General features: G+C 45.2%; 3 protein-coding genes across 4 annotated transcripts in view; 1 reads left to right on the top strand and 2 right to left on the bottom strand.

Moving 5' to 3' along the window:
- LOC120944154 (serine/threonine-protein kinase 11-interacting protein-like) overlaps positions 1 to 18,417 on the bottom strand; it is a 91,267-nt gene extending 72,850 nt beyond the window's left edge. Inside the window, exons 1-7 of one of the 2 annotated variants that reach the window (XM_040358070.1) lie at positions 18,240 to 18,417; positions 17,993 to 18,132; positions 10,030 to 10,100; positions 7,780 to 7,979; positions 6,604 to 6,678; positions 1,211 to 1,306; positions 463 to 570 (exon numbers count right to left, since the gene is read on the bottom strand). In XM_040358070.1, coding sequence (XP_040214004.1) covers positions 463 to 570; positions 1,211 to 1,306; positions 6,604 to 6,678; positions 7,780 to 7,979; positions 10,030 to 10,090 — 540 coding nt within the window. In that variant the 5' untranslated portion in view covers positions 10,091 to 10,100; positions 17,993 to 18,132; positions 18,240 to 18,417. The remainder of the gene's footprint in view (positions 1 to 462; positions 571 to 1,210; positions 1,307 to 6,603; positions 6,679 to 7,779; positions 7,980 to 10,029; positions 10,101 to 17,992; positions 18,133 to 18,239) is intronic. The other variant, XM_040358069.1, reaches the window with a different exon arrangement.
- An 8,613-nt stretch (positions 18,418 to 27,030) lies between these two features.
- Positions 27,031 to 103,358, top strand: LOC120944153 (anion exchange protein 3-like). The gene is made up of 18 exons (XM_040358068.1): positions 27,031 to 27,853; positions 31,996 to 32,132; positions 36,037 to 36,217; positions 39,740 to 39,875; positions 40,133 to 40,268; positions 45,483 to 45,576; positions 55,057 to 55,241; positions 68,495 to 68,708; positions 73,230 to 73,481; positions 76,589 to 76,737; positions 77,390 to 77,584; positions 84,433 to 84,612; positions 84,710 to 84,799; positions 87,331 to 87,497; positions 90,669 to 90,919; positions 96,871 to 97,040; positions 100,304 to 100,477; positions 103,184 to 103,358. Exons 1-18 carry the CDS (start codon positions 27,664 to 27,666, stop codon positions 103,259 to 103,261), a joined length of 2,979 nt encoding a protein of 992 aa, XP_040214002.1. The 5' UTR covers positions 27,031 to 27,663; the 3' UTR covers positions 103,262 to 103,358.
- A 14,330-nt stretch (positions 103,359 to 117,688) lies between these two features.
- LOC120942697 lies at positions 117,689 to 122,930 on the bottom strand. Its single transcript, XM_040355626.1, has 2 exons — positions 121,702 to 122,930; positions 117,689 to 117,981 (listed from the first exon to the last, which is right to left on the bottom strand). Exons 1-2 carry the CDS (start codon positions 122,701 to 122,703, stop codon positions 117,814 to 117,816), a joined length of 1,170 nt encoding a protein of 389 aa, XP_040211560.1. The 5' UTR covers positions 122,704 to 122,930; the 3' UTR covers positions 117,689 to 117,813.
- Positions 122,931 to 142,002: the final 19,072 nt, after the last annotated feature.

Below are 142,002 nucleotides of genomic sequence, written 5' to 3'. Positions count from 1 at the left end.
TTTACGTAAGGCAATTCCCGGCGTAAAGTTAGTCGAACAAATAGCTGGCCTAGTCAATGTTAAGTATGGCCGCCGTTCCCGCTTCGAAATTTGAAAAATGTACGTTGTTTGCGTAAGTCGTCCGTGAATGGGGCTGGACGTAATTTACGTTCACGTCGAAACCAATACGTCCTTGCGGCGTACTTTGGAGAAATGCATACTGGGATATGTCCACGGACGGCGCATGCGCCGTTCGTAAAAAACGTCAATCACGTCGGGTCACGAGTAATTTACATAAAACACGCCCCCCTCATCCTCATTTGAATTAGGCGCGCTTAGGCCGGCCCCATTTACGCTACGCCGCCGTAACTTAGGAGGCAAGTGCTTTGTGAATACAGCACCTGCGTCTCCACAACCTTCTCCAGCTCATACATTTTGATGGAACACTCTTTTAATAGCCATGCCCAGTATTGGCGTACTCACCAGGGACTGGTCCAGGCTGTGGATGTTGTTGTTGCTTAAGTTGAGCGTGTGCAGTTCCAACCAGGGTAGGGCTGAACTCAGATCCCCACCACAGGAAGAGATTACCTCCTGCCAAGTGATACAAAGATACACAATATGTATTAAAGAGTAAATTCTGGGAAGCAATCGATGTAAAAAACACCATCAAGGAAACACTGCATCAGTGCCAAAAACAGAAAGTCCATTTGGCTTATTCTAATCTGATGCTGCAAGAGTTCAGAGGTCATCTAACAGGGTCAGCAAGCATATATGGAAACCTGCGCTATGTAGCTCTCTCCATCTCAGTTTTCTGCACACAGTTAATGTTTGCACTACTCAGTGACCCACAGGGGGGGAATATGCACATCTAAAGGGATGCCAGGGATGTGTTCTTTCATATAACACTCAGAATCAGACCAGGGGAAAACAGGAGCATGTGTAGAGAGAGTGGCAATGCTAAAGATGGAGAATTGGTTGGAACAGCATTGCCACTCTGAATAAGTTGAAAGAAACTACAGGATCAACCAGGTATTCACCATTTAAGAATATAGTAATGAAAGAAATGTCGAGCACATAGTAAGAGCAAATGATTTAGGAGCCAATGACAAAAAATAAAATAAAAGCTTGGTTTAGATATCTTAAAGGACTACTAGAAGGGAAAATAAATAAATAAAACCAGACTTGCACGTATATTTAAATTTATCCCAGAGACAGTGTGCCCCCCACTTACCTCTATGCTGGTGACACATTCTGAGAAGATGAGTACCTCCAGCTGTGAGTAAACCCCTCGCAGCCCCCTCAGGCAGTGTGGGGGGAGACATCTTACCTGCAATACAAGATAATAATCAGCACTTGGCTAATGACAATCAAGCTCAGTGGCTCCTACATTTTTTATCTTGATCATTTCCCTTTAAAGCTCATCTCTGGGCAAAAAGAAATGCGATTACCGTATTTATTGGGGTATACCGCGTGCCGGCGTATAACGCGCACCCCAAACCTTAGAAAGGTAGTTTAATCATAGGAATCATGACGGTGTCAGACCATGCACCAATCTCTATGAAAATTAAACTGTCCACACAAAGGAGACAGAGGCCGGTGTGGCGCCTGGATGATAGCCTGATACGCGATGAAGGAGGGGCAAGTAGGGTGGAGGAGGAATTAAAACAATTCTTCCTCATCAATGATACAGAAGGGATAACCAGCGCAACCCTTTGGGAGACACACAAAGCCTACATCAGAGGAATTTTAATCGCGGAGGGCGTTAAAAAAAAAAAAGAGAGGATAAGTAAAGCTAACTCCCTGACTAAAGAGATAGAGACCCTAGAACGCGAACATAAAGTGCAGGGATTAAAAGAAACATATCTTAACTTAACTATAAAGAGAGACGCACTCAAGGAGATCATGGAACAGGAAGCGAGATATAAACTTAACTGTATCTCCAAAGAGAGATACGTATGGGGTAACAAACCAAGCAAGCTACTAGCTAAAATGGCTCAAAAAAAGAAAGCTAGAAACTATATCGAAAAAATAAAAAGGAAAGACGGGAACATGGTATATGCAAATAGAGAAATAGCGGATACATTTAAAAACTATTATGAGGAACTCTACACATTAAAAAATCCAGGGTGGCAGGCAGGGGAAAGGGAGGGGAAGATCCGAGATTTCCTGGACAGGGCAGGACTTCCTAGTCTTGAGGAGATGGAAAGGTTAAACATGGACCGCCCCATATCCGAAAAAGAAATAAAAGAAGCTCTAAATACCACCATGGGGGGTAAAAGCCCGGGGCCGGATGGGTTTTCCTCCCAGTATTATAAGAGATTTAGCAACATTTTGACTCCAAGGATGTGCAAATACTTCAATGGGCTAGGGTCTGAATATGAATTCAGCAGGGAAGCTATTGCGGCTACGGTTGCAATAATTTTGAAGGAAGGGAAAGATAGCTCTCTCTGTTCGGCATACAGACCTATTTCTCTGTTAAATACAGACACTAAGCTCTTTGCCAAGATTCTTGCGGGGCGACTCAAAGGGGCAATGCACGTTTTGATTCACCCCGATCAGGTAGGCTTTGTGCCCAACAGAGAGGGCAAAGATAATAGTCTAAGGGCAATTCTCCTGCTACAGACCATAAGGCAGAATGAGCCCCCAGGTCTTTTCCTGTCAGTGGATGCTGAAAAAGCTTTTGACAGGGTGGACTGGGGGCTCATGATGGAGACTCTTAACGCCATGGGAATAGGAAAAAGGATGTCCCGCTGGATTAAAACACTCTACCACCACCCTACAGCAAAAATAAAAATTAATGGAACACTATCAGACCCCTTCGAGATGAAAAACGGGACAAGGCAGGGCTGTCCCCTGTCCCCCCTTCTTTTCATTCTTTCGTTAGAGCCTCTGCTGTCTACCATACGTAACGACCCCGATATTAATGGAGTCAGAGTAGAAGGGGAGGAACATAAGCTTTCGCCGATGATATTTTGTTTTACCTAACCAACCCGGCTAAATCTATCCCAAAGCTCTCCAAAGTGTTGCAACAATATGGTGCCATCTCAAATTTTAAAATTAACGAAACGAAATCTGAAATTCTGAATATTAATTTAAACAAGAAGGAGGCGGGTCGGGTCAAGGAGATCTGCGTGTTCCCCTGGACAAAAGAATTAAAGTATCTAGGAGTTAAATTGGCCAATACAGCCCAAAAGATGTATAAAATAAATTACGTTCCCTTACTAAATGAGATCAAGAGAGAATTAAAAAAAACGGTTAATAAACCTATATCATGGATCGGACGCATTAATATGCTGAAGATGGTTGTAGTCCCAAAAATTCTTTATAAATTTTTATTACTCCCCATAGCCCTTCCTCAGCAATGTTTGAGAATCCTTAATTCTTTGTTACTAAACTACGTCTGGAAAAACAAGAAGCATAGAATATCCCTCTCCATCCTAAAACAGGGTAAACCACTTGGTGGTCTGGCAGTCCCGGATATCAAAAGTTATTATAAGGCGGCGGTTTTAGCACGGGCGGTAGAATGGGCACGGGACAGGAGGGACAAAAGGTGGGTACAAATTGAGAAAGCACTAACTAGTAAATATTTGAATAATATTATTTGGATCCCTGCACACCACAGAGCACTAGACCACAAAACACTTGATTTAACACGGGACACTTTAAGAATGTGGGATAAGACCCTGACACAAATAGAGGGTAAATTTAATTCCCCACTAATGAACCTAAAGGAAAATCCTTTTTTTGCACCAGGGGAAAACAAAATTGGGGGGAATTGGATTAAGGCAGACACGGTTCACTTAGGGGACATTATTAAGGAGGGAGAGATAATGACCTATGAAGACTTGAGATCCAAAACGGATTTCTGGAACTTGGATAGGTGGCATTACTCCCAGTTGCATCACTTTGTAAGGAACCTCCCCCGCCCACTGCGGACGGAGGCGGAGCTAACTCCACTCGAGAAGATTTGTAAATCTAAGAATAGTAAGGGCACTATCACTAAATTATATGGATTATTGGTAAAGATAGGTTCACGGAGCGAAGCACCCTTTATAGGTAAATGGGAAAGAGAGTTAGGAACCACAAGAGGGTCAAACAGTTTTAAGAGGATTATGCACCTTACCCATTCATCCGCAATCGACGTACGAACTGCCGAAACAAATTATAAGTGTATCTCAGGGTGGTATATTACCCCGGACAAAGCAAATAAATACAAAGCAGATCAGACCGCAGAATGTTGGCGGGGCTGCCCAGAAAGAGGCACGATGGCCCACCTTTGGTGGTTATGCCCAAAAATACAAACTTACTGGGACATAATTCTGAGTCAAATTAAAGTTATTACGGGCGAAGATTTAAAGAAAGACCCCTGGGTCGTTCTCTTCCATTGCAGCCAGGAGGGGAAAAGAAAATACAAGCAGTCTTTACTTCCTCATCTTTTAAACGCCGCCAAGAAACTTATACCCAAAAAGTGGCAGGAGACGGAAAGTCCACACGTATGGAACTGGATAGACGAAGTGGAGGAAACGTACAGGCTGGAAGAGTTAAAGGACAGCCACCTAGAGACGACTGGCGGACTTAGGAAGAAATGGGAAAAATGGAGGGAATACAAAAAAACATGGAGTTATGCAGAAAGAATTAGGGCACGCTAACTAATAAGCCATATGTGAGCCACATGGTTATAATAATGTCCCTGGCTATGGTCATTTTCTAGAGCGAGTCATATACTACTTTTGATCGATGAACATCTGAGACTGGTTTTTACGAAGGAAAAGTTAGGAGATTCCTGGGAGCCAAGAGGGGGGGGGGTGGGGAGTCAAAAAAAAAAATCAAAAAAAAAAAAAAAAGAAAGGTAGTTTAAGGAAAAAAAAGAAAACTTACATTTTTGCCCTGCGTCCATCGGCGGCCATGTCTGTCGTCCATCGGCGGCCTTGCGCGGCCTCCATCCAGCGTGTCTGTCTGCGAGTCCATCCGCACCTTGCCCGGGGGTGATGGCAGGGTGTTTATTTTTTAACTTGGCGCCGAGATCGAGAGGAGGCGGATTTCATGTGTGTTCGGCTCCTCTCGCATGGCTGCGGGCGGGGCCGATCCTAGCCGAGTGCGCAGTACGCTCGACTCGGCTCTAGGCTGCCATGTACTTTTGACACAGAGACAGCGGGGATCGGCGTATATCGCGCACCCACGATTTTCCCCTAATTTTAAGGGGAACAAAGTGCGCAGTATATGCTGATAAATACGGTATATATTCAGCTCAGCTATTCTCAACCGGGGTTCTTTGTAATCCTAGGGGTTTCCCAGGGGTTCCTGAGGGCTCCTTGAGCTGTGCCCGATCGGCCTACAATCGGATAGTGCCTGCATAGTTTCAGGGTAAGTGACATTTGGCAGAGCCAACCGAATGATACCAATGCTCTTTTTAGCAACCTGTAAGGGTGGCATTCTGACCTGCAATGTAAGAAAGAAAGAAAGAAAGAAAGAAAGAAAGAAAGAAAGAAAGAAAGAAAGAAAGAAAGAAAGAAAGAAAGAAAGAAAGAAAGAAAGAAAGAAAGAAAGAAAGAAAGAAAGAAAGAAAGAAAGAAAGAAAGAAAGAAAAGAAAGAAAAGAAAGAAAGAAAGAGAAAAAGAGAAAAAGAAAGAAAGAAAAGAAAAAGGAAAAGAAAAGAAAAAAGTAAAAGAAAAGAAAGAAACAATTTTTTTTTATTAAAATACACACACACACACACACACACACACACACTAATATTTTATTTATATAAAATAAATATTTATATTTATTAATTAGTGTATGATCCTATGTCAGCTCTCGGCAATGGCTGGAATGCCTAGGAGTGGTGACTAATGCTGCGTACACACGATAGGTTAGTCTGATGGATCGTTTTCATCAGACCAAACCGATCGTGTGTGGGCCACATCAGTTATTTATCCATAGGTTAAAAAAATAGGAACTTGTTTTAAAATTATCTGATGGATAAACAAGAGAAAAAAAAAACGATCGTCTGTGGGTACGTCCATCGGTTAAAAATCCACACATGCTCAGAATCAAGTCGACGCATGCTCGGAAGCATTGAACTTAGTTTTTTTCAGCACGTCGTCGTGTTTTACGTCACCGCGTTCTGACACGATCGTTTTTTTTAACGGATGGTGTGTAGGCGCGACTGACCATCAGTCAGCTTCATCGGATAACTGATGGAAAAATCCATCAGACCGTTTTCATCAGACTAACCTATCGTGTGTACAGGGCAATAGGCTCTCTGTGGTCCATCCTTTGTCGGTGATTTCCCCAAACCCCCCCCTCAAGCTCTCGCTGGTTGACACAAGGGAGCCGGATCATGTAACCAGAGCTGGCTGAAAATAGGTATATACATATTTTTTACACAGGTTAGTCAGCATAGGCGACTATATATTATATATATATATATATATATATATATATATATATATATATATATATAAAAAGACTAGTTAGGTTGAGGCTGGAATTCGGCTTTAACTGAAATTGGTGATTTTCAACCATTTCTGAGAACCGTATATATTTTACCAACATGAATGCATTGCAAAATCCTGCAAATAGAAATCTAGTTTTTCTGGTTTTCTTTGGAAGGATGAAGGAATGATCATAGGAAACACTCACCTCTAAACATTTTAAGGACTTAAATGGAAAAATATTCACATCACACTGTTGGGGACATTCTGCAGGGTGGATAAGCTGGAAGGAAAAATAAAAAAAATAAACAAAAAATAATTCACAAATCATTTCCACTGGCATGCAACAGGAATAAAACACATTCTTAAGTGGTTAAGCGCACCAAGAAAAAAAAAAATCACACTTATACGATGTGGGAAACGCAGCGAATCCTGTGCGTTTTCCGCATCGAATTGCAATCACAAGGTGTTCACGTGGTCTGCTGCGGGTGTCAATGTTATCTTAACGACACCTGGAAACAGATCACAGAACGCAGTGCGATTGCCAGAATAGCATTGCATGGGTGGGAAGGTTCTGCACCATTTTGGTGCGGATGCGATTTCAGCCATACAAAATGTAATGCGGTGTGACTCCTGCGCGAATCGCATGCAGTTTCTGCATCGCACGAGTGTGAACCTAGGCTTACAGAAATAACTCTGTATACCCCTCCGGTCTTGGCTGTACTTGCCTCCTGTGGGTGATGAGTGGTCAGTGATTTAAAAAAAAATCACCAATCTCTTCATTCTCTAGAACTTACGGAACGGATCAGATCGGCTGGCACTGACCAATCAGAAGTGCCCTGACCTGTCCCAGAAGCCCTGCAGAATGAAGAGGGAGAACAGCGGGGATTTTGGGACTGCAACATCAGATGTGTGGACACACGAGTAAAGCGGTTAACAAGCATTTTTAAAGACGAGAAACTTTTTTTTAAATCCTTTAAATCAGTTTGCAAGTGTTGTCTCACAACACGAGCAGGATTCAAGCCACAGCGGTGTGCAGTACCACGTTTGGCCTGAGGTGGGGGGGGGGGGGCACCAAAGTCATATGGAAATGCTCGGAAAGACTCAGAAATACACCGTTCCCAAGCCTTTTCGAGGTTTGCCGAGCTGTCCTCGGGCCTTTCCCTGCGTTTCCGAGGCTCTCTGGCGCCCCCCAACTCTGGCCACATGCGGTATTGCATGCGATTAAAGTCAATGTGGAACAAAACCAGGGGATAAAACCAGAAGAAAGGAAAGCCTCCCATAGTGCTGAACTACAGAACACCTCTCTCAAGGATATGAAGTATTTTCCTGTACTTTTTTATAGACAGATATATATATTTTTTTAAGTGAACCATGTTTTTACCTTCAGACCTGGCGTTTTCTGCACGAGATCGAGCACAAACTGTGAGCCCAGAACGGCACCGCTATCCGTAGGGTGGGCCGGAAGTGCCTGGAACCCGGATCCTGGGCCCCGTGGGAAGAGCTGCTCAAACAGGCGGGTGACAACTTGCAGGCTTGGGGTGAGAAGGGTCAGGCTGTGGCTCCCGTCCAGCACACCGTCCCCTGAAACAAAAAACAGATGATATCAGATCTTTAGCACAGCACTGCACCATGTACCCAACAATCAATCAGTGTAAGGGGAAGTAACCCACACCCACCTATAGGAATTATTCTACTAAAGCCAACCTCAGACCTTCCCTTCAGTCTTGGCACAGTTGTTTAAGCTCCTCTCTTGTACTGACACTTCACTGCACACTGTGCATTAGAAGTTACAAGTCAATAAAAATTGCCTTATTGCCTGGCTGGAGGATTCCCAATATCCTCTAGCCCAGGAGTCTCCACACTTTCTAAACAAAGGACCAGTTTACTGTCCTTCAGACTTTAGGGGGGTCGTTGGGAGGAATGGTGTCCCATTGTTGGGAGTCATTGGGAGGAATGGTGTCCCATTGTTGGGAGTCATTGGGAGGAATGGTGTCCCATTGTTGGGAGTCATTGGGAGGAATGGTGTCCCATTGTTGGGAGTCATTGGGAGGAATGGTGTCCCATTGTTGGGAGTCATTGGGAGGAATGGTGTCCCATTGTTGGGAGTCATTGGGAGGAATGGTGTCCCATTGTTGGGAGTCATTGGGAGGAATGGTGTCCCATTGTTGGGAGTCAATGGGAGGAATGGTGTCCCATTGTTGGGAGTCAATGGGAGGAATGGTGTCCCATTGTTGGGGGGGGGGGGGTCATTGGGAGGAATGGTGTCCCATTGTTGGGGGGGGGGGTCATTGGGAGGAATGGTGTCCCATTGTTTGGGGGTCATTGGCAGAAATGGTGTGCCATTGTTGGGGGGTCATTGGCAGAAATGGTGTGCCATTGTTGGGGGGTCATTGGCAGAAATGGTGTGCCATTGTTGGGGGGTCATTGGGAGGAACCTTTAGGCAGGTAAAGGACCCGGCCAGTTTTTGCGATTCGGCACTGCGTCGCTTTAACTGACAATTGCACGGTCGTGCGAAGTGGCTCCCAAACAAAATTGGCGTCCTTTTTTCCCCACAAATAGAGCTTTCTTTTGGTGGTATTTGATCACCTCTGCGGTTTTTATTTTTTCTAACAAACTAGAGCAGGGATCCTCAAACTACGGCCCTCCAGCTGTTGCGGAACCACACTTCCCATGAGGCATTGTAAAGCTCTGACATTCAGAGACATGACTAGGCATGATGGGAATTGTAGTTCCTGAACACCTGGAGGGCCGTAGTTTGAAGACCCATGCCCTAGAGAATAAAATGGCGGTCATTCCAATACTTTGTCACACCATATTTGAAAAAAAAATACACTTTTTTGAAAAAAAAACACAACAGTAAAGTTAGCCCAATTTATTTTTAGATTGTGAAAGGTGTTATGCCGAGTAAATTAATAGCCAACATAGCACGCTTGCAAAATTGCGCTCGCTTGTGGAATGGCGAGAAACTTTTATCCTTAAAAATCTCCATAAGGTTGCCATGGTGGGGAGACACTTATTAATGGGTTCAAGCCTCTGCTGATGCGGAGGAGTAGTGCTGATGTAAGAATGTCGGCTCCACTCTGCATCCTTACATTGGGAGGTAGGTTCATGACACCCTGCACCCCTGGTATATAGGCCTCGTCATTCAACCCAGAAGATGCCTGAGGGCATCTAGTGGCAGAAAGGCTAAACTGCAGTGGGCAGCAGTGTAGTGGATGTTAGTTTTGCAGCGTGTGTATGTAAGAAACCCAAAAGGAAATTACCAGCAAAAACAAGGGAGTCTGGCACTGGGCTTTAAAACCACCCCGCTTCATAATGCTCACCCTCTGCTTCTTCCCCCCCATCTCAATACCATGGTATCAGTGCTTGGTGGGAGCTGGGACGGCACCCTTCTGTCGCGTCATAGTGCTTGAGCCTATTGACTAGACACAAGTGCCATCATAGAAGGGGGCCCATGTGCTACTTCCACTCTGAAGTACCAGGTATTTGGTGCCAGCAGCTATAGAAGAACGATTGATCCAAGAGCGGAAAGTACTTTTGTCGATGGTCCGGAGCTGGAATCCTTTACTAGTATAATCTATGTTTAGATACCATACTGGGTCCTTAGGCACAGGGAACGCTCGTACTCACCATGGTCCTGCAGAATATGAGCAAGAGCTTGAACCATTGACTCTAAATCCTCAGTCCTCATTGAGCGGAAGCTGGAAATGAGCAAAGAACAGAATTAGGATTCACAATGGAAAACGCTTTCTTCATATACTCATGTATAGGGTTGTCCCGATACCACTTTTTTAGGACTGAGTACAAGTACCGATACTTTTTTCAAGTACTCGCCGATACCGAATACCGATACTTTTTTTAAATGTGTCCCCAAATGCAGCCATGTCCCCCCACAGATGCAACCATGTCCCCCCACAGATGCAGCCATGTCCCCCCCACATATATGCAGCCATGTCCCCCCCACATATATGCAGCCATGTCCCCCCCACATATATGCAGCCATGTCCCCCCCACATATATGCAGCCATGTCCCCCCCACATATATGCAGCCATGTCCCCCCCACATATATGCAGCCATGTCCCCCCCACATATATGCAGCCATGTCCCCCCCACATATATGCAGCCATGTCCATCCACGTATGCAGCCATGTCCTCCCACGTATGCAGCCATGTCTCCCCATACCTAGATGCCGCCGCCTAGTTAATCAGCGTGCGGGGAACATTACAGCTTTCATTTGAATAGCTGTGTGTTCCCCGCCGCGCCGCGTATAGACACTCCCCCTTGCTCGGGAATGGACGGGTGATCTGCACCTTGATAGACAGATCACCCGTCCAATCCCGAGCAAGGGGGAGTGTCTATACGCGGCACAGAACAGACAGCTATTCAAATGAAAGCTGTAATGTTCCCCGCACGCTGATTAACTAGGCGGCGTTGCGGTATTCGGCGGCTTTAGTATCGGATCTGGCATCGGGGGCATTTGCGGGAGTACAAGTACTCCCGCAAATGCTCAGTATCGGTCCCGATACTGATACTGGTCTCGGGACAACCCTACTCATGTATGCATCCAACAGCCTTATATGGAAGTGCTTGTTCTGATTTTACTGAGCAGTGAGATCATTTTACATGTAACTGACTAAAAAAAGGTTACAGGCCTCTGCCAAGCAAATCTACCTATCAAAGCAAGGATGGTACACCGAGATCCAGGGTGGATATAAATCAATGATTAAAAAAAAAAACACCACACACACACATTTTTTGGGGGATTTTTTTTATCAAATTTATGTTAATAAAATATTTTTGGAGTAAAAGACAAATCGAAAGATAGTTTCATATTTACATTAATAATTTAGTTTATTCAGCATGCAGTGGAGCTTAGTTATGTAGCATGAGGGTGTATATTCTGCAATATAAAAAAAAAAAAATTGGTAAACTAATTTATTGAATCCAAGCTGAGATAACATGCACTGACTGCATTCACACAATTTCACAGTAACCGTGAGATACAACAAAAGTTCAGGAATACTTCTTTATCCCATTGTTGATTAAACTTATGTACATTACAAACCGTATAATTGAATCGGTTCCGATATCGCCGTTTTACTTACCTGACAGCTTATTATTCTAAATAGCAAATCTTCATTTTGTTTGCAAATATTAAAGATTCTAAACACTGTAGCTGCTGACTTTTAATAAGGACACTTAAAGGAGTTGTAAAGGAAAAATTGTTGTTTGCTGAAATGACTGTTTACAGGGTATAGAGACATAATAGTTAACTGATTCCTTTTAAAAATGATTAAAAATAGATAAAAATCAATCATATAATGTACCTGCAGTTTCAGTTTTGCATGTTTCCTGCTTCTCTGCTGCACAGAGCCAATACAGGGCAGTGATGGTTTGGAAAACGAAACGGATTGGTGCTGTGGGGTTTTAGACACACAGTAATCACACCTCCTTGATTAGTGACCACAGAGAGAAAGCTCCCATGACTTTTTTCATCAGGAAACAGACAACCAGGAAGTGTGGAGATCAGAGAAGGATTAGAGCAAAAACGAGCAATGAGGACATGAAACCAGGACTGCAGCAAGGTAAAGGAAGCAATTTAGCTAAAAAAAAAAAAAATCCTTTAGTGACCCTTTAACTGTCCTAGGCACCCGCGATGTCGCCCCACAACCCCCCCACGAGGCCGATCCCTCGATCCTGGCAGCTCCTGGCGCCACCATACTTACTGAGGGAAACAGACAGTGGAGCCTTGCGGCGTCACTGTCCGTTTCCTACTGCGCATGCGTGAGTCTCGCGCCGCTTTTGTGAATGGGCGGCTGCTTTCTGGGATACACACAGTTCCCAGAAGGCAGCGTGCCCCATTCTCCAGAAGACACCGCGAGGAGGAAGAAGACCTGCCGCGGACTATTCATTCAAGTCTGACTTTTCACACTCGGGCGGTGCGCTTACGGGTCGTTCCAAAAAGTCATGCAAGAAGTGGGTTGGGAGCGCTGTATTTAGTGCTCCCAAAATGCCCTGCCCATTGGAATGAATGGGCAGCGCATGAAATGCGATTAGAAAGCGCCGCAACACAGGAGTTTAACCCCTTTGGCCTAAAAGCACTGCTTAAAGCGGAGGTTCACCATAAAACACATCTATATACCATTACATCCAGCATACTTCCAACATCTACAGTATGCTTTTTTTTTGCCGTACATACCGTTTTATTGTTATTTTCCCCCCGGCTTCCGGGTTCTCGCTCCCGTGGAAGTTCCTATTCAGAGGTTAGATGATCGACATCTGGTGAAAAACTTCCCCTGGCGCATAAGGTGCGTCACAAGTTTTCCGAACTCAAGTCGGCTCTATATGGCGCCTGCGCAGTCAGCTCTACACGGCGGTATAGCGCCGTTTAGAGCCGACTCGCAGGTCGGCTACTTACGGAAAACTGGTGACGCGCCTTCTGCGCCAGGGGAAGTTTTTCACCAGATGTCAATCATCTAACCTCTGAATAGGAACGCCCACTCCCGCTGGAGCCAGAACCCGGAAGCCGGGGGGAAAACAACAATAAAAAACAGTATGTACGGCAAAAAAAAAAAAAACAGCATACTGTAGATGTCGGAAGTATGTTGGATGTAATGGTATATAATTGTTTTAGGGTGAACCTCCACTTTAAACAGCTGTAAAGCGCCACTAGAATGAGCGGCGCTTTACCACGAATGCGGCCAAAGCCCCAGTGTGAAAGGGGTCTTAGTTGACCTTTTATTTTTCATGAAATGGTGACCTTACCATTTGAGGCAAATTGCCTTGTTCTTGCATTGGGATTGTGTTGGGCAACACTGGCCTGTGCTACTGATGGTAATGATCGATCAACCTGGGTACATTCAGCCTGCTCATACAGCGGTGCTCATAAGTTTACATACCCTGGCAGAATTTATGATTTCTTGGCCATTTTTCAGAAAATATGAATGATAACACAAAAACATTTCTTTCACTCATGGTTAGTGTTTGGCTGAAGCCATGTGTTCAGCTGTGTTTGCTTTTTTTAAATCATAATCACAACAGAAACTACCCAAATGACCCTGATCAAAAGTTTACATACCCCAGTTCTTAATACCGTGTATTGCCCCCTTTAACATCAATGACAGCTTGAAGTCTTTTGTGGTATTTGTGGATGAGGCTCTTTATCTTCTCAGATGGTAAAGCTGCCCATTCCTCTTGGCAAAAATCCTCCAGTTCCTGTAAATTCTTGGGCTGTCTTGCATGAACGGCACGTTTGAGATCTCCCCAGAGGGGCTCAATGATATTGAGGTCAGGAGACTGAGATGGCCACTCCAGAACCTTCACTTTATTCTGCTGTAGCCAATGACAGGTGGACTTGGCCTTGTGTTTTGGATCATTGCCATGTTGGAATGTCCAAGTACGTACCATGTGCAGCTTCCTGGCTGATGAATGAAATGTTCTTCCAGTATTTGATAACATTCTGCATTCATCTTGCCATCAGAATTGACCAAATTTCCTGTGTCTATGTAGCTCACACATCCCCAAAACATCAGCGCTCCACCTCCGTGTTTCACAGTAGGAATGTTGGACCTTTCATCATAGGCCTTGTTGACTCTCCAAATGTAGCGTTTATGGTTGTGGCCAAAGAGCTAAATTTTGGTCTCATCACTACAAATGACTTTATGGCAGAAGGTTTGGAGTCTTGTCTCTGTGCTGTTTGGAGTATTGTAAGCGGGATACTTTGTGGCATTTGTGTAGTAATGACTTTCTTCTGGCGACTCGACCATGCAGCCCATCTTTCTTCAAGTGCCTCCTTATTGTGCATCTTGAAACACCCACACCACATGTTTTCAGAGAGTCCTGTATTTCACCTGAAGATATTTGTGGGTTTTTCTGTGCATCCTGAACAATTTTCCTGGAAGTTGTGGCTAAAATTTTAGTTGGTCTACCTGACCATGGTTTGGTTTCCACAGAACTCCTCATTTTACATTTCTTGATCAGAGTTTGAACACTGCTGATTGGCATTCTCAATTCCTTGGATATCTTTTTATATTCCTTTCCTGTTCTATACAGTTCAACTACCTTTTCCCGCAGATCCTTTAACAATTCTTCTGCTTTCCCCATGACTCAGAATCCAGAAACGTCAGTGCAGCACTGGAGGAAAGATGCAAGGGTCTGTCAACTCATTGACCTTTTATACACAAACACTAATTACAAGCAAACAGATCACAGGTGAGGATGGTTACCTTTAATAGCCATTCAAAACCTTGTGTGTCAACTTGTGTGCACTTTATCAGGCCAGGGTATGTAAACTTTTGATCAGGGTAATTTGGGTAGTTTCTGTTGCCATTATGATATAAAAAAAATAATAATAAACACAGTTGATTGATAACAAATGGCTTCAGCCAAACACTAACCATGAGTGAAAGAAATGTTTTTGTGTTATCATTCATATTCTCTGAAACATGGCCAAGAAATCATAAATCATAAAAGATTTGAATGGTCTATGGCCGGTGTCCTGTCGAGAAATGCCCCTTATCGAAAAATGCCTGGACGGAACTGTGCATGCGCAGAACGGAGCCATTGACAGGACACCAGCTTTAGAGAAGAGGAGGTCACTGGGTACAGACGGCGGCTAGACAATCTCTCCAACACTATCCTCCCTCCGACTCCCTCTGCATACACCATAGACATCTATGGTCGGGGGTCAGCTTACTTCTAGGAATGTCACCGAGTTTGTTGATTAGGAAGCACACAAAGCTTTATCACACAGATAACAATGGGCTCTGTTTTGTTAACACCAACTCATTAAAAAAAAATGCAGAAAAACAGAACTTTGCCTCCCTTAGCAAACACCTCATTTATCCAAGGAAGTGCTGAGGGATCAACTAGCTTTAGAAAGAAGACGAGCTTCTCCGACAATGAACTCAATACACTCAGATCACCTCCACAACCTGCTCAAAACTTCGAGGATCAAACCTTTTATGGGCCCATCACAACCTTAAAGAACCCAATACAATTCTGCCATATTTATTTAGAGCTTGCTCTCTTAATTTGGATATTTCTATACCTGTCCACATATTATGTAAAATGTTTCATTATATATCTCCTCCGGGTATTCTGTCCATCGCTGGCGCCAGGATCAGAAGTAGAGCCCCCCATCGCTGGCGACAGAAGGTGTAGTGCCCCCATCGCTGGCCCCAGCATCAGGAGTACTGCCCCCCATCGCTGGCGCCAGCATCAGGAGTAGAGCCCCCCCATCGCTGGCGACAGAAGGAGTAGTGCCCCCATCGCTGGCGCCAGCATCAGGAGTACTGCCCCCCATCGCTGGCGCCAGCATCAGGAGTACTGCCCCCCATCGCTGGCGCCAGCATCAGGAGTACTGCCCTCCATCGCTGGCGCCAGCATCAGGAGTACTGCCCTCCCATCGCCCCCCTCATCTCACCCAATTCCAGCGCCCCCCTCATCTCACCCGATCCCAGCGCCCCCCTCATCTCACCCGATCCCAGCGCCCCCCTCATCTCACCCGATCCCAGCGCCCCCTCATCTCAGCCGATCCCAGCGCCCCCCCTCATCTCACCCGATCCCAGCGCCCCCTCATCTCAGCCGATCCCAGCGCCCCCTCATCTCAGCCGATCCCAGCGCCCCCCTCATCTCAGCCGATCCCAGCGCCCCCCTCATCTCACCCGATCCCAGCGCCCCCTCATCTCAGCCGATCCCAGCACCCCCTCATCTCAGCCGATCCCAGCGCCCCCTCATCTCAGCCGATCCCAGCGCCCCCTCCTCTCACCCGATCCCAGCGCCCCCCTCATCTCACCCGATCCCAGCGCCCCCTCATCTCAGCCGATCCCAGCGCCCCCCTCATCTCACCCGATCCCAGCGCCCCCTCATCTCAGCCGATCCCAGCGCCCCCTCATCTCAGCCGATCCCAGCGCCCCCTCATCTCAGCCGATCCCAGCGCCCCCTCATCTCAGCCGATCCCAGCGCCCCCTCATCTTAGCCGATCCCAGCGCCCCCGCCTCTCACCCGATCCCAGCACCCCCTCCTCTCACCCGATCCCAGCGCCCCCCTCATCTCAGCCGATCCCAGCGCCCCCCTCATCTCAGCCGACCCCAGCGCCCCCCTCATCTCACCGGACCCCAGCGCCCCCCTCATCTCACCCGACCCCAGCGCCCCCTCATCTCACCCGACCCCCAGCGCCCCCCTCATCTCACCCTATCCCAGCGCCCCCTCATCTCACCACCCCCTCATCTCACCCGACCCCAGCGCCCCCTCATCTCACCACCCCCTCATCTCACCCGACCCCAGCGTCCCCCTCATCTCACCCGATCCCAGGGTCCCCTCATCTCAGCGCCCCCTCATCTCACCCGACTCCAGCGCCCCCTCATCTCACCCGACCCCAGCGCCCCCTCATCTCACCCGACCCCAGCGCCCCCCCATCTCACCCGACCCCCAGCGCCCCCTCATCTCACCCGACCCCCAGCGCCCCCCTCATCTCACCCGACCCCCAGCGCCCCCCTCATCTCACCCTATCCCAGCGCCCCCTCATCTCACCACCCCCTCATCTCACCCGACCCCAGCGCCCCCTCATCTCACCACCCCCTCATCTCACCCGACCCCAGCGCCCCCTCATCTCACCCAATCCCAGCGCCCCCTTCATCTCACCCGATCCCAGCGCCCCCCTCATCTCACCCGATCCCAGCGCCCCCTCATCTCACCCGACTCCAGCGCCCCCTCATCTCACCCGACTCCAGCGCCCCCTCATCTCACCCGACTCCAGCGCCCCCCTCATCTCACCCGACCCCCAGCGCCCCCCTCATCTCACCCGACCCCCAGCGCCCCCCTCATCTCACCCTATCCCAGCGCCCCCCTCATCTCACCCTATCCCAGCGCCCCCCTCATCTCACCCGACCCCAGCGCCCCCTCATGTCACCCGACCCCAGCGCCCCCTCATCTCACCCGACCCCAGCGCCCCCTCATCTCACCACCCCCTCATCTCACCCGACCCCAGCGCCCCCTCATCTCACCCAATCCCAGCGCCCCCCTCATCTCACCCGATCCCAGCGCCCCCCTCATCTCACCCGATCCCAGCGCCCCCCTCATCTCACCCGATCCCAGTGCCCCCCTCATCTCACCCGATCCCAGCGCCCCCCTCATCTTACCCGATCCCAGCGCCCCCCTCATCTCACCCGATCCCAGCGCCCCCCTCATCTCACCCGATCCTAGCGTCCCCTCATCTCACCCGATCCCAGCGCCCCCTCATCTCACCCGATCCCAGCGCCCCCTCATCTCACCCGATCCCAGCGCCCCCCTCATCTCACCCGATCCCAGCGCCCCCCTCATCTCACCCGATCCCAGCGCCCCCCTCATCTCACCCGATCCCAGCGCCCCCCTCATCTCACCCGATCCCAGCGCCCCCCTCATCTCACCCGATCCCAGCGCCCCCCCTCATCTCACCCGATCCCAGCGCCCCCTCATCTCACCCGATCCCAGCGCCCCATCATCTCACCCGATCCCAGCGCCCCATCATCTCACCAGATCCCAGCGCCCCCTCATCTCACCCGATCCCAGCGCCCCCCTCATCTCAGCCGATCCCAGCGCCCCTCACTCACCTTGTTTCTGGATTTACAGACAAAATTTGGATTTATTGCTGTGATGCCATTTGACTCCCAGTCCTCCCCCAGCTCAGGCCAGGAATATGTGAACACAAACATGCAGATCAATCCCATGCCATGAACGCTCCTGAGCAGTCCTATGATGGATCACATGACAACACAGGACTATGGTTTCAGTTTCAGTAACACTGAGACAAGCCATAAAGCACAGAAAAACACAGACATGGAGCTTACAATACCTTACCCAGTGCCACAAGTTGTCCAGCTCCCACTCGGGTCACCTGCTGCTTCCTGTGTCTCTAATTTCTTTCCCTTCCCCCCTAAGCTACTGGGCAGCCCACTGGGTCAGTGTATGTTTGCCAGCACTCCCCACTTCCGGGTCCCAAGTCTAGTGGAGGGGAGTGAAGCCAAAAGGCATTACTTCCGCCTCTCAGTTACCAGAGAGCAAGAGGAGGAGACAGAGAGGCGCTGATAAATACCACAGAGATGACTGTGAGGATCAGGTAGCAATGAATAGAAGGACTGGAGGGTGATTTGTATCCTGCAACTGTTAGGCTGGCCATACAATACACATTTTTCTTGTACAATTTTCCTTCATGCTTCCCTCTGCTGTGCAGCTTTATGGAGATGCTGATTTAAAGGGGTTGTAAAGGAACCTCATCCTTCACTTACCTCATCCTTCCATTTTGCTTTTAAATGTCCTTATTTCTTCTGAGAAATCCTCACTTCCTGTTCTTCTGTCTGTAACTACACACCATAATGCAAAGCTTTCTCCCTGGTGTGGAGAAAGCCTCTTAAGGGGGGAGGGGGCGAGCAGGCAAGTCAGGACGCTATTTACTTTGCAGATAGAGAAAGGAGCTGTGTGTTAGTGGGCGTCCTGACACTCCCGCTCGCCCCCCCCCACCTCCAGTGTTGCAAGTAGCGGCATTTAAATAAATGCTGTTACGTAACGATTGGCCTCCTGCGGGTAACTAGTAATCTACCTGATTACTTTTACCCTCTCGGCAACGCCGTTCCCACTACATGGGCGGCGTTACCGAGATTACCGATACTGAGCATTTGCGGGAGTACTTGTATTCCCACAAATGCCCCCGATGCCAGATCCGATACTAGAACCCACCCCCCCCCCCCCGCCGCATACCGCAATTCCGCCGCTGTCTAGTTAATCAGCGTGCGGGGAACATTACAGCTTTCATTTGAATAGCTGTCTGTTCCGCGCCGCGTATAGACACTCCCCCTTGCTCGGGATTGGACGGGTGATCTGTCTATCAAAGTGCAGATCACCCGTCCAATCCCGAGCAAGGGGGAGTGTCTATACGCGGCGCGGCGGGAACACACAGCTATTTAAATGAAAGCTGTAATGTTCCCCGCATGCTGATTAAGTAGGCGGCGGCATCTAGGTATGGGGGGACATGGCTGCATCTGTGGGGGACATGGCTGCATATGTGGGGGACATGGCTGCATATCATGTGGGGGGACATGGCTGCATATATGGGGGACATGGCTGCATATGTAGGGGACATGACTGCATATCATGTGGGAGACATGGCTGCATATATGGGGGACATGGCTGCATATGTGGGGGACATGGCTGTATATCATGTGGGGGACATGGCTGCATCTGTGGGGGACATGGCTGCATCTGTGGGGGACATGGTTGCATTTGTGGGGGACATGGCTGCATCTGTGGGGGACATGGCTGCATCTGTGGGGGACATGGCTGCATATGTGGGGGACATGGCTGCATCTGTGGGGGACATGGCTGCATTTGTGGGGGACATGGCTGCATCTGTGGGGGACATGGCTGCATCTGTGGGGGACATGGCTGCATCTGTGGGGGACATGGCTGCATATGTGGGGGACATGGCTGCATCTGTGGGGGACATGGCTGCATCTGTGGGGGACATGGCTGCATCTGTGGGGGACATGGCTACATCTGTGGGGGACATGGCTGCATCTGTGGGGGACATGGCTGTATTTGGGGACACATTTTTAAAAAAGTATCGGTATTCTTTTTTTTATTTTTATTTTTTTGAATGTGGTCCACCTTTAACCACTTCCATACTGGGCACTTAAACACCCTTCTGGCCAGACCAATTTTCAGCTTTCAGCGCTCTTACACTTTGAATGACAACACTGTACCCAAATGATTTTTTTGTCCTTTTCTTCCCACAAATAGAGCTTTCTTTTGGTGGTATTTGATCACCTCTGCGTTTTTTATTTTTTGCGCAATTAATGAAAAAAGACCAAAAACCACTGAGATGGGTACTGATGAGATGGGTACTGATGTGCACCGATGAGGCTTGTGTACTGGTGGACACAGGTGGGCACTGATGAGGCGGCACAGATGGCACTAATGAGGTGAGCACAGTGGTACTGGTGGGCACAGGTGGCCACGGTGGTACTGGTGGGCGCACGGTGGTCACGGTGGTACTGGTGGGCGCACGTGGGCACGGTGGTACTGGTGGGCGCACAGTGGTACTGGTGGGCACAGTGGTACTGGCGGGCACAGTGGTACTGGTGGGCACAGGTGGTACTAGTGGGCACAGGTGGGCACACGGTGGTACTGGTGGGCACACTGTGGTACTGGTGGGCACAGTGGTACTGGTGGGCACTGTGGTACTGGGGGGCACTGTGGTACTGGTGGGCACTGTGTTACTGGTGGACACTGTGTTACTGGTGGACACTGTGTTACTGGTGGGCACTGTGTTACTGGTGGGGGCACTGTGGTACTGGGGGGCACTGTGGTACTGGGGGGCACAGGTGGTCCTGGGGGCACTGATTAGTGATTTGAAAAAAAAAAGTGACCAGTTACTCACAGTTTGCTCTCCCCTCCTCACACGCGGTGTCTGTGTGAGGAGGGGAGAGTCGGCAATGAGAGATGATCTCATATGTTTACATATGAGATCATCTCTCATTGGCCGCACAGATCGCGCTGTAAATAGCCGCTGTGATTGGCTATTTACCGCGATCTGTGTTTGGCTGTGTTCAAGGGACACGGCCAGCACAGCAGTTCGCGCGCGGGGAAGGAGGAAAGGGGCGGCTGTAAAAACACGGCCTGTTAGAGATCTAGAGCCGCGCTGCGGCCGTACAAAGTCGTACGGCCGTCAGCTAGTGGTTAAAATCCTTTCTAGATTTCTAGGTTTGGTATAGATTTTAAAAAAACATGCCCTGCAGTAGAAAAGTCACACAAAGAAAAAAAAGGCATATGATTAACCGCAATTGCATTGTAGAATATATAAAAAAAAAATCTCAGTTACTTTGCCAAGTAACTAGTTACTTTACCAATAAAGTAACTGAGTCACTAACTCAATTACTTTTTCGCACAAGTAAATTGTAACTGTAACTAATTACTTTTTTAAAGGAAGATGAGCAACACTGCCCACCTCACACCAGGGAGAAAGCCTCGCATTACTGTGTGGAGTTACAGACAGAAGAACAGGAAGTGAGGATTTCTCAGAAGAAATAAGGACATTTAAAAGCAAAATGGAAGGATGAGGTAAGTGAAGGAGGACTGCACTAAGGTAATGGGAGCTATTTAGGGAAAAAATGTTTTCCTGTACAACCCCTTTAATTTTCCAGCAGGACTTGGCACCTCCCACACTGCCAAAAGTACCAATACCTGGTCACATGATCATAGTATCGCTGTGCTTGATTGGCCAGCAAACTCGCCTGACTTAAACCTCATAGAGAATCTGTGGGATATTGTCAAGAGGAAGATGAGAGACACCAGACCCAACAATGCAGACGACCTGAAATCTGCTATCAAAGCAACCTGGTCTTCCAGAGCACCTCAGCAGTGCCACAGGCTGATCGCCTGATACAGTAATTCATGCAAAAGGAGCCCTGACCAATTATTTAATGCATACTACACTGTACAAGGACATACCGTATTTATCGGCGTATACCGCGCACTTTTTTGCCCTGAAAATCAGGGCAAAATCGTGGGTGCGCGGTATACGCCGATACCCGCTTTCCCGCGCCGAGTTTGAATACTGCGCCGACATATACCGAGCGCAGTACACTCGGGTATAGTCGAGCAGTCTCGGCTCCTTCCGCGCTCACGTCCTGGACGTACAGGACGTCAGCGCGAGAGTTGCCGAGCCTGCCCGACAATACATGAGTGTACTGCGCTCTGTATATGTCGGCGCAGTATTCAAACTCGGCGCGGGAAACGAGCGGGGAGGACGCCGCAGAAGGACGCCGGACCCGACGAAGAGGACACCCGAAGCCGCAGACGGACGCCGGACCCGACGAAGAGGACACCCGAAGCCGCAGAAGGAAGCCGGACCCGACGAAGAGGACACCCGAAGCCGCAGAAGGAAGCCGGACCCGACGAAGAGGACACCCGAAGCCGCAGACGGACGCCGGACCCGACGAGGCCGCCGATGGACGCCGCGCAAGAAACCGAAACTGTAAGTACAAATAAAAACTTTTTTTCGACAGGATTCGGGGCAACTTTAGGGGTGTGCGGTATACGCGGGAGCGCGTTATACTGCGATAAATACGGTACTTTTCACTAAGCCAACATTTATGTATTAAAAATGCTTTTTTTTTTTATTATTGATCTTATGTAATCATATTTTCTGAGATATTGAATTTTGGGTTTTCGTTAGCTGTAATGGCCGCGTACACACGATCGTTTTTCGGGTTCTAAAAAATGACGTTTTTAATGGTCTAGAAAAAACAACGTTTTTTTCAACCCGATCATTAAAACAGCCTTGCCTACACATGATCGTGAACAAAAAAATGCTCTAGCAAAGCGCGGTGACGTACAACACGTACAACGGCACTATAAAGAGTAAATTCCATTCGGATGGCGCCACCCTTGGGGCTGCTTTTGCTGATTTCGTGTTAGTAAAAGACGATTCGCGCTTTTCAATCTGTTACGGCGTGATGAATGTGCTTACTCCATTATGAACGCTAGTTTTACCAGAACGAGCGCTCCCGTCTCATAACTTGCTTCTGAGCATGCGCATTTTTTTTCACGTCGTTAAAGCCCACACAGGACAATTTTTTACAACCTTAAAAACGACAACGTTAAAAACGTTGTGAAGTTTTTTTTAGATCATGAAAAATGCTCTGGAGCCCACACACAATCGTTTTTAATGACATTAAAAAAAGTCATTTTTTAGAACCCGAAAAACGGTCGTGTGTACGCGGCATAAGACATTTTCCTCAAAATGTAACCACTTCCTGATGGCCGTATATGGTTCTAAATCTTTGGGAGGCCGTCTTTTTACAGCCTCCGCTCCTCCGGGCCACTGGGGGGCACGCGAGCGCCACATCACTGAGATGCCCATGCGCGTGCCTGGTGGCCGCAATATCCGCCAGGCACCCGCGATTGGCGGTTACAGAGACAAGGACGTGGATCTGTGTGTGTAAACACACAGATCCACGTCCTGTCAGGGAGAGAGGAGACCGATCTGTGTCCCTTGTACACAGGGACACAGATCGGTCACCTCCCCCACAGTTAGAAACACTATGCAGGGTACACATTTAACCCCTTCCTCGCCCCCTAGTGTTAACCCCTTCAATGCCAGTCACATTTATACAGTAATTAGTGCATATTTATTGCACTGATCGCAGTATAAATGTGAATTGCGCCAAAAATGTGTCTGCCATAATGTCGCAGTTCCAATAAAAATCGCAGATCGCCGCCATTACTAGTAAAAAAATAATAATTCTGTCCCCTATTTTGTAGGCGCTATAACTTTTGCGCAAACCAGTCGCTTATTGCGATTTTTTTTTTTTTTTACCAAAAATATGTAGAAGAATACGTATCGGCCTAGACTGAGAATTATTTTTTATTTTTTTTAAATTGGGCTATTTATTATAGCAACAAGTAAAACATATTATTTTTTTAAAAAAAATTGTCGCTCTTTTTTTGTTTATAGCGCAAAAAATAAAAACCGCAGAGGTGATCAATTACCACCAAAAGAAAGCTCTATTTGTGGGAAAAAAAGGACGTCAATTTTGTTTGGGAGCCACGTCGCACGACCGCGCAATTGTCAGTTAAAGCGACGCATTGCCGGAAGCTGAAATTTCACCTGGGCGGGGGGGGGGGGGGGGGGTATATGTGCCCAGTAAGCAAGTGGTTAAAGAAAGAAATACCTGAAATATATCACTCTGTGTGTAACGCATCTATATCAAATACGGGTTTCACTTTTAGAATTGAATTACTGAAATAAATAAACATTTTGGGCCAGATCCACATAGAAATAGATCGGCGCAGCATATCAGAGATACGCTACACCGCCGTACCTTACCTGGCGTAATTTCGAATCCTTAAAGATTTTGCGCCGTAAGTTTTACCGGCGTAGTGTATCTCTGGTAGCGGAATTCAAATTGGCGATTAGGGGGCGTGTTTCATTTAAATGAAGCGCGTCCCCGCGCCGAATGTACTGCGCATGCTCCGTTTCTAAATTTCCCGCCGTGCATTGCGCTAAACTATGTCATTTTTTTTACCTTAGACGTGAATTACGTCCATCCCGATTCACGACTTACGCAAAAAAAAAAAAATTCAAATTTCGATGCGGGAACGACGGCCATACTTAACATGGCAAGTCTATCTATTCGCCGCAAAATACCAGCTTTAACTATACGCCGGAAAAAGCCGACTAGAGACGCCGGAAAAAAATGCGCTGCTCGTACGTTCGTGGATCGTCGGAAATAGCTAATTTACATACCCGACGCGGAAAACAACGTGAACGCCACCCAGCGGACGCCGAAGTATTGCATCTTAGATCCGAAGGCGTACGAGGACGTACACCTGTCGGATCTAACCCAGATGCCGTCATATGTTGTTTGAGGATTCAAACTAAAGATACGACGCGAGTAATTTGAAAGTACGCCGGCGTATCAGTAGATACGCCGGCATACTCTGTCTGTGGATCTGCCACTTTGATGATATTCTCATTTGATGAGATGCACCTGTAGATCAGGGGATTTCCAAACTTTTCGGTACAAGGGCCAATTAATATATTTTAAACGTTTTTATGGTTTTAAAAAAAAATCTTTTTACAAATGAATTATTCAAATTTAAATGAATAGGTTTTACTTTGAGGTTTTATTTTTTTTCAACTACTAAGAATGGTCGGCTTATTGTGAGGGTCTCTTCAAAAAAAACATTCTTATTTAGGACTTTACTGATACCAAAGAGAGACGGCTGACTTTCTCTGGAACCAGTAAAGTCCTAAATAAGATTTTTTTTTTTGTAAGCAGCGTGATATTCTTTTGAGAAAAAAAAAGGGGAAACAAGGCAAAGAAATTCCAAATAAACTTGAGCCCATGACAACACCCTTATATCAAAGTCTCCCTTACATCAGTGTCCCCTGCACATCAGAGACCCTATTTTCATCAAAGTCCCCATCTTACATCATCAGTGGGTTGGATAAAATCCTGCAGTGGGCTGGTTTTGAGACCCCTGTCTTTGATCATTTTTAGAGAAAAAGGATATTGTTTAGTGTCACTTTAATCAGCAAAGCCAGAAAAACTGTAATGTATTGTAGACATGTGCGCAACAAAATTTTTCGTATTATTTTGTTCCGTTTCGTCTCGTTCCGTAGATTCGTTATTTTCATAAGACTCAAGTTTTCCTATTCGGACCCGTTCGTATTTCGTAAGACGCAAGTATTCCTATTCGGACCCATTCGTATTTTCGTAACAGTTTTATTTTCGTTTATACTGAATGATTCGTAATTCTGTCTAATTTATTTTCGTTGATTCGAAATTCGTAATTTTGTTAGATAATAATTTTCGTTTAACGGATTCGTAATTTTGTACTTTCGTAAATACATAGCAACACGCGGCTAATCCATATTAACATATACTTTCTCTTAAGCCCCGTACACACGTTCGGACTTTTTGCCAACAAACGCCAAAATGAGCGTTTTCCAAAAAATCTGACCGCGTGTACGCTCTATCGGACAAACTTTTTCGGTTTCAAATGTCTGGCCAACTCCCTTCAGACAAAAATCCACGGAGAAGTCCGATCGTGTGTACGAGGCTTTACACTGTACAATAAGCTAAGATATTAAGTAAGATACATCACTCACTAACTACACTGCCCAGTGCCCATTCGAAAGAACGATACAAGTACACAAATTTACGAACAGACAAAGAAACGGATTTACAAAACACACAAATGAAAATACGAACATACGAATGAAAATATGAACGGACAAAGGATTTAAAATACGGAATGCAAATCGTTCATTATAGATGTAATTTTTGTTCTTTTGCTTTTTCGGTGTTTCGTATTTTAGTAAGATTGTCCAATCATATGTTCGTATTTTCGCTTGTTCGTTATTTTGCTTATTCGTAATTCCGCAATTTTCGTATTTTGGTTCTTTCAGCTTTTCGGATGTTCAAATTGATCCGAATGTACGAATACTAACAAATTCGTACGAAAATCCATTCGTTACGAACGGGAACGCACATGTCTAATTTATTTAACCTGTACTTGCTTATTTCTGCACATTCATTGTGAATCTTCACAATGTATCATTTCACTGCCTTGCTTTTGTCCAGAAATTAGAAGGGGGTGAAACAAATTTTCCTCACTTTCAAAATATTTATACCACGTTTTCTAGAAGTCTAACGCACTAATGCACCCGCTGTACGAATCATTCTCGGCAACGCCTAATTTGCATTTTCTGTATAGGTTTTCCATGATGCTCACATTAGCTGTATGCGAGTAGATCTGAAGAACTAACTTGGACATCCCGAAACCCCATATTCATTTATCATTGCTGTTCTGTGACATTGAATGAAGTTCAGGAATAGCTAGAGGCCCCACAGAACGATCAATCCCTAACCAATCAATAATTACACCAGGGGATAATATTGATCTATTGTAGTTCAGCTACAGTTACATCAGTGCCAAAAATATTATGTATCTGAAACAAGATAAATTGGTGGCTTCTTTTTATTATTAGTAAAGATACAGTTAACTCATACACTAAAGCTAATAATGTAGCCTGGGCTGGTCTCCTCCATCTTGCGTTCAATGGCTTGGACAAAATGATAGGTAATCTTCTCACATGTCACTCGACAGCCTAAAAAAAGAGCCCGTGCCATTGACTTTCACCACTCACCCCCGACGTGGTTGAGGTACGTCATGGAAATCCATCTACCTTTCCTCGGGGCATGGAGAACTCAATAGGACAGACGGGTACTGACACACAGATAAGATACAGACAGCAAACTGAGAGGTTGGAGACAGACAGGACATTCAGAGCATCAGGCTAATTTAGGACAAGAGAGTAGGCCAAATGATGGATTTAATAAGCTGAAGAAGGTAGAGTAGATAGGCCAGGTATGACCATCTCCTAGCTTTTGTTAGTTGAACTTCAAGCAATCATTCCAGTTCAACTAGGGAGAAACAGAGAGGGAATTGGGTAAATTTTGAGATCAGTTAATCTGGGGTTTTCATTGTCTACTGACTGCAAGCAATATGTCTTCATCCATCATTTGGCTTCAGGTCAGGTGAAGAGGTCCACCTGTGATATGTGGAAATTTTTGGAGCGGTCCAAATTTAGCTTTGGCATCTCGACTTTGGGTTTGAGTAGTTGACCCTTTAACGAGCTTTAACAGAACCTATAGATTGCAAAACGAGATAGATAAGAAAGAATTGTATTTCAGGAGAAGGGTATAGTTAAGGTAAGATGAGAACCATACAAGAAGGTGATGAGAGTGAAGGGAAGGAGGAACTGACCAGAAAAGAAAGCTCTAACCGGAATATGAGAGATTCGGTGGGTCACGAAGACTTTGAAGAGTTTGTTTTGAACTTTGAAGATTACGACCTTTGGGAATCTATCAAGAACCATCTTACCCTCCCTGATGGAGACAATATTGGTAAGTAGAAGAGACTATTTTGTTATGCTGAAATAATGCTAAATTTTAACAACAAATCTTTTTTAATGTAGACTCATCATTGCAGAAGTATGTGGGCTGCCATTGAGAAAAGTCGGTATTGCTTAGCTCCATACCTGTTCCTTGTCAATAACTACTTATTTTCTCATGATAGGTGTATTTTAAAGGTGACATATCAGGATATTAAATAGCCAATTGACAGCTTATTTTTGAAGAAAAGCTTTAAAGCCATAATCCCTATGTTTGCTAGACATGTGCAGACTGGAATATTTCGTTTCGTTTTTTCGTTTTCGTTTGGAAAATAAATTTATTTAGTTACTCCCGAAAATCGTTTTGATTTATTTCGTTTTTCGTTGGGGAATAGCTTTCGTCCGAAAATCCAATAATACTTGGTTTCTGTCGAATGGTCAAAAGAATATTCGACGGAACGTCGAATATTTTTGGTTTTTGGTTTTGGTTTTTGGTTTTATCTTTGGTTTTGGTTTCTGTCGATTGGTCGTACATTTCCGTTCGAATATTCCGCCTACAAGAATTCTAATGTTGTATGACTAGTAATAATGTCGAATCTATTCTCTATAATGTCGAATCTATTTTCTCATAAATCGAAATCTATTCTCTGTAATGTCGAATCTATTATTTCTATAGTGTCGAATCTTTTCTCTATAATGTCGGATCTTTTCTCTATGATGTCGAATCTTTTCCCTATAATGTCGAATCTCTCTATATCGAATTTTTACCGCAACGAAAACGAAAATAAAGCATTTTTTATGTTGGATCTTTCGGTTTTCGTTTCTTGCACTTTCGTTATCGTTTGTTAAAATGATAACGAAAAAAACAGATTTTCGGACGAAAACGCATTCTAACGAAAACGAATGCACATGTCTAATGTTTGCTATACTACTTTATAAGCCACTAGCATGGGATAGATCATGTGTTGTGAGTTCATAGGGTGCATATTTGTTCTAGGTGACTAAATCACTGAGTAGCAAAACAAAATAAAGAATTACAGCTCCAGAGTTTGAACCTTGAAACAACTGATTGAGCAGATTATGAATCCCACTATATTTACATGTTTAGGAATAGGTTTATTTTTAAGGGTTCCCACTTTCTTCCTGAAGGTGGAAAGCCTCTTTTACAATACCAAACTTGCTTTTGATTTAGCAGGTCCTCCAAAATGACCCACTCTGAAATGTAGAGAATACTCCTGGTGTTCTCCTTACCTTAGTTAATAGGCATTGGTAAAATTGCCCCAGCGTCTATAGAATGAAAAAAAATGCCCCAGTGTGAAACGCGTTTACGTTACCTTGTGTTGGTGTCTTTGGTGTTATCACTTTGAACAATAAAAGGCAATCAGAATTCCTGGATGTGCAGCCATATATATGAAAAAATGCCTCAGCATTTGTGTTTAGTACAAGGTGAAATGTACCAGCATTGGAGGGCAATAGGAGCAAACTACACCTGCGTTGTTTCTCAGTAGGAGGAAATATGCCTCAATTTTGGTAGTCAGTAGGAGGAAAAACACCACAGTATCAGTGTTAAACAGGAGAAAAAAATACCCCAGCGTCAGTTGTCAATGAGAGGGGTATATAATATTATTATTATTAAAGAGCCCAGAGGTCCCCAGGGCCCCGGATGGCAACCCCCCTTTTTTTATAAAAAAAAATATTGTTTTTTATTTTATTTATTTTTTATATATATATATATATATATATATTTTTTTTTATTAAAGGGCTCAGAGGTCCACAGGGCCCCATGTGGCAAACCCCCCTTTTTTTTTCTAAATGTTTATTTTATTTTTTTATATATTTGTTTTTAATTAAAGGGCCCAGAGGTTTCTTTTTTTATTTTTAAATTTCTTTATATATATATATATATATATATATATATATATATATATATATATATATATATATATATATATATATATATATAAAAAAAAATGTGTATATATATATATATATATATATATATATATATTTTTTTTTTTTTATTAAAGGGCCCAGAGGATATTTTTCTTTATTTAATTTTTTTGTAAAGCCTCTCCCTCGCTTCTCAATTCGCGGCAGCCCTCCCGATTCTCAATTTTAGGCGGCAGCACCCCCCCCCCCCCCCGGTTCCCATGCCTGAAGCTGTGTAAGGGGCCCCATAATTCCTGATGGCGGCCCTGGGAGGAAAAATGCCCTGTGTTGGTCCTTCAAATGTAGGAAACCCTGGATAGTCTTGATGGGCATCTGCTGATTACAGGCACCTTGGCCTAGGGGATTTTCTTTTATGGTAGGACATATTTTGGACCTGAAAGACTGCGGGACAGTTAAGGGGCATAAGCAACGACATGCAAGCCAGATTTCTGCCCAGATGTTTTGGGGAGAATGCATGAAATTCTGATCTTTCAGCAGACAAAGACCAGGGTGAGGAGATACTCTTCTCATCCCAGTGCAACAATTCTATACGGTTAGCAGCGAGTTATTAGCCTTCAAAATACATGCCTATTAAGCATAAAACAGTGCAAGGCTTTCTCAACTTGTGTTCTATTGAACCCTAGAGTTCCTCCAGAGGTTATCGGGGATCCTTAAGCAATAGACAATGGCAGAGTGATCTCCCACCTACAATAACTACCACTATAAGGGGGCAATTTCCCACTGACAGCCAATGTAAGAGGTCACTTCTGCACTGACCGTTCTAGGCATCCTTGAGAGCTCAAAATGGTTAAAAAAGTTCCTTCGGGGTAAAAAGGTTGAAGATGTTGGGTTAGAGGGTGTAGCATCTTGCCCCTATATTAATGTGCTGCCTTTTCTATCCTCTATTCCACAGGCTACAACAGAACATTGTGCAAAAACAGTGTAGCGCTGGACAACAACATATACCTTATAAATCAATGTATAAAGCAACAAGTTTTTTTTTGCACATTTTTCTTCACACTTTATATCTAAGTTGTAGTGTTTAGCAGCAAGACGTCCCTTCCAGGACCTTATCTTAATTGTTTCACTAATATATATTTTTTTTCTCACTAAGCGCAAATTTTTCCCATCCCCTTTTCCCTTCCTTTTATACAACAGAACATTGCTGGTGGTGTTGTGTGCTTCAAGCCATACTTATTGGTCATCTGTTATCTGGACCAAATTTCGATTCACTTGAAAGCACAGTCACCATTGAATACAAAATGGCTTCCTCACTGCTATGATGTCATTTACTTTTAGGGTATCCCTAGAATATTGACTCTGCCCATAAAATGGCTGCTCTTAAAACAGGTTGCAAGTATGGATGCAGATAAAATATTTCTTAGGAAGGTATATAGCACAGTTTTACAAACCATAAACAGCTTCTTGTATTCTTTCCGTTTTTTTTTTTTATAAAAATGGTTAACTTAAAAAAAAATCTATACAAATAATACATGATCGGACATTCCGACAACAAAACCATGGAATGTTGGCTCAAACTTGTGTTGCATACACACGGTCACACAAATGTTGTCGCAAATTCCAAACGTCAAAGAACGCGGTGATGTACAATACTATGACGAGACGAGAAAAATAAAGTTCAATGATTCTGATCATGCGTTGAATTGATTCCGAGCGTGCGTAGGATTTTTGTGCGTCGGAATTGGCTACAGATGATCGCAATTTCCAACAAGAACTTTTGTTGTCGGCAAAATTGAGAACCAGCTCTCAAACATTTGTTGTTGGAGATTCCGACAGCAAATTTCTGATGGAGCGTACACAAGATCGGATTTTCCGACAACAAGCTCACATCGAGCATTTGTTGTTGGAAATTCCGACCGTGTGTACGTGGCATTAGAGTAGGCATAGCCAAAGTATGACCATCTCCTAATGTTTGTTCTAATAGCCAAAAATAAGCTGTAGGTATGTACTTTGTTTTGCATTTATCTATAGTTCGCAAACTTGTTTATTTTAATGGATGAGTGCATTGTGAGCCCACTGCATCCGCCCAGATATTGCATTGTTTTAATTCTTTCACACTGATGAACGGTGACCTGATTTGCTTGCTGTGGATTATGGCACCCCATCTCTCTTTGCTCTGCTTGGTTAGATAAGCCCAGTAGGCTTTATACTGATCTTTATGGGTTATTTATAACTATACTTATTTTGATTGTCTACTTTGTGTAGTTCTGAACCTGGAGGAACCTCCGGCACTGCGCAGACAGCTGGTGACGAAGTGTCGGGGGAGCAGGAAAGATGCCACTGTAGCCTCCCCACAGATGAACTGGACTAAGAAAAAACACGAACGGAAAGGACCCCATGAGGTGATATTCATATCTCCCAACTGTCCCTGATTCCGACGGACTGTCCCTGATCTGGAACAATGTCCCTCTGTCCCTCTTTCCTCCTCATTTGTCCCTCATTTTGGTCTGATCTATATAGTTGTATATAAAATGCACTTTTTATCTTTCAATAAATGTTTCCCGGTGCTAAACCTTTCACCCCATTTCTAAATTGCTGCATCTGTAAAAGCCAGTATAAAGGAATAATAGTTGTAAAGCAGCACTTGTAGGATTTAGGTTTTTTCTTTTTCGTTTTTTGGTAGGGGGTGTGACCTATGCCATGGGGCATTATTACAATTTTAATAAGTTGGAAGCAGACTAGCCTAGTAGAACCATGTGCCTTCCTATTGTGCATGAAAACACGAGAAGTCTTCATTTGTCTCTTTGCAGGCATAAGATGCCATACAATGTACCAACCTTATAGTTACATAGTTACATAGTTAGTCAGGTTGAAAAAAGACACAAGTCCATCCAGTTCAACCTCAAAAAAATAAACAAACAAAATAAAAAACACAATACAATCCCATACACCCAACTCCATACCCACAGTTGATCCAGAGGAAGGCAAAAAACCCCAGCAGAGCATGATCCAATTTGCTACAGCAGGGGAAAAAATTCCTTCCTGATCCCCCGAGAGGCAATCGGATTTACCCTGGATCAACTTTACCTACAAATCTTAGTATTCAGTTATTTTATGTACATTTAGGAAAGAATCCAGGCCTTTCTTAAAGCAATCTACTGAGCTGGCCAGAACCACCTCTGGAGGGAGTCTGTTCCACATTTTCACAGCTCTTACTGTGAAAAAACCTTTCCGTATTTGGAGGTGAAATCTCTTTTCCTCTAGACGTAAAGAGTGCCCCCTTGTCCTCAGTGTTGACCGTAAAGTGAATAACTCAACACCAAGTACACTGTATGGACCTCTTATATATTTGTACATGTTGATCATATCCCCCCTAATTCTCCTCTTCTCAAGAGTGAATAGATTTAGTTCTTCTAATCTTTCCTCATAGCTGAGCTCCTCCATGCCTCTTATCAGTTTGGTTGCTCTTCTCTGCACTTTCTCCAGTTCTCCGATATCCTTTTTGAGAACTGGTGCCCAAAACTGAACTGCATATTCCAGATGAGGTCTTACTAATGATTTGTACAGGGGCAAAATTATATCTCTCTCTGCAGTCCATACCTCTCTTAATACAAGAAAGGACTTTGCTCGCTTTGGAAACCGCAGCTTGGCATTGCATGCCATTATTGAGCTTATGATCAACTAAAACCCCCAGATCCTTCTCCACTACAGATCCCCCCAGTTGTACTCCCCCTAGTATGTATGATGCATGCATATTCTTAGCCCCCAAGTGCATAACTTTACATTTATCAACATTAAACCTCATCTGCCACTCAGTCGCCCAATTAGACAGAGCATTGAGGTCGGCTTGTAAATTGGAGACATCCTGCAAGGACGTTATTCCACTGCATAGCTTGGTGTCATCTGCAAAGACAGAAATGTTACTTTTGATCCCAGACCCAATATCATTTATAAATATATTGAAAAGTAAGGGTCCCAGCACTGAACCTTGGGGTACACCACTGATAACATTGGACCATTCAGAGTAAGAATCATTAACCACGACTCTCTGAATTCTGGCTTTCAGCCAATTTTCTATCCATTTACAAACTGATATATCCAATCCTGTAGACCTTACCTTACACATGAGCCGTGTGTGCGGAACTGTATCGAACGCTTTTGCAAAATCCAAATATATCACGTCCACAGCCACGCCTCTGTCCAGGGTTTTACTTACCTCTTCATAAAAGGAAATCAGGTTTGTCTGACAACTTCTGTCTTTCATGAATCCATGTTGTCTGCTGCTTAAATAGTTTTTTTCCTGCAAGAACTCATCCATGTGGTCTTTTATTAAACGTTCCAGTATCTTCCCAACTATAGAAGTTAGACTAACAGGTCTATAGTTACTTGGTAAAGACTTTGTTCCCTTTTTAAATATAGGCACCACATTGGCTCTACGCCAATCCAGTGGTACTATTCCTGTCATTAATGAGTCCCTAAATATTAGATACAGTGGCTTTGAAATGACAGAGCTCAACTCACCTAGGATCCGTGGGTGGATGCCATCTGGTCCAGGTGCTTTATCCACCTTTATTCTGTCTAAATATTTCTGGACCATATCACTTTTGAGCCATTGTGGATTTGGGGCTGTGTCACTCCCACCCCCATTTTGGACATGAGCTCCCCCATGCTCCATTGTATACACAGAGCTGAAGTAAGCATTTAATAAATTTGCCTTCTCTTTGTCCCCAGTCACCCACTCTAGATTATTTTGTAAGGGGCCTACATGCTCAGACTTCACCTTTTTACTATTAATATATTTAAAGAATTTTTTGGGGTTTGTCCTACTATCTTTTGCAATCTGTCGTTCGTTTTGAATTTTTGCATCCTTGATTTCCTTTTTACATATCCTGTTATATTCTTTGTAACATTTAAACAACACTAGTGTTCCTTCATTTTTATATTTTTTAAAAGCTACTTTCTTATTGTTTATAGCTTTTTTAACTTTGCCCGTGAGCCACATAGGTTTTATTTTTAGCCTTTTAAACTTATTGCCCATGGGAACATACTTTGCAGTGAGGTTCCACACAGTCTTTTTGAAAAATTCCCATTTCTGTTCTGTGTTCATCTGTGTCAATAGTCCCTCCCAGTCCAAGTCCTGGAGAGCAGCCCTCATCCTTGGAAAATTTGCTCTCTTAAAATTTAGTGTTTTAATATTTCCTGTATGTATTTCCTGCTTATAGTTAACATTAAATGAAATCATATTATGATCACTGCTACCCAGGTGTTCCTTTATCTGAACATTAGTAATAAGCTCTGCATGGTTTGAGATTATCAGGTCCAACAGAGCATCATTCCTAGTTGGGGCCTCAATAAACTGCACCATAAAATTGTCCTGCAATAGGTTTTTAAATTTTTGTCCTTTAACTGTCCCAGAAGTGCCATTAATCCAGTCAATTTCTGGGTAGTTAAAATCCCCCATTATTATCACCGTCCCAGCCCTTGCAGCCCTTTCCATCTGTGCAAGGAGCTGAGTCTCCACCTCCTCATTAACATTGGGTGGTTTATAACAAACTCCAATGATTAATTTTGAACTACGCACATCTGTATGCAGTTCCACCCATAATTCTTCAGCCTCACCACACTCTCCAGTTATGCCCCCAGTTGATCCAGATGAATCATGTACATGTACCAAAAAATGCAAGGTATCCCCCATGTTGAGGACATGTGGCCTGGTACACTTAAAAAAAAAAGAGAGAGGCATGAGCTTGCCCCCCTCCCCCTTTCCTGGCCTGCCAGGTATGTATGCTCAGATACATGTCTGGTATGGATATTTGGGGGCACTTCACGTTTTTTCCCTTGAGTTCTGCATGGGGTTCCCTCTTATACAATTTAGGGGGACAACTCACATTTTTTTTAAGCATTTGGTCCTCTTTAAAGATCATACCAGACCTGAAAGGCCTGATATAAATTATGGGGACACCCATGACAATTTTTTGGCTGGTGATGTCCCTGGTTGTTAAGGGCTCGATGGTGCCAGCCCCCACTGGTGTCCTTAACAACCATTGACAGCAGGAAGCCGTTGTGTATAACAGCGGTGGTAATACTGCTATTATACATGGCGTTTGGCTCCGGTGGAACGGGTAAATGTTTGGTCTGGACATGTGTTTGGACTGAACCTTAAACTCATCCCAATTCATGAGAGGTAAACTATGGAAGACTTTGCATGACTAGCTGTTAAAACATGTTAAGGATGATCCTATCCTGTGGAAGACTTCTGCCACCTCTGCTCACAGCTGGTTCACTTTTTTCTTTTTTTGTTTTCAGGTGTTTGTGGAGCTGAATGAGCTGGTCACTGATGGGGTGCAGGAGATGCAGTGGAAGGAGACGGCTCGCTGGATAAAATTTGAGGAGGATGTTGAACAAGAGACCTCCCGATGGGGCAAACCTCATGTGGCTTCCCTATCCTTCCGTAGCTTGCTGGAACTCAGGAAGACCATTGCACATGGTGGGTTTTAAAGATCAACCCAGATAGAAAGCAATTGAGCTGCAAGTTTTAAAATGACTTGCTAAGCTATTGCTAGACTTGCCAGGCATCATAAGTTAATTGTGCAACAAACTGTCTCAGGTTAACGTGTTTCGGCTGTAGCAGCCTTCATCATAGATCTGAGGAAGGCTACTACAGCCGAAACATGTTAGCCTGATACAGTTTTTAAAGTAGTCAATAAATATTTGCATTTCTATGGATGACACTGAGTGGCCAGCTTAAAATGACACTAAAGCTTCAATTTGTTTTAAAATAACAAACATGTCATACTTACCTCCACTCTGCAGTTCGTTTTGCACAGAGTGGCCCCGATCGTCCTGTTTTGGGGTCCCATGGCAGCTCTCGCGGCTCCTCCCCGCAAGAGCTAACCCCCTCTGGGAATCTCTCTCCCGAGGGGGTTACCTTGCTGGCTATAGCCGATGATTGTATGACTCGGCCCGCCCCCTGGTGGCCGCGTCATTGGATTTGACAGCAGCGGGAGCCAATGGCTGCACTGCTATCAATCTATCCAATGAAGAGCCAATCAGGCATGGGGAGAACGACGCGGAATAGCGCCCTCGGAAATTCGGGGCTCAGGTAAGTAAAATGGGTGCTTTGGGGTGACTGCAAGGTGTTTTTTCACCTTAAAGAATATGATGCATTAAGGTGAAAAAAAAACACAAAGGTTTACAACCCCTTTAAAGGGTCAATAAAGGAAAAAAAATGTTTTCTTTATACTTACCTCCACTGTGCAGTTCGTTTTGCACAGAGTGGCCCCAATCCACGTCTTCTGGGGTCCCTCTGCGGCTGTCTCTGGTCTTCCCCGCAAGAACTCATCACATTCATGCGAGAGAGCTCGCATGGTGATGAGTCCTTGCGGGCGCGCTCCCGTGATACACTCGGCCCCGCCCCTCGGCGCGCCGCGTCACTGGATGTGATTGACAGCAGCGCCAGCCAATGGCTGCGCTGCTCTCAATCCATCCGCTCTAGCCAATCAGCGGCCAGGCTGAGCGGCGAAGAGGATCTCGGGACCGAGCGCGGGACTTTCAAGGGGTCAGGTAAATAAAACGGGGGCTGGGGGGGGGGGGGGGCGGCATCATGAGATGTTTTTTCACAGATTTTCATAGATTGCATTAAGGTGAATTTTTTTTTTCCTTTACAACTCCTTTAAGTTTATTACAAGTTTGCTATGTGAGTGCAGAGACACTCTAGCCAGATCAAAATATGTAAATTAAATTTCAACTTAAGATGTAAACCCTGAACAAGAAAAAATCCTGAAAAGGGAAATGAAAGCAACCACCTCATCTAAGGACTGGTATTTTCTACCTCAATCTACAACGTATATGTGGTCAAAACTTCCTTCCCTTTTCCACTGAAGAGTTGCAGGCGTAGCATGTGATCTTTACACAAGGTCATTGACTGATAGATGTCTGTAGTGCAGAGTATATAGTGCATAGAAAGGGCAAGGGGAGCAGCTGGGCCTACATCATATATATATACAGTTATTTACATTCTAAGTCTACACAAATGCATATGTGACAGGAGAACAGCAGAAAAGCTCCACCTTTTATCATTAAAAATAATTTTATCGTTAAAATCCATCTTTAAGCTTCAGTCTGAGACTTTGCCTAGGCTGATTGGAAAAAAGAAACCCTCTAGGTCAGACTTTGGAGGCAGATTGGAACAACAATATGCTTTTCATAAAAAGATACATTTTATGAAACATCGATATATATACAATATAAAATAGTTGTAAAAAGGTATTACGTTTCAACAGTATGACATCACTACATGCGTGAACCCCTATGTGTCAACGCATTTCACTGGATTGCTTCTTCAGGACACACATGGGGGGTATAGGAACAAATCTCACTCATCCGGACATATGCCACTGCCTGCACAGGAGCTCCCGGTCAAGTCAGAATGACAGCACAGCACCCCCTACTAGACACTGATAAGAACAGACACTACAGTTCATCTTAACCAAAAGGCTGAGAAGAGATAACCTGCTGCAAGCAAGTGGAGCATTTCCTCGCTCTCCTCTTCTCCAATGATCACAACAATGCATTATTATAACTTTGTAGCAAGTCACCCTAGTGAGAGACTGCAGTTGGGGCTGATCTGTGTCAGATATTTTCAAACAAAGCCAGGACCTCCATGGGCACCAGCTTTTACATGCATACAGTATATTATGTCTGAGCCAGTAATAGGGCTGGGGAAAAAATCGATTTGAATCCTGAATCGAGTTGCAAGGTCAAATCGATTCAGGTTTTAAAGAAATATCTAAAAAAATCTATTTTTTTTCCACCAGGACCGGCGCCGACACCGCGCCAGTCCTGAGAAGCTGCAGGCGAGGCTGCGGCTTTGGTCTAGTCTGCGAGGCTGGACACCGCGGCCTCGCCTAAAAACTCCTGCCCGCAGCTCCTCAGGACTGGCGCGGTGTCCATCAAAAAATAAATAAAATCCATTTTAATCGTAAATCGAGTTTTTTATTAAAAAATCGCTGATTGTTTTGGGAAGGAAAATCGCCCAGCCCTAGCCAGTAACTCAATCAACAGGTGCTGACTCTGGATGTTACCTGAAAAATGGCTCTGTCCTAGGCATAGGGGGAGTATTGTGATATCTGAGAGAGGTAATAAATACCTGCAAGTGATAAAATGACACATTTCTTAGCATGCATGCACTTATCATGAAAATATACAGGCCCGGATTCAGATACGAGATACGACGGTGTATCTCCTGATACGCCGTCGTATCTCTGAGTGCGGGCCGTAGTATCTATGCGACTGATTCAGAGAATCAGTTACGCATAGATTTCCCTAAGATCTGTAAGTGTCTTACACCGTCGTATCTTAGGCTGCATATTCACGCTGGCCGCTAGGTGGCGCTTCCGTATAGTTAGGCGAGGAATATGCTAATTAGGTATTTACGCCGATTCAGAAACGTACGTCTGGCCGGCGCAATTTTTTTATGTCGTTTACGTTAGGCTTTTTTCGGCGTATAGTTACCCCTGCTATATGAGGCGTAGCTAATGTTAAGTATGGATGTCGTTCCCGCGCCGAGTTTTTACATTTTTACATCGTTTGTGTAAGTCGTTCGCGAATAGGGCTTTGCGTAAGTTACGTTCACGTCGAAACCAATGAGGCTTTGCGGCGTAATTTCGAGTATGCGCACTGGGATTTTTTCACGAACGGCGCATATAAAATACGTCAGAAACGTGGGGTCAGAGTGAATTTACATAAAACACGCCCACATCAAACACATTTGAATTAGGCGGGCTTACGCCGGACGACATACGTGACGCCGCCGTAACATAGGGCGCAAGTCCTTTCTGAATACAGTACTTGCGCCCTAATTTACGGCGGCGTAACGTATCGCAGAAACGTTACGCCAGCAGATAGATAGACAAATCTATCTGAATCCGGCCCACAGTATATTTGGTGCTAGGCCCTCTATAAGCTCATGCAAATCTAAAAAAGCCTTTTAATTAATTTCTCCCTACAGGAGCAATCCTTCTAGACTTGGAACAAACTTCTATGTTGGGAATAGTTCGGACGATTGTGGATTCAATGGTTGTTTCAGAGCAGATCAGAGCAATAGATCGCTCAAACGTCATGCGCTCTCTGCTGCTGAAGCACAGGTAATGTGTGCTATCCATCACTAGCTCAGCTATGGGCTCAATTAGGCTAATTGGTTTTTGGCCTCTAAGTACTTCATTGCATGCTGGTATGTATTACTGGCCAATCTGGCAATATTCTAGCTGGAGGCATATTATATATATATATATATATATATATAATGCAAGGGAGAGATGCTGGTGGCTGATTTGTCTTTTTGTGGAAAGAATACTTTGCTGAATTTCTACGACAGTCTTAAAATATATTTTCTCTTTGCCAGCCACCCCAATGATGGAAGAGACTCCCATCATCCGCGGACTAGCACCACATCCGGAGTGGGAAACCATGTACCAACCAATAGTCCTCAGAAAGAGACCAACACCAACAATGCCCACGCTGACCCAGACAACAAGCAGGTGAGTGAGGGATGGCTGCAGATCGAGAACCATCATACTGATTTTTCCATTCGTCTGTGAGGCTGTCCATTATGCAACCAATATAACATAGGAAGGTGTGCATGGAGTAAGGTGACCAGATTTTTAACCACTTCCATACCGGGCACTTCTCTGCTACATGCATAAATCATAATTTTTTTGTTAGAAAATTACTCAGAACCCCCAAACACTATATATGTTTTTTTAGCAGACACCCTAGGGAATAAAATGCCGGCCATTGCAACATTTTATCTCGCACAGTATTTGCGCAATAATTTTTCAAACGCCTTTTTTTTGGGAAAAAAAACGTTTTTGTGAATTAAAAATAACAAAACAGTAAAGTTAGCCCAATTTTTTTGTATAATGTGAAAGATGAAGTTACGCCGAGTAAATAGATACCTAACATGTCACGCTTTAAAATTGCGCACACTCATGGAATGGCGCCAAACGTCAGGATAGCATTAGATCGTGAAAAAAAATTCACAGATCTAATGCTTTCAGCCGCGATTGCGGCTGTGTTTACATTCCAGGACCCGGCGTGACGTCATAACATCGCGCCCGGCGGATCGTTTTTATGGGTCTCTGATGGCACGGGAGAGCCCGGAGAAGCACCAGATGGCGGCGGGAGGGGGGTGTCCCCTCCCGCCGCCTATAAGAACGATCAAGCGGCGGAACCGCTGCTATGATCGTTCTTATGGTGCACAGAATCGCCGGCTGAAGAGATGGATATCTGAATGATGCCTGTGGCTGCAGGCATCATTCAGATATCCCCACTGAAAGTCCAGGACGTCATATGACGTCCTTGGGCTGGAAGTGGTTAAAATTAAATCCGGGGACATTTTTTTTTTTTTATTGGCAAATGGTAAACTATTTAATACACATATTTTACTCAAATTATATATGCAGTCAGTGGTGTAGTGTGGGTTGTCAGCGCCCGGGGTAGGGCAAGAAATTTGCACCCCTCGCTTTTAGCACTCCCTGAGTCCCTTCCACTAGTACAGTAGTACTAATCAACTTGATTCCTACACTGACCTACCTGACCACTGCACTAACCTACCTGAGTCCTACACTGACCTACCTGACTACTACACTCACCAACCTTATCCCTACACTCACTAACCTTATCCCTACACTGACCACTAAACTAACCTACTTTTCCCCCCTCTTTCCCTCCCTCCTTCCCCCCTCTTTCCCTCCCTCCTTCCGTTCCCCCCTCTCTCCCCGCCTGAAATAAGTCCTGCAGTCCTGTAGCTTACATCAAGTCCACGATTGGATCTCTTTTGATTTCATTTTGCTATATACTGTTTCTGTATGTATTTCTCCGCCCAGCCATGTATGCACTGTAACCCGTTGAATTGTATATGTCCTTATTTTTTTCTCTGACTCAATAAAGACCAACCTTGTTGTTAAAAAAAACTAACCTACTTGATTCCTACACTATCCACCACACTAACCTACCTGATTCCTACACTGATCTATCTGTTCCCTACCCTGACCACTACACTGACCTACCCGATTCCTACCCTGACCACTGCACTAACCTACCTGATTCCTACACTGACCTACCTGACCACTGCACTAACCTACCTGATTCCTACACTGACCTACCTGACCACTACACTCACCAACCTTATCCCTACACTCACCAACCTTATCCCTACACTGACCACTAAACTAACCTACTTGATTCCTACACTATCCACTAACTAACCTACCTGATTCCTACACTGATCTATCTGTTCCCTACCCTGACCACTACACTGACCTACCTGATTCCTACCCTGACCACTACACTGACCTACCTGATTCCTACGCTAACCACTACACTGACCTAAGACCGGAGAAAAGACTGGACAGCCGCACTTCCACGAAATTCTTAAAAAGTTGCTTTTAATGGTAAAAAATGGAAACAGCACTATAAGTCACAGCAGACAGTGGGGTGGATAGCTGACGCGTTTCGCACTGGGGTATCAGCGCTTAGTCTATGATTAGTCTTTGGCTATGACTAAGCGCTGATACCCCAGTGCGAAACACGTCAGCTATCCACCCCACTGTCTGCTGTGACTTGTAGTGCTATTTCCATTTTTTACCATTAAAAGCAACTTTTTAAGAATTTTGTGGAAGTGCGGCTGTCCAGTCTTTTCTCCGGTCTTCGCTTTGTGCATTGCCTGCACCCACGCTTCTGAGAGGACACTGATTGCTGAGTGCACTCACCTAGAGCGGCAGTTTCCCTTTTCTCTACCTGTTTATGGACTTCACTACACTGACCTACCTGATTCCTACGCCGACCACTACACTGACCTACCTGACCACTACACTCACCAACCTTATCCCTACACTGACCTACCTGTTTCCCACACTGACCACTACGCTAACCTACCTGATTCCTACACTATCCACTACACTGACTTACCTGAGTTCTTTACTGACCACTACACTGACCTACCTGATTCCTACACTACTCACACCCCCCTACATGAACAGTGTAGATCGGTTTATTTTGCTCAGCTGTCCATGGCCTCCATGATAATCCTCACCCCAGCACCAGGTACTGTTCCCGACACCCAGCCGCACCTCAGTATCCCCTGCCAAGAGCTCCTCCAACAGCAGCACCAGAGGGATCATGGGGGACAGGCTGGACTACAGGAGTCCCTGGGCGGGGGGGAAATACAGCACACTTGGGGGGGGCACAGTAATGATTTTGCACCCCCAAAATGTTGCACCCGAGGCGAGAGTACCAGATGCCCCCCCTCCATGCCACTGCAATCCGGGAACAAATCCGGGGACAGACTGGCTCCAGGGACAGTGTCCTCAATCCGGGGACTGTCCCCTGAAACCAAATTCATATAGGAACTTTGATGCTGAATAGAATATACTGTGACTCTAGTTAGGCAGTTCTCATAGACAAAAGGACTTCTAGAAGATGCCTCCTGTAGGGACAAAGAAGTTTTGTAAGAGCAAGAGCGCCACAGTAGAGATTACAAGTCCAAGGTTGGACTCAAGAATTCCAAAGTCACTCAAAAATAGTAATTATAAGTGTTGTGAAGTAGGCCAAAATCAGCAAGGAAACGCTGCTTAATAACAAGTATAAATACTCTTTACAAATTATTTTAACACCTTTTGAGTCCAGCATGTCAACCAGCACATTAACCCGCGAAGAGGGACCCCAACACATCAACCAAGACATTACCTGAATTGGGAGTGGGAGTTATGGTGCAGAAGTGTATATGACCTATGCCCTGGGAGGAAGTAGTACGGGTGATCCGGGCAAGACTCTTTAAGAATTCCAAGACACTTAAAGCGGAGGTTCACCCATAGCGAACACTTTTCAGCCTTAGATTCCTGCTCGTTTTGTCTAGGGGAATCGGCTATTTGTTTTAAAATATGATCCGTACTTACCCGTTTACGAGATGCATCTTCTCCGCCGCTTCCGGGTATGGGCTGCGGGACTGGGCGTTCCTTCTTGATTGACAGTCTTCCGAGAGGCTTCCGACGGTCGCATCAATCGCGTCACGATTTTCCGAAAGAAGCCGAACGTCGGTGCGCAGGCGCAGTATAGAGCCGCACTGACGTTCGGCTTCTTTCGGCTACGAGTGACGCGATGGATGCGACCGTCGGAAGCCTCTCGGAAGACTGTCAATCAAGAAGGAACGCCCGCTCCCGAAGACCCATACCCGGAAGCGACGGAGAATATGCATCTCGAAAACGGGTAAGTACGGATCATATTTTAAAACCAATAGCCGATTCCCCTAGACAAAACGAGCAGGAAGCTAAGGGGAAAATAGAAAAAGAAAAAAACGAATTGGGTGAACTCCCGCTTTAAGTGCAGCACCTCTTGAGAGATTGAAGATTCTATGGCAAATTGGATCACGCTTTGCTGTTTTTTTTTGTTGCCTTCCTCTTGATCGAACTGTGGGTATAGGATTGTGTATATATGATTGTATAATGCCCCCCCCCCCCCTTTTATTGGTTGAACTAGATGGACTTGTATCTTTTTCCAACCAAAATAACTATGTAACTATATAAGGACAGCAGGGGACGCATATGAGAGGAAACACTGAGAATATGTAATATATAGCTAACAGCACAATATTTTATTGAAGCGACATTAAAAAAAAAAATATATATAAATGGACAAAGATGCACAGAGAGAAGAATCCCAACGTGTTTCAACTTTATAAGACTTCTTCAGGGGGTTGATTATCCAAAAGGATCTATTCCAACTAAAGCGAGTACCAGGGGCAGACTGACAACTCATGGGGCCCCCGGGCAATAGAAGATTATGGGGCCCCCGGGCTTACAGATGGCCACCATGCCAGGTGGCAGTGCAGAGGCGGAGCAGCTAAAATCTCGGGATTTTTACATCAAAAGCATGTCGGTTTCGGACATATCAGGGACAGATGTAAAAAAAACACAGATTTGTACATACTGTCCCTGGTTTTACTGAGCTGGCAACCCTGATGGGGCCTCCTAGTGGCATGGGGCCCGAGTGCAGTGCCCGAGTGCCTCAATGGTCAGTCCGCCCCTGGCGAGTACATAAAAGCCAGAAATTCAAAGTATGTTAGGATGTCTCCATCAAGGGGTGGCACATTGTTCAAAATAAGCACAAAGGATAAAAGGTAGGTCCCCAGGGGCCTATAGGCGTGTGTGCTGTCACCCAGACTCTGGGTTAAGTGAGGACCACAAGGTGCCTGGCTCCTTTCATTTTGGAGAAAGTTAGGTGGTACAGGGATCTAAAAAGATTGAGTGCGGGTGACCCCTCATGTGTTTACAGCAGAAAAAAAAAACAATCAATGTAATGGCGACCAGCTAGTGTGCGCCTTCCTCCACCATCAACACCAAGGAAGGGTAGAGGAACACGCAAATGCAATCCTTTCACTATGTCTCTTGGCTCAGCTACAGCCATTAACAGAAATGCTTGGTTTCCATAAGTGTTCCTGTTTAGACAGTGAAGGAGAAGATGATCTTGGGGCTGTTTTATCTAGTGGCTTTAAAATAACAAAAGTCAATGTTTTTTGATCTGTCCAATTGCTTTGGTTGAGTAGGACTTTGGGAAATTGCCTCACATAGATTGACACCCATATGAGAGTCTTGAACATGGGCTGATTTAAAGTAATGTTTCAAAATGTGCTAGGATTTGGGTTGGTTTTTCCATTGGACTATTACCTTGTTCTTTGCTGTCCTGTTCTGGTGTAGAAAACACTGAATGGTCCCGATGGTCATCGTATAAAGCATTGGAAATTAATGGAGAAGATCCCGGAGCATGCAGAAGCTACTGTTGTGCTTGTGGGTTAGTAGATCAGATTATTCTCTACTTATTGATTGCGAAACAAGTGATGTTCTGTGTTTGGAAGGAATAAAGGCATTATTACAACAATTATTGTCCAGGTGATGCAGTTAGAGGTATTAACCCCCGCTAACACTTTATCGGCAGCTAGCGGGGGTTAATACCGCACCGCTAGCGGCCGATAAAGTGTTAATAGAGTGTTAATACTGCCCGCAATGCGCCTCTGCAGAGGCGCATTGCGGGCGGTATTACCGCGGTTTCCCATTGTTTTAAATGGGAAGGAGCGGTGAAGGAGCGGCAGTGCCGGGACAAGGTAATCTATAGCCCAGGGCGAGCATTCCAAATTGCACCCCCCCCCCTCCAAGATGTATTAGCATTATGTGTCAGCAAAAATCCCCCCCCCCTCTTTAAGCATATATCCCACCTCCTCCCAATAAAAATCCACCCCCTGATGAAATCCCCCTCCCAGCACAAATCCCCCCCCCATTCCCCCTAAGCCCAAATCCTCTCATTCCCCATATGCCCCAGCATAAATCCCCACCCCCCCCAAAAAAAAAATTCCCCCATCCTAGTACAAATGCTCTACCCCTCAAATTTGCCCTCTGATCACAAATCCTCTATTCCCACTCCAAACACCCCCCTCCCAACATAAATTCCCCCCAATCCCCATCCTAGCACAAATCCCCCCCCCTCAATCATCCCTGCTAGCACAAATACCTTCTCCCCCACCCCAAAAAAATCCCCTCCTAGCATAGACCCTCTAAAATTCCCCCTCCTATCACAAATCTTCTTCCCTCCAAGTCCCCACTTCCAACACAAATCCACCCAAATCATCACTACTCACACTACTAAAATTTCCCCTTTTTGAACGATTCTTATCCCCTGCTGTCCCAACAAATTCCCCCTCCCAACACAAATTCCCCTCCCCAACCTCCTTTTGGTGCCCCCCCACCCACCTCACATGACACCACAGTGCCCAGGGCAGCCGACCCTCCTGCCCACCCCTTGTCCCGGCCCTGAGGAGCGGTATACACACAGCTCCTCTCACCGCTCCAAAGATGCTGCTTGCAGGAGATTTTTTTATCGCATCAGTGTGAAAGACCTCCGGCTTTCACATTGAGGTTGCTGGGCAGGAGTTTTTCAGGCGGTATAGCAGCGCTATTTTTAGCGCTGTACCACCTGAAAAACTCCTCAGTGTGAAAGGGGTCTTACTGAAAGTATTAAAAAGCAAGGAAGGTTTTTGGGATCCCTAGACTCCTTGTTTAGGAGTATTGACAGATGAAAGCTGAAATGTCAAAAAATATATACAAAGGCACATAGAAGTAAAATCTAAATATTAATAACGATAATAAAAAAATGACAAGGAACTTTAGTCTTCTGAAAGCTTGCATGTGTTAATATTTTTAGTTAGGCACCAAATATACTAACATCACATTGATAACTCTTTCTACCATCTCCACCTGTGTCCTTAAAGCCGTTGTATACCCTATTTTTACACTTTGACCTACAGGTAAGCCTATCTGCTAGATTCAGAGACAGTTATCAGTAGATACGCCGTCGTAACTCTGAATCTACGCCGTCGTAAATTTAAGCGTATTCTGGAAACCAGATACGCTTAAATTAGGCTAAGATACGAGCGGCGTAAGTTTCCTACGCCGTCGTATCTTAGGGTGCATATTTACGCTGGCCACTAGGTGGTGCTTCCGTTGAGTTTGGCTTAGAATATGCAAATGACTAGATGCGCCGATTCAGAAACGTACGTGCGCCCGTCGCAATTAGTTACGCCGTTTACGTAAGAGATACGCCGGCGTAAAGATAAAGCTGCTCCCCAGGTGGCGCAGCCCATGCAAGGTATGGACGTTGGAAAAAGCCTATCTTTTTACGTCGTTTGCGTAAGTGGTACGCGAATAGGGCTGGACGTAATTTACGTTCACGTCGAAACGGCGTACTTTGGAGCAATGCACACTGGGATATGTCCACGGACGGCGGCGGCGTAGCGTATATGCCAGTTAAGCCATTCTCTCTGAATCTAGCTATATATCTACCTGTAGGTAAAAAGAATATTTCCTAAACCTGTACGGCTTAGGAGATATTCCCCTCGCAATGAGCCACTGACTTCAGCGGCGCAAAGGCGCTCTAAATTCGCCAGCTGAAAGGTCCGGCAGACTCCGGACCTTGCCGGAAAGAAGTCTCCCACGCGCATGCGCGGGAGCGATGACATTACGGCTCCGGCCACTCACAGCGTCGGAGCTGCGATAGCCGGAAGACACGCCGAGGGAAAATGTTCACTCCCTCTGCGTGGACCGGGTGAGATACCGACGCCTCGTTCTAAGGTAAGTATTTCATAATGAGCTAGTATGTGGTGCATACTAGCTCATTATGCCTTTTGCCTTACATGTTTAGAAAAAAAAAATCTGTGGGTTTACTACCGCTTTAAGATAAAACATTAATGTGCATATACATTGGAAAATATAAAAAAAGAAGGGGGGTCTCATAGAGAATTAAAAAACGACACCACATCCCAAAACAGGTATGAAAAACAAAACAAAATATATTACAGGACTTTTAGGCTCCTTTCACACTGGGGTGGGAGGTGCGAGGTGGTAAAGCGCCGCTATTTTTAGCGGTGCTTTACCGTTGGAATTACGGCAGTATTCGGCCACTAGCGGTGCGGCTTTACCCCCGCTATCGGCCGAAAAAGGGTTAATACCGCCCGCAATGCACCTCTGCAGAGGCACATTGCCGGCGGTATAAAAAGAATGATTGCTGCGCTGCTAATATGGTAGGCGTGTGTAAATCATTACTGACATGATAAAGTGAACAATTATACACATCACAAGAAAAGTGCTTATGTGCTAATAAATACAAAAGTGAAATAGTGCACAGGAATATATAGAGTCCATATAGCTGTGGTTAGCTAGAGGTTGATTGAACGTGACAAATCTTCATATAAGCACCGAGTTGTGTTGGAAAGAAAAATCCACAATAAGTGAAAAACAGCTGATTGAAGCACCTCCACCTTAGGTAAAATTTCCTGCTTACCGAACACCAATTAATAAATCACATGTAGTACTGATAGGTAACCTCCGTTCCCCAGCTAGGTTCTTCCACACCAGATGAAAACAATGGGTACTCCTTAGCCAGAACGCACTCATGCGTTAAACCCAGGAGTAAAGACAAGAAGGGCAAACATAGAGTAGTACTGCTAACACAGCGATTTATTGAAAAAATAAAATTTATGCACTCACATATCCAAAATAGTAAGTTGGCGTGTGTTTAAAAATGTAAAAGCCGGCCGGCTTGTATAATCCGCTCGTTCCTTCCGGATAGTCGCGGGCAAACAATGATGACGTCAGCACGCCGTTCCTCCCTACGCCGTTTCGTCAGTAGAATGACATCTTCCAGGGGGATTGCCGGCGGTATAGCCGCAGGTTTCCCATTGCTTTTTAATGGGAAGGAGCGGTGGAGGAACGGTAAACACACCGCTCCTTCACCGCTTCAAAGATGCGGCTGGCAGGACTTTTGGAGCGGTCCTGCTAGCGCATTGCCTCAGTGTGAAAGCCCTCGGGCCTTTCACACTGGAGAAACAGCAGCCGCTGTTTCAGGTCGGTTTGCAGGAGCTATTTTTAGCACAATTGCGCTTTCAAACCACCCCAGTGTCAAAGGGGTCTTAAGGTGCACCCTTAAAAGGTTTCTATATTAATATCAGTGGTCTAATATCCATAAAGTTAAATGTTTGTTTGTATAAAATTCCACAGTGATATATAGCATCAATCATAAACCATTGTGACACCTTAAAGGCCACATTTACACCATCATGTTTTTGAGATTTTTTTTGGTCATTTTGCATGTTTTATGTGTGTTCTGTAGTGTTTTCGTGCAATTTTGTACAGTGTTTTTAACGCGTTTGCGCTTTGTTTGTTTTTTTATTAGCCAATAGAGAAAAAAAATCATCTGTTTCATCATTTATTGCTATGCTTTTCAGCTTTTTTCAGCAATTTTATTAACTTTTATTTATTATTTGATTATTTATTAACACTTATTTATTAATTGTATTATTTTTTTGGTTAGGGATTAATGGGTTAGTGTTAGGAGTTAATTTATTTTCATTTTCTAATATATTTATTTAATGTATTTATTTATGTTTATTAATTTATTTATTTATTATGTATTGTTATTATTTATTTTATTTTATTTCTGCATTTGAGCAGAAAAATGCTCAAAAACATGCGAGTGGCACATTTTTCCTATGGGGAAAAAAAACTTTAAAAAAATGCATCAATGTGCCCAAATCAAGCTACAAAAGTAGCTCCAAAACTTTTTGGAGCTTCAGGCGTTGGGCTTTAGGTTAAGTATTTGTGGCTCAAACAGAAATAAATACATTTTTAAATGAGGAAGTACAATGTTGCAAAATAATGAATTTATAGAAAAATAAATGTGTAAAAAAAAAGTATTTTCCCATGTACAAACATGGTAAATTAGTAAAACACTATGGCAGAAAAACTCCTCAACCTTCACCTTGAAGGTATTACCAAGCATCAATTTACTTTGATGACTCTTTAACCATAAAATACTGACGCTGCTAAATTTGTTCTGGGCATTGACACGGCAATGACCTCTGCTCATGATGTAGTTAAATGACTGCATGTGATATTTATTGAACGTGGGAAATTTGTGATCCACCCAACTCTGAAATGCTCAAATGGCCATAAAGTAAGTAACATAAAGTGCTAGTAAACTCTGGTTGTTGATTTTTACCTACAGGTAAGCTTATAATAAAGCTAGACAAAAGATTCTTTGCATGATATAATTGATAATCTCTGCTTATAATAAAGCTTATCTGTAAGTTAAATGAATATCTCCGCGTGCACTGTTTAGAAGATATTTGCTTGGTTGGCATCCCTGTGACGTTCCTTTAGAGCTCTGTGGCATGGCCGTGACTCCCACACGCATGCGCCAGAGTGACGTCATCGCGGCTCGGCCATTCGAGCAGCCGCAGCCCATGAGCCCGGAAGGAAGACCAGGGGAAGATGGAAGCCTCCACCTTACCAGTGGAGGGGGCTCCCGCCTTCAAGGACCCTGCGGACGAGAAGGCTGAGGCGATCACCCGCAACCTGTACACGGTAGTGTGTTCGGCGGTACGCCCAACCATAGTTGGGGCCCTGGTGTCTCAGACACTCACGGAAAGGGCAAAAGATGCTGCTTAATGGGTTACAAGCACGTCAGGCTTCCTCGAACGAGGTAGCCCTAGCTGACCAACTAGTACAAGGCCTAAAATTCATTTTTGAATCAGCCTAGGACACTATTCCTCTGCTGGCCAGATCTTCAGGTCAGGCGGTGGCGTTACGCCGTCTACTTTGGTTAAGATTTGGTCCGCCAACCAATCTTCCAAGAAAGTCCTGATGGACTTGCCCTTAAGGGCGACAGACTTTTTGGAACTTCCCTGGATGACATAATTAAAGATGCTACAGGAGGTAAGAGCACACTGCTCCCACAGTCCAAAAAGGGGAAGGAGCCACGCCGTAGGCAAGGGCCCTTCTTTACTGCACACAGGCGTTTTTTTCGTCCACCCAGTACGGCGGGCAAAAGACCACAGGCCGATAAAGCGCCTGCTCAGGGACTGAGACGTCCCTGGTTTCGCAAACTCAACAAACCTGCAGACAAAGCTACGTCTGCATGAAGGTTTGCCCCCATCCATCTCTCGGGTGGGGGGACGTCTTCGCGATTTCACGACCCGGTGGACATCTCAAGTCCCCGACCGGTGGGTTTGCAAAGTAGTGTCTTCAGGGTACAAGATAGAATTCTATCTTGCCCACCAAACAGATTTTTCTCCCTCCAGCTACAACCGACTCGTCAGGAAGCCCTATTTTGGGTGGCTACTGAACATTCAGAAGTCTGTAATGGTACCGACTCTACGCCTAGTATATCTGGGATTGATTCTGGACTCCTCAGAGCCAAAGGTTTTCTTCCCTGTGGAAAAGTTGCAGACCCTTCGGGCTGCGGTGCGGTAGTTGACATCCCAGAAGGGTCGTCACTCTGCTTTTGCATGCGAGTCCCGGGCCTCATGGTGGCCTCCTTCGAGGCGGTACCATAGGCGCAATCTGAAACGCGAGTGTTACATAAATGAATTCTGTTCAGAGGGGACAAGCGCCCATCATCCCTGGATTATCAAATCAGGGTGAGCCACTTGGTCAGGGCCTCCCTTGTGTCTGACCTCACCGGCACTTCTGTCTGGGAAGTCATTTCTTTCCTTTCACTGGATAGTCATCACGACGGATGCCAGCCTTACCGGTGGGGGAGTCTGGGGGGTTCAGTCGACCCTGGGTCGCTGGCCTCCAGAGGATTACCATTTGACGATCGATGTCCTGGAACTTCTGGCGGTCAGGCTGTGCCTCTCCACATAGTATCAGAGGCTATGAGGGCGTCCAGTCAGGATCCAGTCGGACAACGCCACGGCGGTGGCATATGTCAACCATCAAGGAGGAACAAAAAGCTTGGCTGCAGCGTCAGAAGCCGCTCACAACCTAAGGTGGGCAGAAAGGAGCATACCCGCCCTGTCGGCCATATACATTCCAGGTGTGGAAAACTGGCAGGCGGACTACCTGAGTCGCCAGATGCTGAACCAAGGAGAATGGTATCTGCACCCGGAGGCGTTTCAGCTTCTTTGCCCAAGATGGGGCACGCCAGACGTAGATCTCCTGGCATCTCGACTCAATCGGAAGGTATTGAGGTTTGTGGCCAGGTCAAGAGACCCATGGGCGGACGAGACAGATGCGTTAGTGGCGCCGTGGAGTCAGTACCGGCTAATATATGCCTTCCCTCCTCTAAAGCTCCTGCCTCTTCTGCTTCCCAGAGTGGAGGCAGAGGGGATTCCTATGATCCTAATTGCTCTGGATTGGCCTCGACGTCCTTGGTATGCCGATCTAGTGCGGCTAGTAGCAGACAACCCTTGGCGTCTGCCGCTGAGAGAGGACCTGCTGTCACAAGGTCCCATACTGCCTTCTGCTTTACAGTCGCTGGCTTTAACGGCATGGCTATTGAAAGCCAGGTACTAAGAGAACGGGTTCTGTAATTCCTACCATGAGAAAGGCTAGGAAGTTATCCTCTAGGAGGATTTATTATCGCACTTGGAGAGCTTACTTAGCCCTTTGCGAGGAAATTAAGTGGAATCTACGGACTTATATAGTGTCCGGAGTCCTGTTGTTCTTACAGCGCAGGGTGGACCAAAAGCTTGCTTTAAGCATGATTAAGGGGCAGATATCTGCCTTGGCTGTTTTCTTTCAGTGACCCCTGGCGACTCACTCTCTAGTGAGAACATTTGTACAGGGGGTTCGGCATTTGTGGCCCCTCCAGTCCGTCCTCCACTACCTCCGTGGGGATTTGAATTGCAGACGTCTCTTGGCGTCTACCGCTATCAGAGTACTTGCTGTCGCAAGGTCCCATACGTCATCCTGCTTCACAGTCAATGTCCTTAAAGGCATGACCTCTAGGTGCCTCAGAACCACCATTGAGAACATTAGGGAAGTTCTCTTGTTGACACTTTGGTGGTCCTTTTGGTGGCTATGTCAGTTAAGACGGGTTCTGAGCTGGCAGCCTTGTCATGAAATGCTCCCTATCTGATCTTCCACAAGAATAAGAAAGAATATTTTTATTTTCGACCTTCCATCTCAAGGAAGAAATTGTACTGCCATACTTGTGTCCTCATCCGACGAATCCTAAGGAGACGACGTGGCATCCCTTGGATGTTGTCCGAGCTCCGAGAATATACTTGTCTGTTACTGCTCCGTTCCGGAGTTCAGACTCACTGTTTGTTTCGGTGGCTGGTCCCAAGAAGGGCCCAGCGGTCTCATCGGCCACCATTTTGAGGTGGACCCGACAGATCCTGATCAGGCTTACGCCATAAAGGGTCGGGCGCCCCCCTATCATAATGCATTCGACCAGGGCAATGGTGCACCTTGGGCGTTCTGATATCAAGTGTCTGTTTCCCAGGTGTGTAAGGCGGCGACCTGGTCGCCTGGTCACACTTTCACTAAACTTTACAAGTTGATGTGAGTGCATCTTCGGATGCTTCTTCGGCCGCAAAGTTTTGCAGGCAGCTGTTTAGAGTTACAACTCCTCAGTTGAGGAGCTCTGTTTTGTTTTGGGGTGAAGTTTAATTTTATGCCTCCCACCCCTCATTTTGACACTGCTTTGGGACATCCCACTATGTCAAGATTAAGGCTGTGTCCATCCATGAACGAAAAAGAAAATAGGATTTTATGCTCACCGTAAAATCTCTTTCTCTGAGTTCATGGATGGACACAGCACCCACCCCTCTTTTTCTTTAAAGTTTGTACTGCTTGCTCCGAATTGAACTGCCTGGTGCAGGCTGAGAGGATATAGTCAGTGGGACGGCACCCTGGGCCTGGCGGTTCGGATTTGAAGTTGTTAACACTTTCTGCCTAGTCTCTCCTAAAGATAGGCTATTTCCCACTATGTCAAGATTAAGGCTGTGTCCATCCGTGAACTCAGAGAAAGAGATTTTACGGTAAGCATAAAATCCTATTTTTGTCTGCGCGCGGGAGCCGGCAGTGACGGCATGATTGCCTTCACTAGCGGCACGCTCAGTGCACCTGCACCATTGTCTACGGGCAAAGAAGACATAAATTCATCCCTAAAACCCCTTTCACACTGCAAGCTCTGGCTGTTAGCGTTAAAGTAACGCTCGTTTTAGCGGCGCCTTAGCGCTGTTTAAGTGGTGCTTTTGCGCCACTAACGGGGCGCTTTTAACCCCCGAAGAAGGGGTTAAAAACGCCCGTGTTGTGGCACTTCCGAAGCGCTTTTCATTTCAATGGGCAGGACATTTTGGGAGCGCTGTAGATGCCGCTTGCAGGACTTTTCCAAACGTTCCACAAGCGCACCGCCCGAGTGTAAAAGGGCACACTGAAATAAATGGGCAGGCGGTTTTTAGGCACTATTTAGAGGCTATTTCTAGCGCTAAAACACCTGAAAACTGCCTCCGTGTGAAAGGGGGGTCTTACAGTTTGTAAATCTAAATAAGCACCTCTGGTGCCATTCAGCATTTTGCTACTACTGCTGATCTTCCAGGTTAAATGATGCCTGGTGTCATTTAGCCCATTTCCTGTGAGCCCAGGGCATGAAGTCTTCTTCCTGAGCTCACAGGAATTTGAATCTCTGCTGCATTTTTGATCTTCCGACTTCCAGAGGATAAAGATTGTAAAAAGCAAAAAAGGTATGTACGTGGATTTTGTTGGGGGGATGCTCCAGGGGGGTTATGGGGGGACAGAGGCGATTTGGTTTGCATGTGCTGCGCTATATAAGTTTTTCATTCATTCATTCACATACCCAAGCTTGCAGTTGGACTTTTAAGTATCTAGAAGTAATTCAGCCAAACAGCAGTGATGATGATTCTCTTGGCCTTCTGTTGGTGGTAATTGATACAATGCTTATAAAGGTGTTCATAATGTCTATTGTATACCGCAGGTTGCGTGGAGTTCCTGGCTAACCCTGCCACAGCTTTTGTGCGTCTCAACGAGGCTGTCCTGCTGGAGTCGGTCCTGGAGGTTCCCATTCCTGTCCGATTCCTCTTTATCTTGCTCGGACCCAGCCAATCTAATATGGATTACCATGAGATGGGGCGTTCCATCTCCACCCTCATGTCAGATAAGGTCAGTTCTTCCAGCCCTGGTTGAGTTACTCTATATATATATATATATATATATATATATATATATATATATATAATGTCAGGTGTAAAGACCCAAAAACTCAAAACATTTTTGTCCTTCTTCCATTTAAAGTGGTTGTAAACTCTGTACTACCACTTTTACCTACAGGTAAGCCTATAATAAGGCTTGCCTGTAGGTACTGTGAATATCTCCTAAACTTGAACCGTTTAGGAGATATTCACTGTGGGGTAGATTCAGGTAGGATCTGGAGATACACCGTCGTATCTCCAGATACGCCATCGTATCTCTGAGTGTGCGGCGTCGTATCTATGCGCCTGATTCATAGAATCAGTTATGCATAGATTTGACTAAGATCCGATCGGCATAAGTCTCTTAAGCCATCGTATCTTAGTTGTAATTTAAGGCTGGCCGCTAGGTGGCGCTTCCGTATATTTACACGTCGAATATGCTAATTAGCTAGATATGCCGATTCAGAAACATACGGCGCATTTTTTTACGTCGTTTACGTTAGGCTTTTTCCGGCGTATAGTTACCCCTGCTATATGAGGCGTATCCTATGTTAAGTATGGACGTCGTTCCCGCGTCAAAATTTGAAAATGTTACGTCGTTTGCGTAAGTCGTCCGTGAATGGGGATGTGCGTAATTTACGCTCACGTCGAAAGCGTTGGCTTTTTGCGGGTTAATTTGGAGCATGCGCACTGGGTTACTTACACGGACGGCGCATGCGCCGTTAGTCAAAAACGTAATTTATGTGGGGTCATGTTTTATTCACATAAAACACGCCCACCTCTTCACAATTTGAATTAGGCGCGGTTACGTCAGCAGATTTACGCTACGCCGCCGTAACTTAGGGCGCAGGTTCTTGGTGAATACAGAACCTGCCTCACTAAGTTACGGCAGCGTAGCCTATCGGAGATACGCTACGCCCGCATAAATTTAATCCATTCTACCTGAATCTACCCCTGTATCCGCATGTGCCGCAGTCATTGGCACATGCTCACTGAAGAAACGGCTCGCTCGTGCCGTTTCTTCAGTGGCTGTGCTGTGACCGGCGGCTCCCGCAAGCATGCGTGGGAGCAAAGTCATCGCGGCTCCGGCCAATCACATGGCCGGAGCCCGCAAACCCAGAGACATGTCACCAGTGGCGTCTCCAGCTTTCATATTTAAGGGGGGCACATGGGGGGACAGGGACAAAAGTAGGGGGGCCAACTATAAAATACAATTGTGTATATATATATATATATATATATATATATATATATATATAATATAATATATATCCTGGGGCCCTTTACTACGATCCCACTATGGGCCCTTTCACATGTTCTGCAGTGAGCTCCCTTCCTACTATACTGGGGCCCCCCAGGGTGGCAGAAAACAAGAGATATATGTCACCAGCACACCAAGAAAATATAAGGGTCCAAAGCAGTGGGAGAACTATCAGGGTTGCAAAGGTTGTCTTGCCACCGGGCCCTGGTGTTCTGCCACAGTGGGGATCCCCAGCTGTCCTGTCCCTGCTATTTACAGCGCTGGTCTGGCATCTGTCTCCTTGGCAGCGATGACAGTCTATTAGGACCTAGTGCTGGTGACATTATGGGTGCATGCAGGGGAAGGCTGGCACTATTGGTTATAGAGAGCCGAGCCCCCAGCTGGTCACCTAGCAGCAGTAATGCTGTATAACCTTCTCTGTTGACATGCTGATTGGCATGTGATCCAGGTGAGATGGGCTCGGGTGTGTTTGAAATCCCACATGCCCGATCACGCCAGAAAGCCGACACTCCACAGTGCTAATCAATGTATGGGCTGCCTAAGAGCTAAGACCAGCCATAGACAGTTTAAATCTCAGCAGAAACTGGCTGAGATTTGAACCATTAATGAGCAGATTCTCTTATAATTATCACTAGTGGCTGCTGTATAGTCACTGGTGATAATCACTGTTTGTTGGGAGAATACAATTGCTGGGCAGGAGGGATATTCCCCTGTCACCACTGTCTGTTGATGGGGGGTTCATGCAAGTTTCTTTCCTGCAATCTGTGGATGCAGGAAAGAAATTTGCACTGTATATTATCTGCCTAACTGAAAGTAAAAGTAAATTGTGAATGTTTTGAAAGAACAGGAGAGGGGGAGGGAGACAGATGGGGGGGGGGAGAAGGGATGGAGATAATGTAGTTCAGTGATTACAGTGTACTGCAGTCTGCAGTGCACACACTTAAACACGGCCCAGGCTAGAATATCTGGTTGTGTGAGCGCTCGCATTATGCAGTGTCGGCGAGCACAGGGAGGGGGAGGAATCCCCCGCAGAGCTGACTGGGGACGCTCTCCCTCTCAGGGAGCAAAATACAAAAATTGCAAAAAAAAATATTTTTTTTTTTTTTGGGGGGGCACAGCATGATGTTGGGAGGGTCAGGGCCCCCTCTGGTCCCCCCCTAGGGACGCCTCTGCATGTCACTGCTCACAGCGGTGTACAGGGACTGCTGCAACATCTTCAATCTAAGGTAGGTATTTCATAATCACTTAGTATGTGATGCCCACTAGCTCATGATGCCTTTGTATTGCAGGTTTTTTTTGAGAGTTTACAACCACTTTAAGCCACAGTTATTATTATTATTATACACGATTTATATAGCGCCAACAGTTTACGCAGCGCTTTATAATGTATAGAGGGGACAGCACAATTACAGTACAGTTCAATACAGAAGGTACAGAAGGTATAGTTATGAAAACAATCCAGAAAGTGGTTGTGTATAAAGAAGGCAAATAGGCACAGTGGTATGAACAGGGGAAGCAAACGCTGTTTGCGAGTATCATAGGTTGTTGATGTACAAAATGTGTACATGCTTTATTTAAAGTCACCCCATCATTTTGTAACAAACAAAATTCTGTACAGCCGGACAGTAGAAAAAGGGTGCACTGTTATTGTCTTTGTTTTTACTTTATTAGCCTATTTTGGAAAGTTGTAAGCACCACTTCTAGTACTATTCGGCTACACCTGATGAAGTGCTCAGTTGGACCATGCAACGTGTTGGATATTAGTTAGCCAATCCTTCCGGTTTACTTTATTGTTTTGCACAAGATTGCATTTTTTCAGCCCTTGTTTTTTCCCCCGGTGGTTACTCCATTTTCAGGTCTCGGATTACCCCGGCAAAAAGGTTATTATATTTACACTTCAGTGCGTTGGTATCATTAGTAACTTGTAGATATGATATTGTAGCACCACCCCAGAGGAGAATCTGAATTTGGTTTGTGATTTCTCTGCACACCTGAAGATGACATGCCTTGCTCACCCAACACTTACCAACACACCTTGAAGTTTTTCAAAGAATTTATTAGGCAAGTTGTTCTCTGTCAGGAGCTTTCAGCCAGAGAATTGCTGGATGAGCCAGGGTGAACTATGAAATACTGACCTTAGATCGAAGCCCCAGAAGCGGTCCCCGTACAGTGGTCCGCCGGCGATATAACTCCCAGAGTTATTTCTGTGTATTGCGGGCTCCGGTGCTGTGATTGGCTGGATCCACAATGACGTCACTCCCGCGCATGATGGTAGCAGCGCGTCAGCTGAAGCAACTACTCGTACGAGCAGTTGCTTCAATGCGAATGTACAGATAACGTCGGCACATGATGATAAGGGGATATCTCCTAAACTAATAAGAGACAAGCCCAACTTGCTTTCCAATGCTTTACTTCCTGCAGTGTCAGTACATGTGCATTCTTATCAACTCATTAGCCATAGGCGTGCGCACAGGGTGTGCCAGGTGTGCTTGGGCACACCCTAATCACCCCATATGGGGAAAATTCCCCCTTTTTAGACCCCTGATATTTTGACAAAGCCCCCTAATGGGTCTTCTAAAAAAAAAAATATATATATATATATATATATATATATATAAAATATAATAAAAAAATATATATAAATAACAAATTATAAAATATTTGTAAATAAAAAATTATAAAACAAAAATTATACATAACAAAATTATAAAAAATATTAAAAAATAAAATTGTAAAAAATAATAAAAAATTAAATAATAAAAATTAAATCTACTTACACTGTCCACTGCCATACTGACACCAATCTCTGCCCTACTGACACTGTCCATTGCTCTACTGACATTGTTAGTATATATACACATACACACACACGCATATGTGTTTGAGCCTTGGGGTGCACACCCTAATGCAATAGGCTGCGCACACCTATGTCCGTAGCATTCGCTGTAATAGGCAGACTTTTTTCTGCTCCTAGTAATAAGCCCAGCTAAAAGAACCCCAGAGCATTCCCCAGCCAGAGTTTTCACTCAGTAGACTAAATTGCTTGAATAAGGGGCCCACGGTGACCCATGGGGCTAGACCTAAATTGTGCTTCTTCTCTGCCAACTCTACACCTAAGTTTCTCATTCTAAAATGGCCCCATTAAATATACTAGGGAATACAAGAATTCCTTCTAATACCTCCTTACACATGGAGAGTAAAGAAATATTTGCTTTGCAACTATGCAGGCAAGAGCAAACCAATGGTCACCATTCAAGGAACCCATAATGACCACTTATGCCTCGTACACACGGTCGGAACTTTGACCGTGCAAAAGTCAGTGGGAAGTCCGACGGAAAGAAAGAGAACAGGTTCTCTATCTAAGGTCCGTCGGACTACCGAGAAAAAAAGTCAGATGGAGGCTACACACGGCTGGACTTTCCGAGAAAAAAAGCCAGTCTGACTTTTTTCTCGGAAAGTCCGGCCGTGTGCACGAGGCATAAAACAACCTCAATAATGAATGGCTGCTGCACTGCAGCTGGAATAACATTCATATTCTTTCAATGTGCTTGGTTCTCGTTGACCTACTTTATGTTGCATGTCATCAGATACAACTGTTCCTTTGCTGAATTTTGCATTCAAACTCATACAGCTACATTTGATAATAACACCCAGTGACACGAGCCCTATGTGTGATTATATATTGGAATCTTAAATTATCTATAATAAGCTGTTTTGATTTTATAGTATACGCATTAACATACAGTATATTTACACTACATTAGCTCTTTCTGTATTTTGTTAAATTTTTTGCTCCCAGTAGTCACCATTAAATTACATTATGTTGTTATATCAATTAAAACACCCTGTTCCTGATTCCCAGAACAATCATCTGTCTTTTATTGGGGAGGTTGCTAATTTGACATTCCCTGGGGAGTTTTTCTTGATTTTCATCTTAAAGTGGTTGTAAAGGTTTGTTTTTTATTTTCTAAATTGGTTCCTTTAACCACTTAGCCCCCGTTCACACCTAGGCGTATCTACGCCTGTAGTGCGACGCCGCAGCCGCCCCTGAGACGCTGGAGGGATTATTTCACATTGCCCTCTATGGAGATGGTTCACATCTCCACGCCGAACGCCGAACGCCGTACGCCTGCCGCCTGAAAACAAGTCCCGGACCTTTTTTTCAGGCGGCTTTCGGCGTTCGGCATAGGAGATGTGAACCATCTCCATAGAGGAGGTAAGGCTGCATTCACAATCGCGGCGTTTTGTCGCCGCAAATCACGGTACAAAACGCCGCAATTTGTCGCCGCAATTCACGATTTTGCACGCCAAGGTGTGAATGCAGCCTTAAGCCCCGAACCTTTAGGCAGCTAAATGCCCAGGCCAGGTTTTGCGATTCGGCACTGTGTCGCTTTAACAGACAATTGCGCGGTCGTGCTCCCAAAAAAAATTGACGTCCTTTTTTCCCCACAAATAGAGCTTTCTTTTGGTGGTATTTGATCACCTCTGCGTTTTTTTTTTTTTGCGCTATTAAAAAAAAATAGAGCGACAGTTTTGAAAAAAAATCAATATTTTTTACTTTTTTCTATAATAAATATCCCCCAAAAATATATAAAAAAAGCATATTTTTTCCTCAGTTAAGGCCGATACGTATTCTTCTACCTATTTTTGGTAAAAAAAAATTTATCGGTTGGTTTGCGCAAAATTTAAAGCGTTTACAAAATAGGGGATAGTTTTATTGCATTTTTATAAAAAAAAAAAAAAATTTTACTACTTTTTTTTTTTTTTACAACGTTTTTTTTCGTGACTGCGACATTATGGCGACACTTCGGACAATTTTGACACATTTTTGGGACCATTGTCATTTTCACAGCAAAAAATGCATCTAAATTGCATTGTTTATTGTGAAAATGACAGTTGCAGTTTGGGAGTTAACCACAGGGGGCGCTGAAGGGGTTATGTTTCACCTAGTGTGTGTTTACAACTGTAGGGGGGTGTGGCTGTAGGAGTGACATCATCGATTGTGTCTCCCTATAAAGGGGATGACACGATCGATGCAGCCGCCACAGTGAAGCACGGGAAGCCGTGTTTACACGCGGCTCTCCCCGTTCTTCAGTTCTGGGGACCAGCTAATAATAATTAGCTGGATGAGTACACAAGAAGGTCACCCTAGCGCAGCCTTTCTCAACCCTTTCAACACAAAAGAACCCTTGAAATATCTTTCCGGTCCCAGGGAACCCCTACTAAAAATGATGATATCTACAATTTATGATACTTTAGTGTGATGGTCAGTGGGAAGAATGCTCCTTACACTTCTGGTCATTGAGAAGAATTACCCCCTTACAGATAGCTAAAAAGATCAATGGCGTCAGTGGAAACTTATCTGAGAGGAAGAAATTGCTGATTGCTCAAGGAACCCCTAGCAATCTCTGGAGGAACCCTAAAGTTTCACGGAACTCTGGTTGAGAAACCCTGTCCTAGCAGATAACACGGGCTTACCCAATGTGCAGGGTCTAAGTACTAACTGGTATTCAACAGAGCACCTGATGGTGGAGATGGGTTTTGCTGTGTGTTAGTACCAGGTCGCGGCCCTCAGGATTGCCCTACCAGGAGGTAAGCAGGTCCTGTAGCAGATATACAGGTAGGAATCAAGCAGAAGTAAAGCCAGTAAACAAGCCAAAGGTTGGTAACAAGTAGTTGCAGGTTGGGATAAAGCGAAAGCGTAGTTGAAGAACAAGCCAAAGGGCGGTAACAAGTGGTAGTTGAGAGAAGGACAGCTGCAGGTACACAAAGGGGCAAAATATCAACTAGAGAGAGCACAATAATCTGGCAAACAGGAAGTGCAAGGCATGGGTAAAATAGGAAGTTCATAGGAGGAGTAAGGAGTTCAAGTTTCACCATAAAAAAGGTACAAGGCAAGATTTTCCAAGGGTTCAGACAGCATACCTCTCAAGTGGTTCAGCAAGGAGAGCTACAGCTGGATGCAGTCAAGGTCCTGGGTTCAGATCTTGGTCCTGACACATAATAATCAACCTGATTACACCCCAACCCCATGTACATATATAGATAAAAACGATATACTAAATTAAGGTGGATGTCCTATTGGGTTTACACTCACCTAGAGCTCAACTAAGAAGATTTATCCTCACGGAACGGAACTGAAACTTCTCTGGTAAAAATATGGGATGACGTCCTAGAGGCCGCAGATGAAGGAGAATCCTCTCTCCTGATCCTGTTGGACCTTAGTGCGGCCTTTGACACGGTAGACCATGGACTACTACTTACTAGGCTAGCTGAAGTAGCCAAAGTCGCAGAAGCAGATTTACCATGGTTCTCCTCCTTTTTGGAAAACCGCTCACAAACAGTGAAGTTGGGATCTTTCACATCAGGAAAGCATACGGTATCATGCAGAGTCCCTCAGGGATCTCCCTTATCACTGGTACTGTTCAATATCTATCTCCGTCCCCTCTTTGAAATCATCAGGAACCAGAAGCTACTTTACCATTCATATGCAGACGACACTCAACTATATCTCCGCGTCAGCAACGAAAAGGATCATTCTCCTGGATTAGAGAGATCTCTCACTCTAATAGATAACTGGATGACATCCAGTTATCTTAAACTCAATGGTTCAAAAACAGAGCTTCTCCTGTTTCACGCAATCCGGAAAAGTCACTCCGCGTCAACATGGACTCCCCCACCCATTCTGGGTAAAACTATCACCCCTAGCACCAAAGTCAAAAGTCTCAGAGTCATCTTCGACTCCTACATGACAATGTATGCACAAATAGGGTAGTAGTCAGCGGATCCCATCATCTGCTGCGCCTACTACGCCGACTTACCCCTTTATCCCTAAAGAGGACATTGCAGTCGTGGTGGGAACAATCATCAATTCCAGACTGAACTACGCAAATGCCCTTTATTTAGGACTTCCCAAATAACAAATCACTCGTCTGCAAGTCGTTCAAAATACGGCTGCTTGATTAGTGACTGGAAAAAACCATGGAAGTCAATCTCCTTTTCGCTTAGATCTCTTCACTGGCTACCAGTGAAAGACAGAATCACTTTTAAGGCACTCTGCCTAACACACAAGTGTATTCAAGGAAACGCTCCCCAATATCTATGCGAAATAATAAAAACCTATAACCCAAATCGCATTCTGCGATCAACAAATCAAAACCTACTGGAAATACCCAATGCAAGATACAAATCCAAAGGAGATCGGAGATTTGCTGTCCAAGGACCTCGACTGTGGAATGCACTACCAACCACCATCCGACTGGAGTCGGACCACTTGGCCTTCAGGAGAAGGATTAAAACCCATCTCTTCTGAGGTAAAGGGTTTCCTTACAGAAGAAATGGAAACAGCACCCAGAGGCGATTCAGTTCGCAAGTGTTGCGCTCTATAAGTTTTTCACTCACTCACTCACTCATTTTCTCTTCACTGACAGTGTTTTATCTGACAGGAAGTGTCTTCATTTGCTGACAAGGAGCATGCTGATAGGGGAAGAAGTAGAGTGATAGAGAGATGAGCTCATCACTGTGCTGCTTCTCCTTTCACTGTCCAGTCGCAGAATGGGAGCTTACCTGGGATGGCCTAGGCCAGGGGTGTCAAACTCAATTTTATTGCGGGCCGCATCAGCATAATGATTGCCCTCAAAAGGTCCAGTTGTATCTGTAAGATTAGATGTCCAGTGCATCCCCTATCCTTACATTAGATGCCAAGAGCCACCCACCATCAGAATTTGAGTCCCCCACTCTCCCTTACATCACAGTGCACCCCCTTTCCTTATGCTGCTGATGGGAAGAAGCGGGATGTATTGCTTGAAAGCAAAAAGTATGGGGACCAGAGGAGGGCTGTAGCTCTCATGCAACTGCAAAAGAGGAGCGAGACCTGCATGAAATGGCCTGGAGGGCCGGATTCGGCCCGCGGGCCTTGTGTTTGACACCTGTGGCCTAGGCTCAGAAGGTAGAATGATGCTGTCCAACAGACTGAGGGCATCTTGTGGCTGAAAAAAAGTACTGCATATTAGAAATTAAATATTGTAACAAAAGCTGTTTTTTTTTTTATTTGATCTTTTAATCATCTATTAATTTTAATCTTTTTATTTTGGCAAGAATTTTGCTTTAAGGTTTTTAATACATTAACATACAATGCTGAGATAATCTGACCACTTTCCTATCTAGAAAAAATAAAAAATTGCCTCCCGGATTTAGAAAGCAATTACGCCGACGTATCTCGATATACGCCGCGTAAGTGTAAATTTGCGCCGTCGTATCTGTGCGCCGTACCCAGAAAACTAGATACGCCTGAAAATAGGCTTCTTCCGACCGACGTAAATTTCCTACGCCGGCGTATCGTGGGCGCATATATACGCTGGACGCATCAGGCTCTCCCATTGATTTCCTATTCAAATATGCAAATGACCTAGATACGCCGATTCACAAACGTAGTTCCGTCCGGCGCATCTATATACGATGTTTACGTAAGGCGTCGGTCCGGCGTAACTTTACCCCTCATAAAGCAGGGGTAAGTCATGTTAGGTATGGACGTCGGAAACGTCGAAACAGCGTCGTATTTGACGTCGTTTGCGTAAGTCGTCCGTGAATACGGATGGGCGTAGGTTACGTTCACGTCGACTAAACATTGAGCCGGCGTAATTTACGGATAAAATTCGACGTGATACTGAGCATGTTAGTTAGGTGCGTCAAATATGTGGGGTCACGATTCATTAGCATACAACACGCCCCCTACCAGCCTACTTTGAATTAGGCGGGCTTACGCCGGCCCATATACGCTACGCCGCCGTAACTTCGGGCGCACTTCTTTCTGAATACACTACTCGCCTGTCTAAGTTACGGCGGCGTAGCGCATATGAGATGCGCTACGCCCGCCTAAAGATACACGCATCTTTCTGAATCCGGGCCTGCGTTCCCTTTAACAACTCTTTTTTTTTTACAGTTCCACCTTACTTTTCATTTACTCTTCTAAAATATTCTACCTAGAAATTATGTAGCTACTGAGCTGAATAACTTCCCTGTGATGATCCGTATCAGAAAGAATACCTTCCCACCAATATAATCATCTCTCTCACTGACTATAATATTATTTCACCGCATGCGGAGGGAGCCTTTAGAGAGCTACAAAATATCAGAGAGAACGGTGAAATTACTGCCTCGTGTAAAGGAACGCATTAAACGATTCTGCCAACTCGTTACAATAAAGTCAATTTTATATTATTAACAGCCTTGACTCAATGGCAAAAGGTGAATGTGACTAAATGGGGGGATCACGCCCCGAGCTATCTAGAGGATTATGGGAGATCTTTAACTGGGTGCCTAAGAGCGCAATGACGCCATGTGATCATTATTCCCTGCTGGCATTTATTTTCTTTCATTTAATTGGTTTAATTACAGTTATTTTACCAGCGCAGGAAATATATATGTTTTCCAGAAATCAATGGAGCTACCAGTAATTGTTAGGTGATTACAAGGCTCCAGTGACTGATATAGTACTGTGGGAATAAGCTCAGTAATGGTTACCATATGGTCATGGTGTACCACAACAGGCTCTTCACATTGAGGCTCCTAAGTGGTTTTACAAAGCTTGAAAGTTCACTTCATTTATTTATTTGTCACCAGCAAATTCAATGGCGAGGTCTAGATCATTGCTTCTCAACCTTTTTGAGACCAGGACCCTGGTAAATTCACCTAAAACAGTATAAAATAAAGTTTATACTCACACACTAAAAGTATGGGAGTGCAAAACATGGTGTTGTGTTGACATACCTCTTTAGACCCAGTCTGGGGCAGATCCACAGAACAATTACGCCATTGTATCTCTTGATACGCCGCGTAATTTCAAATTTTGCGCGTCGTATCTTTGTTTTGTATCTTCAAAACAAGATACGACGGCATCTCGGCAAGATCCGTCAGGCGTACGTCTTAGTACGCCGTCGGATCTAAGCTGCAATTCTTCGGTGGCTGCTAGGTGGCGTTTCCGTTGAATTCCGCGTCGAGTATGCAAATGAGCTAGTTACGGCGATCCACGAACGTACGTCCGGCCGGCGCATTTTTTTTACGTCGTTTGCATTCGGCTTTTTCCGGCGTATAGTTAAAGCTACTGTTATGAGGCGTACTCAATGTTAAGTATGGCCGTCCTTCCCGCGTAGAAATTTGAAATTTTTACATCGTTTGCGTAAGTCGTTCGCAAATAGGGATTTGCGTAGAATGACGTCACCGTCGGAAGCATTGGCTTGTTCCGGGTTAATTTCGAGCATGCGCACTAGGATACCCCCACGGACGGCGCATGCGCAGTTAAAAAAAAACGTTGTTTACGTCGGGTCACGGCGTATTTACATAAAACACGCCCCCATCACAGCCATTTGAATTCCGCGCCATTATGCCGCCAAAGATACACTACGCCGCTGTAACTTACGGCGCGGATTCTTTGTGGATTAAAAAAAAAGTAAGTTACCGTGGCGTAGTGTATCTTAGAAACGCTACGCCCGGCGCATAAATGCGCCGCTGTACGAGGATCTGCCCCAGTCTGTCTGGACAGTATGGTCATTTGCCGACTTGGCACCATCCACCACAGGCAGCGTAACTCTTCAATGAGACACAGAAGCTGAATCCAACCCAGTTTTTACATCAGCAAATTGCTGTACAGGGGATGTTTTTCCTGCCTTTTGAAATGTAAGAAGACAATGGGGTTGATTTACTAAAACTGGAGCAGTTGTGCATGGTAGCCAATCAGCTTCTAACTTCAGCTTGTTGAATTAAAGCGGAGGTTCACCCTAAAACAATTATATACCATTACATCCAGCATACTTCCGACATCTACAATATGATGTTTTTTATTTTATTTTTTATTTTTTTGCCGTACATTTATTGTTGTTTTCCCCCCCGGCTTCCGGGTTCTGGCTCCAGCGGGAGTGGGCGTTCCTATTCAGAGGTTAGATGATTGACCTCTGGTGAAAAACTTCCCCTGGCGCATAAAGCGCCTCACCAGTTTTCCGTAACTAGCTGACCTGCGAGTCGGCTCTATATGGCGCCTGCGCAGTCGGCTCTACACGGCGGTATAGAGCCGACTCGCAGGTCAGCTAGTTACGGAAAACTGGTGACGCTCCTTATGCGCCAGGGGAAGTTTTTCACCAGACGTCAATCATCTAACCTCTGAATAGGAACGCCCACTCAAACGGGAGCCAGAACCCAGAAGCCGGGGGGAAAATAACAATAAAACGGTATGTACGCCAAACTAAAAAAAAAAAAAACAGCATACTGTAGATGTCGGAAGTATGCTGGATGCAATGGTATATAGATGTTTTTTAGGGTGAACCTCCGCTTTAAGGTTTGACAATAAAACCTGGAAAGCTGATTGTTTTCTAGGCAGAGCTGCACCAAATTTTGTACTCTTCAATTACTTTTTTAAATCCTGTCTCTGAAAAGTACCAACCAGTGGTGGGCACTCCATTTGGGGGCGCGCCCCCCTTATCCATGTGCCCGGGCCCTAATCTACATGCAGGGTGCCGGACGCATGTATTTCAATGTTTTTTTTGTTTTGTTTTTTTAAGCACGAGTGGAGACTCATGCCGCGTACACACGATCATTTTTCAGCATGAAAAAAAAACAACGTTTTCCCAACTTCATCATTAAAACGATGTTGCCCACACACTATCATTTTTAAAAAATGATCTAGCAAAGCGCGGTGACGCACAACACGTACAACGGCACTATAAAGGGGAAGTTCCATTCGCCTTTGGGCTGCTTTAGCTGATTCCGTGTTAGTAAAAGACGATTCACGCTTTTTTGTCTGTTACAGCGTGATGAATGTGCTTACTCCATTATGAATGGTAGTTTTACCAGAACGTGCGATCCCGTCTCATAACTTGCTTCTAAGCATGCGCGTTTTTTTTTTACATCGTTTTAGCCCACACACGATCATTTTTTAAACCATTAACGAAGGTTCTTCTTGCCTCTTTCAGGTTTTCCATGAAGCTGCATACATAGCCGCAGAACGTCAAGACCTCCTGAATGCCATTAATGAGTTTCTGGATTGTAGTATGGTGCTCCCTCCATGCGAGGTTCAGGGGAAGGATCTGCTGCGCACCATCGCCACCTTCCAGAAAGACCTACTGAGGAAGAGGAGGGAGCGAGAACAGCGACGTTCCGCGAGGGATACCACGCCCAAAGCAAAAGGTCAGCACACATCAATACATACAACCATTGGGGAGGGAATCTGTGGATGGCTTCACACTTTAAGACCCGGTTCACACTGGGGCGACTCGTCAGGCGACACAGCCGCCTGACAAGTCGCGTCCCATTGTAGTGAATAGAACCGTTCTAATAGGAGCGACGCAAGTCGCTCCGATTCAGAAAAAGGTTCTTGTACTACTTCGGGGGCGACTCGGGGCGATTTGCATTGACTTCTATACAGAAGTCATTTTGCAAATCGCCTTAGAAGTCGTCTTCAGGTCGCCTGGCCGAGTCGCCCCCGAAGTCGTGGCGCCCCTGTGTGAACCGGCTCTTAAGTTCATGGTAGCCACACATCTTGTCTCGGGTTTTATATAGATTTTAGGGTATGCTGGAAATATTTTATTAAAACCCCTTCATGACTAAGCCTATTTCTGACATTTGGGGCTAGATTCACGTAGAATGGCGTAACTTTGTGCGGGCGTAACGTATCCTATTTATGTTACGGCGTAGCGTAAATAGGCCGGCGTAAGCCCGCCTAATTCAAATTGTGAAGAGGTGTGTGTGTGTTATGTAAATCAGGCTTGACCCAACGGGATTGACGTTTTTCCCGAACGGCGCATGCACCGTCCGTGGAATTTCCCAGTGTGCATTGCTCCAAAGTACGCCGCAAGGACGTCATTGGTTTCGACGTGAACGTAAATGACGTCCAGCCCCATTCACGGACGACTTACGCAAACGACGTAACTTTTTCAAATTTCGACGCGGGAACGACGGCCATACTTAACATTGGTACGCCGCACTTACGCCACCATATAGCAAGGGTAACTATACGCCGGGAAAAGCCTAACTTAAACAGCGTAACTGTATTGCGTCGGCCGGGCGTACGTTTGTGAATTCGCGCATCTAGCTGATTTACATGTTTTGACTCGTAAATCAGCGTACACGCCCCTAGCGGCCAGCGTAAATATGCAGTTACGATGCGACGGCGTAAGAGACTTACGCCTGTCGGATCTAATAGATATCTATGCGTAACTGATTCTAAGAATCAGGCGCATAGATACGACCGGCCGGACGCAGAGATACGACGGCGTATCTGGAGATACGCCGTCGTATCTCCTCTAAGAATCTGGCCCTTGGTGCTTACAAGTTAAAATCCGTATTTTTTGCTAGAAAATTACTTAGAACCCCCAAATATTATATATATATATTTTTAGCAGAGAATCTAGAGAATAAAATGGCGATTGTTGCAATATTTTATGTCACACAGCATTTGTGCAGCGGTCTTTTAAATGCATTTTTGGGAAAAATACACTTTCATTAATTTTTTAAAAACAAAACAGTAACGTTAGCCAAATTTTTTTGCATAATGTGAAAGATGATGTTACGCCGTGTAAATAGATACCAAACTTGTCACACTTTAAAATTGCACACACTCGTGGAATGGCAACAAACTACGGTACCTAAAAATCTCCATAAGCGACGCTTTTTTATTTATTTATTTATTTTTACATTGTGTTTTAAAAACAAAATTTCTGATCACTTTTATTGCTGTCACAAGGAATGTAAACATCCCTTGTAACAGTAGGTGGTGACAGGTACTCTTTATGGAGGGATGGGGGTCTAAGACCCCCAATCCCTACTTTGCACTTCAAAGTATTCAGATCACCGAAAACAGCAATTCTGAATACTGTATATTTTTAAAAATCCGGCGCCATTGGCAGCTAAGTGAGTGAGTGAGTGAGTGAGTGAGAAACTTATATAGCGCAACACATGCAAACTGAATCGCCTCTGGGCGCTTGGTATCCATTCCCTGGGCCCTTGGAAGAGATGGGTCTTGATCTTTCTCCTGAAGGCCAGGTGGTTTACCACCAATCGGATGGTGGTTGGTAGAGCGTTCCATAGTCTGGGGCCTTGGACCGCAAATCTTCGTTCTCCTTTGGACTTGTATCTGGCTTTGGGTATCTGGAGTAGATTTTGGTTGGTGGATCGCAGAATGCGATTGGTGTTGTGAGCTTTTACTTTCTCGCATAGATATTGGGGGGCATTTCCCAGAATACACTTATGTGTTAGACAGAGTGCTTTGAAAGTGATTCTGTCTTTTACGGGCAACCAATGAAGGGATCTCAACGAAGGTGAGATTGATTCCCATGTTTTTTTCCCAGTCACAAGTCGAGCGGCCGTATTATGAACGACTTGCAGAAGTGACCGAAACGGTGACGTTGTGACGTCGCTTCCGTGTTTACAGAGAGAAGACTGGAACAAAGCCGTTTCCGGCTTCGTGCCAGTCTGTCTCTAGCCGCCGGAAGTGGTGGATCAAAGATCGGGCCTCCCGGTGGGGCGGGAGGCCCAGTAAGAGCGGCGGAAGGTGGCAGGATAGGGGGAGGTCCCCTCCCGCTCCTCTGGGATAACAACCGAGCGGCTTTTAGCCACATTGGTTGTTATCCCTGGGATGATGCCTGCAGCTGCGGGCATCATCCCGGTATAACCCCCTAAAGTCGAGGCCGCATATATGCGAATGGTCGGCGCGAAGGGGTTAAATATTAAAGCCCCGTCCCGGCCATGTTTTTATTTTAGCTAAATGTAGGAAAATGTTAGAACTGCTATCAGGTTTTAAGGTTTGTAATACTGTCTGTATCCATTATAGAGAATTTTTGTTGTCAGATTTTTTGCATTCTTTATTATGAAATCTTTTATCATCGTTTAACAACAGCAGATCTTACAGACCATAGAAAATAAAAGAAAAACAGGAAACAATACACCATCAATACACCAAAATAGGGTGCAAGAATAAAAATCAAACAGAATCCGGTCCTGGTGCAGGACCTTCAAAAGTGTGATAGGTAGTCAAGAAATTAGATGTGTAATTTATGTCCCTAGAACACCTGATGGTGCTCCCTGCATGTTGGGCCTCTATGTGGCCAGGTTGTGTAAAAGTCTCACACATGTGGTATCACCATACTCAGGATGAGTAGCAGATTGTATTTTGGTGTGTAATTGCAAGTATGCCTATGCCATATGAGAGAAATACCGTATTTGCCGGCGTATAAGACGACTGGGCGTATATGACAACCCCCAATTTTCCAGCTAAAATGTTGGTTTTGGGATATACTCGCCGTATAAGACTACCCCCTTCCTACTAGTCATGCCTCGCCTCACGGTGCCACAATTACATGCCAGACTGTGCCACTACATGCCTCAATGTGCCCCATTACATGCCAGACTCACTGTGCCCCATTACATGCCAGAATTACTGTGCCCCATTACATGCCAGACTCACTGTGCCCCATTACATGCCAGACTCACTGTGCCCCATTACATGCCAGACTCACTGTGCCCCATTACATGCCACACTCACTGTGCCCCATTACATGCCTCACTGTGCCCCATTACATGCCAGACTCACGGTGCCCCATTACATGCCAGATTCGCTGTTCCCTTATGACATGCCTGACTGTGTCTTGACGATCCCTTACCTTATCCTAAGACATGCAGAATCGCGGCCATCCATTTTTCAAAAGCCGCGCCTCCTACTTCTTCTGTTCCGTGATAGATGGAACACTCAGCTTTCCAGGAGGCACTGTGTTCAGTGTTCGCCTATCACGGAGGCCCTCTCGTCCGAGGACAAGAGGGCCTCCGTGATAGGCGGACACTAAACACAGTGTCTCCTGGGAAGCTGAGTGTTCCGCCTATCACGGAACAGAAGAAGTAGGAGGCGCGGCTTTGAAAAATGGATGGCCGCGATTCTGCATGTCTTAGGATAAGGTAAGGGATGTTAGGTTACTGGCATATAAGACAACCCCCGACTTTTAAGAAGATTTTAAGGGGTTAAAAAGTCGTCTTATACGCCGGAAAATACGGTAACCTGTTAATATGCAAATTTTGAGAAAAAAAAAATCTTAATTTTGCAAAGAATTGTGGGAGGAAATTTCAAAACAACTTAAAAAAACTCACCATGCCTCTTACTAAATACCTTGGAATGTCTTCTTTCCAGAAAGGGGTCAATTGGGGAATATTTGTCCTGTCCTAGCTTGTAAGACCCCTTTCACACAATCGGCCCACTTGGATCCACCTGTGCGTGTTTCAGGCGGATCCATGCGGGCCACCCATTGACTTCTCCCAGAAGACAGCAGGGGGGCGGAGGAGGGGCCGGATATGGCATAGATATCCATGGATACTGCAGCTATCTATGCCTGGAGGTGGGTGCAAATACCTGCATTATACAGGTATCTTCTCCCCCCTCCCCCCTGAAAGGTGCCAAATGTGATACCGCGGGGGGGGGGGGATTCCGAAAAGCAGAAGTTCCATTTTTGGATAGAACTCTGCTTTAAGTTGCCTGGAGTTCAGTTTGGCAGTCAAACACATTCTCCGCTGTGCTTCAAAAGTGCTCCTGTGATTACACATGCTACACAGCTATTCCAATATACTGTTACATTTTGCAAGATTTCTGAAAGACCTGTCTGTGTTACACATGACACCAAATTTACATTGCATTAACCATAGTTCTTTCAAACACTTTTTTTTAAGGTGTTGTCTTTTTTCCAGACATAGAGAGGGATGTATCGAAGCCAGAGGATGATGATGATGATCAGGAAAGTGAATTAGACCCCCTGGAACGCTCAGGGTTTTTGTTTGGCGGTTTGGTGCATGATATTCGCCGGCGGTATGTGAAGTACTGGAGCGACATCAAGGACGGTCTCAATAGCCAATGTCTGGCAGCCTCTCTCTTTATCTACTTTGCCGCTCTGTCTCCAGCCATTACCTTTGGAGGTCTTCTAGGTATCTATAAGAGACGTAACACAGATCTAAACACACTTTCTTTTTTTTGATTTTTCCTAGTTTTTATTATGGGGGAGGAGAAAGAATTAGAACCTCTGTACGGGTTTCAATAATGTCTGTGTCCTGTTAAAGTATATGTAAACCCAATCACCAGTATTTCATACAAGCTTTAATATGGTAATGTAATTTAAAAGTCCTTTTTAATATTTTCAATAAAAAAAAAACTACAAATGTTCCTGCCATGAAGGCTCTTGAGTTGGCAGATATAATAAAATATTTACAATAATGTGAGGGGTGTATTCACATTTGTGAGATACTGTATATTTATATATAATTTAGATGTATAACACAATTCTTTAGCAAACTAAACCATCCAGTTAGGTTTTACAATTTCCACCTGGACTCCAACAACTCCTATAGCAAGTTTATAGTCTCTGGCCATCTCCTGTAGCATTTCTGAAGTCTCTGATCATCTCCTATAGCAGGTCTTTTGTCTTTGTTCATCTCCCATTGTCGGTCTGTTGTCTTTAACCATCTCCTGTAGCATGTCTGTTGTCTTTGATAATCTCCTGTAGCATGTTTATTGTCTCTGACAATCTCCCGTAGCATGTCTGTTGTCTCTGGCCATTTCCTGTAGTATGTCTGTTGTCTCCGACCATCTCCTATAGCATGTCTGTTGTCTCCAACCAACTCCTGTATCATGTCTGTTGTCTCTGACCATCTTTTGTAGCATGTCTGTTATCTCTTACCATCTCCTATAGCATGTCTGTTGTCTCTGACCATCTCCTGTAGCATGGCTGTTGTCTCTGACCATCTCCTATAGCATGTCTGTTGTCTTTGACCATCTCCTGTAGCATGTCTGCTGTCTCTGGCCATCTGCAGTAGCATGTCTGTTGTCTTTGACCATCTCCTGTAGCACGTCTGTTGTCTCCGATCATCTCCTGTAGCATGTCTGTTGTCTCTGGCCATCTCCAGTAGCATGTCTGTTGTCTTTGACCATCTCCTGTAGCATGTCTGTTGTCTCTGACCATCTCCTATAGCATGTGTGTTGTCTCCAACCATCTCCTGTAGCATGTCTGTTGTCTCTGGCCATCTCCAGTATCATGTCTGTTGTCCTTGACCATCTCCTGTAGCACGTCTGTTGTCTCTGACCAGCTCCTGTGTTTACAATGCAGCAGGGCAGCTACTCAGGACGGGAAAATGTAAAAAGGGGGAAAACTGCGCTAATCTGGAAATATATAAGGTGAGCAGCTACACAAGCAATGTGACAAAAATTGGATAGAAACGGTGAAAAAATATGTAGCGCTAATAGGAAACACTTATAAAAAGTACACAAGTGAAAACCATACATCAATGTGATTAAATCACAGTGGCCTGTGGATGAGTGTCCATTAAAATGAAAACAACACAAACAAAAGTCCATCAATAGGAGGTATATGGCCACATCCTCATCATAAGAAGGACATTCTGCACGGTAAAACAGGAGTAGATGGAATACTCTTACCGGATAGCGTGGATCTGCTTGTCAGCGACAACAGATCGTAAACGCATGGAAGGACTCCACACGAATCTGCTCGGCTGGACGATGGCCCAATAGTAGACTCCACACAGGATATCCCGATGGATGGCTATAAGCCTGGACTGGAACCTCACCATGGGTGTACTTGCTCCGACTCAGATTCGCAGACAGAAACAGAAGGTCAACTTGTGGAGTATCGTGGAGTATGAAAAACTTTATATCCAAGCAGGTCATGCAGGAGAAAGAAAAAAACAATGCTCCGGATGGTGCAGGTAAAAGAGGGTAGGTTTTATTGTAATAAAACCTACCCTCTTTTACCTGCACCATCCGGAGCATTGTTTTTTTCTTTCTCCTGCATGACCTGCTTGGATATAAAGTTTTTCATACTCCACGATTGTGCTCACCTTCCTTCAGTGAATACCACTGTTTACACCACCGATTGTCGCTTTGAAACAAGTGGAGTCCTTCCATGCGTTTACGATCTGTTGTCGCTGACAAGTAGATCCACGCTATCCGGTAAGAGTATTCCATCTACTCCTGTTTTACCGTGCAGAATGTCCTTCTTATGATGAGGATGTGGCCATATACCTCCTATTGATGGACTTTTGTTTGTGTTGTTTTCATTTTAATGGACACTCATCCACAGGCCACTGTGATTTAATCACATTGATGTATGGTTTTCACTTGTGTACTTTTTATAAGTGTTTCCTATTAGCGCTACATATTCCTACTCAGGACGGGAGCCAGAAGCTAGTGAAGATCACTGTAGTGGTGGTGCCTATTACAGTGATTTCCAGCTTCTGGAGGGATCCCACAGGTATGGAACATACCATATTTATCGGCGTATACCGTGCACTTTTTTCCCCTTTTCCCGCGCTCAGTTTGAAGCCTCCGCCGACATATACCGAGCGCAGTACACTCGGGTGCATTCGGCCAGGCTCGGCTTTGCTCGTGGTCACGCTCTGTGACGTTTATGCGTGAGAAGCCGAGCGTGGCCGAACGTGCCCGAGTGTACTGCGCTCGGTATATGTCGGCGGAGGCTTCAAACTGAGCGCGGGAAGCGGGGATTCGACTCGGAGACAGCGCGGGAGAAGCCGGGAGGACACCACCGAGGCAGCGGACGGACGCCGGACCAGACAAGGCCGCCGATAGACGCCGGGCAATACACCAAAACTGTAAGTAATAAAATGTTTTTTTTTTTACAGGAATTTCGGGTCAACATTAGGGGTGCACGCTATACGCCGGAGTGCGCAATACCCCGATAAATACGGTACTTATTTACATTGGTCCAAGCTGGATCAACACAACTACGTAAATACCGTTGTACCTGGAATTTCAACTGTAACATGTTAAAGCATTTATGAATTTTTGAGTGATTGGATTTAGCTCTACGTTCGGCCTTTTTGTTTCAATTGTACTATGGTGGCCAACATTATAGCCTCCATATCTTTGTATAGAAAGAAACAGCTTCTTACATCACAAGCAGATCACTGGGGGAATAGTTATCTTTATCATTGTAGTTATTTCTCCAAATTGACTTTTACCTGGAAAAGGCCGGTGACAACATATTCTTTCTTGCCATTCTCAGGGGAGAAGACACAAGGACTGATGGGGGTGTCGGAGCTTATAGTCTGTACCTCGGTGCTGGGTGTACTTTTCTCTCTCCTCGCCGCTCAGCCGCTGCTCATCATTGGATTTTCTGGCCCACTTCTTGTGTTTGAAGAGGCGTTTTTTAAGGTGTGAATAAACATACTCCACAAGTAAAGCCATTTTTTTTAGAATCTCAAGATGGGAGCCTTGTCAGACCATTCTGGAAAGCAGACTGAAAGAAGAGCTAGAATATGAGAGAAGGTCCAAAAGTTTGGTGACCTTGACAGTAAAAATATGTTTATTCAAGACTTCTCCATATCATCAATATCAAGCTGAAATAAGGTTGTAGACAACACATTTCTTCATAAAGCACTTCTGAAAACAATGGGCCAGATCCACGTACCCTGGCGCATATTTCCGTCGGGCGTAGCGTATCTCTGATACACTACGCCGCCGTAACTTACTTTTTTTTGTATCCTCAAAGAATGCGCGCCGTAAGTTACTATATAGCTATATAAAGGTAATCCAATGAGGAGGGAGTTGCTGTAATCAAGGTAAGAGATGACCAGGGAGTGAATTAGCTTAGTGGTGTCAATGGTTAGGAAGGGGCATAGATAGTAGAATTAATATTATTCAAAACCTCCAAACAGGCCTCCAAACCAGTTACCCATCTGGAGTCCCAAGTAAAAAAAAACAATACCGGTGTTAGAATTATTTTTATACATGTTGTATGATCTTAGCAGTTGGGTAAACCCCAGGCCTCCATTTAGATGTATAACCTGTACACTCTCTCTGCCAGTTCTGCCAGGCGCAGGACATCGAGTACCTGACCGGAAGGGTCTGGATCGGCTTCTGGCTGGTGCTGTTTGTCCTGGTTATGGTGGCCGCAGAGGGGAGCTTCTTGGTGCGTTACATCTCACCCTTCACCCAGGAGATCTTCGCCTTCCTCATCTCCCTCATCTTCATCAATGAGACCTTCTACAAGCTCTATAGAGTAAGTATTTAGTATTTTTTTTTTTATCTAGGAAAAATTTAAAATGTTATTTAGTGAAAAAAATGGCTTCTCCAAGAGATCCCAGAGGTAATCAGAGGGTCGGGATCCCCTGTAGTATTAAAGCGGAGCTCCACCCTCTACCTCCACTCCCGCAAATCGGAACCCTCCCCCCCTCCGGTGTCACATTTGACACCTTTCAGGGGGAGGGGGGTGCAGATACCTGTCTAAAGCCAGGTATTTGCACCCACTTCCGGCCACACAGTCTGCGGGTAGACTGCGGGCAGGATGTCACCTCCCGTCCCCCCCCCCGTTGTGTTCTGGAAAACACTCGGCTCCCAGAACACAGCGGGAGTCAGTCAGCACGGCGCATCACAACTCGCGCATGTGCCATAGGGAACCGGGCAGTGAAGCCGGAGCGATTCACTTCCTGGTGTAGTTACATAGTTAGTCAGGTTGAAAAAAGACACAAGTCCATCCAGTTCAACCCCAAAAAATAAACAAACAAAATAAAAAACACAGTACAATCCCATACACCCAACTCCATACCCAAAGTTCATCCAGAGGAAGGCAAAAAACCCCAGCAGAGCATGAGATCCAATTTGCTACAGCAGGGGAAAAAATTCCTTCCTGATCCCCCGAGAGGCAATCGGATTTACCCTGGATCAACTTTACCTACAAATCTTAGTACTCAGTTATTTTATGTACATTTAGGAAAGTATCCAGGCCTTTCTTAAAGCAATCTACTGAGCTGGCCAGAACCACCTCTGGAGGGAGTCTGTTCCACATTTTCACAGCTCTTACTGTGAAAAAAACTTTCCGTATTTGGAGGTGAAATCTCTTTTCCTCTAGACGTAAAGAGTGCCCCCTTGTCCTCAGTGTTGACCGTAAAGTGAATAACTCAACACCAAGTTCACTGTATGGACCCCTTATATATTTGTACATGTTGATCATATCCCCCCTTATTCTCCTCTTCTCAAGAGAGAATAAATTCAGTTCCTCTAATCTTTCCTCATAGCTGAGCTCCTCCATGCCTCTTATCAGTTTGGTTGCCCTTCTCTGCACTTTCTCCAGTTCTCCGATATCCTAGTGTTCTAATGATATAATAAAGTGCATTTGGTGGATCTTCCCATACAGAACAAACAATGTAGTGATATAATAAAGGTATAGTGTCCAGTCCGATTAGATAATTGATATTTAGGTGTTATTAAAATGATGACTATAAATTAGGTTGTTCCGCAGCAACACACAGGCTCTCCATAGAACACATTTTTAATTAACTTCCAATAACAAACAAAGTCCAAATTTCACAGATGATACAAAATCCAACAGAGTAATTCAAAGTCTCATTTTAGAGATTATATATTCTGATCACTTCCAGACCAATATATATTCATACAGAGAATACATAGGGGAAAATATTCTCTGAGTGACAAGACTGAACCCTCAGATTATATTCTCTATCCACTGAATAGCTGAGCAATTTGATTGGCCGTCTTTGATCTACATCCTGTCTTTCAGAGTGACAGCTAAATGACCCCAGCCGGAGTCACTAATTAGTATGCATCCTTGCATACTAAGCTCCCTCTAATAAGTAATTAGATTACATGTGGCCTGAGTAATGGTTTGATGTGTAAAATAGATTCACCCTGTCTCTTTGCCTATTGGCAATCGACAAGTTTCTTTTGATGTGTAACATCCTGGACTGAAATCTGGCCTGGTCAATTTTGGATTTATAACACAATAATATTAAATTTTATATATATAAACATTCCACATAAATCCACATATATTACAACATATATTACAAAACCTGGTTCCCTCACCGAGGATGGCGGGGGGCAGCAGAGTGACGAGAGATCGCTCGTCCTCTGCTGCGGACGGCACTGGACTCCAGGACAGGTAAGTGTGCCGATATTAAAAGTCAGCAGCTGCAGTATTTGTAGCTGCTGGCTTTTAATATTTTTTTTCCAGCGCACATCCGCTTTAAAATGACTGGTCTCTGAATGGCCTGATCCCACAGTGAGGCTGATTCACTAAAGAAGCTGAGAATGCTTACTGGAAAAATAAATAATTGAGGTGATTGTAGCCATATTAGTGCAATCGTGACAAAGAAAATTGAGTACAGTGGAACGTCGGATAACGAGCATAATTCGTTCCAGGAGAATGCTCGTAATCCAAAGTACTTGCATATCAAAGCGAGTTTCCCCATTGAAGTCAATGAAAACGAAAACAATGTGTTCCGCATTGACTTCAATGGCATGCAATTTCGCATGTGGCCAGAGGTGGGGGGTGACGGAGAGCATCGGAGACACTCGGAAAGGCCTAAAAGACACCTCGGCTAAACTCGGAAAACCTCGGAAAGGTTCGGGAACGGAGTATTTCGGAGACTTTCTGAGCATTTCCAAACGGCTCCGATTGGCGCCGTTCGGCTCCAGCGCCCCCCACCTCAGGCCAAACGCGGTATTGCACACCGCTTTGGCTTGAATCCTGCTCGTTTTGCGAGGTAAGGTTTTAAAAAAATACAGTGCTCGTATTGCGAAATGCTCGTTAACCACGTTACTCGCAATCCGAGGTTCCACTGTACTGTCCATGATACCAATTTTATTTGCACTAACATATAATAATTTTTCAGGATGAGCTTTCGGGGTATGTCCCCTTCCTCAAGGTTCTGCTTGGACCTTGAAGAAGGGGACACACCCCGAAAGCTCGTCCTGAAAAATTATATGTTAGTACAAATAAAAAAAGTATGACGGACAGTACTCAATTTTCTCTGTCACAATTGCACTAATATGGCTCTCTAAAAAAATAAAAAAAAAAGTGAAAATTCAATTTGATTATCCAATTTTGTACAGATGAGAAAAATAGGAATTTGCTTTTCACATAATTGGATAATTTAACTGAACTTTTGCTCTTTTTTGAGTGACCATTTTCAAGTTTTTTTACTCATCTGAAATGAGATGCATTGTTGTCTATGGGACATTGAACGCAGCTGAGTAAAGGTCAGTAATACAGTGGAACCTTGGGTTACAAGCATAATCTGTTCCAGAAGAATGCTTGACTTCAATGGCATGCAATACCGCATGATAGCCAGAGGTGGGGGTAGTCAGAAACGATCAGAAAGGCCCAAGGACAGCTCGGCTGAACTCAGAAAAACCTTGGAAAGGCTCGGGAACAGATAGCTAGATTCAGGATGGCGAGCGCATACTTGCGGCGGCGTAGCTTATGGCATTTAGGCTACGCCGCCGTAAGTTAGCGAGGCAAGTACATGATTCACAATATACTTGCCTGCTAAGTTACGGCGGCATAGCCTAAAGCGGGCGGGCGTAAGGGTGCCTAATTCAAATTAGGCTGAGGGGGCGTGTTTTATGATAATTAGGCTTGACCCGACGTGATTGAAGTTTTTTTGGTTTATTGATTTAGCCGTGGACGTAAATGACGTAAATCCCTATTCACGGACGACTTACGCAAACAATGTAAAATTTTCGAATTTCGACGCGGGAACGGCGGCCATACTTAACATTACTATTCCATCTATTTGATGGAATAACTTTAGGCCTGCTAATGCGTTACGGAAACGGCATATCTGTACTGCGTCGGCCGGGTGTACGTTCGTGAATAGGCGTATCTACTGATTTACATATTCTACGCCGACCGCAATGGAAGCGCCATCTAGCGGTCAGCCTAAAAATTACACTTTAGGATACGAGGGTGTAAGACACTTACGCCGCTCGTATCTGAGCCTAATTTAAGCGTATCTGGTTACCAGAATACGCTTAAATTAGCGCAGACGCAAATTCTGACTTAGGCTGGCGTATCTACTGATACGCCAGCCTAAGTCTCTCTGAATCTAGCTAAGAGTATTTCCGAACGACTCCACTCTGATACGCCAGCCCAAGTCTCTCTGAATCTAGCTAAGAGTATTTCCGAACGACTCCACTCAGCTCCGGCGCCCCCCCCACCTCAGGCCAAACGCGGTACTACACACCGCTGTGGCTTTAAACCTGCTCCTTTTGCGAGTGTTGTCTCACAAACACTCGCAAACCAAGTCAGGATTTTAAAAAATACAGTGCTCGCAATCCGAGGTTCCACTGTACAGCGTTGACAGAGCAGTAAAACAAAAATAGAAAATGTCCCATTTACTCGCCTACACTCAACATTACTCAGGTCTTTACGCAAGGTTTTTGGCCCTTTGCACACGGGTGTCACAAGTTGTTGAGTAAACATCGGTAAATTATGACGCCCGTGTGCAAGGGGTCTAAGGTCAAGCAGTTGACAGGCAGCAAATGTCAAACTTGAGATGACCTCTGAACCCAACATTCTTTCTGAAGCGTCAGGCACTGGCAAAGCAACTAGAGCTTTAATAAGGGGATATAGGGATCTTTAATAAGCAAGACCGCACTGTAAAGCCCTGTACACACAATCGGTTTGTCCAATGAAAACAGACCGATGGACTGTTTTCATCGGACAAACCGATCGTGTGTGGGCCCCACCGGTTTGTTTTCCATTGGTGAAAAAAAATAGAACATGTTTTAAATTTTTCCCATGGATAAAAAAACGATAGAAAAAAACGATCGTCTGTGTGGAAGTCCATCGGTCAAAAATCCGTGCATGCTCAGAATCAAGTCGACGCATGCTCGGAAGCATTGGACTTCATTTTTCTCAGAACTTCGTAGTGTTTTACGTCACCGCGTTTTGGCACGTCGGATTTTTGACTGATGGTGTGTAAGCAAGACCGATGAAAGTCAGCTTCATCGGATATCCGACTAGAAAATCCATCGGATTAGATTCCATCAGATATCCAATCGTGTGTACAGGGCTTTATAGTAATTAAAGTAGAAGTCTAAATAAAAATGTTTTTTTTTTTTACCATTCGGGTAAATTGGGGAATGGGCATCATAATGAGTATAATTTAGAAGATTTCCCCAGACTTTCACTTGTGGTTACTGGTGCCACCTGTTCCAGGAAGCAAGAACAGAAGTCCCCAGGAGGAACCCATACGACCAGGGCCGTCTTATCCAGTGGGCACACCTGGGCACAGCTCAGGGGCCCAAGGTGCCCATGGGGCCCCATCAGGACAGGCAGGGCCGATCCTAGGCGGGTGCACCGTGCCTTGGCGCTGTAAGTTGCCGCAGAGAAGGGGCGCCAAGCCACTGAAGCTGTAGCATGCCACTTGACTGCACTGATTGCTAGAATTGCCTGGCGCCTAGCAACCAGTGATAACAGTGGCCGCCCAGCATTCAGAGCGTGCCGCAGCTGCCCCAGCATCATAGCGCGCCACCTACGTGGCTGGAAAACTAGATCGGCTCCACCCACCTCTGCCATCTTCAGACTCAGACAGCATAGCATTCCGCAGGTCACCATCTTTATTGTTGGGGCCCCAATGCATTTCTTTGCCCAGGGGCCCATGAAGCTATTAAGATGGCACTTCATACGGCACCCTTTTTTAGGGGAGTAGATAAGGAAAAGGGTAGGTATTGCTGCGTTTGGGGAAATTCCTTTACACTTCCTTTCCCTGTGACTACTGGGATTTAAGCGGTAGTAAACCACAGTTAATAATACTTGATTAAATAATACTCTAATGCTGCGTACACACGGTCGGAATTTCCGACAAGAAAAGTTTGATGCAAGCTTTTGGTTGGAAATTCCGAATGTGTGTAGGCCCCATCTGACTTTTTCTGTTGGAATTTCCGACAGCAAAAATTTGAGAGCTGGTTCTCAAATTTTTCGACTCAAAAAAGTTCTTGTCGGACATTCCAATCGTCTGTATGCAATTCGGACGCGCAAAAAAACACGCATGCTCGGAATCATTTAGACGCATTCTCTGAATCATTGAACTTAAAGTGGAGGTTCCCCCTAAAAAAATACATTCGGAAGACTGGTTACACTGCGGTTAGGCTGTTTTTTTTCGTACATACCTCAATATCGCCGTCTCATCCCTCGGCTTCCGGGTATGATTCCTGTGGGGCTGGGCGTTCCTAGTTGATTGACGTTCCTCCGACCGACGCATACTTGACGTCACGACTTTTCGAAAGAAGCCGAACGTCGATGCGCTGGCGCTGTATAGAGTTGACTCTATACGGCGCCTGCGCAATGACGTTCGGCTTCTGTCGGAAAGTCGTGACGCGCAGTATGCGCCGGTCAGAGGAACGTCAATCAACTAGGTCCAGCAAGAATCAACGGCGATATCGAGGTATGTGCGAAAAAAAAAAAAGACAGTGTAAGCAGTCTTCCGAATGTATTGTTAGAATTTTTTTTTAGGGGGAACCTCCACTTTAATTTTTCTCGGCTCGTTGTAGTGTTGTACGTCACCGCGTTCTTGACGGTCGGAATTTTGTGTGACCGTGTGTATGCAACACAAGTTTGAGCCAACAATCCACGGTTTTCTTGTCGGAATTTCCAATCGTGTGTACGCGGCATAAGATTCGTTTTAAAATTTCCTCCAGTTAACTTGCGGTCAAGTCCCAGTGTTCTTGATTTTGGTTTCATAGTGAAAATACTGCCCCCCTGAACCTTATTCACCTCTTTGATTTATTGTGGCTTGACTTCCTGGTTCTCTACTGCACATGCGCGCTCTCACTGAACCCTGTCTTCTGGGACCTGTGTGTCTCCCAGAAGACAGCGGGGGGGACAGAGGAGGGGCCAGACATGGTGTAGATATCCGTGGATACTGCGGCTATCTATGCCCTGGAAGTGGGAGCAAATACCTGTATTAGACTGATTTAAACTACCACTCAGCGGTATCATAGCATCTTGTTAATGAATATAGGAGGCATTTGATATTTTAGACACATATTTCTGCAGGAAAGGACAGGAAATTTTCATGTTTAGAGTTGACTGTGTTGCTCTAGGTGTTTGCAGACCACCCGTTGCTCAGGACATACCCTTCTGGTGGGTCTGGAGGTCGAGCTGCCCCGGGTCCCCGGATGCAACCGAACACCGCTTTACTCTCCCTTATTCTGATGTCAGGAACTTTCCTCATCGCCTTTTTCTTGCGCAAGTTCAAAAACAGCCGGTTCCTTGGAGGAAAGGTGAGATGGAGGGTTAGTGACAGCGCGGTATACGGGTCCTCCTCATATCCCAGCTGTTACATGGTCTCGCTCTCTCTCTCTTTTTTTCTTTGCTCAGGCTCGACGAGTGATTGGAGATTTCGGGATTCCGATATCTATCCTAGTTATGGTCTTAATTGACTACACAATAACTGACACCTACACGCAGGTATGTTCTTTACAATTCTTTAGAGCCCATTTACAAATTTGTGGTGAGTTAATACGCGTCATGTCGCGCATTAATGTGTGTCGCATTAAAGTGGTTGTATAGATTTTTTTTTTTTTTTTTTAAAGTAACAAACATGTTATACTTAACCCAACTGTGCAAGCTCTCTCCCGAGGGGGTTAGCTTGCGGGCGAACTCCCGTGTCATACAGTGGGCATCCATAGACGCCAAGGGCCAGATTCAGGTAGAACTGCGGCGGCGTAACGTATCGTAGATACGTTACACCGCCGCAAGTTTTCATCGCAAGTGCCTGATTCACAAGGCACTTGCGATGAAAACTACGCCGGCGGCCTCCGGCGCAAGGCGGGCCAATTCAAAAGGGACGTGTGCCATTTAAACTAGGCGCGCTCCCGCGCCGGACCTACCGCGCATGCTCCGTTTCCGAACTCCCGCCGTGCTTTGCGCGCCGTGACGTAATTTTTTCGAACGTCGACGCGCGTAGCGTACTTCCGTATTCCCGGACGGCTTACGCAAACGACGTTATTTTTTAAATTTCGACGCGGGAACGACGGCCATACTTTATACAGCAATACGATTGCTGTGTAAAGTTAAGGCACCAAAAAAAACGACTAACTTTGCGACAGGAAACTAGACTAGCGGCGACGCAGCGAGCGCGAAAAACCGTCGTGGATCGCCGTAACTCCTAATTTGCATACCCGACGCTGGTTTACGACGCAAACTCCCCCCAGCGGCGGCGGCGGTATTGCATCTTAAGATCCGACAGTGTAAAACAATTACACCTGTCGGATCTTATGGCTATCTATGCGTAACTGATTCTATGAATCAGTCGCATAGATAGAACAACAGATACGACGGCGTATCAGGAGATACGCCGTCGTATCTGCTTTGTGAATCTGGCCCCAAGTGTATGACTCGGTCCCGCCCCCGGGCGGCCGCGTCATTGCATGTGATTGACAGCAGCGGGAGCCAATGGCTGCGCTGCTATCAATCTATCCAGTCAACGGCCAGATTCCATAGAGAAGAGGACGCCGGGGGATGCATACAGCAGGTAAGTAAAACGGGGGGGCTGGGGGGCCCATGACAGCGAGGTGTTTTTTCACCTTAATGCATAGAATCATAGGCGTGTGCACAGGGTGTGCCAGGTGTGCCCATGCACACCCTAATCACCCTTTACAGCACAGATTCACCTTACTGCCCTGGCTCCCTCCTTCCCCCTGCAGTGCTAACAGCTTTCCTCCTCTCCCGCCTGTTGCTGCAAGGATGTTTTAGGATGAGTGGAGGAAGGGGCTGGTAAATATGTAATTGACCATCCCTTTCCCTTTCTGAATGAACATAATGAGTGATCGGTAGTGTGTGTTTGAGCTTTGGGGTGCACACCCTAATGCAATAGACTGCGCACACCTTAGCATAGAATGCATTAAGGTGAAAAAATACGAACCTTTACAACCCCTTTAAGGCAGACCATTGCAATGAATGGGCTGCCAATGCACTTCAGCATGCCAAAAATTGCGCATGCACCATTTATGCCAACACAACAAATTAAAGCGGGAGTTCACCCAAAAGACACATTTTTAACATTAGCTTGAGGCTTATTATGGGAAGCAGAATCGGGTGTTTTTTTTTAATCAATGCAGTACATACCTTTTTAGAGATAGATGTTCTCCACGGCTTCCGGGTATGATCTTCGGGACTGGGCATTCCTATTTGATTGACAGGCTTCTGACCATCGCATACAGCGCGTCACGGGTTGCCGAAAGTAGCCGAACGTCGGTGTGCAGGCGCCGTATAGAGCCGCACCGACGTTCGGCTTCTTTCGGCAACGCGTCACGCGATGTATGCGACGGTCAGAAGCCTGTCAATCAAATAGGAACGCCCAGTCCCGAAGATCATACCCGGAAGCCGCGGAGAACATCTATCTCTAAAAAGGTATGTACTGCATTGATTTAAAAAAAAACACCCGATTCTGCTTCCCATAATTAGCCTCAAGCTAATGTTAAAAAAAAATTTCGGGTGAACCCCCACATTAACGAACAAAATGCATGCCCTCGCAATGCAGCAATGCATGTTACATCTTGCAGTATAGTTGCCACGTGTAAATGAGCCTAAAGAGAGTCTTCATTTGTTCGGCCAAGAAAAAAGAAAACGTTTGTTCCCAATTTTTCTTTATTTTTTTTGGAATTTTTTGCTAATTCTGATGTGTTGTGGGCTATACATGAAAAAAAAGCAATTTTCCCTGCATGCACTTCTTCTCTAATGAGGTTTCTATAAGCTGGGCTGTGCATAAGGGGCAGTTAAAGTTGACGTTTATCACGATTACAGAAGCCATTCAGCTCTACGCATGGGGCGTATTTATGAAAACTGGTGACCACCTACACCCGACAACTACATTTAGGTTTGCGTTTAGAGAAGGAATGTTAAACCTCAATTGGTCGCTGAGGGTAACGCCAATGTATTTGCTGCTCTTTTTTGTGTGGAAAGCAAAAAAAAAAACAATTTCCATCCTCTTGTTGTAGAAGTTGAATGTTCCTTCAGGCCTGTCCGTCACGTCTCCTGGAAAACGTGGGTGGTTTATTCATCCTATGGGGACATCTGGTCCGTTTCCACTCTGGATGATGTTTGCATCAGCTATCCCGGCTCTTCTGGTGTTCATTCTCATCTTTATGGAGACTCAGATCACTACGTGAGTAGGATGATACTAAAGATTTATATACTCCACAGACCTGGGTTCACTTTTCTTAAAGCTGAACTCCAGGATAATCAAATATTGTCTAATTATAAGAGTCATGTGTATTCTTCTTGAATCTTGGTGAGCTTTGTGTATTTCTTCCATATCTGTGCAGGAATCCAACTTTACCTTCTTGTAATAAAGACCACTCACTGCTTCTCTCTCTCCTTGTGCAGAGTGACTGGTCTTGTCTCCGCCTCTTCCTGTAGTTTTCTGCAGGCAGCCTGTAGTGGGTGGGGCCTGTTGGGTCCCTCCCTCAGCTCTGCTCTCTCTACAGGCTATATACAGCACAGTGATGATGTCACTTCCAGGATACTTATTGTGTTTGCAAAGGCATTTGGTCCACACACAGTGGATTTATATCCTTTTTGGCTCTTGAGGGATATAATTTAAAGTGATATTAAACCTTCTTTTTTTCTAATTAAAATAACATATGTGTTATACTTACCTGCTCTCTTCCTCTTCTTCTGGGGTCCCCCGCCGGTGTTCTGTCGAAAAAGCCAACTCGTCGAAATCTCCAATTACATCTATGACTCTCCAGCAGCAGATTTCAATGACTTGGCTCTACTGCCCATGCCCGGGCGTGCACCCAACAGAATAACAGGATCATCACTGCAAATTCAAAAATTCGTACATTCAAAAATCTAAATTCTAAAATTCAAAAATCCTAAATCGGGAAATTCAAAATAATAACTTACTAACTAATAATAACTAACCAATAAATGATACGTATTGGAATTTCTTTTCAATTTTGACTGTCAAGCCTCGTACACACGATAGGTTAACCAGAGGACAACGGTCTGAAGGACCGTTGTCATAGGTTAACCGGTGAAGCCAGGGCAGGACTTAGGGAGATGGGGGCCTCTGGACTTGAGTCACTTTCGGGCCCTACCTTCTATACATTATGAAAAATGGGCATGGTTCTTGCAAAATAGTGGGCGTGGCTCAAATGGGCGTGGCTCAGAAGGGGTGTGGTTAGAGTCTGAGAAGAATGAGGGATGAAGGGAGAAAGAAAGAAAGAGGGAGAGAAAGAGAGAAAAAAAGGGAAGAAAGAGAGAAAAAGAGATGGAGGGACAGCATGCCCAGATCCTACACCACAATAAAAATATGTGTATCTATCTATCTATCTATCTATCTATCTATCTATCAATTCAGCTATCCATCTTAAGCTCTTTAACGCCTATTTGCTACCCCCTGCACACCAATGACTCTGCCGCCGCTAAAATATCTACAACCAATATTTCTTGGACCGAAAAGAAACAAAAGGCCTACTTGTGCACTCACCGGAGTCTTTGGGAAAACGAGAGCTAAATAATAAAAATCATTCATTAGTCATTACAGAAATATTCTCTTTTCCCTATGACTCACGTCCTAGTAATTACCATCTGACCAGCCTAATAAAAATCGCGACAAAACGAAGGTCAATTAGCAGCGACAAGTGTTCATTATACAATAATTATATTGTGATTGAGCAGACAGAGCCTTGAAACTGGTTTACCTTTCAACAGCCTCCGGTGTTCTGCCGAATAAGTTACCCCTGTACTGCGCAGGCGCGGCGCGTGGCTTGCCGTTTAGAGTTGCCTCCGTCTCAGCTCTACATGTTCGGCTATTTTCGGAGGCTCAGTTCAGGTTTGTACTGCGCAAGTGCCGCGCTGCGCCTGCGCAGTACAGGGGGGGTCCTTATCTGCCAAGGGAACTTTTTCGGCAGGACACCGGGGAACTTTTTCGTCAGGACACGTGGTCAGAGTCAGACAGTCAATAGCTCAGGGCGTGTGCTACCTATTTACGTCACGTGTATGGAAAAGGACCCAAGGGGAGGCAGGGGCCCCGAGTACATTGAGGGGGCCCTACGTAGCTTGCGTAGCAATCGTATAGGGTGGAAGGGCCCTGGGAACGGCACACACAGAGCGTGCCGTGACTCAGTGGACGGGAAGCGCATGCGCTGGAGAAATAATCAAAGAAAAAAGTAAGGAGACTTTAACAGGCAGGGGTCCCCTATTGGATGGGGCCCATGGGCTTGAGCCCAGTCAAGCCCAATGATAAGTTTGGCCCTGGATGAAGCTGATTGATGGTCCGTCACGCCTACACACCATAGGTTAAATAACCGATCGTGTCAGAACGCGGTGACGTAAAACACAACGACGTGCTGAAAAAAACGAAGTTCAATGCTTCCAAGCATGCGTCGACTTGATTCTGAGCATGCGTGGATTTTTAACCGATGGTTGTGCCTACTAACGATCGGTTTTGACCTATCGGTTAGGAATCTATCGGTTAATTTTAAAGCAAGTTGGCTTTTTTTTAACCTATGGTTAAATAACCTATGGGGCCCACACACGATCGGTTTTGACAGATGAAAACGGTCCATCAGACCGTTGTCCTCTGGTTAACCTATCGTGTGTACGAGGCCTTAGTGAACATAACGAATACGAATTTATCAAAAGTTATGAATTATCCGAAATAACGAATGTCGCATCTGAACAAATGGTACAGAACAAATTAATAATAATAAAACATTTTTTTTTATTATTTTTATTTATTATTATTAATTCATTACGTTCCATTCGTTTACATACAGCATTCGTTATTTTGGAAATATTGTAACTTCTGATAATTCGTATTTGTTACGTTCACTAACAGCCAAATGTTAAAGGAAATTCCAATACCTCTAATTTAATGGTTAGTAATAGTTATTATTAGTTATTATTTCAGATTTTCAAATTTCCGTTCTTCTTTTGAATTTTCGTTTAATTTCAGATTTTCTAATTCTCAAATTTCGGAATTTTGAAAACTCGAAAATGCTGAATTTTCGAATATTCAAATTTACGAGTGTTCGAAAAAAATTCCGTAAAAAGGGTTTTCGTTAATTCGGATATTTCCAAATGTGTCGAAATTTGTTAAAAAACTAATTCGGTACCAAACAAATTGCACATGTCTAATAACGATGGTGTTATTAGTATGGTACCCACTACTACTGCTGCTAATCATAATTAAAATAACAATGGAATCGGTTCCACACAAGCTGAAATGTTCTATGTATTCTAGCCCCACTAATATTATTTCCGTCCTTCTACCACTTCTAATGTTAATAATTATGATACTTGTTTATTTTTTTTGATTCTATTGCAGCCTGATTGTCAGTCGGAAGGAAAGGTGCCTACAGAAAGGCAGCGGCTTTCACTTGGATTTGCTCCTCATTGGCACTCTGGGTGGGCTCTGCGCCCTTTTCGGACTTCCTTGGCTGACGGCGACCACGGTGCGCTCCGTCACTCATGTCAACGCCTTAACCCTGATGAGTAAAACAGCGCCGGGAGAGAGACCGCGAATCTCAGAGGTTAAAGAGCAAAGGGTGACCGGAGTGCTGATCTCCATTCTCGTGGGTGAGGGCACAGTGCATGAATGACAGTTCTGGGTGCTGATTGGCCAAAATTATTCTTTTTTATTAAAGATTTTTATTTTGGAAAGTAGGAAGGAAAGGTGGTGTCTTTCACTTTGGTTTATTCCTCAGTGGCTCTATAGCAAATAATAGTATATTCTAGTAACTGTACCTATGTGGGAATATCTGCAATGACAATATTTAAAATACTTAGGGCCAGATCCAAGTACCTCTGCGCATTCTTCCATCCAGCGTAGCGTATCCCAGATACACTACGCCGCCGTAACTTTCAGCGTATTTTCCGTATCCTGAAAGAATTTGCGCCGTAAGTTACGGCGGCGTAGTGTTACTGTGTCGGCGTAAGGGCGTGCAATTCAAATGGATGAGATGGGGGCGTGTTTTATGTTAATACGTCTTGACCCGACGTAAATGAAGTTTTTTTTAACGCGAATGCGCCGTCCGTGGGGGTATCCCAGTGCGCATGCTCGAAATTAACCTGCAACAAGCCAATGCTTTCGACGTGAACGTAATTCTACGCAAAGCCCTATTCGCGAACGTTTTACGCAAACGACGTAAACAGCGTAAAATTCAATGCTGGCCCGACGTCCATACTTAACATTGAGTACGCCTCATATAGCAGGGGTAACGTTACGCCGAAAAAAGCCTTATGGAAACTACGTAAAAAAATGCGCCGGACAGACGTACGTTTGTGGATTGGCGTATCTAGCTAATTTGCATACTCAACGCGGAAATCGACGGAAGCGCCACCTAGCGGCCAGCGTAAATATGCACCAACTAAAACGTACGCCAGTCGGATCTAGCCCAGATGCAGGCGTATCTTGTTTTGTGGATACAAAACAAAGATACGCCGGAGCAAACTAGAAGTTACGCGGCGTATCAGTAGATACGTATGAATCCCTTTCTTTTTGTTCCACATGCTTTTATTCATATTTTCCTCCACATTTAAATGCAGACCAAACTGTCCAGTAAAAGTCACAGATACAGGGGTTGGACCAAACCATATAACACTGCCAGGGGTGCTTACAACAATCTGCTTTGATCTTCCGGGTTTTCCAAAGAAAGAAAAAAAGAAAAAGAAAATAGCTGTAGCTGCCTAAAATGTTTTAGTTTGAGTTGAGTTGATTTTTACTTAACCACTTCACCCCCGGAGGATTTGGCTGCCCAATGACCAGGCCATTTTTTTTGCGATTTGACACTGCTTTGCTTTAACTGACAATTGCGCGGTCGTGCGACGTGGCTCCCAAACAAAATTTACGTCTTTTTTTTCCCGCAAATAGAGCTTCGTACGGCGTGAACATAACCTACGCCCAGCCAGACACACGTCCAACGTAAATTACGCCGGCTTGTGTTCCCTGGTGCCGACCTTTGCATGTCTGCTGCTGGGTTGCGCCTCCTTTATGGGAAATAACTTTACGCCGGACGTACAACTTACGCGCACCTCGCGTAGCCTACGTTGGGCGCACACAGGTTCGTGAATCGCCGTATTTCCCTCATTTGCATGTTTGAATGGCTAATCAATGGGAGCGGCACCATGCTCCCAGCCTAAATGTGCGTCCACCCTACGCCGGCGTAAGCAAGATACGTCGGCGGGGTGTAGCCTGGCTTTAGGCGCATATCTGTTTGTGGGTCTGGCGCACAGATACGACGGCGCACATTTGCACTTTCGTCGGCGTAACTTGTTATACGTCAGCGTAAGTGCTTTGTGAATCTGGGCCGTAGTGTCTGCTAACATAAGGGGTTAGTGTTGAAGTGGCCCATTATATTGCTGGCCAGTGGAAAATTGCCCCCTTGTATTGGTGGTCAGTGTAGGCAGGAGATCAATTAGCCACATCTAGGGGAACCCCTAGTACCTTTAGGAGGAACCCTGGAGTTCCACAGAACCCAAGTTTACAATGACATGCAACAACAACAGTCAACTTAAACATTTTTTTTTCTTTTTTTTTAAGATGCCACCATGAAAATACTTTTCGTTGATGTCTATTGTTTTGCACCAGTTTTTTTAAACTGAGTGTATTATGTAATGTCACCTATAGATGTCACTGTTGCATAGTTTTGTTGTATAGTTTTAGCCTATGACTAGAGCTCTTCATGTATGCCATGGCAATGGAAACAGTGACATCTAGAGGCTATAACAGAGAAGGGGGCTTTAATATTAGTGATAGCTTATCCTTAAGTCAAAACTGACAGCCATGGCACCATCTCCAATCTCTCCTGTCCCTTGAGGCAAAACTGGCACTGTGTGCATCGATTTTTTTTTTTTACCAGCGCATGTTGTTTTATGTGCCATTGCTTTTATTGACCTTTATATGAGCACATTGATGTATGTTTTATGAGCAGCATTTGATATTTATTAGTTCTGATGAGTAATTCTATCAATACCATGCACTCGGCCTCAGTGACAAACTTGGACGGTTAGGCACTTAAAGGTATAAGCAAGTCAACACGGAAAAATGATGATGTGAAATAAATCAGCCAACCTGCTCTAGGAGGCAGAGAATACGAGCAAATAATATAACGCGCAATTACCTCTGAGAGTGAAAGTGCACATTGTTTATAAACGGCCATTCCAGACTGGTTCTGTTTAAAGTGATTGTAAAGTTAAAACATTAAAAGAAAAAAAACATGTCTATACTTCAAGGCAAGCTGTACATTTGCAGTGTGAGACCTATGGCACTGCTGCCTTTGACTGTTGTGAGCAGGGCCGGCCTTAGGTGTTCAGGCGCCCTGTGCGAGCTAATCCTGTGGCCCCCCCCCCCATCTTCACCCCTCGCCCCCTGGTCATCTAAACATACACAGCACCCTGCATCTCTGGACCCCTTTACATTACAGAGCACCCTGCATCTCTGGGCCCCTTTACATTACACAGCACCCTGCGCCTCTGGATCCCTTTACATTACACAGCACCCTGCACCTCTGGACCCCCTGCATGTTACACAGACCCCCCTTCAGTGTATCCACCCGTTTAATGCAGACCCCCCCGTTCAGTGCAGACCCCCCTTCAGTGTAGCCCCCTCTTCAGAGTAGCCCCCCCGTTCAGTGTCGCCTCTCCCCGTTCAGTGTAGCCCCCCTTGTTCAGTGCAGCCCCCCTCGCTTAGTGCAGCCCCCCTTCAGTGTAGCCCCCCTTGTTCAGTGCAGCCCCCCTTGTTCAGTGCAGCCCCCCTCGCTTAGTGCAGCCCCCCTTCAGTGTAGCCCCCCTTGTTCAGTGCAGCCCCCCTCGCTTAGTGCAGCCCCCCTTCAGTGTAGCCCCCCTTGTTCAGTGCAGCCCCCCCTTCAGTGTAGCCCCCTCGTTCAGTGTAGCCCCCCGTTCAGTGCAGCCCCCCCTTCAGTACCTCAGATCAGCGCGGCGGCACATGCACAGCAGGTCCCCTCCCCCTGTTTACACATAAACAGAGAGGAGGGGAAGGCGGCTTCACTCGGCTGTGCCTGTGTCACATCGCACAGACAGGCAGCTCGTGGCCGTAAGAGGAGGGGATGGTAGGTGCAGCCGTGTCAACCCGCACACCCCCCCCCTTGCCACTGTAGCTAGCTCGCCTCTCCCTGCCTGTGCCAGTGTGCCGCTGCCTAAACCTGCGGCGCTGCCACCACGGGTGTAATACAATGGTGGAGGGGGGTGTTGGTCTGACACCCCCCCATAGTGTGTGGTACCCGGGGGCGGCTCGCCCCCCCCTTAGTACGCCTCTGGATGGCCGCACGGCGCCCCTGTTGCCCATGGTGCCCTGTGCGGCCGCACAGCTCGCACACCCCAAAGGCCGGCCCTGGTTGTGAGATGTGGAATTTGGTGGCGGTGCCACTATTGTTCTGCTTAGGCTTCTCTTTGCTGGAGTCTCTGACATGAGGAAGTAAAACTCTGCCTCTACCTAGATGGTCGCCTCCATGCAGAGATCGGTGTAGAACAAGGAATGGTAGGTCAGTAATGGAGGAAGATCAGCTGCTGGGAGACCACAGGCATTCCTGGTGTCTAGTCCTTTGCCCTCTGCCTGGCTTTTTTGGGCATAGCTTCTAGAGTTCAGTTCCTCTTTACCTACTGGGTTCAGGACAGTGCCTCCTGATAATGCCCCTCTTTAGCAAGGTATAGCCACCCATCTACATTCTCTTACTGCCTTCCCACTTGGAACCCTTGCTTTAAGGTAAAGGGGAGCACGTGGCCCAAACACTGTAGGGGCAGCATCCACCTGGGTATGTTCCAACACCATCCAACATGGTGGATTCCTGGGGAAGGGAAGCTACAAGGGAGGGAATTGTGAGTATTACTTGCTGGTGTTGTAGCTATCAGGAGTCACTCTGCCCTCAATGGGCTTCAAGCCCAGCTGAAAAATCTAAGGAGCAGAAAATGAGTCAGCTGAACAGTGGCTGCATCCAATCGAATGCAGCTGCTGTTTGGGTACTCTGACAGCCAACGCCACGGCTGTCAGACTACAATACCTCAGCTACTAGGGGATTCATCAGTGGCGGCTAGTGGTATATTTTCAGGGGGGGGGGGACAAACAATACATGTGAATAAATACATATATTTTTTTTAACTACATTGTAATTCAATTTTTCTAATCTGAGCTGCCTAAAAACCCCATTGGGAAAATGTCTTTATCATTAAACCGGGGTGAGCAGCAAATTTCTCTCCACCACCAGTGTCTTGTGTCTATAACAATTCACCCAAGACCAGCCCCCCCCCCCCCCCCCTCTAAGGTCACCCACCCCCCCCTGGTCGGTCACCAGCCCCCGCACTTACCCCATCTAGGTTGAGGGCAGCACTTCCTCCGGGCGATGGGCTGTGGCCTCCCTACGTCTCTGCCTTGGCATCACGGCGGCTTCCACCGTACGTCTCTTCCCTCCTCCTACTAGGGTTAAATAGGATTGCTTCTCCTCTCGGTCAATCTGGTGATGGGTCTCAGGACCTGTTTGCGGATTGGCCGGGGGGAGAATCGGGAAGACAATAGCGAATATTAATTCGCTATTGTCACAGGGTGGGCAAGTGCTCTGCGCCTTGAGCCTACTCTTTTTTGGAGCCAATTGCTTCTGGCTCTAATCACGTGCTTAAAAAATATATATATATTGGAATCCATGCGTCCGGCACCCCTCATGTAGATTAGGGGGCCGGTTACATGAATAGGGGGGAGGCGCACCTATTGGACAGACCGCCACAGGGATTCGTCGATCTGCATCGTACAGCGTGGATGGAGGAACGTTAGATCTAATAGTGCATGGATAGCTATAGGGTCAAGGCAGGGCCACTTGTAAGTGTTTTTGTCGGTCGGATGAAGACGAGGGTAAAGTGTTAGAGTCACTGTGAAGCCGCGTACACACGACCATTTTTAATGTCCTAGAAATTTTTTTTTTCAACGTGATTCTTGTTAAGCCTGCCTTGCCTACACACGATCGTGAAAAAAAATGCTCTAGCAAAGCGCGGTGACGTACAACACGTATGACGGCACTATTAAGGGGAAGTTCCATTCGGATGGCGCCACCCTTTGAGCTGCTTTTGCTGATTTTGTGTAAGTAAAAGTTTGGTGAGAGACGATTCGCGCTTTTCAGTCTGTTACAGCGTGACAAATGTGCTATCTCCATTACAAACGCTAGTTTTACCAGAACGAGCGCTCCCGTCTCATAACTGGCTTCTGAGCATGCAGGTTTTTTTCACGTCGTTAAAGCGTACACACAACCGTTTTTTCACGACGTGAAAAACTACAACGTCGAGAAAAATGCCGTGGAGCCTACACACAATCGTTTTTAATGACCATTTTAAAAAATTGCATTTTTCACGTCATGAAAAACGGTAGTGTGTACGCGGCATAAGTGTTAGAGTGAGTTTTCAGATACATTTCTCCACGTGTTTGGTGCCAAAATTCAACATATTGTTATTAGGATGATATTGTAATTTATTATGCAAATATTTTGTATCGTCGTTCTTTAAAAAGTATGTTATCTGTCCTCCTGCAGGGCTCTCCATAGTAATGGGGGAAATGTTGCGTCAGATCCCGCTGGCAGTTCTATTTGGGATCTTCCTGTATATGGGGGTGACATCCCTCACTGGGATCCAACTGTTCGAGAGACTTCTGCTGATCCTCATGCACCCCAAGCATCACCCGGAGCACCCCTACGTGGTGAAGGTGAGTGTACACGCCATACTATACTATACTATACTATACTATACTATACGCCATACTGGGACAAAAATTTGTCCCTGGCCTTCATCCAGACTGGCCCACTTTGACAGGTCTCTCCCATGGCGGCCGGACAACTCCCGCACCCCCCCGACCACCCAAGCCCCCTCTCCCCCTTCACTAGCCACTAGCATTCTACTTTATTAGAGTAGAACAGCTTGTACTGGTACTCTTTTATAGGCAGTACCAGTGGGGAAGCTAGACATTATTTCACCCGGGGCAAGGAATCAGTTTGGTGCCCCCCCCCTTATGGAACAAGATTAGGCAGAAGTGAGAAACTCCCAGGCTATAGCTGTTGAGTCAGCTGTCTGTCCCCTCCCCCATGCTCCTCTGTCGTCTCCCCTGCTCCTCCCCCTGCTCCTTTGTTCCCCCCAGGTGAGCGCTGCGGGGAGGGAGAGGAGGTGAGCGCTGCGGGAAGGGAGAGACAGAGGAGCGGAGGGGGGCAGCGGTCTGCTGTCACTAAAGCCGGCCCACTGAGCCATTGGCCCACCGGGAAACTCCCTGTAGTCCCAATGGCCAGTCCATCCCTGACTATCACCAATATATTATTAGATACATTGAGAGAAATTTACCAAAACTGGAGCAGACAGAACCTGGGTCATCTGTACACGGTGACCAATAAAAGCTCTTCGTTTTCATTTTCCACGTTTAACTGAACAAGCTGAAGATAGAAAGAAGCCGGTTGTGATGCACAGCTGCATTGGATTCTGTCTGCTCAAGTTTTGTTAAATTTGCCCCCCGTTCATTTTATAGGCAAACAAAAAAGAGATTGACATCACCACCCCACTTCTCTGCATTGTTCAACGCTTTGCTTTAGTTGCTTTAGTAAATGCAAACAATTCTCTAAACGGCACCCAAACTTCACAATGCAGCAGGGCAGCCACTCAGCACAAGACCTGAAAGCCAGTGGAGATCACTGGAATAGTGATATGTAATTCAATGATTTCCAGCTTCTAGAGCAGTGGTTGTCAACCTGGGGGCCGGGACCCCCTCGGGGGTCAAATGATGATTTGCCAGGGGTCACGAAAAGAGAGGGAGGAATAAAGAATAAAGTCAAAGAAAGAATAAGGCCGCGTACACACGATCGGTTAAACCGATGAGAACTGTCTGACGGACCGTTTTCATCGGTCCAAACCGATCGTGTGTGGGCCCCATAGGTTATTTAACCTTTGGTTAAAAAAAAGCCAACTTGCTTTAAAATTTAACTGATGGACGCCTAACCGATAGGTCAAAACCGATCGTTAGTATGCAAAACCATCGGTTAAAAACCTGCACATGCTCAGAATCAATTCGACGCATGCTTGGAAGCATTGAACTTAATTTTTTTCAGCACGTCGTTGTGTTTTACGTCACCGCGTTCTTTAACCTATGGTGTGCAGGGCCGCCATCAGGGGGGTACAGGCAGTACACCTGTAAGGGGCCCGGATGGCAACCCCTTTTAAAAAAAAAAAAAAATTGATTTTATTTTTTTTAGGGGTCTGGAGGTTCCCAGGGGCCCGGAAGCCCACAGGGCCCCAGATGGCAACCCCCCTTTTTTTTATTTTTTTTTAATAAAAAAAATATATATTTTTTAATATATATATATATATTTTTTTTTAAAGGGCCAATTTTTTTTTTTTTTAGGGGTCCAGAGGTCCCCAGGGGCCCGGAGATCCCCAGGGACCTGGATGACAACCCCCTTTTTTTATACAAAAAATATATTTTTTTATATATTTTTTTATTTCTTTTATTTTTTTTATATATATATATATATATATATATATATATATATATATATATATATATATATATATATATATATATATATATATATATATATATATATATATATATATATATTAAAGGGCTCAGAGGTCCCCAGGGCCCCATGTGGCAAACCCCCTTTTTTTTCATTTATTTTTATTAAAGGGCCCATAGGTCCCCAGGGCCCTGGATGGCAACCCCCCCCCCTTTTTTTTTATAAATGTTTATTTTTATATTTTTTATTAAAGGGCCCAGAGGTCCCGGATGGCAACCCCCCCTTTTTTTGTAATGTGTGTGTATTATATATATATATATATATTTTTTTTTTTAAAGGGCCCAGAGGTCCCCAGATGGCAACCCCCCTTTTTAAAAATAAATACATTTCAATATATATTTTTATATATATATATATTTTTTATTTATTAAAGGGCCCAGCCAGAGGTCCCCAGGGCCCGGATGGCTACCCCCCTTTCCCCCTTTTATATATATATGTTTCTTTATTTCTTTGTCCCCCCCCCGGACACCAATGATGGATCACTATTCCTCCCACTGATACCAATGATGGGACACTATTCCTCCCACTGACACCAATGATGAATCACTATTCCTCCCACTGATACCAATGATGAATCACTATTCCTCCCACTGACACCAATGATGAATCACTATTCCTCCCACTGACACCAATGATGAATCACTATTCCTCCCACTGACACCAATGATGAATCACTATTCCTCCCACTGATACCAATGATGGATCACTATTCCTCCCACTGATACCAATGAATGATGGGTCACTATTCCTCCCACTGACACCAATGATGGGGCAATATTCCTCCCACTGACACCAATGATGGGGCAATATTCCTCCCACTGACACCATTTTCTTCTCCCACTAGTCACAGTGTGCCCCCCCCCCCCCTAAAGTCTGAGGAGCAGTAAACTGACCCTTTGTTTCCAAAGTTTGGAGCCCCCTGCCCTAATGAAAGAAAAAACCTAAAGTGGAGTTCCACCCATTTAAGAGTCAGCAGCTACAAAAAGTGTAATCAGACACTCACCTGTCCTATGGTCCAGCGATGCGGGCGTACAAAGCCCAACTCCTCTCCACAGCACCGGCATTCTAACTGTGGGCTTCATAGCCGGACACGCATTGCGCATGCGAACCGCGCTGCAAGCTGAGATAGGCTGGGCAATCTTTTGGGACCTGTCCCAGAAGATTGCAGGGGGAGGGGCGCCGCAGAGCCCCGGGAGGAAGTGGGAGCTGGGTGCCTGTAAACAGGGTACTCGCCTCTCCCCCAAAAAAATGACATGCCAAAGTGGCATGTCAGGGGGTCACCTTCACTTAAAGCGGAAGTTCCATTTATTGTGGGACTCCACTTTAAGGTGGGACTTCCACTTTACATAGTATGGCTTTGTAATCTTTCCACTCCTCTACACCTGGTCATATCCTTGTCCTGTCCCTCTAGGTGTGCACATGGAGGATGCATCTGTTCACCTGCGTCCAGCTCTCTTGTATTGTGCTTCTCTGGGTGGTGAAATCGTCTCCGGCTTCGCTGGCCTTCCCGTTCCTCCTCATCCTCACCGTTCCGCTCAGACGATTCATCCTGCCCAAGTTTTTCCACGAGAGAGAACTGAAAGCTGTAAGTTATACTTCATACATTTTACATTGCAATTGTAATATTTTCCAAATGTTCACTCTCTTTTATAAATGTCTTGTTCCCATCCTGTGTACCTTACAGCGCATGCATGCGTTTTTGGGTTTTGGGACGTTTTGAAAGGGCTGTCAATTGGAAGTCCACATTCTCTAATTGTTAATGAATGTTTAAATAAATGTATTCTCAAAAATAACCACTGGCCAGATTAATGTTATGCCGCGTACACACGATCATTTTTTCGTGTTCTAAAAAATGACGTTTTTCAGGCTCTAGAAAAAACAATTTTTTTTTCAACCCGATCGTTAAAATGGCCTTTCCTACACACGGTCGTGACGTACAACACGTACGACGGCACTATAAAGGGGAAGTTCCATGCGGATGGCGCCACCCTTGGGGGTGCTTTTGCTGATTTCGTGTTAGTAAAAGACGATTTGCGATTTTCTGTCTGTTACAGCGTGATGAATGTGCTATCTCCATTATGAACGGTAGTTTTACCAGAACGAGCGCTCCCGTCTCATAACTTGCTTCTGAGCATGCGCGGATTTTTCACGTCATTATAGCCCACACACGACCATTTTTTACAACCCAAAAACGACATTGTTAAAAACGTTGTTAAAAAATAGAGCATGTTCGAAAAAAAAAAATTGCCCATTTTTTAGAACCCGAAAAATGCTCTGAAGCCCACACACGATCGTTTTTAATGACATTAACCACTTGCCTACTGGGCACATAAACCCCCTTCCTGCCCAGACAAAATTTTAGCTTCCGGCACTGCGTCGCTTTAACTGACAATTGTGCGACGTGGCTCCCAAACAAAATTGACGTCCTTTTTTTCCCCACAAATAGAGCTTTCTTTTGGTTGTATTTGATCACCTCTGCGGTTTTTATTTTTTGGGCTATAAACAAAAAAGAGCGACAATTTTGAAAAAAAACACAATATTTTTTACTTTTTGCTAGAATAAATATCCCATTTAAAAAATATATATATATAATTTATCTCAGTTTAGGCCGATACGTATTCTTCTACATATTTTTGGTAAAAAAAATAAATAAAAAAAAATCGCAATAACCGTATAGTGACTGGTTTGCGCAAAAGTTATATTGCCTACAAAATAGGGGACATAATTATGATTTTTTTTTTTTTTTTTACTAGGAATGGCGGCGATCTGCGATTTTTCTTCGGGACTGCGACATTATAGCGGACACATCAGACACTTTTGACACATTTTTGGGACCATTCACATTTATACTGCGATCAGTGCTATAAATATGCATTGATTACTGTATAAATGTGACTGGCAGGGAAGGGGTTAACCACTAGGGGGCGGGGAAGGGGTTAAATGTCTAGCCTAGTGAGTGTTCTAACTCAACCGCACGCCCGTCATTTTTTAGAACCTGAAAAATGATCGTGTGTACGCGGCATCAGCGTCTGTAAAGCTCACCATACACTATACAATCTGAAGCCCTGTACACACGGCCCAGAATCTTGGCAAGATTCTCTTGCCGGCCGAGGCACGGGCCATTGAAAAAAAAAAGGAGTTCTTTTGAATGGCACGAACACGGTGACGTCATCGACTACGACGAGAATACGCTTGTCACGTTTGCTGCCGTCGCCACCATCTTGCTTTACCCTACCTATGCCTAGGAAGCTACCGCGCATGCGTCAAAGTCATTTCGAGCATGCGCAGGTTTCCATGGAGAGGTAAGTATACACACTCTCGGGTTTCTCAGCAGGAAAACACTGCCGAGAATCTCATGACAAGAAAATAGAAAGCAGGTTTTCTATTTTTCTCGTCGAGATTCTGGGCAGTTTTCTTGACGAGAAACCTCAAAGCCTCATACACACGCAAGAAAGCTCTGCCAGCAGTTTTCTTGCCAAGAAAACCGTGCGTGTGTACGAGGCTTGATTGTACAATCTCCTTTAGATCTACCATCAACTATGTAGTGCAAGGGCCTGCCTGACTGGATACAGATTGGATTGGATAGATGGTATGTTCTCCTATTATATCGTTTTGGTAAATCTAAAGGCGATCGTACAGAGTTTGTACAATCACATTGTATAGTGTATCATACACACCTTAATTTAATTAATTGCACTTTTGGTAGGCATGTAGGATAAATAGAAAGTTTCTGCAAAAGTAGTAAATTTTTTTTAAAATAACAAACATGTTATACTTACCTGCTCTATGTAGTGGTTTTGCACAGAGCAGCCCCGATCCTCCTCTTCTCAGGTCCCTCCCCGGAGCTCCTGGCTCCTCCCCCTGGCCGAGTGCCCCCACAGGAAACAGCTTGCAATGGCGGACATCTAAGCAGGCTTGCTTCCAAGCCACTGCTCTGCGTGTCCATTCACACACAGAGCCACGGCTCAGCCCTGCCCCCTCTCTCCTCATTGGCTCAGTGGCTGTGATTGCCAATGGCTCCCACTGCTGTCTCAGTCAATGAGGAGGCAGGGTCCCTGGGGAGCTGAGGCACTTGTGCACATCGCTGGATTGAGATGGGGCTCAAGTAAGTATTGGGGGGGGGGAGCAGCACACAGAAGTTTTTTTTTACCTTCATGCATAGAATGTATGAAGGTAAAAAACCTTCAGCCTTCTGAACAACTTTAACACTAAACATGAACTAGAATCAGATTTTAGCGGGGTGACACTTTAACTGGCAATCTTATTGCTCATATCTGCTTGGTCTTTTTAGTTGGATGCTGAAGATGTTGAACCAAACTTTGATGAAGACGGCCAGGATGAATACAATGAGCTTCATATGCCTGTGTGATCCTTCTCCACTGTGCCAAAACCAGTATGGATCCTTTCACCAGAACTCTTCCTGTGTGGCTCTTTTCTCCAGAACTCCTTTGTATGGATCCTTTCACCAGAACTCTTCCTGTGTGGCTCTTTTCTCCAGAACTCCTCCGTATGGATCCTTTCACCAGAACTCTTCCTGTGTGGCTCTTTTCTCCAGAACTCCTTTGTATGGATCCTTTCTCCAGAACGCCTCCTTATAGATTCTGGGCCAGATTCTCGTACATCCGCGTATCTTTGCGCGGGTGTAACGTATCCGATTTACGTTACGCCTCCGCAACTTAGATGGGCAAGTGCTGTATTCTCAAAGCACTTGCTCCGTAAGTTGCGGCGGCGTAGCGTAAATCGGCCGGCGTAAGCCCGCCTAATTCAAATGTGGGACAGGGGGGCGTGTTTTATGTTAATGTTCTGTGACCCGACGTGATTGACGTTTTTCACGAACAGGGCATGCGCCGTACGTGGAAATCTCCCAGTGTGCATTGCTCCTAATACGCTGCAAGGACGTATTGGTTTTGACGTGAACGTAAATTACGTCCAGCCCCATTCACGGACGAGTTACGCAAACGACGTAAAATTTTCAAATTTCATCGCGGGAACGACGGCCATACTTAACATTGGTATGCCGCACTTACGCCACCATATAGCAGGGGTAACTTTACGCCGGGAAAAGCCTAACGTAAACGGCGTAACTGTACTGCGTCGGCCGGGCGTACGTTCGTAAATTCACGTATCTAGCTGATTTACATATTTTGACGTGCAAATCAGCGTACACGCCCCTAGCGGCCAGCGTAAATATGCAGTTACGATCCGACGGCGTAAGAGACTTACACCTGTCGGATCTAAGGGAAATCTATGCGTAACTGATTCTAAGAATCAGGCGCATAGATACGACGACGCAACTCAGAGATACGACGGCGTATCTGGAGATACGCCGTCGTATCTCTTTTGAGAATCTGGCCCTCTTTCTCCAGAACTCCTCTGTATGGATCCTTTCTCCAGAACTCCTTCGTATGGATCCTTTCTCCAGAACTCCTTCGTATGGATCCTTTCTCCAGAACTCCTCCGTATTGATCCTTTCTCCAGAACTCCTACGTATGGATCCTTTCTCCAGAACTCCTACGTATGGATCCTTTCTCCAGAACTCCTACGTATGGATCCTTTCTCCAGAACTCCTACGTATGGATCCTTTCTCCAGAACTCCTCCGTATGGATCGTTTCACCAGAACTCCTCCGTATGGATCCTTTCACCAGAACTCCTCCGTATTGATCTTTTCTCCAGAACTCCTCCGTATGGATCCTTTCACCAGAACTCCTCCGTATGGATACTTTCTCCAGAACTCCTCCGTATGGATCCTTTCTCCAGAACTCCTCCGTATGGATCCTTTCTCCAGAACTCCTCTGTATGGATCCTTTCACCAGAACTCCTCCGTATTGATCTTTTCTCCAGAACTCCTCCCTATGGATCCTTTCACCAGAACTCCTCCGTATGGATCCTTTCACCAGAATTCCTCCATATGGATCCTTTCACCAGAACCCCTCCTTGCAGTGTCTGGTTTTAGTTCTGCTGAGGCCCAGAACTGATTTAGCCCAAACCTGTTTTGCCCTCACACGTGCATTATTTAATTTTCTGATCCCAGAACCCACAATCCCATGACGTTGGGTTCCATGCTTAAAGAAGCATTAAAAAAAAAATATATATTTTGCAGTTCTGTCCCCTATGGTGCAAAGTGCATGAAGTAACTTTGTCCCATGTTTCTAAGCCCTTTCTAACCCTAGTTATTAGATTTGATCTGCTCCCCTCCCGCTGTGGCCGCTACAACAACAGTTATGAAGGAGATGACTGGTCCATAAGTGTAGCTTGTCTCGGCCCTTCAACATCAGCTATGAAGGAGACGGCTGGTCCATAAGTGTAGCTTGTCTCAACTCTTCAACAACAGCTATGAAGGAGACGGCTGGTCCATAAGTGTAGCTTGTCTCGGCCCTTCAACATCAGCTATGAAGGAGACAGCTGGTCTATAATTTAGCTTGTCTCGGCTCTTTAACAACAGCTATGAAGGAGACGGCAGCTACATAAGTGTAGCTTGTCTGGGCTCTTCAACAACAGCTATGAAGGAGACGGCTGATTCATAAGTTCAGCTTTTCTGGGCTCTGAGCACTTTACTGAGACAAGCAATACAAGAGGAATGCAGTGAGAGGTGGGACTTATTAGCCTCTGTATTCCTCTTGCTGCTGCTTGTCTCTGGAAACTGTTCATAGCTGAGACAAGCTACACTTATGAATCAGCCGTCTGCTTCATAGCTGTTGTCAGATCAACCGTGGCAGGAGGGGAAGGGGTGGTTGGAACCTCCCCCCTAGGATCGGGCCTCATAACTAGGGTTAGAAAGTGCTTCGAAATATGAAGCAAAGTACTCCATGTATTTTGTTCCATAGGGGACAGAATTGGAAAAAAAAAATTATAAATGATATAAAATTATATATTTTTCTTAAAAAAAAAAAAAACTATGGAATTATGAAAGTGAATAAGCCAAATATTTATTAAATATAAAAATAAACACTGTTCTTGTCACAGAGGTTTTTTTTTTACAACTGAACTACAGGCAAAGAGCTACATACAGATGAAATACATTCATGGGAGCCGTTTTATATGCCTGTCCAGTTCTGAGATGTGCGTATCTATAATCTGCCATTAGTCAGATCAGGTGAGATAAGAAGCAATAACAGCATAGCCCTGTTTGGCAAGACAGGAGACCTGATTTTTCTCTGCTGCAGTTCACTAACATTTACAGGTATTATCCCTTCCCCATCCTGTGATTGGACAGTAAAAGGAGACTAATGAGCTCATTCCTCTGTCTGATCTCTCCTAATGTCAGCATTCCCCTTGTTAGCATATGACCACTAAACACAACTGATTTGCTTCTTTTCACTTTTCTGGTATGATTCCTGCTATACAGGGGTTTCAAGTGACTGATAACGTCAAAAGCACTGCTTGCATTAAAAAAATAGATTTTATGGTGTATGTGAAGTGAATGGTGAAGTGGTGCCGTTTACACTGCAGAAATCACCCTTGGTCAACCAGTTCCCCCATAAATGGTTGTGATCTTAGCCATCATTGGGCGGCTCAGTTCATAGACCCCGTGAACAGAGCCGATCTGAAAAATAAATAATTGTAATAAAAATTAATTTAACATTAACAGTTATAATTAAAGCAGAGCTCCACCCTAAAGTGAAGTCCCGCTGATCGGAACCCTCCCCCCCTCCGGCGTCACATTTGACACCTTTCAGGGGGAAGGGGGGTGCAGATACCTGTCTAAAGACAGGTATTTGCACCCACTTCCGGCCACACAGTCTCAGGCAGACTGCGGGCATGACGTCACCTCCCGTCCTCCCCCCGTTGTGTTCTGGGAACACTCGACTCCCAGAGCACAGCGGGAGCCAATCGGCAGGCACAGCGCAACTCGCGCATGCGCCATAGGGAACCGGGCAGTGAAGCCGGAGCGCTTCGCTTCCTGGTTCCCTCACCGAGGATGGCGGGGGGAGCAGCAGAGTGACGAGCGATCACTCGTCCTCTGCTGCGGACGGCGCTGGACTCCAGGACAGGTAAGTGTCCTAATACTAAAAGTCAGCAGCTGCAGTATTTGTAGCTGCTGGCTTTTAATTTTTTTGTTTCAGCGCACATCCTCTTTAAAGTGACTCGTGCTCTTATAAAAGTGTCCATTGCACTTGCAGAAAAAAATATTGAATGATTAATGAACTAGTCCTCAGTCCTCTATAAATGGTGATGGTAAAACAGGTGATCTTGGACGTGCTCTTAAGCCTCGTACACACGACTGGTTTTCCTGCCAGGAAAACTGCAGGGGGAGCTTTTGGCCAGGAAAACGGGCCGTGTGTATGCTTCCTCGAAGTTTTCCCGACAGGAAAACTGCTAGCAATCCCGGCGGGAAAATAGAGAACTTCTTTATTTTCCCGCCGGGATTCCTGGCGGTTTTAAACCCGGCAGTTTTCCTATGGGAAAGCACTGCGAGGGAGCATACACACGGCCGGGATTCCCAGCCAAAGCTCTCCCAGCAGTTTTCCAGATGGGAAAATCTCTTGTGTGTACACGGGGGAAAGTTACCGAGCAGGTTCTCGGTTTTTCCCGTTGGGATTCCCGGCAGACTTTATACCACCGGGAATCCCGGTTGTGTGTACAGGGCTTTACAGTGAATGCACTCACCGGATAGAATTCCCCACCAGGGGTGCGGCGCGGTCACAGTGTATGCCACTGTATAGCACTCTGGCAAAAAGATGCGTCCAAAGGATACTGTTATTAATTTTGAAGCTGATACAGTATCACACTATGTGGAGTCTTTTGTTCCATATATACTATGGGCACTGGTAATGTGTTTGCCACCTCCCTGAAATGACTTTTTGCAGGTTGGGATGTTTGTGTTACTGAAAATTGCAGATTAAGATTGTGTTTTTCCCACAAATCTTTATTTTGGTGATATTTGGTCACATCTGCGGTTTTTATTTTCTGCACTATAAACAAAATAAGAGCGACAATTTAGGGAAAAAAAACACAATATTTTGTAAATTTTGCTATAATAAATATCCCCAATTTTTTTTTTAACCACTTAAGGACCGCCTCCTGCACATATACGTCGGCAGAATGGCACGGCTGGGCACCTGCACGTACAGGTACGTGCTGTGCTATTGTCCAGCCGTGGGTCACAGGCGCGCGACCCGGTCCGAAGCTCCGGGACCGCGGGACCCGCGGACCTGATTGCCACTGGAGTCCCGCGATCGCTCCCCGGAGCTGAAGAACGGGGAGAGCTGTATGTAAACACAGCTTCCCCGTTCTTCACTGTGGCGGCGGCGGCATCGATCGTGTGATCCCTTTTATAGGGAACCACAATCAATGATGTCACACCTACAGCCACACCCCCCTACAGTTGTAAACACACATGAGGTCACACATAACCCCATCAGCGCCCCCTGTGGTTAACTTCCAAACTGCAACTGTCATTTTCACAGTAAACAAAGCATTTTAAATGCATTTTTTGCTGTGAAAATGACATGCTGTCCGTTTTCATCAGATCGCTCCATAGGGACACAGCGGTGCCCGACAAGCCCCTCCCCGCTTAGTGAGCAGAGAGGAGCTTGTTATCCGTCGGATCAGCGGAGATCTGCGGACTGATCTCCCGCTGAGCTGGCGGGAGCAGGCGGACTTCGTAGGAACGGAGTCCGCCTCGTGTGAATGGGCCCTAAAGAGTAAAGGTAATTTTTAATAACATTCAATTACAATATGACTTGTGTTGCAATTTTGTATACACTATATCAGGGATATGCAATTAGCGGACCTCCAGCTGTTGCAAAACTACAAGTCCCATCATGCCTCGGCCTCTGGGTATCATGCTTGTGGCCAGGTCAGCCATCAGGAATTATGGGGCCCCTTACACAGCTTCAGGCATGGGCCCCCTGGAGCAGAGAACCGGGTGGGGGGGGGGGGGTGCTGCCGCCTGAAATTGAGAAGCGGGGGGAGGGGGGCTGCTGCGAATTGAGAAGCGTGGGGGGTTGCCACTAAAAAAAAATGGCCCTTTAATAAAAAATAAAATAAAAATATATTAGAATTTTTTTTTTTTATAAAAAATAAATAAAAAAAGGGGGGGGGTTGCCATCCGGGCCCCTGGGGACCTCCGGACCTCTAAAAAAAATAAAAAAAATTGGCCCTTTAATAAAAAATAAAATAAAAATATATTTAAAAAAATATATATATTTTTTATAAAAAAATTATAAAAAAAAGGGGAGTTGCCATATGGGGCCCTGTGGGCCTCCGGGCCCCTGGGGACCTCCGGACCCCTTTTTTTTTAAAGGGGGTTGCCATCCGGGCCCCTGGGGACCTCCGGGCCCCTTACAGGTGTACTGCCTGTACCCCCCTGATGGCGGCCCTGCTTGTGGCTGTCAGAGTCTTGCTATGCTTCATGGGACTTGGAATTTCTGCAATAGCTGGAGGTCCGCTAATTGCATATCCCCACTATGTTATATAATTTTTTTATTTGCTATTTTTTTTCCCACGAAAGTGGAGTTCAGCTTTAAATGTTGTCAGTCCGGTGCCTCTCCTTAGTCCTGGTTAGATAATCATGACTGAAGCATGAACTGTATAATGAGTGGAGGAGCCCAGCGCGTCTATCAACAAGGGACCTTCTTCTTCTTCTTCCCTGTCCTCGCCAAGGCTTAAAATAGCCCAAATCGTGCCTTCATCCTCTGAGATCTGGCCTACAGCCAGGCCCGGGATTTCAGCTCACACGTTCTGGTTGGAGTGAAATGAATGAAATCTTCTCTAATTGTACTTAATGAGCCAGGAAGATTCCTGCCAATCCGACACAAAGAGAGCACATCAAAGCAGACACAAAACAAAATGCTGCATTAGTGCTAATGGACTCTTCAAAGTGCAGTCAGGGCTTTCCTACATCCAATACAAGTCAAGGATACAATAGGAGAATGGACAAGACACCGACCTCTCGTTATTCAGGGACAGACCTCAAGCGACCTGCATGGAAAGACATTTTCCGACATGGAAGCAAGGGAGTGCTGGGTGCACAGCTGTAGGGACAAGTCAGTAATGACCACCTAAAGATCCCAACACTTTAACCATTTAGGGACCGGAAGGATCTGCTCCCTTAAAGTGGAGGTTCACCCGAAAACTTAATTTTTAACATTAGATTGAGGCTCGTTTTGTCAAGGGGAATCGGTTAGTTTTTTTAAAATCGAAGCAGTACTTACCGTTTTAGAGATACATCTTCTCCGCCGCTTCCGGGTATGGTCTTCGGGACTGGACGTTCCTATTTGATTGACAGGCTTCCGACAGGCTTCCGACGTTCGCATACATCGCGTCACGATTTTCCGAAAGTAGCCGAACGTCGGTGCGCAGGCGCCGTATAGAGCTTCTTTCAGCTACTCGTGACGCGATGTATGCGACCGTCGGAAGCCTGTCAATCAAATAGGAACGCCCAGTCCCGAAGACCATACCCGGAAGCGGCGGAGAAGATCGCTCTCTACAACGGTAAGTACAGCTTCGACTTTAAAAAAAACACCCGATTCCCCTTGACAAAATGAGCATCAATCTAATGTTAAAAAAAAAATTTCGGGTGAACTCCCGCTTTAAGGACCAGGCCATTTTTTGCGATACGGCACTGCGTCGCTTTAACTGACAATTGTGTGGCCGTGCGACGTTGTACCCAAGATTGTGTTTTTCCTACAAATCTTTCTTTTGGTGGTATTTTGATCACCTCTGCGGTTTTTATTTTCTGCACGATAAACAAAATAAGAGCGACAATTTAGAAAAAAAAAAACACAATGGCCCGGATTCACATACAGCGGCGCATAGTTATGCCGGCGAGCACAGTATTCACAAAGCACTTGCTCCGAAATCTACGCTGGGTTCCCTCGGCGTAACTCGACGTAAATGGCAGTGGGCGTGAGCCATGCTAATGAGGCATGACCCCATGTAAATGATGGGCCGAGCGCCATCAAGATACGTATAACGAACGGCGCATGCGCCGGCTCATGGACGTATCCCAGTGCGCATGCTCAGAATCACGTCGGAACGAACGCCTAAGATACGTCGAATCACTGCCTACGACGTGAACGTAACCTACGACTAGCCCTATTCACGTACTACGTAAACAACGTAAAAAACGACGGCTGTGTTCCCTGGTGCAGCCATTTGCATTGAGGCTGCTGACTTACACCTGCTATATGAGGCTTAACTTTACGCCGGACGTACGACTTACGTAAACCGCGTATATTAATGCGCCGGGCGCAAGTACGTTTGTGAATCGGCGTATCTCACTCATTTGCATATTCGAATCGTAAATCAATGGGAGCGCCCCTTGTGGCCAGCGTAAATATGCGCCCACGATACGACGGCGTAGGAAACTTACGTCGGTCGGATGAAGCCTAGTTTCAGGCGTATCTTGCTTTCAGAGTCAGGCGCAATAGATACGATGGCGCATATGTGCACTTACGCGGCGTATCTCGAGATACGTCGGCGTAAGTGCTATGTGAATCAGGGCCATAATTTTGTAATTTTTGCTTTAATAAATATCCCCAATTTTTTTTTTTTTTAAAAAAAGCTTTTTTTTGTTCAGTTTAGGCCAATATGTATTCTTCTACATATTTTTGGTAATAAAAATTGCAGTAAGCGTATATTAATTGGTTTGCACAAAAGTTATAGCGTCTACAAAATAGGGGAAAGATTTATGGCATTTTTATTATTATAATTTTTTTTTTACTAGTAATGGCGATCTGCGATTTTTATCGGGACTGCGAAATTATGGTGGACAGATCGGACACTTTTGACACATTTTTGGGACCAGTGACATTTATACAGCGATCAGTGCTATAAATAATGCACTGACTACTGTGTAAATGTCACTGGCAGGGAGGGGTTAACACTAGGGGGCGATCAAGGGGTTAACTGGGTTCCCTAGTGTGTGTTCTAACTGTAGGGGGGTGGGAGTGACTGGAGGAAATGACAGATCGTGGTTCCTAGCTAGTTGGAACTCACAATCTGTCTCTCCTCTCTACACAGAACAGGGATTTGTGTGTTTACACACACACATGTCCCTGTTCTGCCTTTCGTCACGACCGCTGGCCGCGCACAACAGCCCCAGCGGGCGCGCGCGACTGCTATCCCGCTTAATGGGACGACTTACAGCTACGACGGTTCGCAGAATCGTGCCGACCTGTCGCAGTATAATGACAGCGGCTGGTTGGCTAGTGGTTAACCACTTCCAGACCTGCGCACGACGATGTACGTCCTATTTTTAAAGATTGATATCTCGGTAACGGCAGCAGCTGCTGTCACAACCGAGGTATCAATCTTTAGTGTGCGTGGTCTGGTAAACGATAACGGCGGTATCCGCGGCGGATTCGCCGCCAGATCGCCGTTATCGGTGGCGGGAGAGGGCCCCCCCCCCTCCCGCTGCTCTCCCGCGCCCTCCGCCGCTTACCGGAGCCGTCGGTAGCGGCGGAGGCGATCGGGACCGTTCGGCAGCTGAGCGGGGACGAGACTGAAGGAAAAATCTCCTTCACCCGTCCCCATATCTCTGCTGGGCGGAAGTGACGTCAAAACGTCAGTCCCGCCCAGCCTCTTAAAGAGACAATTTATTTTTTTGTCATTTGAAAAAATGACATTTCCAAATTTTTTTTTTTTTTTTTTTTTGCATTTAAGCCCAAATATGAGATCTGAGGTCTTTTTGAGCCCAGATCTCATATTTAAGAGGACCTGTCATGCTTTTTTCTATTACAAGGGATGTTTACATTCCTTGTAATAGGAATAAAAGTGATCAATTTTTTTTTTCAGTGTAAAAAGTACTAAAATAAATAAAAATAAATAAGAAAACAAAAAAAAAATTTTTTTAAAGCCCCCTGTCCCGACGAGCTCGCGCGCAGAAGCGAACGCATACACGAGTAGCGCCCGCATATGAAAACGGTGTTCAAATCACACAAGTGAGGTATCGTCGCGATCGTTAGAGCGAGAGCAATAATTCTAGCCCTAGGCCTACTCTGTAGCTCAAAAAATGCAACCTCTAGAATTTTTTAAACATCGCCTATCGAGATTTTTAAGGGTAAAAGTTTGACGCCATGCCACGAGCGGGCGCAATTTTTAAGCGTGACATGTTGGGTATCATTTTACTCGGCGTAACATTATCTTTCACAATATATAAAAAAATTGGGCCAAATTTATTGTTGTCTTATTTTTGAATTAAAAAAAGTGATTTTTTTCAAAAAAAAGTGCGCTTGTAAGACCGCTGCGCAAATACGGTGTGACAAAAAGTATTGCAATGACCACTATTTTATTCTCTAGGGTGTTAGAAAAAAAAATATATAATGTTTGGGGGTTTTAAGTAATTTTCTAGCAGAAAAAAATGTTTTAGTCTTGCAAACACCAAATCTGAAAAACACCTAAGGTCTGGAAGTGGTTAAATAATCAGAAAAGGCTTCTGTGCCGCTCTGATTTTGTTTCACTTAGTTACCCAGACTTGAGTCCTCTGACTTTGTGGCTAAAGATGAAGCTGTTCTTTAAGACAATGATGACTTTTGTGGGAAAAAAGATTAGCAAATTAAAAAAAATAATATATCATATGCAATTGCGACACAAGTCATATTGTAATTGCATGTTATTAAAAATGACCTTTCAATTTGCTGCGCTGTCATTTTGTGTAAAATGCAATATGGTCCCCTGGAGGAGTTCTGTACACAGAATGTGTACAGAACGCCCCCTAGAAATGTAATTTCCTGCTTGTGTGATTGGCTTAAGATACAAATCAGATTTTGAGCACCCCCTGCAACAAAAATTTCATTTTTGGTGTGAAACACTCAAAGGGAAATCACGTCTAAAGGGATGCAGACCCTATCAGTTTTCTCACTAGGGCCCTGCAGGTGCAGCAGCTGATTGATAGTGATGAAATCACTCCCGTACAGACTCACTTAGCCCAGGACACAGACAAACAAACAGCAATCTATTTAGAGTAACAAAAGGTAGGAATCTGAATAGTTTGTTAAAATCTTTGCAATGCACATAGATCACCCAGGGGGAATGTTTTTTTTTTTTTTAACAAAAGTGGAGTTACACTTTAAACAAACAACCCCAAAAAAAGAGTAAGGAACCTCTAGGTCAGGGGTGCCCAACCTTTTGAAGAGCAAGGGCCACTTAAGCAACTTGGTAACCGGCCGCGGGCCACAATGAGTGGAGTAGGTGGATGGCAGCCCACTCGGCTCTATGGACCCCACTCTACTGTCAGAACACCAAACTTGCAGGTAACAGAAGTCTATGGCTCAGTACAGGTAACCCGCGGGTGCTCTTCTCTGCACCTGTGGATCAGTTTGAAAGCAGCTCAGTAACCCCTGCAGAACAGATATGCCCATATATACACTGTGGCCCGGATTCACAGAGACTTACGACGACGTATCTCCAGATACGCCGTCGTAAGTCCAAATGTGCGCTGTCGTATCTATATGCTTATTCAGGAAATCAGATACGACTGAATTTTGCCAACATATGTGCGGCGTAAGTCTCCTACCCTGTCGTATTTTGGGTGCATATTTACGCTGGCCGCTAGGGGCGCTTCCGTTGATTTACGCGTTGAATATGTAAATGAGCAAGATACGCCGATTCACGAATGTACTTGCGCCCGTCGCTGTAATCTATGTAATTTACGTAAGGCGTTTTTCCGGCGTAAAGTTAAACCAACAAAAAGCTGGTCTAAGTCGTTTAGGGTCGTTTGCGTAAGTCGTACGTGAATGGCGTAAGTTACGTTCACGTCGTACGCATTGAGCCGTCATATCTTAGGGAGTATTTGCAACGTGATTCTGAGCATGCGCCGTTCGTTCGGCCATGCATTTACATGGGGTCACGCTTCATTATAATACTACACGGCCACTGCCTTGCTACTTTGAATTAGGCGGGCTTACGCCGGCCCGTTTACGTTACGCCGGCGTAAATATGGGAGCAAGTGCTTTGTGAATACTCAGCTTGCCTCTCAATGTTACGTCGGCGTATCGCATATGAGATGCGCTACGCCTATCTAAAGATGCGCCGATCTCTCTGAATCTGGCCCTGTGATTTTAGTAATAAAAAAACCTTACCTTTAATAACAGTATTCTATTCTATTTTATTCCATCCCAGAGCAGGAGGTCGTGGGCCACATCAGAGGGCTCCGCGGGCCACTGGTTGGGCACACCTGCTCTATGTAATATCTGGTTTTACATGGCAGGCCTGTAAGTGAATGTCTTACCCACTGAGTGTTCGAAGCATTACTCGGCTTTGGCTGAACCCATGGGCAAAACACATAAAACTGAAACAAGTTTTGTCTCTTATCACATGGTAACCAGAACCACCTGAACCATTTATTTTTAAAAGTTTGACAAGCTGTGGACACGGAGTACGCTACACAAGCCCCAAACAACTTCATTGAAGCACAGAGGGCATACTGTATGTTCTTCTACTCTGCTGCTTCTCCCACGCTCAAACTTGATGGCCATTTCCAGCTGTCAAAATGACAGCAGGGAGTTGCAGTGTAAGTACAGCAACAATAACAGCTGTTGATGTCATTGAATGAGCACCAATCTGCATATGATGTCAGTTAAAGCAACCTCACAAGAAAAAATAGTTGCTTTTTTTGTTATTTGAAAAAATAAAATGAGCTCATATTTTTTTTAAATCAAAACGACTTTTATTGAGCATAAAGAATAAATGAACAGACGGGTGAGAAGTGCAACATGCACTACAAGTACAAATCAAACCATTTGACATACACAAGGACATGCAAGAGGAAGGCCGGGAGAGATGAGGAGGAGAGGTGTTTACGTGGTGTGGGCCGTGGGGCACCAAGTGGCAGGGGAGGGAAGGGGAGAGTCTGTGAGTGGAGAAAATATTCATTGAGCGGAGACCACACGTAGTCAGCCGCAGTGCACGTGGAGGAGTCCTCCAGCCATCTGTCCCAGATCTTATTGTACTTCTTCGGGCAACCCCTGCGGGCATACATTACTTTTTTGTAGGGGAGGGTGGTGTTGACAGCCCTGATCCATTGCAGCAGAGTGGGAGGAGCCCCCCTCATCCACCTCCTGGCGACCAACATCCTAGCGAGGAACAACGTTAAATGAGTTCATATTTAATCGCTTATTAACCATTCATCTTAGAGCCGGTTCACACTGGGGCGACTTGCGATCCGACTTCATGTCGCCTCAAGTCGTCCCAAGTCGCGCTGTAGAGAAAAACAATGGAAGTGAATGGGAGGGGTGTTAATACACACTACTCAAGGCGATCCGACTTCAGAAAAGGTTCCTGTACTACTTCAATCCGACTTGTAGGCGATTTGTACCCATTGATTTCAATGAAAGTCGCCTCAGAAGTCGGATCACTGTCTTAACTGAAGCGACTTTCCAGGAAGATAACATACATTTCTCAGGCAAACCCCTCCTGCCCCCTCCCTCCCCCTCCCTCTCCCAGAGCTGATTGTTGTTTGATTGGCCACTGGAAAGTCTCCTGTCCTGGAGACGACTTCAAGTTGTGTTGTAAATCGCCCCAGATCGCCCTGTGGTTCATGTTCAATTCGTGTCGGAGTCGCCTCTAAAAGTCGCCCTCGAAGTCGTGTCACCCTAGTGTGAACCGACTCTTACCCTAAACAGCCCAAATTAATCTCTTCTTCCCCTTCTCCCTGTGAGCTATTATTTACCTGCCAATTTTATTTCATTTTCTATCAATTTTTCTATTGACACTTTTTTGTTTTTGTTCATTTTGTTTGTTATTATTTAGTGTTGCATCAAACAATGGCAACATTGAAAAACCAAACTTTATTTGTAATTTTGAAAATAACTTTGCAACACTTTGTCCTGGAATCATAATTTAATTTTAATTTTAAATAGGGCAAATTATATAATACAATTTATACTTCTATCTACTATATAACATTCTTTAAAACTGACATTGATCAAAGTAGAAAAAAGTGTTTTTTTTTTGTTTTTGGCTATTGATTGTTAAACTTCAATAAAAATTATTGAAACATTAAAAAAATTAAATCAATTTGCAAGACAAAATCACAAATAGAAAGATAATTAGGTAGATTCACAAAGAGTTAGGCCGGCTTATCAGTAGATAAGCCGACCTGACTATGAATCTACGCCAGCGTTTGTTTAAGTGTATTCTCTAACAGAGATACACTTAAACATATCTAAGATAGGACGGCTTGCGCCGTCCTATCTTAGATTGCAATGTTTTGGCTGACCGCTAGGTGGCGCTTCCATTGCGGCCGGCGTAGATTATGTAAATGAGCTTTTACGCCGATTCCCGAACGGACGCGAGCCCGCCGCAGTCGATTAACGTCGTTTTCGTAAGGCCTTAGGCGGCCTAAAGTTATTCCACCTATGAGGTGGAATAACAATATTAAAGTATGGCCGCCGTTCCCGCCGCGAGGTTCGAATTTTTTACGTTGTTTGCGTAAGTCGTCCGCGAATCGGGAGTTACGTCGTTTACGTCCGCATCAAAATCAATAGGCCCGTACGGCCTACTTAGCCGCAATGCGCACTGGGAAATGTAGTCGCCCGGCGCATGCGCAGTGTCAAAAAACGTCAAAAAACGTGAGCTCAAGCCTTATTTCCATACAACACGCCCCCCTCCAAGTCATTTGAATTAGGCGCCCTTACGCCCGCTCGTTTTAGGCTACACCGCCGTAGATTAGCAGGTAAGTAGATTGTGAATCACTACTAGCCTAACTAATTTACGGCGGTGTAGCCTAAAAAGACTAGGCTAGGCCGTCCTAAATTAAGGCCAATGTGTGTGAATCTACCTAACAGTATTACTTTGTTGCTAATGAGGAAGCTATTGCTAAACAAACAGGCTCATAGTATGCAGTATATCTTTTTTTTTTTTTTTAATTGTGAAACAATGTTAAACTTGGCGCTTGTCCATAGGGGGTGTGCGCGTGCAAGAGCTGAAGTGGTTAAAATGGAATGAGATTCAGTCATATTAGTTGCATGAACTCATCAATGGGTGGAGAAAACATCAGAGGAATATGTTGAACTGTGGGAGATGGTGGAGTTATTATCCCATTCTCCATCACTCAATGTTCCCACCGATTCCTGGGACGGTTCCTTGTGGAGCTCCTTATGGGTATTTATTGAGCTTTCAAGTTCTGCACAGCGCTCGCGAACCTGGGGACAACAACAGATCAATCTGAATTACTATATTAGCTTATAACCTTAAAGAAGCACGGTCACCTTGCTCATGTTGGGTATAGTGGTAGTGCCATCCCTTGATCTCCATATAATCACCTTGCTTGCAATCCCTTAGCTGCTCCTTCCTCCTTTGCACTGAAATTGGTTGAGTGGGTTGATCTGGAAGAGAAGTGATTTCACCCCCCCAGGTCATGTGGTCACACTCAAGCTTAGTAATTAGCTGCTATGCCTGGGAAAAACATCACAGGGGCGCAGGTCACATGATATCCCGTATCCAGAGGTTTTGGGTATTCTCAAAGGAAGGAGTAGTGGGGGAGTGCAAGTAGGGTGAATGTAAAGGGGTTGGGCAATGCCCTTTGCAGAGACCCTGTCATTGCACAGGACATCCCCACAGTTTGATCACTGGGGGAGAGGAGACTAAGGGAGTGCTTACTTCTACCTGCAGCAGACTGATGACCATAGGCGTGCGCAAGGGGGGTGCCAGGTGTGCCTGGGCACATCCTAATCCTGGGGTTGGCAACCTGTCAATGGTGGGCAGGTGACAGGTAAACCACAATCCTTCTTTGCCGGTCCTCAGAACCTGAACAGGAGAGGTGGCGGGGGTGGAATTTAGTGCGACCAATCTGTATTTACCTCCTGCAGCAGCTGAAAGTAGGCTTCTCCTCCTCTCCCTTTTGCCAACATTCAGCTGCCACAGAAGGAAAATATAGGGGATCGGTACTAATATATGCCACTCCTCCTTTCCCTGTTCCTCTTCCTTCTGTTGCCCGGGTCCCCCATGTGCTCCCTTTCTCCCCCTTTCTCCCATTGTTTCAGGATGAAGAGTGGGGATATGTGTTGGAGCTTTGGGGGGCACACCCGAATGCAATATGCTGCGCACACCTATGCTGATGACATAATATCAGCCGATGCAAAGTTACTGAATTAGAATTCAAGGACAGATTTTTAATGATATGTAGCACCCTCTAGTACTAGAAGTGTAAAGGGTAATTTTCCTAGTACAGGCAAATGTATGTAGGCTTGGCTGGCAGCCAAGCCTACCAGTTTTTGTTTTCTGGGTTGGGCAGAAATCCAGGGAGAGCTGGATGACTCACAGGCAGCATCACTGAGACCTCCCCCATTTATAGAATGTACTGGAACCTTCTAGAAAGATGTGGGAGAAGAGGTAATTGTATTGGCAGGGGGCAGGCCTCCTCAGATACTCAGCCCAGCTGAGGAGTTGCGTTAGGGTGGAAGCTGGGGATGGAGTGTTAGGCTGCCGTGGCCTTTGAGGGAGCTCCCCAGTCTATGGGGGGGGTGGGCTTGGGACTGGGCTCGGGTGTGGAAGGGACCTTCCTACAACCAACGGAGGGGTCCTGGACAGAGAGCACTGGGAGCAAAGAGGACAGCGAGAGAACACTGCCAGGCAAGTCTCCAGAAGGAGCAACAGGAACAGCCAAGAGGGCTGGTGAGTGAAACACAGTGAGGAGGACTGGAAGGCACGCCTGAGAGGATTTGGTGCAAACAGTCTGGGATGGGTGCAGAGCCAGTAAGGAGGACTGTGGTGGCACGGGCAGTGGAAAGAGGCAGCTGTGGCCAGGGGGGGCTGACAAGGCCTGAAGAGATGGTACTGGGATCAGGAGCCACGTGGGACAGCTAGCACTAGGATAACCCTATTTTTCTACACCATAGGGGGTTTGTGGTCCCTGCCTGCAAAGGGCATTTTGATTTGGGCCTGGCTGAGCCAGTGATAGGCCCTAAATTCAGTGCTAGCTGGTCCTGGGAGTTGTAGTTCTACAAGCAAGTTTGTGGAGGTAGAAGAGGATAAGTGTGTATATACCGGATGTATATTGTTGTGTCCCTGAAGAATTCCTATTGGTCAAGTGGGCATCCCATATGTACCCTATAACCATCCAAGTTATAATCCACTCAATAAAAACAACAAAAACAAGTACAAGGACTATTTCTTGACTGCTGTATGTCTGGAAATGTGTGTGCCTGGCTGTGTAGGGTGAGAGACAACCACAATTATCAGCAGCCCCTACAGGTGTACCGCTACAGATAAATTAGAGCTTTTGGTAAATTGTACTGTTGCTATATATTTTGACATGTCAGGAATGCAAATTACTTCAAAGAACCTCAGTGAATCAGATCTTTACTGTAAAGAAAATGTATTGAAGGCTCATCGACAGCCGACTTTTCACAACCTTCCCGGAAAAATTCTGGAATGTTGGACTACATTGTTTCTTTATGCAGGTTGCATCCCTCACACATACTGGACCATGCATGTGCTGAGATCAGCCTTTCTCAACACAAGAGAAACCCTTAAAATAATTTCAAGTCTTGGGGAACCCCCTGCTAAAATCAATTAATTGGTCACCAATGGGTAAACAGATTTTCAGACAGATACAAATACCATTGGTGTCATGCAGCTGGCTCTGCCAAGTGGTGTTGCCCACACAGCAGTAGGGGTGCCGAAATGAATCGCTGCATCGATGCATCGCGATTCGGGTGTCCCAGATGCGGTATCGATGCATGCAACCGGGAGTATCGATTACCGGGATGATGCCCGCAGCTGCAGGTATCATCCCGATACCATTTTTAGAGCGGCCGTCGGCTTTCCAGTGATAACAACCGATGAGGTTAAAAGCTGCTCGGTTGTTATGCCGGACGAATGGGAGGGGACATCATCCCCTCCCGCCGTCTTCCGCCGCTCTGACCGGGCCTCTCGTCCCACTGGGAGACCCAATCCACAAGCCGCTACTTCTGGCGGCTAGAGACAGACTGGAACCAAGCGTTGGCTTCATTCCAATCTGTATGTAAACATGGAAGCGACGTCACAACGTCACTTCCGGTTTACTTGGCTGCCAATGGCGCAAGTTTTAAAAATAAATGACAGTATTCAGAATTGCCGTTTTTGGCGATCTGAATACTTTAAAGTGCAAAAGAGGGATTTGGGGTCTTTTAGACCTCCATAAAGAGTACCTGTCACCACCTATGTCACAAGGCATGTTTGCATTCCTTGTGACAGCAATAAAAGTGATCAAACATTTTTTTTTTAAAACACAATGTAAAAAAATAAAAAAGAATAAATAGAACAATTTTTTTTAAAGCACCCCTGTCCCCGCGAGCTCGCGCAGCAAAGAAAACGCATACTCAAGTCGCGCCCGCATATGTAAACAGTGTTCAAATCACACATGTGAGGTATCGCCACGATCGTCTGAGCGAGAGAAATAATTCTAGGACTAGACCTCCTCTGAAATTCTAACCTGGTAACCGTAATTTTAATAATAAAAAAGTGTCGCCTATGCATCGTGATGCATCGCGGAATCGAATCGCTTACCAGATAATCATGATGCATCGTGGAATCGAATCGCTTACCAGATAATCATGATGCATCGTGGAATCGAATCGCTTACCAGATAATCATGATGCATCGTGGAATCGAATCGCTTACCAGATAATCATGATGCATCGTGGAATCGAATCGCTTACCAGATAATCATGATGCATCGTGGAATCGAATCGCTTATCAGATAATCGTAATCGAAACGAATCGTGAGACCAGTCACCCCTACACAGCAGTTAGTATCAAATGGTAGACCAATCAACCACAGTTCTGGGAACCCCTAGAAAACTCATGAGGAACCTTAGGGTTCCACAGAACCCTGGTTGAGAATGGCTGGCTAGGATAAAGAACAGGCTGATAGAACTTACTGCATTTATTTGTCGAATGAGTGATGGTCGAACTTCCAGCTCTAGCTGCCAGTCACAGTTTACGATCTGCTGTTGAAACTTTTCTAAGTTCAGTTGCCTCTGAAGTTTCTCCAGCCTCTTCTTGTTCTCCAGGCTAATAGTGGTCTGTACATCAGATGTTCCCTGTCCATCTTTCTGCATTAACTGCTTCAGTTCATCAACGTCTTGTTGCAAAGTCCGAACCTTCTGTTTGGCATCCTTCATTTGGTGCTCCAGAACCTCAGCCCGCCCAGCTCTCCATAAGAGAAACATCATATGCTCCCTTGTGTCCTTCAGATGGGACTGAGCTTCTACGTCAGCTGAGTGTTTAAAGGCCCCAAAAAGTTGTCTGTCGTCCCCTAACCTGAGATATTCTATGCCCAACTCAGGTTGGGATTCAAAGGTGGGTGAAGGTTTCTTGGATTGGGTTTCATGGAGCAGAATCCAGTTTTGTGCCAGGTTAGCTGTCACTAGACTCTCTTCAAATATATCTGGGATACAATGTAGAAGAGCCATGGAACGTGGAGTTCCATTATAATGTTGTTGTCCTGGACTCCCTGTGCTCAGAAGAAGGGCCCAATTACGACGGTGGTGGAAGAGTTGTCGCGCAGTGCCTGAGATATTTGGAGGAGACAGCGGGATCGGTGTTGGTGTGGTCTCATCCTCGTCGTTGACATAGAGGTTATCACACAAAGGAAAAACAACATGGTCGTCAAAAGCATCCTTCATTGTCCGCAGGTAGTTCACATAGGACAGAAGCCAGGATAAGTACTTATGAAGTTGCACCCCTTGGTCCCTGGTGGTGGAAGAAGAGTGGACATACTGCTCTATATGCTTCCAGTTATGAACTTCCACCTTGTGGTCTTCTGATAGCAGCACCAGAGCCCTCTGCAATGTCTGCAGGTCAAAGTTCACTCGACACTTCTGAACTTGTTCTTCAAAGACCCTAAGTTCTTCCCGTAAGGATTTGTAGAACTTATCCATCCCGGAGCCAGGCACAAAGCTCTATACTAAGAGAATAATTGAGTTCCTCGGTAGAAGATACTTTACACCTCTAGTGTTTGTCCAAGCTTAGGAACGTTCCATTAGCTCTTGAAGGATCTCAGAGTTGGGTTGCTTGCCAGTTGCCACCAACGTTCTCCAAACTTTTCAAAGTTTTTGCTTTTAGCTTGTCTGTTGGCTACCTGTGAACCTCAGTCATGTGCGGCTCTCTTATTTATACTATTGTCCCTTCCCTTTTGCTGGACTCGTTTTAAAGATTACACAGAGCTGCTCGGTCTCCCAGCAACCCCAGGCAGGTTTAGACCTGCACCTGCTGATAAGACTAGTGTTTAATTTCTGTCAATTACCGTTGGTCTCCAGCGCTGACTAGGACTCCAGTAAATGACTGAAGACATAAATATTTCATGTAGGTCTGTCGCAGGTGAAGACTGATTTTACTTTTTAACCACTTCATTACTGGGCACTTAAACCCCCTCCGTGCCCAGACCAATTTTCAGCTTTCAGCGATGACGCATTTTGAATGACAATTGCGCGGTCATACAACACTGTACCCAAATTATATTTTTATCATTTTTTTCCCACAAATAGAGCTTTCTTTTGGTGGTATTTGATCACCTCTGCAATTTGTATTTTTTGCGCTATAAACATAAAAAAACAGAATTTTTTTTAAAAAAACAAATTTTTTACTTTTTGTTATAATAATATTCAAAATTTTAAAAAAAAATAAAAAAATTTCCCTCGGTTTAGGCCGATACGTAGTCTTCAAACACCTCCTACAAACCTGCGGCTAGCCTTAACACTTGCGCGGTCATGCTACACTGTACCCAAACTACATTTTTATAATTTTCTTCCCACAAATAGAGCTTTCTTTTGGTGGTATTTGATCACCTCTGGGGTTTTTATTTTTTGCTAAGCAAACCAAAAAATACCAACATTTTTGAAAAAATGTTTTTTTTGTTTCTGTCATAAATTTTAACTGACAATTGCGCGGTTGTGCGACGTGGCACCCAAACAAAATTGCCGTCCTTTTTTCCCCACAAATAGAGCTTTCTTTTGGTGGTATTTGATCACCTCTGCGGTTTTTATTTTTTGAGCTAAAAACAAAAAAAGAGCGACAATTTTGAAAAAAAGCAGTAAACTTTTTTCTATAATAAATATCCCCAAAAAATATATATAAAAAAATATTTTTTTCCTCAGTTTAGGTCGATACGTATTCTTCTACATATTTTTGGTAAAAAAAAAATTGCAACAAACTTATATTGATTGGTTTGTGCAAAAGTTATAGCGTCTACAAAATAGGGGATAGTTTTATGGCATTTTTTTTTTTACTAGTAATGGCGGCGATCTGCGATTTTTTATCGTGACTGCGATATTACGGCGGACACATCGGACACTTTTGACACTATTTTGGGACCATTGTCATTTATACAGAGATCAGTGCTAGCAAAATGCACTGATTAGCTATGAATAAGCACTGTATGATAGTGTGAAACGCGTTAGATCTTTTCCTGATTTGTTGCTGTGACATAATCATGTTGTGACCAGTTTTTATTAAAAGGAACACATTTTTATTTTTGGAGTGCGGCCGTCCCGGTTTTTCTCTACACATTTTTGCAAAAATGCACTGATTACTGTGTAAATGACACTGGCAAGCAAGGGGTTAACCACTAGGGGGCGAGGAAGGGGTTAAGTGTGTCCTAGGGAGTGATTCTAACTGTGAGGGGGCTGGGCTACAAGTGACACGACAGTGATATTTATGGGATATTTATTACAGCAAAAAGTAAAAAATATTGGGCCGGATTCATGTAGCTCAGCGGATCTTTAGATCCGCTAGATCTACCTGGTTTACGATCCACCGGTGCAATTTTGCGAGGCTAGTGCATGATTCATAAAGCACTTACCTCGCAAATTGCACCGTTGGATCGTAACTCCCCCCGGCGGAATGCAAATTCCGCGGCTAGGGGGAGTGTACAATTTAAATCAGGCGCGTTCCCGCGCCGATTTAACTGCGCATGCGCCGCCGGCGAAAAAGCCCAGTGCACATGCTCCAAATGACATCGCTAGGACGTCATTGTTAGCAGCGGGTACGTCAATTGCGGCCATCGGGATTCCCGATTGACTTACGCAAACGACGTAAAAATTTTTAATCTCGGCGCGGGAACGGCGGCCATACTTAACATTAGCTACCCCTCATATAGCAGGAGTAGCTCTCCGCCGGAAAAAGCCGAACGCAAACGACGTTGAAAAAGAGCGACGGGCGGGCGTACGGACGTGAATCGGCGGTTTTCCTCATTTGCATATGCGACGTGTAAAATAAAGCGACGACACCTAGCGGCCGGCGGGAGATTACAGCCTAAGATTCGACTGGTGTAAGTCACTTACACCAGTCGGATCTAAGGGAGATCTATGCGGAACTGATTCTTATGAATCAGTCGCATAGCTCCGACCGTGGGATCTCACAGATCCGACCGTCGGGTCTCACAGATACGACGGCGGATCAGGAGATCCGCCGGCGTATCTATTGATGAATCTGGCCCATTGTGGTTTTTTTTTAAATTGTCGCTCTATTTTTGTTTATAGCGCAAAAAATAAAAATCGCAGAGGTGATCAAATACCACCAAGAGACAAAAAAGAGAGTATCTTCCCCTAAGTGGGACTTTAAAGGCCGAACAATGTTTGGAGTATAAAATTGTTTTAATAGAAATAGGTACACATAATTGCACTGGGTAATAAAACATGCAGCAAGAACAGTGTGCATATAAAAAAGACAAATATACAAATACAAAACAGAAAAACAGCATGTATGCCACAAGTAGTGAGAAAAACAAAAACTCTATGTTGATGATTCACAAATGCCTGACGCGTTTCTGGTAATAGACCGTCATCAGGGGTCACAGATGAAGAGTAGTACAATCGTGGTTCTTTTTACACGAACCAAATCATTTCATGGATAAAGACCTTTCCTGACTGCAGGAATATAAATAGATAGGGTTACATCTGAGCGTTCCTCCAGCCCAGGGAGATAAGGAGTAGATGGGCCCAGTAATACCAGGGCGCGTCCTGCCCAAATCCAAAGTACCCTGAATCCCTGTTGCAGTCTTAATAGACCCACTGTCTCTCTAGGTCCAAATTCAAAGTGTTCGAGAGGGGCGTTTTCCCTAATATCCAGGTGCCTGAGATACTACCAAGAAAAAGCTCTATTTGTGGGGAAAAAAGGACGTCAATTTTGTTTGGGAGCCACGTCGCACGACCGCGCAATTTTCATTTAAAGCGTGACAGTGCTGAAATCTGAAATTTTGCCTGGGCAAGAAGGGGGTATATGTGCCCAGTAAGCAAGTGGTTAATATAAATACTGTACATATATATATATATATATATATATATATATATATATATATATATATATATATATATAAAATAAATAAAAAATATATATGATATAATAATATAATTGAGGGCAGGGACTGACGTCCATGTACAATGTATATGTAAAGTGTTGCGTAAATTGACGGCGCTTCATAACTGAAACAAATAAATAAAAATAAATCGAATAATTTATATAATATAATAATAAATACTGGTAAATAATATATATGCAATAAAGATCATACCTTAACCACTTGATCACTGGGCACGTAAACCCACTTAATAACCAGACCAATTTTCAGCTTTCGGTGCTCTCACAATTTGAATGACAATTACTCAGTCATACAACATTGTACCCAAATGAAATTTTCGTCCTTTTTTTCACACAAATAGAGCTTTCTTTTGGTGGTCTTTAATCACCGTTGGGTTTTTTATTTTTTGCGCTATAAGAGAAAAAAGACTGAAAATTCTGTAAAAAAAAAGAACTTTTCTTTGTTTCTGTTATAAAATTTAGCAAATTTAGTATGTTTTCCTTATTCTTTTGCATAAATGTGAAAGATGAAGTTACGCCGAGTAAATAGATACCCAACATGTCACCCTTCAAAATTGCACACGCTCGTGGAATGGCGCCAAACTTCGCTACTTAAAAATCCCCATAGGCGACGTTGCAGGGTATTGTGGGGTATTGCAGAGTATTGTGGGGTATTGCAGAGTATTTTGGGGTATTGCAGAGTAGTTTGGAGTATTGCAGAGTATTTTGGGGTATTGCAGAGTATGGGGGGTATTGCAGAGTATGGGGGTATTGCAGAGTATTGGTGTTATTGCAGAGTATTGCACAGGGAGGGATAGCTGGATCTGTGACTGCATGTGTCACAGATCCAGCCCGCAGCAGCAGCTGCTGCATCCGCTCTCCCCCCCTCTCCTCTCACACTGTACCGTTCGGTATAGAGAGGGGAGGGAGGAACCGGCGTCATCACATGACGCCGGTTTGCTTACAAGTGATCGCTCCGTCATTGGACGGAGCGATCACGTGGTAAACTGCCGCTATCAGCGCCGATTTACAGTGATCCGTGATCCGCCGGGTCCGGAGGACACGGCGGTCACGGAGATTCCCGTGTGCGCGCCCCAGAGGGCGCGCGGGAGCGCGATTCTGGGAGGACGTCCATGGACGTCCTCCCAGAGTTAAGCAACCGCCTTGTAGACGTATTTCGTCTATAGGGCGGTTGTTAACTGGTTAAGGGAGCCTAACTTTAATTACAAAGCCCCGTACACACGACCGAACATGTCCGCTGAAACTGGTCCGCGGACCAGTTTCCGCGGACATGTCCGGTCGTGTGTAGGGCCTAGCGGACATTTTTCCGGCCTAGCGGACAGGTTTCCAGCGGACAAAAGTTTCTTAGCATGCTAAGAAACTTGTCCGTCGGACATGTCCGATGGTTAGTACGACTCATCGGACATGTCCGCTGGTTATGACGTATAACCAGCGGCCCGAAATCCCGCGCATGCGTCGAATTGATTCGACGCATGCGTGGAAGCATTGAACTTCCGTGTCAGAGAACGTCGGTGTCTTCTACGTCACCGCGTTCTCTGTCCGCGGGGATTTTGGTCTGATGGTGTGTACACACATCAGACCAAAAGCTCCCAGCAGACATGTCCGATGAAAACGGTTCCGCGGACCGTTTTCAGCGGACATGTCTGCTTGTGTGTACAAGGCCTAAGACTCAATAGATTAAAAAAAAATGTTTTTTGGTCAGTCTCCTACTAAGAGAGCGCCTTCGATTTTCACTGTATAGCAAAAAGACATACCGTATTTATCTTGCTATAACGAGCCCCGGCGTATAGCGCGCACCCCCGAACTTGAAGGAAAATTCCTGGGAAAAAAAAAATACTTACAGTTTGGATGCCCCTCGTCGGTGTCTTGCCCGTCGTCCATCGGTGGCCTTGTCCGGTCCGGCGTCCTTCTGCGGCCATCGTGGTGTCCTCCACGCTCGATCCCCGCTTCCCGCGCTGTGTTTGAACCATTGCGCCGACATATACCGGGTGCAATACACTCGGGTATAATCGGGCAGGCTCGGCTCCTCTCGCGTACAGGACGTGACCGCGAGAGGAGCAGAGCATGCCCGACTATACCCGAGTGTACTGCGCTCGGTATATGTCGGCGCAGTGGTTCAAACACAGCGCGGGAAGCGGGTATCGGCGTATATCGCGCACCCACGATTTTGCCCTGATTTTCAGGGCAAAAAAGTGCACGGTATACGCCGATAACTACGGTACTTATATATTGATATATAAATGTTATTTATTTGCCCCAAAATGTTAATATTTTGTAGATATTTCTTATATTATATTTGCATGCAATACTGATGATATTGATGTTTATTTATCAAACAAATTATTTACCTCTTGCACAAAATCTTTGGGACCATTTTTTAATTCTTCAGTTCCTAGGCTTCCAAAAAATGATCCGGTCTGTAATATGCAGGTGGAAAATAACAGGATTGCTTCAGAGATGTGGAATGCGGGGAGGTGAAATAGATGAAAGAGGCCGTGTAGGTGCGCACATGCACATTAAGGGATTCCATCTTTTGGTACTCCATCATTCACTAGACAACCGCCAATTGGTAACATTTTACAACCTTCACATTCTGTTTTCAAAGGACAATATATTACACAGGGCAACAGAAGGGATCGTTTGCAGTTTCGTCATCCAAACCTGTCAGAACGGTTCCTTTGCTAGTTGAATGTTTGGTAGCCTTGATGCCGCGTACACACCATCACGTGTGATAAAAAAAAAACGACATTTTTTAAAAACGTCACTTTAAATGACCGTGTGTGGGGGAAAACGTCGTTTTATGTCTCGTGAAAAACTACAAAAAAAAATTGAAGCATGCTTCAATTTTATGTGTCGTTTTTCAAAACGTCGTTTTTTGTTTCACAGAAATTGACCGTGTGTAGCAAAAAACGACGTTTTCAAACCCACGCATGCCCAGAAGCTAGTTATGAAGCGAGCTTCAATGAAAAAACGTGGTGAACGTAACCACGCTTTGCTAGAGCATTGTGAAAAAACGATGGTGTGTAGGCAACGTCGTTTTTGAAAATTGAAGTTTCAAAAACGTCGTTTTTTAATTCACAGAAAATGTCGTTTTTTTCCATCACATAAAGTGATGGTGTGTACGCGGCATTAGTCATTAAAGTGAATTAAAGTGACGGTATGCATTGGGGTTGTTATAGGGGGGGTAATACATCATTACCACAATTGGACAGCAGAGGGCAGTGTGGCAATGACAGTATTATGAATAAGGCCATTAGACCTAGGAATGTGAGCCTTGCATATACTTGTTTCATTTATTGACTTTTCCTTTTTTTATATATCGCTGAGAAAAATCTATAGAACATCATTTATTTATTTTTTTCAGAGCCAAATTTAGACATTTTACTGCCCTAGGGATAACTAAATGGAGGCACATTGTACAAACTCCAATTCTTGTGTAATGCGACTATTGTAATAAACCGTTAAGGCCGCGTACACACGATCGGTCCATCCGATGAGACCGGTCTGATGGACCGTTTTCATTGGTTAACCGATGAAGCTGACTGATGGTCAGTCTTGCCTACACACCATCGGTTAAAAAAACGATCGTGTCAGAACGCGGTGACGTAAAACACAACGACCTGCTGAAAAAAAAACGAAGTTCAATGCTTCCAAGAATGCGTCGACTTGATTCTGAGCATGCGTGGATTTTGGTTACATTTAAAACAAGTTGGCTTTTTTTTAACCGATGGATAAATAACCGATGGGGCCCACACACGATCGGTTTGGTCCGATAAAAACGGTCCATCAGACCGTTCTCATCGGTTTGACCGATCGTGTGTACGTGGCATTAGAATGCCCCCTTAGGGAAAGCATGATGCTTTATAGGTAGAACCACAGCCTAACTATGAAACATTAAATGCATTTCTGTTTCCTGAAATATAAAGAGTCTTCTGACTCCTCTTATCACACTCTGCTGCCCCCCTCCACCTTTCCCTTACAGTTCCACTACAACATTTGCCAACAATGTCCAGAGGGAAATCAAAAAAGGAAAACATCATCATATTTTGTAAACTATGTAGCCTGACACCCCCCAAAGACTGGCCATACATTATACAATCTGATTGTACAATCCTATTTACATTTAGTGAAAGTATATGTATATATACAATATCTCACAAAAGTAAGTACACCCCTCACATTTTTGTAAATATTTTATTCTATCTTTTCATGTGACAACACTGAAGAAATGACACTTTGCTACAATGTTGTGTAGTGAGTGTACAGCTTGTATAACAGTGTAAATTTGCTGTCAGTTTTACTGGCCTATCAGCGGCCCTGCTCCCCAGTGCTGGCAGAACTCAAGCAGCCCCAGACCATGACACTCCCACCACCATGCATGACTGTAGGCAAGACACACTTGTCTTTGTACTCCTCACCTGGTTGCCGCCACACACACTTGACACCATCTGAACTAAATACGTTTATCTTGATCTCATCAGACCACAGGACATGGTTCCAGTAATCCATGTCCTTAGTCTGCTTGTCTTCAGCAAACTGTTTGTGGGATTTCTTGTGAATCATCTTTAGAAGAGGCTTCCTTCTTGGACGACAGCCAAGCAGACCAATTTGATGCAGTGTGCGCAGTAGTGTATTTAGGTTTTGTGCTGCCCTAGGCCTGACTAAACTCATGCACACCCTAATATAAATATGACCCACCCTTCCTGTCAATGCCACACCTCTTTCTGTTTAAGACCCACCCTGACATTTTCAAGTGGGGACACTAGTTATAGGACTTGGGGGGGGGGGGGGGGGGCAATGGAATCCCTTAATTTGCATGGTTTTTCTCTCACTTCCTGTTTGGCTATGGGGCAGGAAGTGAAGGAAAATCTCTGCAATGGGACAGGGATGGTAAAAAATAAACTGACAGGTGCTATAACCCTCCCTTACTCTATCCAAAAGGAAAAAAAAAAGTGTTGCCTATAGTTCTACTTTAAGCACAAATTTCTGATAATTTTATGGAGAGGACTAAGAAGATATAACCATGCCAATGGTGCAGCAGAAAACCTATAGCACATTGAGGAAGGTTTGTGGTCCAGGATGATAGGACAGTCAAAATTAGAAGCAGCTTGCGTTACACTAACAGTATAGCACAAGCCGGCAGGGACTCTTTCCGTGCTGCCCCCCCTGCAAACTGCTGCCCTAGACCTGGGCCTTGTTGGCCTAGGCCAGGATACAGCATTGAGTGTGCGGCGTATGGTCTGAGCACTGACAGGCTGACCCCCCACCCCTTCAACCTCTGCAGCAATGCTGGCAGCACTCATACGTCTATTTCCCAAAGACAACCTCTGGATATGACGCTGTGCATGTGCCCTCAACTTCTTTGGTAGACCATGGCGAGGCCTGTTCTGAGTGGAACCTGTCCTGTTATATCGCTGTAGGGTCTTGGCAAAATTACAAATTTTCCTGACACCAAGAGAAAAATGGTGATGGGAGGGACCTCCAGCTGATTGACACTCTGTTCCTGTGTGCTGTCTGCAGGGGGGGTGTCCCTTCTCTCCAATCAGCTTTCTCTGAGTTCTACGTACCTTCAGCTCTACGTCCCCTTTTTTTCTGAACTCTCAGACAAGCTTATAAATTTTGGACTTTGAACGGATGTAGAGAAAAGAAGACTGCAGATAGACGTGTAGCGCCCCCTTACTTTCAGTATGGGCACTACGCTAAAGTTAATGGGAATGGGAGAGTTAGTTTACTTCCATTCACAATATATTGAAATTTGGGCTGTTGTCAATTCAGAACTGTCCTGTAGGTCAGTCTGCGCTCCAGGGGTCCGTTACCACCCCTGGGCGACAGTTGGCGCTAGAGGGGTCCTGACAGACCCACCTTCCCCAGCAGCCAATCAGAGGAGTGTTTCCCTCTTTGGGCATGCTGGATGGGGGTATATCTGTGGCAACCGCCATGTTCTGTTCTGTGCGGGGCCGAGTTCCAGGTGCGGTATCCACCTTCAGGGTACGTGCATCCATGGGCCCCGCCACCGTGTTTTACTTGACCGAAGTTGCGCACCATGCAGAGCTTCACCCTGACATTGAGAGGGGCCCCAGCGACTTGCTGGGTCCCAGACCTTCATTGAGAGGATCCTAAGCTGGGAGCTGCACGGTGGGGGGAACGGCTCGGGGAGAACCTAGAGATAGAGGTTGTCCAGGAGGCCTAGACGAACCATCGGGGATCCGGTCATCACGTTGCATGACAGGTACACTAAAGCTGTCAATTGATGATCCTTATTTAAACTAACTGGGAGGATTAGCTCCATTCAATCCTTCATATCCAAAATTTCTAAGCCTGTGGCAGAGGCCTTGAGTCGGGCCTGTGGCAGAGGTCTGTTCCTCCCAGTGATTTGCAAGTGGCGCTCCGGCTGGCAGGCCTGTGACAACCGCCTGTCCGGAGGCACTTTACCCACTCTAGTTGGAGTGGCAACGAGTTGAGCTAAATTATTGCCGAGAGCAGGCTTGCTCTCCTTCATATCCAGGGCCTGATACTAAAGTTCTCTCTATTCTCATCAACCTTTCTCTATTGTGTGCCATGTTGATGTTGGCCGTGTTGGGCCTTGGAATAAAGCATTTAAAACTTAATTGATGTCTGGACACTCGCTCTGTACCTACACTCACAAGTGTCACCCCTAGACTAAAAAGAAAGAGGGTAACTTAATACGCCGATCCCAAACTATCCAGCGGCTCCTTCGGGGGTGAGCGATACAGACGGATACAACTTATGTAGGAGGATTTGTTTCACCTCTGTGTGTCACATGAAGATACTCCTTTCACTGAGTATATGTGAGGATTTACAACCACTCCTCTCCTACATCTACCAAATACTGAAATGTCAGCTTTAGGTGGACTGACCCTTTAAATAATTTTGGTTGGAGATCTTCCATGTGCTAAGTTCTGAATACACGGGATGAGCATGCAAAAAGCACAAATTACTAATGTGAACTAATGTGAAATCGGGGTTAAGTACCAAACATTTTGGTTGCACTTCTCCATTTTTTTTATCATCATTGCAACCCTGAAATTTCCTGATTAGAAATCTCACTTCCTCCTACACTAAGCCGGGGTCACCCAAAAGACTCCACATTATCTTTTGCACATGTCAGCCTCTTGGGTTTCATTTACTGATGTCTGACAACAACAAAAAACTTTGTGGACCACTCCCAAGTACTGTGTATTAACCACTTGCCGACCACAATACATGTATATATACGTTGTGGTTCACCGGGGTTATAGCGAAAGCTATCAGCTATAACCCTTTAGAAGCTGCTTTCTGAGGGAGTACCCGGCAGGAGGGAGGGGCCAGGAGCAGCCAAGAGAGACCCAAGAAGAGGAGGATCCGGGCTGCTCTGTGCAAAGCCACTACACAGAGCAGGGAAGTATAACATGTTTGTTATTTAAAAAAAAAAACAAGGCTTGAATATCGCTTTAGGTCTGTATTTTGAGAACAGGTTAGTGATGTAATTGGGGCCGAGTTGTGGATGGCTTTGTAAGTTGTTAGTATCTTGGATTTAATTTGTGGGGTGAGTGGAAGCCAGTGGAGGGATTGGCAGAGGGTGATATCAGACACTGAACGGTTGGTAAGTTAAATGCGGCGGGCAGCAGCATTCATGATGGCCATGCATTTGTACTTCCTGTTTTCCAGATTATTGTGCTCTCTTCAGCCAATATCTCACTCTTCTCATGCCTGCTGCCTTTCCAATCTTAGCTACTACAACCTTAGTCTTGTTCTTCAACTACACACCTGTCTGATCCCATCCTGCAACTACTCATTACTGACCTTTGGATTGTTAGGCCCCGTACACACGACAGAGTTTCTCGGCAGAATTCACCGAGAAACTCGGTCAAAACCCGGATTCTGCCGAGAAACTCTGTCGTCTGTACAGTTTTGGCTCGTTGGAGCCGCCGAGGAGCTCGACGAGAAAATAGAGAACATGTTCTCTATTTTCTCGTTGTTCTATGGGAGAAGGCGGCCCGCCGAGCTCCTCGGCGGGTTCATCCCAGAACTCGACGAGGAACTCGACGTGCTTGGCACGTCGAGTTCCTCGGCCGTGTGTACGGGGCCTTACTGACTACGCTTCTGTCTGATCTCTACCTGCTTTATATGCAACTGGACCCCGGCTTACTCACCCTCTGGTGGGGTGATTCAGAGGACCACAACCTGGTACTAACATGCAACGAATCCCATCTCTACCATCAGGAGCTAACACTGGTTAGTGTTTAGACTCTGCTACTTGGGTGAGCCTGTATTACCCGCCAGGATGCTGCTCATTGTTCTCTTGGCTGGAGGCTCTGACATAGGGAAGCAAAGCCCTGTCTTTAACAAGATGGCATAGTAGGTCAGTAATAGGAAAATATCAGCTGCTGGGAGACCACGGGCAATACTAGTGGCTAGTCCTTTGCCCTCTGTCTGTTTTTCTTTGGGCACAGCTTTCAGAGTTCAGTTCTTCTCTATTAATAATAATCTGTGCTTCACTAATAATGATTAACTATACTCATGGGCGTCCGCAGGAATTTTTTCAGGGGGGGGGGGCACTTCGGCAGCGGTGATACACAGTCGCATTCAACCCTTTCTTCAACCGCTAGCGGACGTATAGCGCAGCTAAGACGATGATAAAACGCCCAGCTTTTTAGCGGCGCTTTACCGATAACGCGGCTAGCTGGCAGTGTGAAATAGCTCTTGAGATAATTCAGCTTCACTCCATGCCCATATAAATGTAGCCTAGAGCAGTGGTCATCAACCCTGTCCTGCAGGGCCCACTAACAGGCCAGGTTTTATGTATTACCTTTGGGAGATGCAGTCTAGAATACTGCAATCACTGAGGAGCAAATGATATCAGCTGTGATGTATTTCAGTTATCTTGCAAACCTGGCCTGTTAGTGGGCCCTGCAGGACTGGCCTAGAGAATGTACAGACCCCCCCTTCAGCACAGATGGACCCTCCCTTCAGCACAGACCCCCCCATTGAGCACAGACGCCCCCTTCAGCACGGATGGACTCCCCTTCAGCACATACCCCCCCATTGAGCACAGACCCCCCCTTCAGCACGGATGGACCCCCCCCATTCAGCACAAACCCCCCCGTGTACACAAACACTGGAGGGGGAGGTGGCTTCACTCTGCTCACTGTGCCTGTGTGACATCTGGCCCGGGACCGCTCAGACAGAGAAGGGGATGGTTGGTCAAATGCAGTGGTCTCACCCGGCACCAGACCACCCCCCCTTACAACGCCACGGCCAGCAGCTCGCCTCTCTCTTCCTGTTCTAACCTGCCTGTCACTGCGGCGCTATCACTGCTTCACTCTTCAACACCTTCTCGATTCCAGTGGGGGTCAATTGCCCCCCCTTGCCCTATGAAGCGGACACCCATGACTATACTAGTAAAAATGATACAGAACATAGAGCGACAGTCTGACATCATCCTACCTGGCGTTAACAGGCAGTTTGCCATCAGGGGATACTGCAATTATGTGTTCTTTTTTTTTTTCCTGCCGGTTAAAATTTCAAGCTCTCGGCTAATTAACAAAACAAGGAGCTGATTTCATCCTAATTAGATTTGTGCAAATTGAGAACATGCTTATTGTGTCTCGCAGAGTCAGACTAACGTGTCTATCTTTGGGATGTATCATCACTCCGGCTAAATTAATTTGCTTGCCGTCATTGGATTAAATATAAAGCAGCAGCGAAACCTTAGCGGGAGACTACAGAGAGATGCACTGAGAAGCCTCATTGGTTCTTTTCAGTTTGGAAGGGCGCGTGTAGACACAGATGTCTCCATCTCAGACGCAGACATCCTGCAAATTACCTGTAGAGACGAGCGAGATGTCTAAAAAAACACGCTTATCAGAGTGATCCCGGATTTGCATGTCTGTGATCGAGCGGGATTATCCGAGCCAAGATTTGTGTTATCTGACACTATTTGCGCAATTCTGGATGAACATATGCCAGTGATTAAATAGGATAATGATCTAAGCACATTTGGATTTGCATGATCCCATTTAATCAGTGACTTATGCAGATTTCAGTTTACAGCTGAACTTCAGGCAGGTATTTAAAAAATAGCATTAAATCTGTTTGTGTATTCATGAAGTCATCATATTTTTAGATAAAGGGACGTTAAGTACCTGAATATGTCTTGATTAGGGATGAGTGGAGGGATGTCAACAAAACTGATTTCCCGCGACATTACCGATTTGACTGTAACTATAAAAACATTGGCATAGTAACTTACCCAGTGAAAGTGCATATGCATTCCCTCTGTGCGAACGGGGAAAAAAACAAATGCTGTCATGCCATTTCCCTTGCTTGGTGGATGTTTTTCATTGATTTAAAACAGGAAATACACCATTTTGGGACTAGATGGCGCTAAACACTATAGGGTTTTGTTATGCTACTTAGCGCCATCTAATGGCAGGATGCAGTATTTCCAGGTGCTTTCACTGGGCAAATTGCTATGCAAATTTCTTATAAGTACACCCCTTAGTCTTTTTTGTTTTGTGTTTTTTTTTTCCTTTTTTGTGTATTTGATCATTATTTGTGCACTGTTAAATTTTTTATTTACTTTTTATGGCTGTGAAAACCTTTAAGGGCCAGTTACATCTTTGCATTGCCTGAAATGCTTGCAATACTTAAAAGCATGTAGCATGTTACATGCTTTACTGCATTGTGGTGCCAGTGTTGCAGTATGCCACAACCCATAGCGCATTGTATTACAAATGCCATTGACATGACATGTTCCGTTTTCATAATGTCTAATTAAAGAGACTTTTGATCCCCCTGTGTGGTAAGAAAAAAAAAAAAAAAAGGAAAAAAAAAAGCTAAAAAAATAAAGTTACAAAAAAGCACTTAAACCAACCCCCCCAAACAATTTAGCCCCTCCAAACTCACATACAGTTGCAATAAAAAGTATGTGAACCCTTTTGGAATGATATGGACTTATGCACAAATTGGTCATAAAATGTGATCTGATCATCACAACAATAGACAATCACAGTCTGCTTAAACTAATAATACACAAAAATCTTATGTTACCATGTTTTTATTGAACACACCATGTAAACAAATTGGATTTATTAACTGGTTGAACCTCTTTTGGCAGCAATAACTTCAACCATACATTTCCTGTAGTTGCAGATCAGAGGTGCACAACGGTCAGGAGTAATTCTTGACCATTCCAGTTTACACAACTGTTTCAGTTCAGCAATATTCTTGGGATGTCTGGTGTGAATCGCTTTCTTGAGGTCATGCCACAGCATCTCAATCGGGTTGAGGTCAGGACTCTGACTAGGCCACCCCAGAAGGCGTATTTTCTTCTGTTTAAGCCATTGTTGTTGATTTACTTTTATGCTTTTGGTCGTTGTCCTGTTGCAACACCCATATTCTGTTGAGCTTCAGCTGGTGGACAGATGGCCTTAAGTTCTCCTGCAAAATGTTTTGATAAACTTGGGAATAATTTTTTTCCTTCGATGATAGCAATCCGTCCAGGCCCTGACGCAGCAAAGCAGCCCCAAACCATAATGCCCCCACCACCATACTTCACAGTTGGCATGAGGTTTTGATGTTGGTGTGCTGTGCCTCTTTTTCTCCACACATAGTGTTGTGTGTTTCTTCCAAACAACTCAACTTTGGTTTCAACTGTCCACAGAGAATTTTGCCAGTACTGCTGTGGAACATCCAGGTGCTCTTGTGCAAACTGTAAACGTGCAGCAATGTTTTTTTTGGTCAGCAGTGGCTTCCTCTGTGGTATCCTCCAGTGAAATCCATTCTTGTTTAGTGTTTTACGTATCGTAGATTCGCTAACAGGGATGTTAGCATATGCCAGAGACTTTTGTAAGTCTTTAGCTGACACTCTAGGATTCTTCTTCACCTCATTGAGCAGTCTGCGCTGTGCTCCTGCAGTCATCTTTACAGGGCGGCCACTCCTAGGAAGAGTAACAGCAGTGCTGAACTTTCTCCATTTATAGACAATTTGTCTGACCGTGGACTGATGAACAGCAAGTCTTTTGGAGATATTTTTATAACCCTTTCCAGCTTTATGCAAGTCAACAATTCTTACTCATAGGTCTTCTGAGGGCTCTTTTGTGCGAGGCATCATTCACATCAGACAATGCTTCTTATGAAAAGAAAACCCAGAACTGGTGTGTGTTTTTTATAGGGCAGGGCAGCTGTAACCAACACCTCCAATCTCATCTCATTGATTGGACTCCACTTGGCTGACACCTCACTCCAATTAGCTCTTGGAGATGTCATTAGTCTAGGGGTTCACATACCTTTCCCACCTGCACTGTGAATGTTAACATGGCGTGTTCAATAAAAACATGGTAACATTTAATTCTTTGTGTGTTATTAGTTTAAGCAGACTGTGATTGTCTATTGGTCTTAGATAAAGATCAGATCACATTTTATGACCAATTTGTGCAGAAATCCATATCACTTCAATAGGGTTCACATACTTTTTCTTGCAACTGTACATGCACATACAAATGTAAATACACATGATGGAGACACCTATGTACAAAAATGTTGATTACTTAATTTCAGAAGAGTTGAAGCTGTTATAGCTGTAAAGGGAGTGTCAACTCAATATTGAATCCTACGGACTAAGACTGGGATGCCATTAAAGTTCATGTGTGTGTAAAGGCACCACCCAGGTTCTGAACAGAAGAAGCATCCAGGACATTCAATTACCTTTCTGCTTACTACAATTTATCTGTGTGGTTGTAATTAGCAGGTAACCATTCTGTTAATTGCTCTATAGATCATTTATCATTGCATCATCCTCTACTTCTGTCTGCAGTTGTTGATGCTTGTCAGCCAACTTTGCAATAAAAACCAATGTGCCAAGTCAGCAAAAAAAAAAAAAAAAATAGACAAACACAAACCTAAAAGCTTTTAGGAGAAATATTTGCTTCTCCCGGTCATATTATTTTGAATCTTTAGTTATAGAGCAGCTCATTGCATAGAAACTGACCACAAAGCATAAACGCAATTTAAAAATACACTTATGCCGCGTACACAAGATCGGAATTTTCCAGACAAGAAAAGTCCGATGTGAGCTTTTGGTTGGAAATTCCGACCGCGTGTAGGCTCCAACGGAATTTGTCTGTCGGAATTTCTGCCAAGAAAAATTTGAGAACTGGCTCTCAAATTTTCCGACGGGGAAAAGTTCTTGTCGGAAATTCCAATCGTCTTTATGCAATTCCGATGGAGAAAAATCTTACGCATGCTCGGAATCAAGTCGACGCATGCTCGGAAGCATTGAACTTCATATTTCTCGGCTCCTCGTAGTGTTGTATGTCACCGCGTTCTTGACGGTCGGAATTTGGTGTATGCAAGACAAGCTTGAGCCAAAATTCTGTCGGAAAAAAATCCACATTTTTTTTGGCAGAATTTCCGATTGTGGGTACGCGGCATAAGGCTATATTCACATTCAGCCATCTAAAGAAGGCCGCCGACCGATGCTGGATGCAGAAAAATGGCAATTCCTAAGGCCTGACTGAGCCAGTGTTGGGCCTAACTAACCATGTGCTAGCTGTGCCTGGAGTTAAGTGTTGTGCAGGAGAAAGAGAGTGATAGGCCCGGATTCACAAAGCACTTGCGCCGACGTATCTCGAGATACGCCGCGTAAGTGAAAATATGCACCGTCGTATCTGTGCGCCGTGCCCTCAAAACTAGAGACGCCTGAAGATAGGCTTCATCCGACCAACGTAACTTGCCTACGCCGGCGTATCGTGGGCGCATATTTACGCTGGACGCATGTGGCGCTCCCATTGATTTTCTATTCAAATATGCAAATGAGGGAGATACGCCGATTCACGATCGTACTTGCGCCCGGCGCAGGCCACGACTGGTGCGCGTAAGTTGTACGTATGGCGTAAAGTTATGCCCTATAAAGGAGGTGTAACTCAGCAGCATCCATGCAAAGGGCTGCACCAGGGAACACAAGCCGGCGCATTTTACGTAGTTTACGTTGTACGTGAATAGGGCTGGGCGTAGGTTACGTTCACGCCGTAGGCAGTGATCCGGTGTATCTTAGGCAGTTGTTCCGACGTGATTGTGAGCATGCTCACTGAGACGAGCCCACGGGACGGCGCATGTGCAGTTGGCAATACGTATCTGTCTGGCGCTCGGCCCATCATTTGCATGGGGTCCCGCCTCATTAGCATGGCTCACGCCCACTTACACTTACGCCGACTTACGCCTGAGAAACCCAGCGCAGATTTGGGAGCAAGTGCTTTGTGAATTCAGTGCTTGCCTCTCTGCGCTGCGTAGCGTAAAGAAGATACGCTACAGCGGCATAAATATGCGCCGATGTCTGTGAATCAGGGCCATAGTCTGCAAGCAAGTGTTGTGCAGGAGGAGGTTGAAGAAGTTTTATGTACAAGGAGTGTACGTAGTTCTGTCCCAAAATTACTGTTCTAGAATTCTACTGAGCATCCCATAATTTCCCATCCCTATCCAAATTCATACCCCTCAATAATATACAAAAACAAACATATGGACTGTTCATTGACTCAAGGTAATTGGAAAAGGGAATGCCGGGCTGGGCTGAGTGACAGTTGGGACCACAACTTTCAACAGCCCCTACGGGGGTACCACTACACATACACTCATAGGTGTGCGCAGCCTATTGGATTAGGGTGTGCACCCCAAAGCTCAAACACGGTACCGATTACTCACTATGTTCACTCAAAAAAGGAAGATGCCAGTAAATCACATATTTACCACCCCCTTCCCCACCCATCCTAAAACATCCCCCTCTGTGTGCAGGCAGCAGCAACTGGTGGGAGAGGAGAGGAGGCAAGCTGGAAGCACTGTGGGGGGGAAGGGGGGTGCCCAGGGCAGGGGAAATATGTGCTGTACAGCCAGGGTGATAAGGGTATGCTTGGGCACACCTGGCACACCGTGTGCGCACGCCAATGCATACACTATCTGAAGATCTCTAAAGATGATGACTGTCCATCCAATGTACTGGTAAGAGCATGCTGCTAGTGTTATGCCCTGTACACACGATCGGAATTTTCGATGGGATAAAATCCGATGGAATTCCGTTCAAGCTGTCTTGCATACACACTGTCAGACCAAATTCCGACCGTCCAAAACTCGGTGACGTAAAACACTACGACGAGCCGAGAAAAATGAAGTTCAATGCTTCCGAGCATGCGTTGACTTGATTCTGAGCATGCATGTTTTTTTCTCCGTCGGAGTTCCACACAGACGATCGTAATTTCCGTCAGGATTTTTTTCCATGGGAAAAAAATAAAACATGTTCTATTTTTAACCACTTGAGCACCGGGCCATCGTCAAATGGCGGCTTCACGGTGACTCTGAATATTCAACAGGACGTCTTTTGACGTCCTGTATTCCTCCGGCCACTGGGGGGCGCGCGATCGCGCCGGGCGGCGGCGCGCGCGCGCCCGATGCGTCCCCGAGATGCCGATGCGCGTGCCTGGCGGTCGCGATGTCCGCCAGGTACCCGCGATCGGTAACGACAGAGCAGTGACGTGGAGCTCTGTGTGTAAACACAGAGCTCCACGTCCTGTCAGGGGACAGAGGAGACCGATCTGTGTCTCTTGTACATAGGGACACAGATCGGTCACCCCTCTTCCCCCACAGTTAGAACACAATACAGGTATACATATTAACCCCTCCCTCACCCCCTAGTGTTAACCCCTTGAATGCCAGTCACATTTATACAGTAATTAGTGCATATTTATCGCATTAATCGCTGTATAAATGTGAATGGCCCCAAAAACGTGTCAAAAGTGTCCGATGTGTTCGCCGCAATGTCACGGTGACAGTAAAAAAATCGCAAATCGCCGCCAATACTAGTAAAAAAATTA

This window comes from Rana temporaria, chromosome 6 (assembly GCF_905171775.1).
Source record: "Rana temporaria chromosome 6, aRanTem1.1, whole genome shotgun sequence".
Taxonomy (NCBI): Eukaryota; Metazoa; Chordata; class Amphibia; order Anura; family Ranidae; genus Rana; species Rana temporaria.
Note: the sequence above shows the minus strand (reverse complement) of the source record. Positions and strands in the feature narration are given on the sequence as shown.

Bases quoted from the DNA above. Each gene is read 5' to 3' on its own strand.
- LOC120944153 (XM_040358068.1), top strand. From the start codon at position 27,664: ATGAGAACCATACAAGAAGGTGATGAGAGTGAAGGGAAGGAGGAACTG. The intron at 32,133-36,036 runs GTGATATTCATA...TTTTGTTTTCAG, and splicing joins AACGGAAAGGACCCCATGAG to GTGTTTGTGGAGCTGAATGA. The intron at 68,709-73,229 runs GTCAGCACACAT...CTTTTTTTTAAG, and splicing joins TACCACGCCCAAAGCAAAAG to GTGTTGTCTTTTTTCCAGAC.
- LOC120942697 (XM_040355626.1), bottom strand. From the start codon at position 122,703: ATGGATAAGTTCTACAAATCCTTACGGGAAGAACTTAGGGTCTTTGAA. The intron at 117,982-121,701 runs GTAAGTTCTATC...TGTTGTCCCCAG, and splicing joins TCATTCGACAAATAAATGCA to GTTCGCGAGCGCTGTGCAGA.